At 36.9% G+C, this 144,179-nt stretch overlaps 2 protein-coding genes across 3 annotated transcripts in view; one reads left to right on the forward strand and one right to left on the reverse strand.

Annotated features, from left to right (window-relative positions):
• LNPK (lunapark, ER junction formation factor) overlaps positions 1-32,614 on the reverse strand; it is a 318,489-nt gene extending 285,875 nt beyond the window's left edge. The window contains exon 1 of the mRNA XM_053665041.1: positions 32,609-32,614. The gene's annotated coding sequence lies outside the window, so the exon portion shown is untranslated. The remainder of the gene's footprint in view (positions 1-32,608) is intronic.
• A 6,252-nt stretch (positions 32,615-38,866) lies between these two features.
• On the forward strand, positions 38,867-100,692 carry MTX2 (metaxin 2). Of its 2 annotated transcripts, XM_037130030.2 has the most exons (11): positions 38,867-39,117; positions 58,774-58,918; positions 65,966-66,013; positions 67,009-67,055; positions 86,887-86,959; positions 90,529-90,605; positions 91,900-91,992; positions 92,463-92,501; positions 92,886-93,011; positions 94,076-94,152; positions 100,209-100,692. In XM_037130030.2, exons 5-11 carry the CDS (start codon positions 86,899-86,901, stop codon positions 100,390-100,392), a joined length of 657 nt encoding a protein of 218 aa, XP_036985925.1. In that variant the 5' UTR covers positions 38,867-39,117; positions 58,774-58,918; positions 65,966-66,013; positions 67,009-67,055; positions 86,887-86,898; the 3' UTR covers positions 100,393-100,692. The 2 variants fall into 2 exon arrangements, with proteins under 2 accessions (XP_036985925.1, XP_036985924.1); XM_037130029.2 differs by lacking the exon at positions 58,774-58,918 and having other exon boundaries at positions 100,209-100,690.
• Positions 100,693-144,179: the final 43,487 nt, after the last annotated feature.

The following is a 144,179-nucleotide window of genomic DNA, read 5'->3' on the forward strand; positions in this document are numbered from 1 at the left end:
AAAAATAAAGAAAATCTTTAAAAAAAAGAGAAAACATCCCATTTATTATAGAAATAAAGTTCTGGAAATGGTCTTTTCATTGAAGTAAAACTTATATTTCATTATAAGCCCTTAGGATATTTTCCACTTGGAAACAAGGCATATCATGAAATGCTGTATGAGAACAATTCTAACTTTTTGCTACAAAGATACTTAAGACATTACACTTTCTTCTAAAGAAAAGTCTGATGTGGGAAATATTAGTTGTACATCTTCAGAAGGATTCTCAGTGCATCATTACATATTGTTTTTGGAAAGTTGTGACTATTGCTGGGGTTGTGTGGATAATAGTTATAACCACTGCTTCAAATGCATTTTACATAAGAAACTACTGGTTTTTTCCTTGATTTCTTATATATGGTAACATCATCCACCTCTATCCAAGCTTCTGAAACTATTTTATGTTACAGTTGGACAATTTATAGATCCCGCCCAAGAGATTCCTACATTTTACAGTGGCCCATGAATACCTGCAGTTTTAGAGATCTTATTTTAGTTAATGAAATTTAAAAGACCATTTCTGAGAATGTTACTTGGGAATCCAGAGTGCTTATGCCTTTGAATATAAACTATTTCAAATAATTTTTGGAAGCGTGATAAAAATGTAACACTAAATATATTATGTGTGTGTCTGTGTGAGAGAGAAAAATAGTTCCATGTCCAGGATTAGTCTTTAGTGACACATTTCAGAAATTTGAAATATTTAACATATTCAAAACAGCTGGCTTAAAATAATAACAAAATACTTTTCCTACCTTTGAAAGTGAAACAGCAGTTTCAATAAGCATTATAAATAGAACAATCTTCACTGGTTTATTAATTCATTCTTTATTACTTATGACAAGTCAGTGACAAGCACCTAATCTGGGCCAGGTAATGCACAAGGCAAAGATAAATGACAATCCGCGCCCTCCTGGAGAATTTTTTCCTCTTGGAGTTTTAATGTTTAATTTCATTCGTGCTTTTATTAGGAAGGAGAGGCAGAGAGGAGGAAAATGACTGTCTAAAAAAGGGATGGAAGCTTGGGTCAGAAGCTATTATTCAGCTTTTCTTAGGAGGTTCTGTACTCATTTCATTATTATAATGGTTTCACTTCTCCAACTAAAATGAAACATATACATCCCTTTTCTCTCCCACAAAAATGGGTGAACAGTAACAAGTTAAGAGCATGGGGCCTGGAGTCAGATAGGTTTGGTCTGGGATTCTTACCCTGCTACCAGTTCTGTTGTACCTTCCTGCAATTTACCTAATTAGCCTCTCTGTGGACTGGTTTCCCATTGCAAATGGGAATAAAAATATCAGTCGGTCCTGGCTAGAGGCTGATTCTCTTCCCTTTTAGTCTCTTCCTTTCCCTTCAAGCATTGAATATCATTGATCTAAAAAATGATGTTCCCCATGAACAAATTTAAATAATTTGAAAACTGGGAATTGTATAGTCTAAATGATGTGGCATAATTGTTAGCTTCAGGTTTTTTATAAGGCGCTGGAATAAAAATGATGTCCAGGCCCCCTAATTCCTTGGTCTGACCATGTATGTTCGGCACTGGTCCCAGACTAAATATAGCAAGACTTATCTTTGGGTCAATATAATTTCCAGTCCCTAACTTGAGTGAAGAAACCTTCCTGAACAAGACTTAGTTCACAAATGCTGGACATGTCTAACGTAGTCAAACAGGTCATCAGCCTGAGCTTTGCTAACTGGAGGGAAGCTTGCACTGGGAAGTCAGCAATCTCACCAACAACTCCTGCTGAGGACTGACCAGACATAACTGTTCATTGGAAACAATTATGTATTTATTTCTGTGCACTGTGCTGCGTGTTCACCATCCCAAGTCAAGCCTCCTTCCATCACCGCTTATCCCCCTGATACCCACCTCGGCTTCTCCCCACCCCTCCCACTCCAGCAATCACCACACTGCTGTCTGTGTCCATGAGTTTTTTTTCTTTCTTTTTTGCTCAATCCCTTCAGCCCCCTACCTCTACCCCACCCCCCACCTCTGCCAGCTACCAGCCTGCTCTGTATCTATGAGGCTGTGTCTATTTGACTTGTTAGTTCATTTTGTTCACTAGATTCCACATATGAGTGAAATAATAATAATAAGACTAAAGATTCTCCAGTCTTTCTCTGACTGCAGGATATATCCCTAATACTCTATGTATGCAGTAAACAATTACTTTCTTACAGGTGTCTGCTGGGAAGGATGTATTGTTCTAATCTGAATTGGGTTTAAGATAGTTGGAGAAGTCTCCCCTTTCCTCGGAGGTTAAATTGCAAGTGTCTAGAGCCTGATGGTAGTGCTGGCAGTCTGTGCTGGGCAGTTTTGCGGAGTGGCTTTTATTGGCAGCAGGGGCATAACTAGATACTTACTATCACTGTAATCGATGCATCTTTAGCTTTCTGACAATTTGGAGGTAGGGGGTTCATCTGTCTCATTTACCCCTCGTTGTGTCCTCTCCTTTAGCCTGCCATGGATACGCAGTGCCTCCCAAATGGAAAGACATAGGTTACCATTCTGTGAAACCTATGGAGCTTTTATAGTAGAATACTATGTAGCTGTGACAAAATGGGCTCTGGCTGGGTAGCTCAGTTAGTTAGAGCATCATGCTCATGCGCCAAAGTTGTGGGTTGTGGGTTCGATCCCTAGTCAGGACACATACAAGAGTCAACCAGTAAATGCATAAATCAGTGAAAACAAATCAGTCTCTCTCTCCCCCCACCTTCTTTTCTCTCTCTCTCAATAAATAAATAAAAACAAAAAACCCCCAACAACCCTAAAAATAACCCACCAGATTGGGCTTGGTTTTTCTCTATTGCCTTCTCATTCTGACCTTTTAAAAATATAACGTAAAGAGTCTTTCCCAAGTCAATTCTTGTTCTTAAGTCAAAAGAGTCAAAGACATGTCAGTCAAAGACAAAACATAATAAAATTCTTTATGATTGGGAGGGGGTGATAAGGGGAAGAGAGCTTTCTATTCTGAGGTTACAGTAGTAGACTGCGTCCCTCCACTTCCGAGTTCTCACCTCCACACTCTTCATAAACAGCCCCAGGAAGGTTCCCTACATCCTAGAAGCATAAACTTTTCAATATTCTTAGGTGCTTCTGATTTGCTCTTGCTAATACTTGTAAAAGAAGTTGCTGAATCCTATTCTGGGAGAATAGTAGGTCACAGGCTGGTTTTAGACACTGCAGGATATAAAAAGAGAAGAAGAGCTTTTATTTCATGTCTTTTATTTTAATGACCATTGTGGTAGGCAGCCTTTAAGGTGGCCCCAGTGACCTCTGAGTGCTGTCTGGACCTAGTGACTTTCTTCCGATCAATGGAACAGGGCGAAAGTGATGAGACCTTGGTCTGAGATTAGGTTATAAAGACTGGCTCCAACTACACGCACCCTCGTGTGTTTGCTCTGATGAGATCAATTGCCAAGTTTTGAGCTGCCCTGTGGAGAGGCCACATGACAAGGAAGTGAGGGAGGCTTCTGGGCAACGGCCAGGGAGTTGGAACCCAGCCCTCAGTGCGATGACCTCAGAGGAACTGAATCCTGTCAGCAACCACTTGAGTGAACTTGGAAGCGGATCCGTCCTTGGTCCAGCCTTGACAAGACTGTCATCCTTGAGACTGAGGCATCTGGCAAAGCTGTGCCTAGATTTCTGACCCACAGAAACCACGGGAGAATAAATAGATGTCTTAAGCTTCTAAATTTTGAGGTAATTTATTTCATAACAACAGATAACTAATACAGTGAAAAGGCATTATAGAAATTTTGGGAAAGAAAAGGAGAAAAATCATCCATAATTCTACCACTCAATCACAACCATGGCTTTAATTTTTGCATGTTTTATTTTAGTCTGCACATTTATGTACACCTATGTTTATAATGCTGATAAGCATAATGTGAATAAAATGTTACATCCTCCTTTTTTTCATTTAACATTAAGCCATAAGTAGTTCTGTGTTACTATAAAAATCTTTGTACTTCTAATTTTAATGACTGCATAACATTCTCTCACGTGGAAATACTATAATTTAGCAAATTTTCTCATTCTCTTTGGGCATTTCATTTACTTCCTATTTAATTTGCAATTAAAAATGGCCCTGTCTGATGCAGCTCAGTGGATTGAGTGCGGGCCTGCCAACCAAAGCATTGCTGGTTCTATTCCCAGTCAGGGCACATGCCTGGGTTGCAGGCCAGGTCCCCAGTGGGGGGCACACCAGAGGCAACCACACATTAATGTTTCTCTCCCTCTCTTTCTCCTTCCCTTCTCCTCTCTCTAAAAATAAATAAATAAAATATTTAAAAAATATTATAGCAACCGTCATCTTGTGGACGTGGTTCTGACTTTTTTCCCCTCTCACCACTTAAATTTTTCCCATGTCATTCTGTTCCTGATACAGTTCTCAGTTCACTGTGGTGTCTTCTCAGCTATTCCTCAGTGGTCGGTGGATGGCAAATATCTGAACCATTTTATGTCCAAAGCTATCTTTGTTTTTCTTCCTTAAATATTAATTTAGATGGCTATTAATTTCTGATTGAAAGCTACCTTATTTAAATATATGGGAATATCAAACTTGAGAAAAACTCTACCAATGAAAAGATAGTTTAAAAGTTTTCAGCTAATTTGAATATATAATTTTATAATGAAAACAAAATAGTTCATACATATTTATATAATATTTCATTTTGTCATTAATTTTGTCACACAAGCATTTCAAGTGACATCACTTTTAAAACAAAAATCACTTTTTTAGTTTGAAATACTGGTTTCTTTTTTTCTTGAATTCTTTAAAAATATTTTATTGTGCCCTGGCTGGTATAGCTCAGTGGATTGAGCATGGGCCTGTGAACTGAAGGATTGAGGTTCAATTCCCAGTCAGGGCACATGCCTGGGTTGCAGGCCAGTTCCCAGCAGGGGACACACGAGAGGCAACCACACATTGATGTTTCTCTCTCTCTCTCCTTCCCTTCCCTTTTAAAGATAAATAAACAAAATCTTTAAATAATAATAATAATACCCATTAAAGTATTTTATTGTATATTGTGGTACAGTAGACAATACATAAAATTTAGCATTTTAACCGTGTTAAGTGCACAGTTCAATGGTGTTACGTACACTCACACTATATGGTGCAGCCATCTCCACCACCCACTCCCAGGATGGTACTGCCTTTCTTTTGGACTAGGAAAAAATTCGTAAGGGTGACTGCTGGGTTGGAGGTTTGAGTCATGTGCCCGTTTTGAAACTTAATGACACAATAGTGTGTAAGAGTGTGGGCTATGGGGTTAGACAACTTGGGTCTGAGTCCTGAATCTGAGCAATGTTTTACAGCCTAGGGGAAGCTATGTGCCTTCTCTAAATCTCATGTTCTTCCTCTATATAGTGAGTATAATAATGATACTAACAAAATCTAACAATAATTGGTATGAAATTATATGTGTGAAGTACTTAGTGTGGTATCTGGCACATAGTAAGCACACATTATTTATTTAACAACATGTAAACATATGAAATATATAAACACATATTCCTCATCCTCCTCCTCATCATCATTACCATTATATCCACAATCCTATGTAATCAGCTGTTCTCTGACTATTGTGACTTCTGGCATTTTACTGTTGATGTCACATACTGCATTGTAAGGAGATTTTAAAACTATTTGTGAGCAATATTTATGTTTTGGACAAGTTGTGATAGTATCAGAATTATAAAAAATGCCATTAGAGTTACTCACCTTTATCTTGAAGGATCTGCTTTTTTCAGAGCTTAACAGTAGAAATAGTGAACATGGAATTAAAGCACAGCAGTATTCACAGCACATGACCATGCAGAGATTTCAGTATCAGATGGAGTGCAGTGGGAAAGAATATAAAATGAGAGAGAGAGAATTTGTAGACATGAGCAAAAGGAGAATGGGGGAAGTCCTGCTCATTAAGCTATCAGGGAAAGCCATTGTGGTAAAAGAGCTGCTCCACATGTAATCAGTGTCGCAAATGTCTTTACAATACTCCCGTGAGCAAGTGAAGTGTAGACAAACAAAAGAACCTCAGTACAGAAAATTTACTTTTCCCAACAACACACAATTGTCGGCAGAAGTGGGGACAGAATTTAGGTGCCTGATTCCATGATTCTCTTTGCTTGTGGCTCACTGTTTGGTCCATAGTGAGGTCATTTTCACCTGGAATAAGTGGGTCTTTTACACAGACACAGGCTTGTGGAGAAGGGATAAGGCAGAGCTGTGCAGAGAGCTCCCATTTGACCCTGAGATCCACTCCCCCCCTTCTCTATCTTGCTCACTGCATCAGAGATTCCATCAAAGGGCTCTCTGGCCCTGAAGCTTCCTGCTGGTATTGGCCACAGAGATTGGAGGGTGGCGACAGCCCCAGGCCTCTGCCTTATTGATTTCCTGTGCACTAGTCATAGCTTTACCAAACTCTCCTCAAATGATCCCCTTGGAGTGCACCATCTGCTTTCTGTTGGGACTCTGACTGATACACAGACTTTATTACCAGCAACCAGGACTGTTGGGGTTAAAAAGAGAAGGTGACCCGGCCAAAGAGGAATCTAGTTTCTTAGCACTCCATACTGGGTTCAGCATAGGCTGATGGCAAAGAAAGGGGAGTAGAGTTATTCCAATAGCTTTGAGTCTTTAAGAAACCTGGACCCTTCCTCTTCTTGTCAAAGGTGGATGATATTCCGGTCAGTGGGATCTCCCCAGGTCAGGAGGAGAGGCCGAGGCTCTGCGGTGTCCTGTTGCCCAGGGCTGACTTGGACAGAAGGCCATACGACTCCTCCTGTGGCTGTGGCCTGGACTCTTGTCAAGAGTGGTCAGGTCATCTGGGGCTGGACTGCCCAGGTGTCTACCTACTCTTACAAGTCCTAAAACTAAAAGGCAACCTAATCCTCACATTTCAGACCTATCATTGGCACCTAAATTATAGTGTCATAATTAAGCTTTATATCTAAGACTTTCATTCAGACTTTGGATACTTTAAGGAACAGTGTAGTGACTAGAGAAAGTCTCATCATCAAGTTCCCTCATTTGGAAGTCTCTAGACTCGGAGAAGTCTCTAGAGATTGTCCTGGGAAGGCTATCAGGACACCACCGCCGTCCCACGTGGGGAAGACAAGTTTGACCCTGAGTTGGGGCACTTGCTATTTTATGTCCTCTCTTGGGAATGGTTTATACACTTGAGAGGACACGGTCAGGGCCCCAAAGCTATCTGGCTCTAGCAATGGGAAGGTCCAGCTCTGACCTTACCTCTAAACCCATTGGCTGTCCACTTAGTTATCTCCGCATTTCTAACTGCCTGTAGTTTTAATTCTCTATCCCCCGCTTCGGCACACGACTATGTAGAGGCTGTCTTCCGTTGTTACTTCAGTAGTGCGTGTTTACTCATTCAAGTATTTACCGAGCGGGCAGGGACTTGGTTACAATACAGCTGTGCCTATGGGGACTGCAGTCAAGAGACTTAGAGTCTAGTGGAGGAGACAGATACGCAAGAAGGTAATCACACATTTGTCCCTTGTTTTGCCAGCTTTACTGTAAACAGAAGGCAGAATTCATATCTACTGTTTTGTATCCATTGAGGGCCAAGTATTTAAGTGACATGTGGTAAATATTTTGTTTTCTAAGTTTCCTGCTAATAATTCAGAATTTGTTACTTCGTCTGTCTTGGTGTCAAAGCATTGGATCTAGCCATAAGGCAAAGAAGGAAATCTGATGAGAAGCTAATGCTTGCTTAGCATTCTCTGTCCATTCTGGGACACAGATCAGACTAGATCTGATCCAGTCGGCTAGAATCCAGTCGCGTTCCAGTCCCTTTTGCTGGAGGCGCAGGAGCTCCCCTCCCTGATGAGCTTTTCTAGCCCAGTGCAAAGAACCACTTTCCAGTAAGGACAGTAAAACCGAGGAAAGAGCAGTGTTTCATTTCTCAGGGGTCAGAAATTGTTCTCCAAATCACCCCACTGAAAGGCACAGGAAGGGAAAGACTCTATGAGGCTCACAATCCACTGCTTGAGTTTTTTGTAAGTATATATTCTGGATATTTATTGCCACTGGCTGATAATACCTGGCTGTTTCCCTGTAGGAACTAGGCACACAGTTATTCAAATCAATATATTCTAATATTCTTTGGGGTTGGTTCATTTCAATTATTAATTTACTTTCTAACATTCTTGGTATTTTTTATTTTTAGTTAAAACAAATTTTACTTGTTAAATGCAGCAGGAGTTACATGATGAAAATGGTTCTTTGTGAGAAAATGAAGTAGTTTTAAAAGCACAGTAGCTTTTATATTGGTCACTGTCCTTAGATATTACCACCCCCCTTCCATCTAGACCCCAAATATTCAAATCAAAGACTTCAATCTTTGCATTAATCTTTGCATTGTCTTTGCAGACAATAGCATTAATAAATTTCTTCAAATTTTTAATTTTTATGTCATTGTCTATTTTTGTGCCTTAATTTTTGTTCATCTTAACAAAAATAGGATTTTTTCCTTAAATTGTTACCTTAACTAGCCAGCATGTCCAGCTCATATTTGTAGTAATTTGCTCAAGATTTCAGCCTTTATTTTGAATTTTAAAGCCACTGGAATGTCTTTCATTTGTGTCTGCAAAGAACTAGGTAAAGGGAGTCTCTACTGCTTACTCTGCTGCTGGACTAAAGTGCTTTCTTAGACGCAATCGTGTGCACCCATCCCACTGGTAACTCTGTGCCTTGTTAATGCCTATAGTTCATGTATGCACCTAGTTCTCACCTTGTCCTTTGGATTGGCTGCACACCAGTTGTCTTCTGGCTCATAGCTCTGACCTCTCCTGACTCCCCCTTCCAACAACAACTTTAGTGGGTACCATAGGAATGTTTTCCCAAGCTTCACTTAGTAAGGGAAGTAATGCTTCTGTCAAACTTGTTCTAGGCCTGAGGTACAGTCCAGATGCCTGTTCCAGAAAGGAAGGAAGGACGGAAGGAAAGAAAAAAGGAAGGGAGGAAGGAAGGAAGGGAGAGAGAGAGAGGAAGTGAGGGAGGGAGGAAGGGAGGAAGGAAGGAAAAGAGAGAGAGAAAGAGAGAGAAACTGTTAGCTAATTAAGCATTAGTGAAAGCTGGTAGGATGGGTAAGATCTGAAACCAACCAAAAGGTGAGTTTATGGATGAATGCTTTATAGAATTAGAATAGAGGAATATTGAATAGATAGAATGCTTTAGCAGAGTTAGAAATATTCTTTGGCAGAAAACCAATAATTGATATTTGTGCTATTACTTCAATATTTACAGCTGTTATGATGCTTAAATCTTTTAAATAGCTAGTATGAATTAACTGGAACTGCGAAAAGCATAACTTCCCATAAGGAATCTTTACCAGAAGGGGCAATAATTTTCAGTGTAGGAAGAAGGTGAAAGTATTAATACTGAATTCACCTAAGGAAGAATGAGCCAGGAATCTATTAAAAATGTATAGTTATGATTAGATCTAGTAGCGAGTAAGAGAAACCCAAAAGAACAGTGGCTTTAACAAGACGGAGCTTCATTTCTCTCCATGTAAAAGGCTACACATAGGCAGTTTTTGAAGTCATTGGGGGTTCCAGCTCCTCCTGTCTTTCTGTTTTACTGTCTTTAATGTTCTATCTCATGGTTCAAAGTGGCTGCTGAAGCTCCAGCTGTTACATTTGTATTATAGCCAAGAGGAAAGATGGATATTAGGAACATATTCCTTGCTTATATCACATTAGATAAAACTTAGTCATATAGCCCTGGCTGGTGTAGCTCGGTGGATTGAGCACAGGCCTGCAAACCAGAGCATGACCAGTTTGATTCCCAGTCAGGGCACATGCCTGAGTTGCAGGCCATATCCCCAGTGTGGGGTGTGCTAGAGGCAACCACACACTGATGTTTCACTCTCTCTCTTTCTCCCTCCCTTTCGCAAAATCCCTCTAAAAATAAATAAATAAATAAAAATCTTTTTTAAAAGAGTATGTTAAAAAAAAAACCTTTGTCATATGGCCATACCTGGGTTCTTGGAAGCTAGAAAACGTCTTCACACCAGGTGGCCACATGCCCAGCTAAAAATCAGGAGTACTATTGCAAGGAAAAAGAAAAGAATGTATGTTGGGGAGTAGATAAATATAATGTAACTGAGAACTGTTTGGGTAGAAAGATCCATGAGCATTTCATGAAAACAAGTCCCAAAGAATTTCTACCTTCCAATATTAGATAGTCACAGTACATGTTAAATCATTTTCAGAAACATTTTTATAACAGAGCCACAAGCACAACTCTCAAGGGGCTGGGTTTAGAAGCACATCACAGGTTATTACTCCTGCTGTGGGTGATGAGAATGAAGAAGAGTGTGTGATGTGGAGAACAAAGACCTCAGAGACTTAGCGATAAATGGACTCTAGAAGTGGGACGGCAGCCTGTCACCGGTTGAGGAACGATTTTGATCATTGTCAGTGGAGTTACTCTGAATCACAGATTTGGGACTTGGGGAGTTTGGGATTCTCCTGAGCAGTATTTCCGCACTTCTATTTTCAAATCAGAGAAACTGAAATTTCAACTCAAAATGACAATAATTTTTTTGGAGTTATCTTTTCTTTTTCAGTAATTTCTTTTTCCAAAGGAGTATTTTTTCCTCCCAAACTGGTCAGTTTTAACCCTTTCTTGCTATTTCCCACAGTAATGATATTTACTCGGTGGTACTTTAAGTTAACTTATTGTTCTTTTTTTAATTGAGTTTATTGGTGTGGCATTGGTTAACAAAACCATACAAAAATATGGAATGCTTCACGAATTTGCAGTCATCAAGTGAACTTATAGTTCTTAGCTCACTGTTAGAGAGTGATTTATGTGCCATGGAAACTAGAGTTCACCAGTTTGTATAGAAATTAAAAATGAAACAAAAGACCGATCCTCCTCAATCACTGGACCTCGCGCCAGTGCACTCTGGCCCACTCGTTCCTCCTGAAGGACCTTTAGAGCTAAACCTCTGGAGGCCATGGACGCTTCCTATTGAGCTTGGTATCCTAGCAGAGTGGCTCTCACAAAACTAGTTCTTAATAAATATTTGTTGAAATAATCTGAGATAATTCATCATAGACGATGACAGAAAGGCACATAAAAACTAACAATACAGCATTTGATTAGTCTGCATCATTTTTTGTAGTTCGAACAGAAAGAAAAATTCACAGCAAGACAGCACTGGGAAGTCTTGCACTTTTGTTAAAAAGTGATGAAGGAAAAATATTTATTTGACAAATGTTCTTTAGTGGGAAAAAACCTCAGCTGTAAACTGCAAAGAAGCAAAACAAAACAAAATAACAAAAAACCAAAACCTAATCACTGAGTCTAAGCATTTTACCATACCAGATTTTCAGGACGCAAGATTATTCCTTTTGCTACTTCTGTTCGCCAAGTTCTGCCCATTTGCCAAAATAAAGATGTCCTTCCTCCGGCCAGACCCAGCTGTAAGAATCAATGAACGACTTCAGAGTGGAGGACAGACACTTTCTGCAGGAGGGTTCCCTGGGAAGACAAAGGACCTGTAATCAGCACTAGTTACAGAATTCGTGAGGCCCCTTGCTTAAAAGTCAGAAAAAAAACTGCCATTAAAGATACTACGATAGAAGTTTTTTCCTATCTTTCAGTTTCTGTCTTGACTTGTCATGGTGTTTTTGTTGTTGTTGTTATTTTGTTATTTAATGCTTCCCTAAGTAAAGAAAAATTAAAAATTGTAAATTACTGGCATGATCTTTTAAATTGAGAAATGTTTACTTTTATCTATTTTATTTATTCAGAATTGTTGTTCAAGGACAGCTGTCTCCCTTTTCCTCCCACCATGGCCTCCCACCTCTATTCATCCATCCCCACCTCCCACCCTCGATCCTACCCTGCTTTTGGCTTTGTCCATTTGTCCTTTATACATGTTCCTTGACAACCCTTCCTGCTAAAGCCCCCAATATCCCTTCCCACCTCTCCTCTGGTTACTGTCAGTGAATCAAAAATTTATGATACATTTACACAGCGGAATACTATGCAGCAGAAAGAAAGAAGGAGCTCTACCCTTTGTGACAGCCTGGATGGATCTGGAGAGCATTATGCTAAGTGAAATAAGCCATGCAGTGAAAGCAAGAACTTCAAAGAGAAATAGATGAATTCACATTTGAAAAATTATATCTATTATAAAGGTATTTCATGTATACTTATGATCAGCCTTTGATACCGTAATGGGTTTTCTATATAGCTTAAGAAACTATTTTAAGTTTAAGAAACAAGTGTTTAAACTTGTTTTCCAGAGGTTTAAAACACTAGAAATAAAATAAGCCAGGCAGTGAAAGACAAATACCATATGATCTCATCTATAAGTGGAACCTAATCAACAAAACAAACAGACAAGCAAAATATAACCAGAGACACTGAAATCAAGAACATACTGGCATGATTTTTAGAATTCATTTTTTTTTTACTGTGGAATGCCAGTTTTAAGTACAAATATAAGAATATTCAACTTGTATGAAGAATCACTGAAATTACAGTTTATATTTTGTAGTTCATACCATACATATGTATCTTCTTACCAGAACGTTGGAAATGCAAAAACTAACTTGACTATTTTTTATTTCAATTCTTGATATATATATGCATTCTACCAACACTTTATGGAAACCAATGGCTTCCATGAAATGCTGACCTTGTACTTGCTTTGAGTCCTGATGAACTCCTGGGCTGGGTCTACTGAAGTCTGTGCTCATGCAGCACCAGGAATGCTATATGCAAGCAGGGTGGCCAGGAACAGCAAACACACGTACATCTGCTCATGCAGCACCCTATTGTCCCTTTGGATATTACTTACAAAACAGAAGTTCAAAGATAAACTTAATATGAACTTTGTCCTGGCTGGTGTGGCTCAGTTGGTTGGAGCATCATTACATAACTGGAAGATTGCAGGTTCGATTCCCAGTCAGGGAACATGCTTAGGTTGTGGGTTGATCCCTGGTCCAGGCACCTATGATCCCCAGACAGGGCACGTACAGGAGGCAAGCAATGGATTTTTCCCTCTCACATGGATGTTTCTCTCTCTACCTTCCTCTCTTCCTTTCTCTCTCTCTAAAAGCCATAAAAAATATCCTTGGGAGAGGGCAACAAAAAATTCTTATGAACTTCAAGACAGTGACAGCAGAGCATTAAACCAGGTGTGGGACCTTCTGAACGTGGGGCCTGTGCAGTAACTACCCAGGTCACATGCCTTTGAAGCCAGCCATGCATTCAGCCAAAGTTGGAGTGATCTTTTCTTTTTCAGTAATTTGCAAAAATCAGTGATTATTGGAAGAGCACCAACAAAATGAGCACATACCAACTTAGGCGCTATGGTAGAGTAACATGGTCATGGGTAATACATGCCTGAGACAGATCTTGAAATATCATAAACAAGTTAACAGGAAAAAAGGGACTTGTGGTCAGTGTTCATCTGAGGTTCATCTTAAGTGCAATAATTTCACAGTCATGAGGAAAATTGGTAGACTAAAATATTTTTAAACTTTTAAATATTCTACTTTAAAACTTTCCACTTTAAAAATAAGGGTTAATTCATGCCCACCCAGGGACACCAAAAATAAAGAGGTCAAAAGCTACAGAGACGTAATATAAACAAATTAATCTCACAATTTGAATATGGTTTGAAAAATTTGTTGCATATGTCTACAACATAACCATTTTTACTCCTAATTGAGGCAGATGACATAGCAATCTTGTTCTTTTCTTTCTATACACTAACGTTTTGTATTATTTTGTTGATGAGAGATAACACCATAATTGCCCTGAAGGGAAAACTGTCTAAACATGTTCAATTTGAAAGGTTTTTAAAGAAACGATAATAAATAAACCATTAATTTGTTTTCATTTGAATGTGTAATATCTTCTTTTATATTAGGGTGAGAGGTTCAGCTACACTTTTAAATAATCAATAGAAATATAAATAACTATATTAGAATGGCATGGAAAATCACATATGACAAGAGGGCTATGATTAAGTTGTATGAATACACAGCTTTATGAATATAAAAGTGTTGCTGCAAAGATTTATTACATATTCACTAATAATTGTTCATAATAAAATTAACCAAAGCCAGATGATGCTTGTACTGAATCAAATATTTCCTAAAAATAACTTTTACACACACACACACACACACACACACACACAGTGACTATATATTGAACTTTTCTGGACAGCTACTCAAGAGCATGTTGATTACATGGTTCCACACCTCTGGGAGTGAGATTGGGTTTGCCTTTTCCCACTCTTCTGTGCTATTTGGATTTGTTTGCAGGACACATGATCTCATTTTAATAGTTAGGAGCCTGCTAATTAAAAAGGGTAGTCATGAGTCTTCCCTACAATACATGCTGTCACGTACGGGCACACACTGACTGTGTGTGACTTTGTACCATGCTTTCAGTTTCATTCTGGAGTTGATCAGAGCCACTCTCTAGCTCAGGGAAATTTTCTCATTGGTAATGTCATTGAGGGTCTCCAGAAGAAGAACCTTTTGCAATAGCAGGGCTTGTCCATCATGAGGAAGAGCTATATTTACAAACATTTTCCTGTCATTATATGTAAATAATACTCTTTCACACCTCTGCAACATTTTATTTAAATGGGAAAATTCTAAAATACACAAAGGCAGGGAGAATTGTATAATGAACTCCTTTCATGTATCTATCAACCAGCTTCAGCAATGATCAATTCATGTATAATCTTGTTTTGTTTATACCTTCAGGCTCTCCCCCATCCCTACTGAGTTATCTTGGAGCAAATCCAATTATCATATCTTTTCACCCATAAATATTTCAGTATGTATTGCCATGAGGACTTTAAGAAGAGTAACCACAATATTATCTCATCTAAAAAATCTTTAGGAATTTCTTAATATTATTAGATATCCAATTATTATTAAAACTTCCCTGATTGCCTCATAAATGTGTTTCTTTTACAGTTGACTGTATGGACTATAGATTGCCTTTTTACCCCTTCCCTATTTTTTTTTTCTTACTCTTTGTTGAAGAAATCAGGTAATTTGTGCCATAGGAGTTTCCCATAGTCTGGATTTTGCTGAATGCATTCCCCTGTTATTGTTTAACATGTTTTCTGTCCCCTGTATTTCTCATAAGTTAGCAGTTAGAACTGGATACTTAGAGCAGGTTTTATATTTTAGGACAACAACTTCATAAGTGATATGGTGTATGCCCTAGTACATCACATCACATCGAAGGGAACATAGTGCCTTGGTGTCTGTACCTTTGTGATTTAGTGTTGATCAGTAGTTGAGGCCAATCAGCACAGCATATTTCAGTGGCCCCCTCACTGTACTCCCCACTTTGCCCCTGCTCCCACACGGTAAGTGATATTTTCTGTGGAGAAACTGACCTGTGGGCTTGGCTGGGCCATTTTGCTGATCTTGGCTGGGCTGGGCAATTTCTCTGGGCTCAGCTAGGACTCACTCACTAGTTGGCCAGCTGTTGTTGGATCTAGGATGGACTCTGTCTCATCCCACGGCATGCTAGCCTATGCATGTTCTCATGGCAATTGCAGGGATGGAAGAGGCTTCCATATTTGAAATATTTGACTCATTAAAAAGATTGCTCTTTCTTAGCAAAGCAAATTATTCATTAGACTTCCAATTAGTTTTCAGGATGAGCATTCAATACAGATACAATATATGATAAAGCTAATCTTTCTGAAACTTTGGCAGTTAATTTTGTCTCTTATGTAATAGGATAAGGTTTAGAATTAACATCTAGGCCTTGTACTTAATACAGTTTTATAGACTTTCTGAGGTGATTAAAAGTCTTTATCATTTTGTTCTTGGGCTTGTCAGTTCAATCCACACCAGAATTCTTTATTTCCTTTAATTTGTCTCATTGACTCTTTTACTTCCTGTACCATTCTTCTTTCTTTTGACAGCCCAAGGCAATTTACAGACAGTCCTGTGTTAGCTGTGACAACCTATGTATTCAGTTTATCCTTGGGACATGCAGGTGAAACCTGCTGCAGTTAGTGTTTATCAGCTTTTGGGATATTTACCTAACAAATGTGGCTTTTAGGAGATCAAGGTAGGCATTGACAGAGCTGACAAATAATAAAAATAGAGGGATGACAAACTCAGGCACACACGGATCGGAGATGAACTATGGAATGGCGCTTACATGGTATAAATATTTTCCCTCAATGTTAGAAGCAGCTCTGTCAAATCACTTCGTTCTTCGAAAATGTATAGCATTTGGGTCTCTTGAAGTATACAAACTATAGCTATACATTTTTTCCTTGACTTGACCAAATATGACACCATATATTCTATTTATTGTCTCATATTCTTCAAACCACTTAAAAAATAATAATTCACTTAGTAGTGAAAAAAACTTGTGGCATACTTTGGGAAATATTTAATTTATAGCTAAAAAAAGTTAAAGCTCAGGAGGACGGCTTTCCTGCAGCTAGCACTAGAGCAGAGGACCGGGGGAGAGAGCACAAAAGCCTAACCCTATTCTCAAGGCAACCCCTTACTTACTCCATACTCAAAGGCAAGGTAAGTGATAGCCTGATCTTCAAGGGTGTTACATCAAAAGTATTGTACTGGAAATTAAGAACTGAAAGCCTTGGGATTTTGTTAAACCACCCAGTGACCTGTGAATGTCAAAGAAGTAGAAATTAAATAGAAACATAAATTTTTTGTTAGAGCTTAGCCAGCCTTATGTGTGGTTCCCTAAAGGACAAGTTCAAAATAATTAAAAGCTATAAAGGGCTTGAATGTCTTAAATTATAAACATCCTTATAATCTTGGAACTATAAAAAGCATTCTTGAATACTGTGGTCACAAAACAGTTTAAAATATTATCAGTATAACACTGATTATCAGTAAAACACTATCAGCTTAAAAATACTTCTTGGGTGTCTTCAGTACTTCCAGGAAGTGCAGATGAAATTAAAATTCACTCTAGTAACTTTGTAAAGAGATGGCAACTTCTTTAGAGTCATAGACCACTTAAGGATCTTTGGAAAGCTGTGATTTTTTTCCTTAGAAAACGCACATTTGAACACACACTCAAAATTTTACATTTGGTTTTGGGGTTTTAATGGCTTCACAGAAATTATTGCATGGATCTAAAGTGAGTTATGTACTTCAGTTGTCCCTAGTGTATCGGGAAGTACCTAACTAGGTGTTGAATGTGCCCCTAACTTGCCATCTGATCTTGATAAAGTCACTCAGCATCTTCAGGACTGGGTTTCTTCATCTGTGAAAAAAAGAAGCACAGACTAGGTAATTTTCTGTATATGACTTCCTCTGTCCTTCGGGAACTAATAACCTGGCTGGGAAGATAAATGAATGATTACAAAAAATTCTAAGCAATATTTTTCCCAATATTTACTTTGAAACATTTCAAACAAACAGCAAAATGGGAAGAATTTTATAGAGACCACCCATATCTCCATCACTTAAATTGTCCCATTAAGTTTTATCACATATTCATCCATTTAGCCATTCCTCTATCCACCCATCATTTTAACTTTTAAATATTCATTTTAAATGAATTACAGACATATCTACTTTCTTCCTAAGTTCTTTGGCATGTATATCATTGAGTTTAATATTTGTTTATAGTTTTCTTCTTCGGATGTAAAATTTACCTACAAAGAAATGCACAAATCTTGTTAACATTTGTTGAGTCACTATACCTCAATTCTCTTTATCCTTCTCTCTTTATTGTACTCACCTGGAGAAACCACGATCCTGCTTAAATCCAACTCTTCAACTAATAAAAATTTATCTGTGCTATTGGAGAAGATGAGACAAAAACAACTATGTAACCATGTGTGTTTTAAATTCATGATTGCTCACATCAAGGGGTTGCTAATGCATCCCAGCAGTTATACTCTATTTGCTTACCTAGTCTCTCTTGATCTTTAAACAAGTGTTTCTCAAAGTATCTGTGGTAAAGGGCCAGCTCCTTATCATTTTAAATCTGTCTTGGAATACTATTTTTGTAAAAAGAAGCACAGAAATGAGTTGCAAGTAAAATGAAATAAAACAAAATATGGAAAGTGCAAGTCTTAAATTTTTATTAAGTTTAACAGCCATAAAATTACTCCATCCAAATTCTATAAATTCTTACCCTTAATGCTTCTAAATGCTTACTCTTAATTTTTGTACTTATATTTTCATAGGCAGATGACAAAGAATTTTCTAGAAAAGAAAAAAAGCCCTGGTCTGCAGAGCACCCTTTGAGTAGTACCACTGTAAACGACTAGATTATTTTGTACCATTTCCTCTCTCCTCAAACCTCCACCATCTCCCTGCACTTCCACTCTCAGCTGATGCCTTTGTTTCACCAAGTCACGTGAAGGAATCAGAAGAGAATTTTCACAAGCTCTCCCATCACGTTGACTTACCTACTTGTATCTGTGCCCTATGCACGATCCTTTCTCATGTTACTATGGACAAATGATCAAGTTTCTAAAAAAGCCCTGTTTACAGGTTTCATGCCCTCTCAACTCCAAGATGTGGCTCTGACAATTCTCCCCCTCTCTTTTGCATCATTATTCTCTTCCCCGTCCCTACTGCACCGTTCCCATCAGCATACAGTCATGCTGTTGTTTCTCCCATCTTGGAAAACCTCTCTTGGCCCTCCCTCCCTTTCCAGCTACACTCTTGCTTCTCTCTTCTGCAAAACTCCTTGAAATGTTGTGTACACCAGCAATCTCCAACTTTTCTCCCTCAGTCTCTCTTGAACCCACTTTAGGCAGATTTTCACCCCTATCACTGCATTGAAACTGCTCTTTTCTTAAGGTCACCAACAGCATTCACATTTCCAAACCAAGATAGCTCACAGTGCTCAAAACTTCACATGCTCCAGTCATTCCTTTCTGCCCCAAACACTTTCTCAGTCCTCTCTAATTCCATGAAAACCTTGGCATCATTGACAACCTCTTTTTTCCTCACACCCTATATCTTACCCCTCAGCAAATTTTGTTAGATATCTCAGTTTACAGGAGGACCAAAGGATAAAGAGATTTTAGTAAAGATCAAAGAGTAGGGCTTTAAAAAACGAAAATGCTAGAAGAATACCAATAAAGACCCTGGGGGATTAAATATGAGGGATGGAAAATGTGTAACCTTTACTCTGGAGGGCTGCAGAGGGCCACCGGGGCACAGAAAGTTCTCAAGTTCTCCACGGGCAATAGATGAGTTAGAATTTGTGAAGAGGCTAAAGATGAGAGGAATTTGCTAACAATGGAACTACTGTTCCAGGGGACAAAACGGAGAGGGCTAAGGAGAAAACCGTGGAAGGATCAGTCATCATCATCATCGTCTATTGTCATCGTCCTCACCATCATAGTCTAATATCCCATTAGAAGGATAGTAAGATACATATACATAAGGGTGCACTGCATCGAACCCCAACATCTTGAATGCAATACACATATGATAATGTTAACCCAATGAGTTATTGCCAAGACAAAGTAACCAGCAATGAAGTTCCAAACTGGAGCTAGTTTATAAGAATTGAAGAAAAAAGACAAGTACTATATGATTCTACGTATATGAGATACCTAGAGTAGTCAAATTCACGGAGACAGAAAGCAGAACGGTGACTACCAAGGCCCTGGAAGGAGAGGGGAAAGAAGCTAATGAGTAATGATTGAAGAGTTTCTGTTTGGGAAGATGATCAAGTTCTGGAGGTGAAGGTGGTGGTTGTACAACAGTGTGAATGTACTTCATACCACTAAAAATGGTTAAAATGATGAGTTTTATGGTATGTATTTTTTACCACAATAGTAAAAAGAAAATGAAATACTGTGAAGCACTTGCTAATCCAAATGAGTTCAGAGAATGTTAATCGCACACCCTGCTGAGGCTCTGACACTGTGGAAAGTGTTCTGTCCACTTCTTTCCTAGTCCTCACCACAGCCTGGTCAGAAAGGTGTTGCTGTCTCCATCACAGAAGGAGATAAAGAAGGGAGGTGGAAACTCTGCTTTAAAAATGTTCCAAAGTCCACATCTTAAGCATGTAGCACAGTAGTGAAACACTGGCAAACACTACAGATGGTTAAGGTAAGTCCCTTTAAACAAGAACCAGACTGTGCCCAAGTTGAGGAGCCAGTGGTGGAACAGGAGCAAGCTCCCCAAGCCAAGCAGCAGCGTCCCTGAAAGAAAGAAAGAACACTGCTCCGGGGCAACACCCAGGAAGGACTCACTGTCGTGCCTGGCTGGTCAGCCGTCTCCGCTCACACAGGCAGTAACTGCTGCCAGGGGCCTCACCTTGTGGGTTGTGCACAGCCAAAAAACGATGTGCTCAGAAGCAGAATTAAAATTTTATATCTGTACTTTAGAAATATGAGTGTTTCTCCACAAATACAAGACATTAAAATGGTTTAGATTCCACCAAGCAGTCTGGGCACAGGAATGGTTTTATCAAACGGGCATCATAAAGCTTTCTGCTAAAGCAACAGTGCCAAAAAGGAATTAGGTGCAGACCACTCAGGGAAGCTTCGGATAACGCCAACTTGAACATTTCTTTCTTTCTTTTTCTCCACCAAAGCGTGTTTTGGAAAAGCTATGTATGTATCCTATTGTTTAAAGGACTTCAAAAGACGAAAGTGGACCACTGCAGAAACCTCAGAATATTGTCTTAAGGATGTTTCAAATATTTCCAAAGCACATCAGTATAAAACATCTGCAATGTAAATTAAAGATGCCAATTGCCTTGCCAGTAAAGGCAAAGTTTAATATTCCCACATGTTATTACACAGTATGTATGATATGTCGGCTGAGCAGGGTATGCGCATTTGTACAGCACAGTACTTTTTTCAAGATGTAAATCTAGTCCCTGGAGATGTAACAATAGCAAGACTGAATAAATTGTCTGAAAAGCAAAATTCATATTTCTTTTTTTATTGCTGGTTTAAAAGATGGGGGAAGGGAAAGTGCAAGACGGCTAATTCCTCTAGTAAATGGTATTTTTTCTTATTGAGGTAGTACCCCCAAATTCTTAATCAGCATAGATATAAAATAGTTTTTAAAACATGTTTGTATTGATTACTCCCATTTCAGAGCTTTAAGAGGATGCGATGGAAGCTAAATATGCTCATTTACTTAATAAATTCTCTTTTTTGACAGTGTTCTAGCTTACTTCATCTTAAAGGGTCCTGTGTTTTAAGACGATTGAATTCTATCTAGGATGTTCAAAACAAAATAAAGCACGATGATTTCACGACATCAGAGAAACCATACCTACCTTATAAAACTATTTTGGAGGATTTAGTCATTCGAGCACCTTTGCCCTTGTGATAGTTGTCAGCAAAGACAGAGTAGTGGAAGCAGTTTTGTCCTGGAAGCTTTCCCCTACTTCACCCCATTTAGAGCTGAGCTTCAGTGGTAATAACCAGAAGGGATGTTTTTAAGTGCAAAGTTATTTTGGTTAACTCAAAGGACAATTTTTATCCAGTCACTGTTTAGTTCCATTATTCCATAGACTTGGAACTCAATATATTATTATTGAAATCAGTAAGGACAAATTGTCAAATGTGTTTGTCTTTTATGTCGGTAATGTAACTAAGGTATCAGTCTCTAAACTCTTTGGCATTACACATAAACCTTTATGATGGGGTCAGTGAACTGGGTTTCTAGACTCTATTGCACTTTATCACTTGTGTGACCTTGGAAAAATAATTTTGGCTCCTAGGAACTATGTTTCTTCATTTTCAAAATAAGAAAAAGGGGTTAGACTGGTTTTTCTGACTTCTTCACTACCAGAGGACCTCATTTTAACAGGTGTCTGGGGACTCTTAGTTGGGAAGCAGAAATTAGCTTTTGTAGTTAAATTGAGGACAAAGGCACAATGTCTGATAGATAATAGGCTGGGATCACAGAATCCTCAGTGAGTTTCCCTCCGGCTCCAACAGTCTGTATTCCTATGACTTATTCGGTGTCTACCCTTCAGTCATCATCAATAACAAAGGAGTTATGGGGTGCCTATTATTTTACCAGATTGGGCTAGGCCCAAATTTTACCAATTTAAAAGATTCCTCTTCATTCTAGCTGGGAGGACAGTTTAGATAGATAAAGTTAAGGAAACAAGATAATGTGTACCGGGTGGGAAAAATAACCTGGGGCCAGAGAGTTTAGGAAGGACTTCACAAGCGGGACTTGAGAGGTGTTAACAAAAAAGAAGAGTTGTGGGCCTCTGGAGAGGGGTGAGAAGTTCTTTCCAGGTGGGATAAATGGAGTGATCAAACATGGGAGTGGAAACATTCAGTGCCTGCCTTGGAATAATGAGTGGGTTAGTATGGCTGAAAAGAATTGTATTATTATTTAATGAGTCTTTAATCCCAAACTGTGTATAGCAGCTTAGCTGTTATTTTAGCAAATGTGGTAGCTATTATTGCTATATTTAGCCAGCCAGTGGTATATCAGACTGTCCAACTGTTTACAATTACTTTTATTAACCCTAGGGAAATTATTGATGTGTGTTACATTCTAACATTGACACAGCGGAACAATAGACAAATATTTATTGAATCCATATATAGTGTACAAGTCTATGGAGCATAAATCTGGATTGTAAATGTTCCTGCCCTAAGGAAGCAGACTAGTTTCTGTTTTAAAATGTCCTCGAGGAAAAAAATTAGGAGCTAGATCACATAGCCTAACACTAAAAAAATAAGACTTCAAGTAACCTATACTTACGAAAATGATCTTACTCATACTGATGATGAGATTGATTCCCTTGGTACACTGACGAGTCAAAATTTCTAGCTCTGGTCCAGGTCACTTCCTACCCACATAAGTGCTAAGTCTATTTCCTTTATTTTTTTACTCTGCAGATCTCTACCTGGTGCCCAACAAGCATGCCAGACTTTAAGTTCCAATAGAATATAGAGTCTGTCCCCAGCACACCTTCTCTCTCCCAAACAAAATAAAAGCACAAACTGCTTCCATCAAAAAACCCCCACAAAAAACAGCCACCAAAAAACTCCGAACAAAACCAAATCTATCTTTTCTCTGGCAATTCCCACCTGCCCAATCTCCATGAAGAGGTGATAATTTAAGTCAAATGATGACATACTAGTGGTTGTGTGCTCTCTGTCCATTTGGAAGGAAGACCCCAGGCAGCGGGCAGAGTGTAGGGTAGCGGGGGTGGTGCCGGTGGTGGGGGTGGAGGATGGCTGTTGACAAGGAGTAAGTGCCAAGATGGTAGTCAAGAGGGCTTGAGTCTCGGGCAAATGTGTATCTTAGGAAAGAAATGAGTCATGAAACAAATTGGAAAATAAGTCCTGTGATACAGATTAGGTATGTACAAATTTAGGGAGCAAGGAAGACATAGTTTAGAATTTGAACTATGAGTGCCCTGGATACCAGACTTAGAACAACAAGACCAATTCCAGACCCTACATACTGGTGGGAGTGGGGTTTCCGATACGCTGGCAGACCTGGGTAGGACTTGCTCAGAACTTCAGCAGGTTTATCTAACCGTACTGATATATCTACTTATGTTTAGGCTGTGAAATAACTTTAGGACTTAAAAAAAGAAGAGTCTTACATTAGGATCTGGTAATAAAGCAATTGTCATCCCCTTTAATTTAGTACAAAATATCATGTAAAGTATTTCTTTTTGCCTACAATATAACTTCTATTTAAATTAATACCACATCTCAATGAACAGATTTATGATAAATTCATTCAACTTTTTCCTATTGGCTTTCACTGTCACAATAATTTCTTTTAAAGTGTTTATTAATTCAAACACTCCTTTGCTGATAAAATTTATTTTTTTGAGAAGCAATATTTTTTTCATTTTCAAAAACTTAAAAGGAAATTAAACATTTTTGAGGTGGGACTGTTTGAGGGAAGGAATTCCGGTCAGCCCTGCCCCGCCCCGCCCTAAGTGCCAGCTCATCTACGGATATTGTTGCTCATCTGCAGGCTCAGGCTGATGGGCCTGGGCAGGCGCAGCTCTCTGCAGCTGCCGGGTGGCTAGGGTTGAGGGTCTGCTTCTGAGAGCCACAGAGTCTTTCTGACTCTCTGGGTCAGAACCCCTTGGGACCTGTGCTGCCAGAATGCATGTGAGCTTTGAAACGCTCCTGGGCCTTTTGACTCCAATGGCTCCTTGTTCTCCCCTCAGCCGAATCCCCTGTCTCCCTGAGTCCCTGCTTAAGAGTATTTTCAGTGTGCTGTTCAGCTGGGGGCTGCGGTGTGACAGCACTAGGAGGACTCTGTGGCAGTCTTCCAGAGTTAGAAAGTTCTGTTTCCTATAAAATGAAAGTGAAATTCCTGGATTCTTGTGTTTGACTTTGAGGGCAGAGAAGAGGTTAAGGAAAACTGTGTGCTCTAAAATTTAGTGTGCTTTAAAATTTCCAAAGTGTGTACCAAGCAACCCTTTTGGAAAAAAAGATTGGTAAAGAAAACTTAAGGTTATTTTGTTTAAAAATGTATAGAAATCTGCATACTATTCTCTTTTACGGAAATTTGTAATTCATAGGGATATGTTAATAGCTCTGAGGAAGTCCTGCAGTAAAGAGACCTGTTTAATTTTGATTAATCCAGTGTTTTATGAACTATTTGACTCCTATAACGCCTTTTGAACAGCACACAGTAGCATCATGAAGGAACTAGAATGCTGAGACCAAGCTCTGGAAAACACTAGAATGACCTGCATCTGATGGCGCTTGCTCAGGCCTCATCATTTTTTCTGCTTCCACCTATAGCACCCCACTTTTACTCTCTGGACCTTTCCTCTTTCTTGGCCTGAGTGACTTCCCTTACCTTGATGTTTCATCTACCACCTCTCGGTGTCCCAAACCTGGGCATTGTTCAAGGCTCAGGCCTTGGCTCAAGGTTCTTTTTTTAAAAAACTCTATTCCTTTAGGATAACGTGCCATCTCCTGCTTTTGATCATCACCCATATGTGGATTAAGAAGAAAAAAAATCAACCCTTAACATCCCTCCTAGCTCCAGGCCTGTATCTCCAAACACCTCCAGAACACTTTCACCTGTATATTCTGCTGCCACCTGAAACTCGTCACGTCTACACTCCCCTTCCACAAAATGTCCCCTTTTTGTGTACGAGTACAAACGACAACCAGTTACAGTCCATAAAGTCAGAGAAAACCCCATTCTAACAGCAATAAAGATGATTAAATACTCAGGAATAAACTTAAGAAATGTGTAATGCCTAGATGTGAAAAATTTAAAACACTCCTGAAAGCCAAATATGGAGACTTGAACAAATGGAAAGATATCTTCTATTCTTGGATGGGATGAGTCAACATTATAAAGACATCAGTGTTCCTTAAATCAATTTATAGATTTAATGCAAACCCTATAAAAATACCAGCAAGCTTTTTTATGGAGCTGTACAAGTTGATATTAAAGTTTACGTAGAAAAGTGAACATGCAAAAATATCCAGGATAACATTGAAAACTATGAGAAAAGAAAGACATTGAAGAAGCTAAAGTACTTCATGTAAAAATGGAAGGAGAGTTTAAGAAAATAAACATTTATCTGCTTTTTTGTGCAGAAGAAACGCAGGAACGGTAAACCACAAATAATGAGGTCGGTTACTGACAGGGAGTGGAAGGGAATGAATAGAAAGGACATGTAATAGACGTGAGGGAGGAGCGACATGTCTCTGTGTGTGTCTGTTTATACTGCTTCGACTCTGAGTACCACGATGGTGTTTCACATGCTCCCCACCTCCCAAGTAAACAATTAAAATCAGCCAGGACTCAGCGGGAACCTCAAATGGAACATGAAGAGTAATACATGAACCTCGGGGTATTAAATGAATAGTATAACCACATGAAGTGAGTAGTGAAGAAAAGAACTAACCTCACTAACTTTGGAAAATAATTTTTTGACTGTAAACTGTAAAGCTAAAGCCCAAAATCCTGCACAGAAATACTGTACTCTCAGTAAATTTGTTTCTCATGGGGATTTGGGTTTGCAATTTTGAAACTACTTTATGCATATCCTGTGGTTGAACAAATAAGAAAATACACTGTGGATAATGAAAACCAGGTTTCTCATTGTCAGAGAGAAAAGTTTACAAATAAGGAAAGGGGCAAGGCTACCACGAATTCTGTAGTGTTGGGTTAAGATAGAAGGTTCCAATATGAATTCACAGTTTTATATATGTATATACGCAGATATACATACACACACAGAATAGTTTTTGAAATAAATATAGATGTGCATGTGTTACTATACACGCATATATTTCCTAACTTTGTCCCCCGAGTGGACTGGAAGTAAGGACATCCAGTAGCATTGACCATACCTAGTGACCCAGTCTTGGTTTCTAAATATCATGCTTCATTAAAAGAAACCAGGTTCCCTGGAAAATAGTCGATTCCATGCCTGGGGCAGGGAAAATACAAAATGACACTGGAACATCTTTTAGTGCCAGAAAATCAGGAAATGCTCAAACAATGATTAGTGACATTTTAAAGGACACAGGAATCAACTTGGAAAATATAACAAGAGCCAAAGTGGGAGAGATTTGGTTAATAAAATAAACAATGAAAATTTTGAATTATGACCAATCAAATAAAAGAAATACCCTTGGACCCATACTAATATGAATAAATAATTGAATAAATGACTGAGTAAAAGGGAGAAGGCACGGCTCTTCCTTCTAGTAGGAGTCTAATTAATAAATGTAAAAGGAATGATAAAACCAAAATCACCAGTAGGTAAATACCAAAGCAATAATTGTTGCAGGCAAGAGCCATCAGTGGACCCTAAAATTAGTGGACAAAGCTCTGATTAGAAAACGGATTTAGCATAGTCTCAATCCATAGTCTAAATATCTCCCACAATGTACTTATTAATTACAAAGAAAAAAATTTATAACTGTAAAATTTTAACCCAACACCACAGAATTCGTGGTAGCCTTCTCCCTTTTTCTTATTTGTAACTTCTTTCCCTGACAGTGAGACACCTGGCTTTCGTTATCTATAGAATATTTTCTTATTTGTTCAGTCATAGTATATGCATAAAGTAGTTTCAAAACTGCAAACCCATGAGAAACAAATTCACCAAGTTAAGGTAGTGTCTGTGAGTTTTCTCCACTGTACAGTTACGTGACCTGTTGTAAGACATATTTCTTGTATGCCAATATGATGTACAAGTAATATCACTTCTGTGGTACTCTTGCCAAAAACACATAACTTCAATTTATCATGGATATATTAGAGAACCCAAACTGGGAAACATTCTACAAAACAACTAATCAGTATTTTTCAAAAGTGCTCTTAATGTCATGGAAGGCAAAGAAAAGAAACACTGAGTAGCTGTCACATATGGGGGAACAGGAGACAGGACAACTAAATGGGACGTAGGAGCCTGGACAACAAAAAGAAAGTGACTGGGAAACTGGAGGAATGAGTGTAAGTTCTGTAGATTAGTTCATTGTACTACATCGATGTTAATTTCTTGGTTTCAGTAATTTCAGTTTTACACTTACAAATGCACATACATTTTACAAACACAAATTCATTACATTTGCAAATGCAATTTAGTATTTAAATAAAACACAAAGATATTTTACTATTAGTTATTAACACCATAGAAAACTGAGTGTAGGGTATATGGAACCTCTACAATTTTTGCCACTTTTCTAAAAGTCTAACGTTCAAAACAAGAGTTAGAAACAGATAAAATGGGACACAACTTCAACTACCAGGAGTATATAGTTTAATACTCAAGAACTTAAATTTAAAAGGCACTGGGAAAGCTATGATATTAATTTTTATTTTAAGTCTGTTATAGTACCTTTTACTCCAACTTACACTTTTCTTAATACGCTTTCTTGCTACAACATTGTGGTTTTAATTTGCATTTCTCTGATTACTGGTGTTGAACATCTTTTCATATGTCTGTGGGGCATTTGTATGTCCTTGGTCTATTCAGGTCCTTGGTCAATTTTTTAATTGGATTGTTTTCTTATTTTGGTGTTGAGTTTTTTCAGTTCTTTTTAAATTTTGGGTAGTAATTTTATCATGTGTATTGGCAAATATGTTCTCTCGTTCTGTGGGTTGTCTTTTTTCTCAAAATGGCATATATTGGGGCAACATTGCTTGATAGAATTATATAGTTTTGGGGGTACAATTCTTTTTAAAAACATTTTTGAAAATAGCCCTGGCTGCTGTAGCTCAGTGGATTGAGTGTGGGCCTGCGAACCAAAAGATCACAGTTCAATTCCCAGTCAGGGTACACGCCTGGGTTGCAGGCCAGTTCCTAGCGGGGGACCCATGAGAGGCAAACATACATCGACATTTCTCTCCCTCTCTCCTTCCCTTCCCCTCTAAAGATAAATTTTTAAAAATCTTTAAAATTTTTAAAATATATTTTATTGATTATGCTATTACAGTTGCCCCATTTCCTCCCTCCTTTATTCCCTTCCACCCTGCACACCTCCTCCCACCCACATTCCTCCCTGTTCAGTTCATGTCCATGTGTCTTACTTATAAGCTCTTTGGCTTCTTCATTTCCTATACTGTTCTTAACCTCCCCTATTTTGTACCTACCATTTATGCTACTTATTCTCTGTACCTTTTCCCCTTCTCTCCCCCTCTCATGCTGATAACCCTCCATGTGATCTCCATTTCTGTGATTCTGTTCCTATTCTAGTTGTTTCCTTAGTTTCTTTTTGTTTTTGTTTTAGGTGTGGTTGTTAATAACTGTCAGTTTGTTGTCATTTTACTGTTCATAGTTTTGAACAGTAAAAGAAAAGAACAGTTTAGAAAAGAAGAACTATCTTCTTTTTCTTAGATAAATCCCTTTAACATTTCATATATTAAGGGCTTGATGATGATGAATTCCTTGAACTTGACCTTATCTGGTCAGCACTTTTTCTGCCCTTCCATTCTAAATGAAAGCTTTGCTGGATAGAGCAATCTTGGATGTAAGTCTTTGGATTTCATGACTTGGAATACTTCTTTCCAGCCCCTTCTGGCCTATAAGGTCTCTTTTGAGAAATCAGCTGACAGTCTGATGAGGACTCCTTTGTAGATAATTGTATCCTTATCTCTTGCTGCTTTTAAGATTCTCTCCTTATCTTTAATCTTGGCTAATGTAATTATGATGTGCCTGGGTATGTTCCTCCTTGGGTTCACCTTCTTTGGGACTCTCTGAGCTTCCTGGACTTCCTGGAAGTCTCTTTCCTTTACCAGATTGGGGAAGTTCTCCTTCATTATTTGTTCAAATAAGTTTTCAATTTCTTGGTCTTCCTCTTCTCCTCTGGCACCCTTATGATTCAGATGTTGGAATATTTAAAGATGTCCTGGAGGTTCCTAAGCGTCTCCTCACTTTTTTGAATTCTTATTTCTTCATTCTGTTCTGGTTGAATGTTTATTTCTTTCCTCTGGTCCACTCCCTTGATTTGAGTCCCAGTTCCCTTCCCATCACTGTTGGTTCCCTGTACATTTTCCTTTGTTTTACTTAGCATAGTCTTCATTTTTTCATCTAATTTGCGATCATGTTCAACCACTTCTGTGAGCATCCTGATTACCAGTGTTTTGAACTGTGCATCTGATAGGTTGGCTATCTCTTCGTTGCTTAGTTGTAATTTTTCTGGAGCTTTGATCTGTTCTTTCATTTGGGCCATTTTTTTGGTCTTGGCGCATATTGTGATGCCACATGTGGGGGAGGGGTCCAAGAGGGAACAGTGGCGCTTGCTCTGCTTTCTGTCGGCTTTCAGTCACTTCCCCCACTTCCCACAAGCAAAGTGGGCCCTTCTGGTGCTGGTTCCGGGTGGGTGGGCTTGTGTACACCCTGGGACCCTGTGGGTCTGCACAATGAACTCTCCTGTGAAGCTGGGAGTCTCTCCCGCTGCCGCCTCAACCCCCACAGGTGTTTTCAATCAGAGGTTTGAGGCTTTATTTCCCCACACCGGGGCCCTGGCTTGTATCATCTGTCTCGCTCCCCAGTTGTTCCTTTGGGTCCATCTGCACACAAATGTGGGACCACCTGCTCCACCAGCCACCACTTCGCCAGGCCTGCCAGCCACTGCCTTGCTGTGAGTCCTCTCTGCCCAGTTGCCCATCTTGGCCCCTCCAACCAGTCTGGATGAATGTTTCTTCTTTAACTCCTTGGTTATTGGACTTTTGTACAGTTCAATTTTCTGTCATTTCTGGTTGTTTTTTGTTTCTAAATTGTTGTCCTTTTTTCGGTTGTGCGAGGAGGCACAGTGTGTCTATTTACACCTCCATCCTGGCTGGAAGTCCCTGTGGGTTGTCTTTTTATTTTGTTGATGGTTTCCTTTGCTGTGCAAAAACTTTTTAGTTTGATGTAGTCCCATTTGTCTATTTTTTTTTGTTTCCCTTGCCTGAGGATATACATCAAGTAAAACAGAGCAATGTCCAAGATTTTACTGACTATGTTTTCTTCTTGGATTTTTATGGTTTTGGGTGTGGTAAGCTTAAAGTGTTTGCAGTATGCCATTCCTTTTCTAAAAGCTTTATGTCTTGCTATGAACATACACTTCAATGTGATAATGAGCATAAAAAGCTGAAAGATATATTTTTAGGTTATTATAAAAAATAGGCAACTTATATGACCTTAAACTGATTTTAGATACAAAAGTAGATTTATTGTTATTATTTTAAGATTTATTAGGTATTATCTTTGTTCTCCTTGTCTTCATCTCATTTAAGATATTTGCTTTTCATATTTGTGTTTACGTATATGTGCAACCAGGTGCATTATATAGGCAGGTTCTTTTTCCTCAGGTGTGGGGTGGGGAGGTTACCTACAAATCCTCTGGAGACGGAGTCCTGTGTGGAGAAGTTGAATTTTTTTTATCACTACTTAAGCTACTTTCATTCTTCATATATTAGTTTTTAATACTTAAGCCTTAGGTTACAGTTTAGATGCTAACTAACATACTATGAGAGCTTCAAATACAATATCTTTTGGGAGTCCTATGTGGAGAAATTGAATTCTTTATCCCTTCTGAAGCTAGGGAAAATTCTTCATATTTGAGTTTTTAATACTTCAGCCTTAGATTACGATTGAGATATAACTAATGTGCTTTGAGAGCTTCACATAGAATCTTTTCCTGAACTGTAGTAGCCTGACGACACTACTAGTAATATAAATACAATTTGAATCAAAGCAAAGGCAGATTTTTGTTGCAATTTTTAGAGTCAGAATTAGGTTCTTTACTGACAGCAAAATACAGACAAAACTAAATAGCAGATCTAGGTAGAACTCATGTGGGTTCATATGAATGAACCCAGTGAAGGCAGGAATATTTAGTCACTTATTAAAAACTTTCTAGAGAAAAAAAGGGAACCTTTGCTATGACTGGCAAGAGGTGCAGCTACCCAATATTGTTCCTATTCCTTTTTGAATTCCTGTATTTTATTTTTGGAGTACTGTTAAAGAAAAGGAAGTTGGCAAGATAGCGACTATTTCACACTGAAATTTCAACTGAGCAACAGCTTAAGATGGTTGCTTTTAGTTTTGAAGAGTTCTATAGGGAGATTTTTAATTTTACTTAGAAAGGAAAAAAAAAGAGATTGTCACAAACAGAAGCATGCTGTGCCTCTGAGAGACTGCGGGTTTCAAACATGTGACAAATGAGGTCATTCATTACCCCTTTGAATGTTAACATATTTGATGAGCTGTTGGGTCACTGAAGGTGTACTTTGTACCAGCCCAAGGAATTATTTTTCACTCATCTAAATTTCAGAAAGACATTTGGCATCCTGGCAAGGGCATTTTGCTTACACTGAAGGGTGGTAACTATGGCAAAAAAAGGAACTTAAAACCTTTATTGGGTAAGATTGCCAAAATAGGTTTGGCCACTCAGAGTCCTTATTACCTTGTGTTGAAATGGGTCATTTGCTTGCCCCTCTTCCAACGGGATTCATTTTCTCAGTGGATTGTAATTCACAGGAGGCACTGAATTTGGTCATCACAGTACCTTCATGATCTGGTTGAGGGCTCAGCATTACAATTTGGGGTTCAATAATTACCTGGTGACTGATTGACTGAAAGAATAATTCTCATGCTCTAATACAAATTCTAATTTGGAAGGAAGACAAAGGAAAATAGTGGTGGCCATGTCATTTGTCATAACCTTTTAGATGCCACTTTACGTCAGAGGTGGCCTATTTCCCCACCATGGAGACTTTTTTCTCAAAATGGCTAGTCCTCAGGAGTCCTTCCAAATTTCTGCTTAGGCCCATCTCTTCCCCAGTTGTTTGTGAGACACACATTGCAGACATTTTTGCTTCAGGCTCTTTAATTATCATCACCAACTCTTCAGCTTTGTTTAATGGGTTATAAGGTAAAAATTAGAGCTCAGATAAAGTTTAAAACCAATGCCAAACAATTACCAAAAACAAGAGTATCTATGACTGGTCTACAAAATCTGCCAGTTTTCTTCCTGCTCAACACATCATTCTGTATTAAATAGAAGTCACCCCTGTATGTGTATACAGTCTTAAATGAGGACATACAATCAAACAATAACTATTTTAGATGTTGTTCTGTCTGCACACGTTCTTCTTTCATTATTTCTGTAGGACTGACTCTCTGCTATGGAACATGAAGCTGATTTAAGATAGGTTCTCAGCAGTGTGATTGAAGGTTAATGAGGCCAATATCACACAAGGCTTGGGTGTAGACAGGTCAGAGCACTTCCTAATTGTCACCTTTAAAGAAGTTCTCCCTGGTATGATAAAAACACCATTTAAAAAAATGATAAAAGTATTATAAAAACAATACGGAAAGTTGTCCTGGCTGGCATGGTTCAGTGGATTGAGTGCTGGCCTGCAAAGCGTCATTGGTTCAACTCCTGGTTAGCGCACATGCCTGGGTTGCAGGCCAGGTTGGGGGCAAGTGAGAGGCAACCAATCAATGTTTCTCTTACATATTGATGTTTCCCTCCCTCTCTTCCCATCTCTCTAAAAATAAATAAAATCTAAAACAAACCTACTCCTAATAAAAATATATTACAAAAGTTTAGAAAATAGCAAAAAAAAAAAAAAGCCACCTCCTTGATATAACACTTTTGAGAACCCCACCCAGTTTTGTTCATATACAGTTTTACATAGTCGTATTCATAATAAAATACATTTTGTATTCTACTATTTTTATTTAACATTGTATCATTCATATTTTCCATGTTGTTATATTCAAACATATTTATAGATTCACAGAATGTATATACTTGTTAGTCAGCTCTGGAATGGTAAAATATAACTCAAGAGAGAGTAGTGTGAGGGGTTTTGTTTTGAAAACCTGTAAGTTTTCTGCTACAGTATTTAGAGTTAAGTTAGCCCATTACATTTATGTGAAGTGTCAGTAGATACTTTCACATAAATATAATAAACATGCAAATAATAATTCTGTTGAAGGTATCTTCAGCTGTTCCTTTTAGTGAACACAATGATGTGAATCTCTCTCCTCCTCCTCCATCTGGGGGATGTTTTATTACTCCCTTTATGAAGCAAAATGAAAAATATTAAAGAACTTAAATGTAGTTTAAGTTCTTTCGTAGTTTTAAAACAAGTAGTAGCTACACTATAGTACTTTAAAAAAAATTTTAGTAGTTGATTTTTTAGAGAGAGAGGGGGAGGGAGAGAAATATCGATTTGTTGTTCATCTTATTTATGCAGTCATCAGTTATTTCTTATGAGCCCTGACTAGGGACCAAACCCCACAACTTTGGCATAACTGGACGATGATCTAGCCAACTGAGCTATCTGGCTGGGGTAGTATAGCACTGATGATTTTTATTGTAGATTGTGGTGCTACAGTTTGGTTGCCTAGAACCTTTTCTCCAATTTTTCCTTGTAAAGGTTTCATTCCTTTCTGGCCTGGTCAGTCATGGAACCCAGTCACTTGACAAAGTATTCAATCCAGCAGTGAGAACATCCAAACAATTATAGTTCTTCCCTGGAATTAATATATGGAAGGTGAGGTTGCCAAGCTAAGAAGACGTCAAGCAACCAGAGGGGAGAGGGAAGGGAACTTAAGGGGAAAAAGGGGGAGGGATTTTGAGGAACCAGTATGAAAGACACAGAGATGAGGGGGGGGGGATGGGGGGGATGGGAGGGAGGGGGGAGACCGGGCGGGGGTGGGGTGGGATGGGAGAAATAGATAAAAAAAAATGTACTTGAAAAGTAACTAAATAAAATTTAATATTAAAAAAAAAAGAAGACGTCAAGTTGGTGCTGTTGGCAGCTATTTTTCCTACCACCTGGGAGAAACCGTGTCTTCAGTTAAAGAGAATAAAGCCGAGTGGAGATGGGAGGTGGAGGGAGAGACCTGGCTGAAGCAGGAAGGCCCTGGCTCCTAGAGTTCTCCATTTAGTACCCCGCTGTCTTTTCTGTCACAGTGAGGGAATAAACTTAAATTTACTTAAGCTAGATTTAATTGTGTTTTTAAAACTTGCAACCAGAAAAGTCCAAACTAATTCATTTCCTGTAAGACATTTGTCAACCACCAGTGAAGACCACCCTTTGTAGATATAGTTAAAAGACTCAGCTCCCAATAATGACATAAAGCAATGAAAGCGAGGCAATGTACATATTGTGTCCAGTCTGGCAGAATAATTTGTACATTTGGCATTTTAATTTATTTCGAAAACCAGTTAATAGTTGAAGAATCCAAGCGCATTATAATCAATAATGTAGATATTTCCCAAAGTGTAGTCTAACATATGTGTAGCTAATGTGAGGGTGTGCCAGCCTAACATACAAAAGGGTAGCATCAGAAAGTGAGAAAAAGGTAAGAACTTAGCCATGCATTAGTCATGATTTCTTAGGAATTACACAAAATGGAGAAAAGAAGATTTGAGAGATAGAAGGATGAATGGCTACCACAGTTCTGTACGTTTTAAAATTTTTTTGTAAACCCCATCCATTAGAATGCTTGTAGTTGTCTACAGTTTCATTGTTTTTAAAGAAAAAATGTTTGCAGGGCTGGTGTAGCTCAGTGGATTGAGTGCTGGCCTGTGAACCAAAGGGTTGCTGGTTCGATTCCCAGTCAGGGCACATGCTTGGGCCAGGTCCCCAGTAGGGGGTGCATGAGAGGCAACCATGCATTGATGTTTCTCTCCCTCCCTTTCTCCTTCCCATCCCTTCTCTCTAAAAATAAATAAATAAAATCTTTAAAAAAAACAACTGTTAACAGATGAACAGAAAAGCTCTGGGGCATAACATGGTTACCTTAGTGTTTTTAATAGTGTTAACATTCTATTTTGATTGAATACACAATATATAACTCTGCTGATGAGGGCTGGAAGGGGGTGGACTAATCATAAAAAGGCCTGAATTTATTATATCATTGTTAAATAAATAGTATAATTTTGACAGAATCTTAGCCCAACATTTTCTCTTGCAGGTGTTTTTTACTTTTTTAAAGATTTTATTTATTTATTTATTTTAGAGAGAGGGGAGGAGAGGGAGAAAGAGAAGGAGAGGAACATCAATGCGTGGTTGCCTCTCACGCACCCCCCACTGGGGACTGGGCCTGCAACCCAGGCACGTGCCCGACTGGGAATCAAATGGGTGATCCTTTGGTTTGCAGGCTGGCACACAATCCACTGAGCCACACAAGCCAGGGCTTGTAGGCATTTTTTTAAAAAAAAAAAACATTTACTTTTAAAATATTAACATTTCTGTCAGAGGAAAAATGAAATGCAAATAAAATGTCTTAGTATTTTATAGTATTTTAATCTTACTAAAGTATATATTCATCATGATAGCTGTATATTTTCTATTTAATATAGTAATATAAAATCTAGATTACAGACATGAAAATATTCTTATGACAAAACAGTTTTGCAAGAAAAGTGATTTTATTAGGGTAAACAATAAGGCTGTTAATGTCATGCATTAATATTTTATTTTAAATAATTGTGTGATTATCCTTTTAGTGACATATGGATTCTCTAACACTTTTGTTTTATAACCTCATTCTTAAAAATTCCAGTGGCTTGTTTTCTTGTATTTTCCTTAATTGTGGTGATCTCAAACCGATCTCCAGTTTTAAAGCTGCTAGTTGTTCTAATACAGATGCGTAAATATATTTTCTCCAGTTGGCTATTTATTACAAAGACAGCTTGTCTGTGGGTACCATCAGGACATCTGTGTTTTATTGGATTTAATTTTTAGTAATAAAGACCTCCCACATTATAGATTCTTTCCAGCCTAAATTAGCCTGTGTGGGAAGCAGAACAGCCATCGGTCAGAGAGAAAAAGCGAATCCATATGGCACTGATGATTCTGTTTAACTGGCTACAAGAAGAAAGGTTTGAGGCTAGAAGAATGGTTTGAGCATAGACGGTGCCCCCAGCAGATCCCTGTTTCTTTCTCAAAAGCTTGCCAGAACAGGGTTGGTGTCCGGCGCAACCCAGTACTTTTGAGCCAGCCTAGTTCATCCACGTTCAGCCGTAGATGCTTATTCACATTTTAAGGGCACATTCTCCTTTGCTTTGCATCTTGCTCTTGCCTGAATGCCCAGTCCCTTGTCATTGTCTTGCACTTTGGAACTCACCTCTGCCCTTTGGTCTTGATAGGTTTTGGTTTCCCTAGTCCATTTCTAAGTACTTTTTTAGGACTTTGGTTCAGGCTCTACAATATGAAGAAATCTAAAAAATCCTGCATGCACGCACAAGTGGTCAAAATATTTTATCTTCAGCTTTTTAATGATTACCAACAAAGGCTGGTGACAGAACTTGAATAGCAGATGGATCTTCAGTTTTACAGGTTATACATAATTCTCCACTGTGCCCAGAACAGACAGGAACTGAAAGCTTTTCTCTCTTATTTTAAAAATATTTTATTTATTTATTTTCAGAGATAGGAGAAGAGAGGGAGAAAGGGAGGGAGAAAAACGTTAACGTGCAAGAGAAACATCAATAGGTTGCTTCTCAAACGTCCCCACCTGGGGACCTGGCCTGCAACCCAGGCATGTGCCCTGGCTGGTGATCATACCAGCGACCTTACAGTTTGCAGGCTGGCACTCAATCCACTGAGCCACACCAACCAGGGCTAAAAGCTTTTCTTTCAATTGACAGTGAAATACCTGAAGCATTTAATTTCTCTTGATCATTATCACGCATAGGATGAGGAAGAGGAAATTGGGCATAGCTTACTCTTTACTATCAGTGTTACCTTACTCAGCACGAACAAGAAAAACCTCTTATTTCAGCATCTCGTAAACTCTGAATCTCAACCAGTGAGAAGACTCTGCTTCTTAAAACAGTGGTGTGTTTATGTTCATATAAGTTTTGGGGTAAATTTAAATTTAGTTCAACCAGTTTCCTAGTTGTAGAGGGTGATGCAAATAGTAATAAGACATTAAAAAATTTATCTAGTGTAGTGCATAGAAGTCCTCCCACCCCCTACAAAAAAAGGTATGTTCAAGTTTTTAACCCCTGGTACCTGTGAATGTGACCTTATTGGCAAATAGTTTTTGCACATGAAATAAATTTAAGATGGGGTCATACTGTATTAGGGTGTACCCTAGTTCATTGACTGGTACCCTTATGAGAAAAGGAAAATTTGGACACAGACACACAGAATACCATGTGAGGAAGGAGACAGAGATTTGAGTGAAATGCCTAAAGCCAACAAAGGCTAAAAACTTTTGGCAATCCCCAGATGCTACAATGGAGCAGGGAAGGATTCTTCCCTACAGCTTTGAGAGAAAGCATGGCCCTGTAGACATCTTGACTTTGGACTTCTTCTAGCCTCCAGAACTGAGACACAAGACATTTCTGTTTGTGGCAATGTAGTATGAAACTAACACTAGTGAACTAGGCAGAAATATAAACAATAAACTATAATAGAGGTTTGGAGAGTTATGGAAATGTACAGAAAGGACATATACTCCCTAAATGTTATGTCAGGGACAGTAATTCTTAAAACACTGTTTCCTTTGCAAAAACTTGGTACACTATCTTTTTTATCTACTGTGTGATTTAAAATGAGTCGCTTCACCTCTTTGAACCTGTTTCTCATTAGTGAGAGAGGGTCCATCAGATGATATCTGAAGTCTGTTTCACTTATATCTTACGCCTCTAAATCATATCCTGGTTTTTATTTAACTGTATATTTATAACTTAAGAAGTTATTAGTTTAAAGGGATAAAAAGTAACTTATGAGACTTGGTGTCTTCTCTTTCTGCCCCTCTCCAAAAGGGGAGAAGTGTGTGAAACAAGATTCTATATTTTCCAAGATGAGCTTCATTTGGAGTGTATAGAGTTTAAGGGCAAAATATCTTTCAGCTTAGGTGCTGCTCAAGTCCCCTTCCCTGGGCAAACATGTTTGAATCAAGGAATAAACAATAATGTCTGCCCACGGGCTAATCAACCTACCAGTATAGTAGAACGGAGGAAATGAACCTGGATTTGAATCTGAACCTGAGCAGACTCCCTGAGTAGGTTGAAACTCTCTAAGCCTGTTTTCTTATCAGTAAAATGGAGATAACAACATCCTCTTACTTCGGTGTTGAGACGATGAAATGAAGTAGAATGCTGTAAATATTTCTTTGGTACTTGTTATCTATTGTATATACTTAAAAATGTCACGTGCTTACAAGAGTCTCGTTTATAGGAAGGATACTAAAAACTTCTTGGGTTCCCCTGCCCACGCCCTAGATTGGGGAGTGGAGTCACTGAAAAACACTGACCACCAACTCGCCTCCCACCTGCCAGATAGCTGCCGGTAGCCTGGGACTCGCAGGGATCCCGCACCAGGAGGAGGGGGGCGGGGCGGGGGCGGGGCGAGGGGCGGTGCTGGCGGAAGCACTCGTGCAAGGTTGTCAGCTGCGCCGGAAGTTCCTGGTTCCGCCTGGCGGGTAACCTTGGGGTCTTCGCTGCCACGTCTGTAGTGGTAGTGGGCTTTTCGAGTCTGAGTCTCTACTTAGGCCAGGCCTGTTAGCTACCGGGAGCTGCCAGGGTTGCGCGGAAAAACGCTGCGGACCGCTCACAGCAGGAACCACGGGCGCAGGGCCACCCGGCCAACATGTCTCTAGTGGCGGAAGCCTTAGTCTCGCAGATTGCAGGTAACGCGTGTGGCCTCGGACCAAGGGGCTGGCGTGGGACAGTTGCGGGGAGCAGTGTGCGGTTTAGGACTGCAGCTTTCCCCGGCTTTGCGGCATTAGATACGGAAGCCAGGCCTGAGGTTGGAGGCAGGCGCAGGGTACCGGCCTTATATTGCTAATGAGAAAACTGAGGGAGAGGCGGTTGGGTAAGGTCACCCAACAGTGGCAGGAGTCCTGCCTGCTTCCCCTGGGCGGTGCTTTTTCCAGCTCCCCAATAGGTCAGGAGAGGAAAGGGTGTGTGGAAGAGGGTGTGGGTTGCGATCGAGGTGGGGGGTGTGGCCACATGGGCCTGGAGACCCTAGGCTTAAGTGTAAGAGTGGGAGCAACCTTGGTGGTGGCACCTGAAGTTTAAGCTGATTGTCGCCAATGAATCGCTCTTGTGAGCTTTTTGTCATTGAGGGGCCACTGAAGTTCTTGTTTCATCTCCAAGCGACACAATACAGGCATTTGCTATGTCTTTAGGGTTCACTGAAACATCTTTAAATCTACATATATTTTTTAGAAACACCAATTTGATTGGTTGAACCTAGCTGGTGTAAATAGACTTATGTTTTCTGCTATCGAGGTTTTTATTTACTGTAGTGAAAAAAATTAAATATTGTCGATAAAGGAATCTAGACGTATGTACTGTAGGTGTTTATTGATGGATAATAGTTAATCTTTAAATGGAATTAATCTTAACTTCCTAGCAGTATTTTCAGTATGAGCATAGTAAGGAGACAGTCACTAGGGTGAATAGGTACGTAGAAATAAGGTAGTATTTTGGAAGTGGAAAATAGTGAATGTGTCATAAAATTTGCCAAAATGTTTTTCATTGTATTTCTTCCTTTTTCACTTAAAATAAATACCTTGTTTCTTAGGAGAGAGGGAAGCGCTCACTAGATTGCAAGCTCAATGAAAGCAGGGATCATACTTGTTTTGTGCCCTGCTGTATTGTGAGCACCTGTTAGTTGGTACTCAAATATTTATGACCAGAATCAATAAGTAATCTCAAGATTTCAAATGATATTTCTATTTTTACCATTTATGTTAAAAAAGATAGATCATTAATTTAGATTGCTACTGTGTTAAAATATATAAACCATTTCACAGTGTGTGCTGTTATTGGTACACTGTATGCATGTGTTCCAACATGTGCTTTCTTTTAAAGAAAAAGTGATGAACGTCTTTTAGTAAACATTTAAAGCTTGGAATTTATCTTCATTTAGTGAAGCTTAAGAATTTCTAGGAATTTTGATCTGTTACTCTAGAGAAGGCATTTAAAGATGGAAAATTCAGTAAAGGGTGTGGGGACAACTCCTAACACCAAAAGAATGCATTGAAGATCTGAAGGTAAAATAAGAACAAAACCAAATTGTAATAAAATAATTAGGAGATATAGGAGATTATTTTAACAACCTTGGATGGCAGAGGAGGCATAAACAAAATATGGAATCCAGAATTCATGGGAGAAAAAATTGGCAGATTTGATTGGAGAAAAAATTTAAAAGCTTTGTGTGATAAATAAATAGAAAGACACCCAACAGAATCAAGGGTAAAGTATTGGAACAGGCAGTCATAAAAGGGGAAATGCAAGTGAACAATGAACATATGAAAAGATGCTCTTCTCACTAAAAGTAAGAACTATTTTTTCACCTAGTCCTGTGGGCAAAAATGAATATGATAATTTCTAGTACTCACAAAGGGCATGAGGAAAATGGTTACCCTTAAACTATTTTTAAGTCTGTAAATTATGGCTATGTTGGGGAAACTTAATATAGCAATATTTTAACAAGTACAATCCTTTGACCCAGACCTTCTTCAGGGAATTTATCTGATAAACATGTAAGGACCAGTATTTAAAGAAATATACAGAAAAAGAAAAGAAATATAAAATGATATTAATCGTAGAATCATTTGTAATAGCAAAAAACCAGAGATGTTCTAATTATATATCAAGTCCTATGCTCACATTATTAACAGATACTAAAAATGCAGAGGTACACCTGTTAAATATATTGACTTGAAAGTTTTTAAGTAAAAACAAGGTATAGAATATATGTTGTATCAACCCATTATTGTTAAACAAATAACCCCTATGTAAACATGTATATGTTTATGTAAGCAAAAAGACACAAAAAAGAATATTCAACTAACTTTAAGTAGTAATTTAAGGGTAATCAGGGTAGGGCATTGGTGGAGGGTAGAGGAACTACATTTCTGAATTGTTTGAATTGCTATAGTGAGAATATTTTACTTCTGTAATTTAAGCGAGTCTAATTTTAAAGATTTAAAAGATTTTATTTTGGCAATCAGTGGAAAAAGGGCAGATGAAATAATAATTTATATGAAACCCTGCTTTTGACTTGAAGTGACTTTTAAGTGTGACTCAAATCCAGCAACTATTCAGAATATTCTGTTTTTGCCAGTAATATGATTTTGTTGGAAGAAACTCAACCTCAAGAGATTTGAGGTATATACATACATAGTCTTATTTTAACTTAATAAATAATTGTGAGTCTGTTTTTATAGTTGAGAGCTCTAATTTTTAATGTATTTAACACTGCTTATTATTCTTCCTTTCTATGGGCATGAGTTAACACAGTTTGAAACTTCTTTTTTTTCTTTTTAATATATTTTATTGATTATGCCATTACAGTTGTCCCATTCCCCCCCTTCATTCCCCTCCATCCTGCAGGATGTCCCACTCCTCCCCTACCATTCCCCCCCTTTAGTTTATGTCCATGTGTCACAAGTTCTTTGGATTCTATATTTCCCATACTATTCTTGCCCTCCCCCCTATTTTCTATCTACCATCTACGCTACTTATTCTCTGTACCTTCTCCCCCACCCTCCTCCTCCCACTCCCCTGTTGCTAACCCTCCATGTGATCTCCATTGCTGTGGTTCTGCTCCTGATCTAGTTGTCCTTTTAGTTTGCTTTTGTTTTAGGTGTGGTTGTTGATAACTGTGAGTTTGTTGTCCTTTCACTGTTAATATTTTTTATCTTCTTTTTCTTAGATAAGTCCCTTTAACATTTCATATAATAAGGGCTTGGTGATGATGAACTCCTTTAACTTGACCTTATCTGAGAAGCACTTCATCTGCCCTTCCATTCTAAATGAAAGCTTTGCTGGATAGAGTAATCTTGGATGTAGGTCTTTGGATTTCATGACTTAGAATACTTCTTTCCAGCCCCTTCTTGCCTGGAAGGTCTCTTGAGAAATCAGCTGACAGTCTGATGGGAATTCCTTTGTAGGTGACTGTCCCCTTATCTCTTGCTGCTTCTAGGATTCTCTCCTTCATTTTAATCTTGGCTAATGTAATTATGATGTGCCTTGGTGTGTTTCTCCTTGGGTCCACCTACTTTAGGACTCTCTGAACTTCCTGGACTTCCTGGAAGTCTATTTCCTTTGCCAGATTGGGGAAGTTCTTCTTTATTATTTGTTCAAATAAGTTTCCCACTTGTCGCTGTTCTCTTCTCCTTCTGGTACCCGTATAATTCGGATGTTGGAGCGTTTAAAGATGTCTTGGAGGTTCCTAAGCCTCTCCTCATTTTTTTTTGAATTCTTGTTTCTTCATTCTTTTCTGTTTGGTTGTTTCTTTCTTTTTTTCTGGTCTACTCTGTTGTTTTGAGTCTCAGTTTCTTTTCCATCACTATTGGTTTCCTTTGCATTTACCTTCATTTCAATTAGTTTAGCCTTCATTTTTTCATCTAATTTGTGACTAAAATCAACCAGTTCTGTGAGGATGCTGATCACCAGTGTTTTGAACTGCGCATCCGATAGGTTGGCTATATCTTAGTCACTTAGATGTATTGGCTCTGGGGCTTTGAGCTCTTCTGTGTGAGCCATAATGTCTTAGTCTGTTTGTGCCCATTACATATGAGGGGTGGAGCCTTAGGTGTTCACCTAGGTGGCGACCCAGTCTGGTTTGTGACGCTGTATGTGGAGGCGGGGTCTGAGAGGGGCAATGGCGTTTGTTCTGCTCCCTCTCTGATTTCAGTCCCCTCTGCTGCTTCCCACAAGCCAACGGGGCCCTCTTGGTGCTGGCTCCCGGGTGTGTGGGCCTGTACATCCTCCAGGACCCTGTGAGTCTCTCCAACAAACCCTCTGTGAGCCTGGGAGCTTCTCCCGACACCTTGAGCTCGAAAGTTTTTCCAACTGGTGCTTTTAGGCTTTAATTCCAGTTGCTGGGGCCTGGGTTGTGTGGTCTGTCTCTCTGCTCACTCCTTCACCTGGTTTATCTGCGTGTGAATGTGTGACGGTGGTCAGCCAGCCACCTTGCGCCCCCACTGGGTCTGTCCATTTGCCCCCAGTGGGTCTGCCCCCACTGGGTCTGTCCTGCGCCTGGGATCTGACAGCCGCTGCCTACATGCCTGGGTCAGTCTGACCGCTTTTTCCTGCACTACCTTGCCCCACCAGCTACTGACTTCACCCCTCTTACCAGTCTGGCTGAATGGTTTGTTGTTGTTGGACTTCTGTACAGTTCAATTTTCTGTGTTTTGGTTGCGTTTTTAATACTAAAACTTTGTTGTCTTTAAACTTGGTTGTGGGAGGAGGTTGTGTGTTTTTACCTACGCCTCCATCTTGGCTGGACTGAAACTTCTTTTGGAAACATTTAAAGGTGTCTTGCCTTTAAGGCTGTCTGTGACATACTTGAGTCTTATTCATAAGGACACTTTTTTGGAAGGTGCCTCTGAACTCCCCAGATTAAGGGAACTACTTTTGTGTCTGTGCTATTAGTGTGTCCCCCACAAGTTCCCTCAGTCCTTATTTCTTACTGTGACTCAATGGCATATTCCCTCCATCTCCACTGCTTTTCTTGGGATTACTGTGGTAGGCTCCGAATTGGTGTCCCTGCTTCCAGTCTGGTCTTTTTCCAGCAGTCTCCACACTGCAAGCCTCAGCGGGGTTTTGTTTGTGGTGTTTTATTTTTATTTTCCTAAAATGCAAATGTGGCTCCGCTTTTTTTAACACCTTCCTTATTTCCCCTTTGTAGTAAGTGGAGGGAGATATGTAAGGCGCTCCATAGGTTAGTTGAATCTGCCTCTAGCCTCATCTCTTGTCACTCTTTTCCTTGAACACTCTCCTTTTCTAAACTACTGATAGTTCCACCTGAGGCACATGTTACTGTCTGCCTGAAAAGTTCACTTTACTTGGATAGCTTCCTTTGTCCCTTGAGGCTTTTGGCACATTTTAACCTGTAAGTCTACCTGACATATTTCCTCTCTAATGAGAAAGGTTTATTTTTTCTTTTTCTTTTTTGGAAAATAATGATAGAAAGCTATTGTAGATAATGAAAACAATCCTACATAAATAAAGAATAAAGTAAGAATCAACTGAAATCATAACACCCAGATCAAGACTTCAAAATCCCATCTTCATCATTAAAACTTTGGTGAGCAAAGCTTTTTCTCTGTAAAACTGGGGGGGAAATGACATAAAATATGCATACTTTTGTGTAACCTGTTTTGTCATATAGCATGTTATGTCTACCAATGAACATATACATCATCAATTTTGAATGGTTGCATAGGATTTCTTTGTAATAAAATAATCTACTTATTTAGGCTTATTCTGATGGGTATTTAGGGTGTGTATTAGTTCAACCAGAGGAGCAGAAGAATTAGGAGCTCCATCTCTTTCTATCTTTACACATACACACACACACTCACAGTTGGCTTAACTTGTAGTTGTGTGGGTTAACCAACCAAGTACCAAGTCCACAAGGCAGACTGGCAGGAAGGGGAAATCCAGGAAGGAAGAGAAGCTCATGTAGCAGGTGCTGCTTGCAGTGTCTGATCTCTGGGAGGACTTCGGGCCTCTGCTAAAGGGTTTCCAACTGATTAAATAGGGCCCACCCAAGATAATCTTCCTTTTGATTATTGTAAAGTCAGCTTATTAGGGACTTCAATTTTATCAGCAGAATCCCTTCACAGCAGTGCATTTGAGTAACTGGGAGGTGTTCGATATGCTGTTTCCTCCCTCTGTCTTACCCGTCTTCCAGAGGATATTTCCTGTAGCTCACCCTGATCAGAAATATAGTAGAAAGGGAATTGTGGCAGATGGATGTTCAGTCTAGGCAAATTGATGCATATTAAAGCCATCACAAGTATATGTGTTTTTCTCTATGTAAATAGTGCCTGCATTGACATATTTGTACCTATTGAATAGTTTTTTGGATACATTTCTTAAAGTGGAATGGGAATTCAAATTGTTCTTTTAATTCAGTGGTATGGAAAAGAATGGTAAATTATGATTTTGAATTAGTTGACAATGATATGGTAGATTTAGAACTTTCAAAGAAGAATAAAAATAGTCCTGGATATTCAGTGGTTTTCAAAATCTTTTATAACAGCCTGTGTATTTTAAATTTTGACTTGCTTTTTTTCTTTTTTAATGATAAGATATTCCAGTACATTACTTAAGTGTCTGCTTTTCTCCTTTGAGTATGATTGTATCCTAGGCGAGGACTGAGTAGCCTCATTTGAGTTGTGTGACCACATTTGGGAGTAGTCACTGTCACCAAAAGGGTGGAGTGGAGTGCTATATCGTAGATGGACAGGCCCGACTCACTTGCCTGTTCCTGTGCCACAGTTTGGTTGGCTCCAGACTGTAAGCCCCATAGTGCCACCAGATAATGTACAAAGGAAGGAGACAGGGTGCTGAGCACAAAAAGGCAAAACAGTGTTGACTACTTCTTCACCTTGCTTTTACACTGCCTATGGATTTTGGAGTGAGAGTCAGACTGGGGTTCTTATTTAGCTACTACTTACTACATATTTGACCTTGGCCTTTTTAAGCCTCAGATGAGAAAAGATGTGAGAAGCTTAGCATTGTTTCTGGCACATTGTAAGGACTCAATAATTGTTCATTAATATTATTTTTAGCTATTTACCTGTCAGTTTTTTTTTCCTACTTGGTTTTGCCTCTGACTTCCTGTGTGAAGATATGTTTGGTCAAGCTTTTAAAAGTCATTTATAAATAGAATGCAAAATTTATTTCAATAAGATAAAATATGTACAGTTATAATTATTAAAATCACTTTTAAATTATTCTAAGATACATTTGTTTCAAGATTATACATTTGATAAACTCCAGCCATGCTTACCTTTATTATAAAATAGAATTTTTGGTATGGGTCATAGGTATATACATATATTCTGAGTCTTTTTCAGTGGAGGCCTGTTTATTAGGCATTGCCAAAAAGTTTTAGCTTTAACTTAGCTGATAATTATCTGATTACTGACATTAAGAGTAAGCATCCATTTTTGAGCCACTGTGCTGGGTAATTCATATGCATAGTTGCTAACATTAACAATTCGATTCTATTAGATAAGTGGTGTTCTTGTTTTATAGATGAAGGAATTGAGGCTCCCTTAGTAAGAAAGGAAAAAGGTTAGGAACACAGCCACTGAAACAAGACAGAAGAACTGAGTTCTAAGCTCAGCTCTGCCTCTTCTTTGTTTTATGATTTTGGACAAACCCTTCTGGGCCACAGTTTCCCTATTTGTAAAAGAGGGATAATATATTTTATAATATATATTAAACAGCACAGAATGGTACGTTCATGATGATTATTCAACACATGGTAGTTTCTACTATACTTTTGTCACCTAAGAGCTCTTGGGGATGTTATCCCATTACCATTTTGGACAGCAGAAAATGTCCAAAGTGTCTTTATTTTTATTAACTCATATACCATCTTTTCTGAATGATCTTATTACTTTCCAGGGCCTTGCTATATTTTAAGCATATCAGGTAATTTTGTCATACTGTAATTATTAATCTTTTGAAATCAGGACAATATCTGTTCTGTATTTAGAAGCTCAAAACTATATAAAGGATGAAAAGAGAAGACTTCAAATATTTCATTTATCTCACTGTGGGCATGTGGGTACTTAATTATTTAAATTTGTTAATAGCTTCATTTTAGCAGCAGACTAATTTATAGTATCATCTGGGAAAGTAGTTTTACAGGTTCCAGGGAACCCATATGTAAGCATCTTGAAAGTAAGTATAATCAAAACAGGCATGTTTAAAAATTTTTGTTTTGTATAAGTAAAAAAGTGTTTCTGTTTTATCCCACTTCTACAAGTACTGGCAAATCTGGACTTGGAAGGTACTCAAAGTGTTCTAGAGGTGCAAAGAAGTGGAAAACATAGCTTAAACGTCCTTTAAAAAATAGGATGCTATTCTTCACAAGGTTTATTGAAAATGAAGAAAGTGAAAATCAAGGCTCTTACATCTGTGCGTCTGAATATCTGAGGATGGTAATTGCAACAGATAACTGAAAAATACAAGCCTTTAATTTGGTTAGTTACTTATACTCAGTCTTCTGAGGATTCTGTTGTGTTGAGGATGGCTCTGAGGAATTATTGAGAAGTTACTGAACGGCTGTCACATTTCAGAGAATCTTTGATTCACATTAGTTATATGAATAGTCTCATACTGTAGAGCTTACCACCTTGGCACTTGTGAAGTAGATATTGAAGGAGCAGGTGGAAAAGCCAAACAAAGACAAAATGGGTTATACTCAGATAAGAGACAGAGCCCAATTTATTGACAGCAGTGTGGCCTATTTTAATTTATCATATTGTATTTATGAATAGGTTGGAAGCCAGATTCTTAGAAGCATTGTTTTGTTGTCATTTAGAAAACTTCGATATGATGTTAAGATCACTTGAAAGGCTGTGTCTAGTCTTGAAATAGTCCATAGTTAAACATAATGTGAGTTTTAATTTTTTTGTATGCTTTATTAACATTTTATACTCTTAAATTAAATGACTTTTAGTTTTTAACTTAAAAGATTTTGGTCATAGGGGCCCCATAAAATTTGTCACCCTTATTTCTGTGAAGGCATTTGCATTATTAATATTAGTTTAATCCTTTCATTTTTGAGTGAAAATTGAAAGAAAACATCAAACTTCTTAACATTTTTCAAGCATTTTTTAAATTTCTTGATAAGTGGTTATCAGATGGACTGGATACCAAATAGAGATATTAAATTCAGGCTTTTCATTTTTTTTGTTCAAAGACAAGTTATAATATTTAGCAAATTCAGCTACAGACATTTGTGTAGAAGTATTTGCCTTGCCAGAAAGAGAAATGCATATTTTAATTTTTTATTGCTTTGTAAATGATCCTCTACTCTATTCTTGAACACTTTCTTATTTTTGTACGCTCTGTAAATGATTCATGGTTTTGAACTTTTCTACATCAGTTATAAAAATGAAACTTGATTGGTTAGTAATAAAGAAGGTTCTTTTCATAAAAACAATCATTTTGTCATGGCAATTCCCATTAACTCTGTGTTAGTAAAATAGAAACCATAAAAGGCATTCATTGTGCTTTTACACTTAGCTATGTTTTTGTGCTGATTATATATTTTTATTTCTAAGAACTCTTATAAACTGAAGAAGTTTCTTCATGACTTAGTCATGACTTAACCTGCCTTTGGATTCTTAAAAAAAGTCTTGTTGTATATAGTTATGTATATTTATCCCAGCAAATACAGTATCCTTAGGTATTAATATAATGGAATTTCCATCTCATGTCCTATTTCATTACCTGGTCAGAGTAGAGCACTGACTAGAACTTCATACAGATAAATTGTGTAATTTGTTAGCCATGAAGAAGCTGTCATTACTCCAGCGTTTGTTCTGTAAGGTTGTGTTGACAGATGATGCCTTAGTGATCTGACCTTTTTTTGACCTCCTTTTCTTTTGATTGTTAGTCTTTATGTCATAGGAAAATAGTTTGGCATCATGAATGATAAGTAATATTCCTAATTTTCTTGTAAATTGAAAAGATATGTCAATGAGAACTAGTATAAAGATAAAAGTTACTGTAGTTTTTCCTTAGACATTATCATTGTTATTTTTACTTTTCATCAATTTAATATTCTGTTTTGGCTAGTGGATAAGAACTAGTTATAAGTTCACTAAGTGGTAATTGATGTTTGTTCTTTAGTTGAGATTGTGAATTATCCTTGATGTATTTTCTCCTAAAACAGATTTCTTCTTCTTGCTATATACTTGTACTGATTTTCCCGTTGTGTAACATTTGGTGAATGTTTGGAGAGGGTAAAATAATTTTGATATTAAAATAAATATTTAAAAAGGGAGATGTTTTAGAAGTCATGGATTACAGTTTAAAGACAAATATTAAGTATGTTTTATTATTTACTTTTTTGGATTATCTTTGTATCAGTAAATGACTTTACTAATCTTTTATAAAAAGATTAGGGTAAGATTTGAATTTAGCTAGCATCATTAAGTCATTTTTCTCTTGGGTTCTCTTTTTTTCTCATTTCCTGAATAATGTAGCAGCTGCCATCAGACTAGAGTTTATGATGGAGGTAAGCCATTGTCACCACTGGGTGCCAAATTCTGGAAACTAGAGGTCAGGGAGTTTTGTGGCCAGGAAATTGGACAGTGAAATCTCAGGAAGGTAGTTTCAAGGTAATGGATTAATAGAATGGAACTGATTGGTGGATAGGTGATAATGTCAAAATCTATGCCTGAAACAGTAAAGTAGAATTTATAAATATAACATGGTCAGGAATCAGTCTGACAATTGATTTAGATGAACAGAGGGAATTCTGAGGCTTCAGGTGAATCAGCATTTAATTCTCTCTTTAATGCTAAACTTGTGACTAATAGTAGTTATTGAAACATAACTGTTCAGCTACTGTTGTACTGTAACAGCGACACAAGTCAATGGCTGTGATAAATCCAATCTGTTACTTTCATGGACTCTCGGGACCCAGAGAGTCAGGCAGGCCACTGGAGAGATTGCTTGGGTCTACCTCTCTGGATCCTCAGCTGGAAAGACTTAAAGGCCAGAGATGATTCAACAGTTGAGAACTAGAAACATCTGGAAGCATCTCTACTCACGTGTCTGATAATTGATGCTAGCTAGGAGCTTAGCTTGGGTGATCTTCTAGAATTTGTACACATGGCCTGTCCAAATGGCCTGGGCTTCCTCAGGGCCTGTGGCCTCAGGGTAGTGAGACTTTTTACTCAGTTCTCCAAAGGCCAGTGTGCAACTAACAAGGAGAAGCTGCATCACCTTCATGGCCTTTGCCTTGGAAGTCTTGAAGCATCACTTCTACCATTCTGTCGGTCACAAGAGAGTTAAAGGGGCATTCAAGGGGGAGCAGAATTAGACTTAGTTCTTTATGGGGTGGGGAGTTTTTGGGTTCTAGAAGAGCCTGTGGGACAGGAGAGATTTTTGTAGCCATCTTTAGGAAATATAATCTGCCACAGTAACCAAAGTGGTGATACATTGGTGTAGAGGGCCCAGGTGAGTCTTAATGAGAGAAGGGAACTGTCTAGTCCCATTTGTGACCTAATACACTTTCTGTTGTAAAATGGGGTGAGGGTGGTTGGGAAGTCGGGTGGGTAGAATAGTGTGTAAGGGTGGCAGGGAATGGAATTCCACATTGCGGTCAGTTATCTGTGGAGCTCTCTGCAACGAGCCATGCTTGCCTTCCCACATGCACGCACTAGCACACTCGTTCTTTTTTCTCACCAAAGGCCTAATATATATGAAGGTTGAGGGTAGCTCTAAGGCAAGTGTGTGTGTGTGTGTGTGTGTGTGTACACATACATATATTTTTAAAATTTCTGTTTATTGATTCGAGAGAAAGGGAAATGTTGATTCGTTGTTCCCTTTATTTATGCATTCATTGGTTGCTTCTTTTATGTGCCCTGATCTGGGATTGAACCTACTATCTAGGCATATACCCACCTGTTGAGGCTCTAACCACCTGAGCTACCTGGCCAGGAAGACAGGTTTATTTTTTAAACATTTCATAGATGATTGGGCTATGTACCTCTGGTTAGGAACACTGAACAATTTGGAGAGAAAGTGCTTTCATGAGTTCATACTGTTGAACTTCGTATACGTTATTGAGATGTTATCATGCCTTAATTTGGTTTGATAATTTTATTTCCAAAAGTTATAGAACTTTTTCGCTATCAGATACCTTTAGATAGCAAAAGACTTGCTTATATTTTCTACAGAATATATTTATTTGTTAGGGTGAGTACCTAATTTACGTACTCTGCTAGGTGCAGGGATACAAAAATTGGTAACATAATTCTTGCCTTTGATAAACTTATGTCTTGCATGGAACACATCTGTTGAAACACATCATTTTGCCCCGGCTAGGTGGCTCAGTTGGTTGGAGTGTGATCTGTACCCCAGAAGGTTGGGGGTTCGATTCTAGGTCAGGGCACATGCCTAGGTTGTGAGTTCCGCCCCCAGCTGGGTTATGTGTGGGAGGCGGCCCCTTGATGTTTCCGTCACTCCCACCGTCTAAAATAAACAAACATATTAACAGATAAAAGAAATGCATCATTTCAGTGTAAAGTGGTGAATCCTGTAACAGAAATGCTCATTTAGGATGCCTTTACTAAGCATTTTACCTTTCTTCTCTCAAATCGAATTAGGGGTGTTAGATTTTTAGTGAACATCTCAACTCTTCTCCCTGCCCCTTCACCTTCTGTGTGTCACGCTCGTGATTATTTTCTGGACCCATTTCAAATTTCATCTCCTCTTGTGAGTTCTTTCCTGTCTTTCTCAGGTAGATGTAGTTATTTCTTCAAGAGGATTCCTATAGTGCTTTCAGCGTACTTCTGGTCTGATGCTTATCTTAATCATTATTGATTGAGTACATTTTGTGAGCTAGAGACTATATATAGCACTTACATAATTTATCTAATTTTATTCTTCCAACCACCTTATAAAGTAGGTAATATTTCCCCCTTTCACAGATGAGGTAATTGAGGCAAGAAGAAGTTAAGCAACTTGGCCAAGGTGACTCAGACAGTAAGTTGTAGGTGGGACTGGAGCCCAGGTATATCTGACTTCAAGACCTACGTTTTTCCCTGTCCACCTGCATTCGCTTTCTGTGTTGTAGATGATTACGTGTATCTCAGTCCTCTTCCCCGCCCCGCCACTGGGCCCCCAACTCACCCAACAAAATTAGATTCTAGAGAGCAATGACAATTTCATATTCATCTTTATCTTTTTATTAGAGTCTGTGGAGCATGTTGGAAATTTAATAACTTGTTTGTTTAGTTAAATGCTTTAAATGTATATATATTTCTATGTTTCTGAGCATTTTCCACTCCTGAGCTCCTATTCATGAAGGAATTCTGTGATGATTAGGCTATGTTACTGTGTCTTTCGTTTGTTGGCTCTTGAGGTATCTTGCAGTTCTGCCAGGATTTCAGGAGGTTTAATGACAGATCCCACCCTCTGTAGGGATCATGTATTTGAAGGCTAGTTGGGAAGAGTGAGGAAGGAGGAAAGGAGCGTTTTTGGCTACCTAGCTTGATGTGAGAGAGCTACTGTATATAAGTACAGTACTTAGAATAGTGGGCAAAGAACAGATACTTAAAAAAATAGGTGCTATTAGGGAAATGCAAATGAAAGCTACAATGAGATACTACCTCACAGCTGTTAGAATGGCTGTTATCAGCAAGACAAGTAACAAGAAGTGTTGGTCAAGTTATGGAGTAGGAGGAGCCTTCACTCACTACTGGTGGGAATGTAGACTGGTACAACTACTGTGGAAAACAGCATGGCAGTTCCTCCAACAAATGAAGACTAGAGTTACCACATGACCTAGTAATCCCTCTTCTGGGTATCTACCCAACTTGAAAATGTTTATTTGCAAAGATATACATCCCTGTGTTCATTGCAGCATTATTCACAGTGGTCAACACATAGAGACAACCAAAGTGTCCTGTGACAGAGGCTTGGGTAAAGAAGATATGGTACTGTCCTGGCTGGTGCAGCTCAGTAGATTGAGCGTGGACTGAGAACCAAAGGGTTGCCAGTTCCATTCCCAGTCAGGACACATGCCTGGGTTGCAGGCCAGGCCCCTAGTGGGGGCCACGTGAGACAACCACACAGTGATGTTTCTCTTCTTCTCTTTTTCCTTCCCTTCTCCTCACTCTAGAAATAAATAAAATAAAATATTTTTAAAAAAGAAGATATGGTGCTTACATACAATGGGATACTACTACTCAGCCATTTGCGGCCACATGGATGGATCTTGAGAATATTATGCTAAGCAAATTAAGTCAGTCAGAAAAAGCTAAGAACTATGTGATTTCACGCACGTGTGGATATAAAACTGAAATTCAGAGACACGGACAATAGCATGGTGTTTACCAGAGGGAGTGGGGCGGGGGTAGTAAAGGGTGAAGGGGGCCAAATATTTGGTGACAGAGGGTGATTAGACTTTGGGTGCTGGGCACACAATGCAGTATACAGATCATGAATCGTAAAAATATACACCTGAGGCCTATATGGCCATGTGAACCAATGTTACTGCAATAAGTTTAACAAAATAAGTCTAAAAAATAGGTGTTATTACTACAATGATTATGTTTGGCTTAGAGTAGTGGGAGAATTGCTCCTTAGTTTGAGGGAAATATACTTTCCATTTTCTAGGATTAGATTTAGAGAACCATTAAACCTTGAAGGTTAACATTGCTAACATTGTTGAGGTCTGATAACCTGTGTGGGACTGTTTGTCTTCTGTTTTTTGGCCAGAATTATACTTTTAATCTTAACCAGCTGTTTTTGTATGGTCCTGCTGTTGATCTCATACTCATCTCTGTTTCTGAGAAAAGCTCAGACATGGTGTTAGTATTTCCTCTTGTGAATTTCAGATTACCTTTTTATAAAAAGAATTTTAATTCTGAGTCCTAGCTACAAGGTTCATATCTATTCATAATCATGTGTAATTGGCATGCTTTTTATTGGGAACTGATAAAAATGGCTGTTCACTTTTATTATGGTAGCAGTCTAAACATACCATTTGAGATGACACATGCATACCTACAAAGAAAGAATGGAAGGTTTTCAATTTAACTTGTGTTTGATTTACTGGCTTGTTCATGCGAATGTGTTTTCTTGACCCTTGTTAACCTCCAGAAATTTGTCAGTTTTATGAAATTGATCCTTGAATACCATTTTGAAATTGATCTCTAGTTTCACATAGATAGATTCAGATGTTTTTTATTTTTGTTCAGGTCTCATAATTACTAACTTAATTTTACTTTCCTTATTGATTACATCTAATGGAGAAAGTAACATTTAGCCACTTTGTTTCCAAAATAAGTGAGGCCTCAGTTCATTAATCTTAAAGACTTAGTCTGGAATAGTATAAAATTGCAGCATGTTACAAAGGCATGTGAAAACATGGCTTTAAGCCATATCCACAAATGCTTAAGTAGAATAAGATGGGCAGAAATACTCTTGAATAAAATTAATGTACACAGATCCTCAATACCACATTCTTTGAGGCAAATGAATGAAAGAGGAGAAAACAACTTTATCTTATTTCAAGCATATTCTGTGTCCTGGGTACAATCTATTTTTTGTGGTGTTTGCATATCATATGCTTCAGATTTACTGGGAGTGCTTGTGGCCCTGGTTGGATTCTTGGACCTCGCGTCTACAGTAGTAGAAACTCTGAGTTTTGGGTTTGGTGGAAGTATACAATTTTATGAAGTTCCTCAGGTGATTCTTATGCACTAAGGGTTGAGAAAAATTGTTGTGGGGTGATTATAATTGCTTTGATTCTAATAATTAGTTATTACCCAAGAATGTTTACTGTGGGCTTTGGAAGATGTCAGTTAATATATTTGTATGTTCACTGACTCTGGAGTCGGATTACTTGTCACTTACTAGCAATGGGGCAAATTACTTGTGTCTCGACTTTCTTATTGTAAAATAGGGATAATAACAATAGTATCTATCTCATAAAGTTGTGAGATAGTTAATATGTCAAGTACTTATGTGCTTAATAAGTTCAATAAGAGTCTTAAACTGTTCTATTTACCTCAGATTTACTGAGAGATCATTTAAATATCCTTTCAAGTGTGTATTTTAAGGATTTTTTAGTATATTTACAGAGTTGATTATTACATCTTAATTACAGAACATTTCCATCACTCCAAAAAAAGAAATTCCTTGCCTATTTATGGTCACTTCCCATGACCATTCTGAGTCAACCACTAATCTGCTTTCTGTAGATTTGCCCAGTCTGAACATTTCATATAAATGGAATCATATACTATGTTTTCTTTAGTGTCTGGCTTTTTTCACTGAGCATAGTGCTTTCGAAGCTCATCTGTTTTGGGGCATGTATCAATACTTGGTTCCTTTTTATCACAAAATAGTATTGTATTATATGGATATACCACATTTTGTTCATCCATTGACTGCTTGGTGGTCATTTGGGTTGTTTCCACTTTTTGAACATTGTAAATAATGCTGCTGTGAACATTCACTTTTAGGTCTTTGTGTGGATATATGTTTTTTCATTTCTCCTGAGTGAATAACTAGGAGTAGAATTGCTGAGTCATATGGTAATTCTGTGCTTAACATTTTGAGAAACTACCAACTTTTTATATTTCCATTAGCAATGTGTGAACATTCCAATTTTTTTTACATCCTCTAAACATTTGTTTTCTCTTTTGTTGATGTAGCCATTCTAATGGGTGTGAAATGGTATGTTGTGATTTTCATTTGTATTTCCTTAATGACTAATGATATTGAGTATCTTGGCCATCATCTCCTTAAATGTGTATTCAAATCCTATGCCCATAAAAATTTGGGGGGTTGTCTTTTTTTATTATTGAGTTGTAAAAGTTGTTCATTTATGCTGGATATAAACTTTAAGAGTCTTGAGGAGTTTTAACTGCTACAACCTCATAACCATCATCATCATATGCCTAGGTAAATGTCTGGGTAGTGTTTGACCAGAAAAAGATGGATTCTCATTATTCTCCTATTTCATTTGGGACCCAACGTTGGGCTATAAGGAAGTTCTTCCCTGTACTAGTTTTCCTCAATTTTTAATCTGTTTTCCTTTCTGTCTTCTGCGTCATGAATGGCTTCATGATATTAAGATTTATTTGCCTTGGATGTTTATCTACTGTATCATTCATTCATATGTGCTCACTTTGGGTCATTTTACTTTTTTGTTTACGACTTTGTTACAAATGAATGGGTGGTTGAGGAGATTGATGAGGGATTTGTGGGGTATGATTTATTTGCTGTGGGCTCAGTAAGTTGACATTCATTTGGTATAGTGGAGGTTGTGTACTGTTGTATGTAATTTTTTCTTAGTTTTATGCAACATGTAGACCAAACAGAATTAAGCCTTGTTATGGGTACATCAGATAATTTTTTTGAATCCTCATCTGAGGATATGTTTTTATTGATTAGAGAGAGAGAGGGAAACACCAATGTAAGAGAGAAATATGGTATGTGCTCAACTGGGGATTGAACCTGCAACCTAGGTATGTGCCCTGACTGGGAATCAAACCCGTAACCTTTTGGTATACAGGACGATGTTATAACTAACTGAACCACCAGCTAGGACAGATCAGATAATCTTTATTGTCATTGTCAAATAGATTCCAGTATTTGTCAGAATTTTAAATTTGAAATGTTATAAAGGTAACAAATATGAAGATAGGCCACACGATACCACTAAAGTCTAAGGTGCCTTAATTTTCTTTTTAAAAATTTATTTATTGATTTTTAGATAGAGGAAAAAAGGGGGAAGAGATGAGAGAAAGAGGGAGAGGAAGGAAGAAAGAAAGACAAATATATTTTGATTTGTTGTTTCACTTATTTATGCATTCATAAATATATGTGCCCTGACTGGAGATCAGACCCATAATCTTGGTGTCTTGGGCTGACTATCTAACCAGTAGCTACTCAGGGCTACAGGCCTTAATTTTCTTTACAATTATTTCTTTAGTGCTTAGAATGGTACCTGGCACATCTGTGTGTAGGGGGAGGGGCGGTGGGAATATATGTGTGTGTGTATAGAATATATATATATATATGTATGTATGTGTAGTATATATATTCTTTGAATATTTATCAAATGAGTGATAAAACAGATTTGTAGAGTGTGGTTAAGTTTACTTGTTAAAATGAGAACTATGTACAATTTACTATACATATTTATAAACAACAAGCAATTAAGAATATACAGTAGACTCTGATGTCAGTCAACAAGTTTCTTCTCTGTTAAGGACTGATGATAATTGTAGCCAGGGGAATAATTCTGGTGTGAATTTCCTTCTGGAGTCTGGGGATCCTTTTGTATCTGTGTCTTACACCTCTCCACTCTATCCTAGAAGGTCTGTTACTTGCTTCAGGGCCCTTAACTTCAGTCTAAGGTAGTCTTTAATCTTTAAATCTGTACTTGCTTTCATTATAATTCTTTTACTGCTGTCATCTATCTGAATTTTTATGTTCCCCCAAATTGTATGGAATCCCATTCCTCAAGCTAATGGTATTAGAAGGTAGGGCCATTGGGAAATGATGGGGTCATGATTGGGATTAGTGCTCTTACAGAAGAGGCTCAGGGAGCTCCATTTCCCTGCTACTATGTGAAGACACAGCACAAAGTCAGCACTTAGCCACCTGAAAGAGGACCTTCATCAGAACCCGACTGTACTTGTATCCTGATCTTGAACTTCCAGCCTCTAGAACTGTAGAAATAAATTTCTTTATAAGTCACCTAGTCTGTGGTATTTTGTTACAAGCAACCCAAATGGACTAAGACAGTAGCCTCACTCACTACTAATGATACCAAATGCTACCTGCCAGATTTTTAGGTTTATGGAAATGACAGTGTTACCTTGCGCTTCTCCAGTTGTCAATATGAGCCACTTTCTTGCATGAACATTGCTCTCTGACTGTTGAGGTATGGGTGGTTGGTTTTAAACTCCTTTTGTGGGAAGAGTCGCTTCCTGCTTACATATCCTGTGTAATATCATTAAATATCCCTATGAAACAGTGGAGAGGGCGGGCATCACTCTTTAATCATTTCATTATCAGTGTTATCTGAGATGTGGTGTTATCTTTGAGTTGCTCTGTAGTTTGCAGGTTAAATTGCTGTTGAATGTAATTCATAGCTCTTAAAATTCTAATTTTGATAAAGTTACATGACATCATATTTTAAGTCTAAACATCTTTAAAATCTACTTAAATGAGGCTTTTATATCATAACTGAAACTTGATAGGTTTTTGAGATTAATGTCTGTTGATATCATTGAAATCATCAGAATAGTATTTATGTCAAACTAATAAATTTATTTCCTTCTTTTTTACACAAGTCTTGCAGTAACTTGTCCATGTTTAAGAGCTGTCAAGTGCTCCGAGCTTTTTGTATATTAGTAGTATTTGTATTTACACCTTTGGCAGGAAGCCATTCATATTTGGAGATAGGCTGCGTGTGTTTTGTAGTCCTTTTGTGTGACACTGTCTACATTATCTTTGGATGCTGAAGAGATGACATCTATGAGCTTTTGGAATCCAGTTACTTAAGGATAAGCTGGGTTTGACTTCATTAGTGCACAAGTGATAGGTTTATGTAGAGTTATTATAACATTAATCAATTTGATGGATTGGAAATATGACAGCACTGAAGCAGTGTGTAATATTGGTGCCTATTATTCTACAAATTATGTCTTCACCTACATCCACATGCCAGAGGAATCATGTTGTACATTAAGGATGCAGAACTTCAAAAACACCACCACCACAGGGCACCTCTTTTCATGGCTTTTCTCTTGTCCTCTTAGATTAGATCATCAAGATACGGACTTTGGAATTAGACTATTTACTAGGTCATAGCACTTTCATACTGTGACATACCCTGAATTGAATGGGAAGATAGATCATCTGCTGCCACAGTGACCTATCATCTGACTTGAGAGAATACTGCAGGTAAAAATGTAGAGTCTTTAAGAGATCTAGGGATATATATATCCCTAGAATTTATTTGCTAGTAGTCATTTCTCTAAAAATTGTAATGGGTTAGTAGCGAAGAATATTGATTTTTTTATTATATTGTATTGGTTGATAAAGGTTAAAATCATAGGTGCTTTAAAGATAATTAAATGAGAAGCAAATAATGTGTTTTTTTGGGTTGTGGGTGTTGCTTTACCATGTGTGTGTTTCTAATACTAATTTATTTATTGATGAATTATTAAGTCTCTTTTAAGGCTTTCAAAAGTCCAGGCATATAAATTCCCACTGTCTTTTCTCATTGGTTCTCTAACATGAATACTGTTAGGGATGGAGAAAGTTTCTTTGAAAAATTTACAAACACTTGTTCAGATTTAAAAAAAAACACAAAACCTCTCTATTCCACTGAAGACTGAAACTTAAGAGGCAAATTCTTTGTACCTGGTAAAAGAGATACTAAATGTAAAATAATCATTTTGCTTGGGCAGAATTGGAAAGTAAGTAAAGGATTAAGTGGGTTAAAGACTTGTAATAATGTTAATTTGATAGAAACTCTGTTATGTGGTGCTCTGATACTTGCCTTATTTCTAAATGTTCTTTATGTCTGTAGGGTAAGAATATATTTCTTCTTTATAGAAATGATAAAAACTTTCATGGTTTTTTGCTAAGGAATAAGAAGTCATTCTAATTTTAAAGAGTGAATTAAGGTAGGTCACTAAGAGTGCCTTACAGTAACTTACTACTTTGGTGTGAAAATTATATAGTAGATTTCTATTGTGAAAGAAATTTTTGAAAGGTGGGTTGTTTTACTTTGGAACTCTTGTAATAAAGATATTAGCTTTAAATGGTACTTAGACCAAAAAATTTAAATCTTGCTTAATTTCATATGTTGGCATACATTATTATATATGCCATATTCATTTTGGGGCAATTGAAAAGCCAAGTCTTTAATAAATAATCTCAGGAACATAGGAATTTTTCACATTCTAGGACACGAAAAAAAAAATTGAAAAAAAGAGGAAAAAGGACAAAGGAAAAAATAAACAGTTAGCATTTAACTTGGTCTTGAGACAGGTATAGGATTTAAGTTTGTGCTGCTGAAGGGGTGTTCTGTACAGAGGGGAACTATTTGAGCAAAGTCACAAATGTGAGAAAGTTTGAAATGTGTGGGGGATATTTCAGTTACTCTTGTAGGATATGAGGGTCCTGATGTAGGTGGATGAGGTAGGCAGATGTCCCTTCTTTCCATTAATTTCAATGTGTTCTTTCCAAGCTTTTTCTGTGGTCAAAGAAGAATTTCACTAAAGCAGAGGAGGAGTCCCCTGCTAGGATTTCAGAAAAGTAGCCAGTGTTTTCCAAAGTGGGGTGGGGCATATACATCTTGTGTTATACAAGACAATCCTTTAAAGTGTAGGGATAAAAATATTGGAACTTGGATTTCAGTTATTTTAACTCTACTTTCTTTTTTAGTGTGTATTTTGTAATGTATGCGATTTATTAGCTCAGGAATACCAATCATATGCTTTCTAAATCTATTTGGACCTACATACTTCGTTATTTTATTGATGGATACATGAAATTTAAAAAGTGGTGTTCCCTGGCTTAGCTACAGAATGTGGAAAGGGGATTAGTGAGGTTACTTATCGGATGGTTGAGGGCCTTATATTAGCTTTAGGAGTGTTGCAACAGTAATATCTCATGAAAACTGTATTTGATATAAAATATAGAAACAAATTGCCATTGTTAGGGTCAGTGTAAGTAAGTTTATAGAATTACATTCTGCCAACTATTTGAGGCAATTGTTTAATATTCTTACAGTTGTCATATTGGTTGTAGTGTTGAAGTTCTCTGGGTAAAGTTTTCTTTTTTGGAGCATGTTGTATAGTTTTTCTATTTCCAGGCTACGTTCTTGGCACAAATGGTACAGAATAATAATAATAATGATAGTGGTAATAATAAAAGACATTTGTTCAGTCAATATCTATTGATCGATTGCCTATTAGGGGCTGGGTTCTAGGGATGAAGTGGTAACAAAAGTCAGATATGAACACTGGATTTATGGTGCTTTTATGTTCTACTGAGGGAGATAAACAACCAAATAGTCCTCAATTCCATGTCAAATTTCTGACTGTGATAACTGGTACAACTGAGTATGCGTGCTACTCAAGCTTGTAAAGAGAGTATTGGAACTATTGAGGGAGGTCAAAGAAGGCTTCCCTGAGGACAGAATCAGCTGTAGAGCCCAGTGCAAAATGAAAACAAGAAGACCCTGGTTCAAACAAATTTCAGGACTGGGCTAGCAGAGCATAAAACCAAGAGTGGAGCCTTTCTAAATGCAGGCATTGTGCAGCTGCTCAGGTTGCCTGTCCATGAAATTGGCCCAGCTGGAGGAAATGATGCTTGAGCAGAGATGTGGGGACACAGTAGGATGGGAAGATTGCTTCAGGGCAGAGGAAACAGCACAAATGCATCTCTAGGACAGGAAGGAACGGGGTGCATTCAGGAACTAGATGAAGGCCAATGTGGCTGGAATACAGAGTGGGTGGGGTGGAGGGGGCATGAGGCCAGAGAGGTAGAGAAGGTGATGTGTCAAGGTGATAGGGCCAAGATGATGGTTCTGACCTTTACTCCAAGAGCCACACGAACTACTATGGGGCTCTTTATTCTAAAAGCCATACAAACTTTAAGCATAAAGTTTACTTTTGATGTACTAATAATATCAGTAACTTGCACCTTGGCAGCATTAAACCACATTCTCTTTCAACCTGCATTTCCTACCAGCCTTCTGTTTAGAAACTTTGAGCTTCACCTTCTATATTTATTCTAAGGCTGGCCCTTCCCTAAGGCAGGCTTAAAAAGACATTTCATATCAGAGAGTGCTTTTGATGGTAGAAACTGAGAATAGGACGAGTTATGAAATTTTATTCAATATTGAATGTATAGTGGTCTAAAACATTTTAGGTTGAATAAAGTGAAACACATGATTAAAATGTTTTACTGTTTTTTAAAAAAGATTTTTCTTTTTAAACACTGCAGATTTTTTGTTATGTTCTTTTAAAATTTTTTTAAAAATTTAATTGTTGTTCAAGTACAGTTTTCTGTCTTTTACTCCCATCCCAGCCCCCTCAGTACACCCCACTTCCCTCCCATTTCCACCCCTCCTAGTTGTTGTCCATGTGCCCTTTATACTAACTAGTTCTTTAAATACTACAGATTTGTAAGGCCCGTCGTTAGCACCATAAGTTCTTAATGTCTCACATGGTCAGAACCAAGGGGAGGGTATTGACTTGCTTAACCTTGGGAAAGGGAAGTAGGGAAGTATTTTCGTACTTTGTCTTTCTCATTATAGGCTTTCTCAGGAAAAAGGCTTTAATTTAATATTGCCCAAAGCAGGAAATAGGCTTACTACTTTATGTGTGGATGGTAATGCTCATGACTCAGGGACTTGCTTATGAAGGCAGTTGAAGAGTTCATTTCCTAGATAGTAACCTGCATGGTTGATTTGTAGATCCACACACACACAATTTAGGAATTTTCACTTTGGGCTGTCTGTCCCGTGTCATGTTTAAAATGTAATTATTTGAGCTGGTGTGTGTAGGTGACACATTTAAACCAGTGGTACTTGTGTCCTGTGAGCTGCTCATGGGTGAGAAAGGCTGGTGACCAGTCCCCACCTCCTCTACCATTTCTTGCTTCCTGGTCCATGGATTCACTGGAGTTTCAGGCTGGTACAATAACATGATTGTATAGGTTTCTTTCGGAGTTCTTGCCTTCTCTTTTTAAATGGTAGGTTCTATTTGTGAAGAAAACATCAGATGTTTTGCAGTTAACTTTCTGAGAATTTATTTTCAGTAATAATTTCTGAGTTGGAACATAGTTTGCATCTTGGATGAAGAAAAACAGCTCTGGCTGGTGTGGCTCAGTGGATTGAGTGCCGGCCTGCAAACCAAAGGGTCATTGGTTCAATTCCCAGTCAGGGCACATGCCTGGGTTTGCAGGCCAGGTCCCAAGTAGGGGCTGAGATGTGTGAGAGGCAACCACACATCGATGTTTTTCTCCCTCTTTTTCCCTCTCTCTAAAAATAAAAGAATAAAATCTTAAAAAAAGAAAAACATACCATTTTTACCTCCATTTTTAGCATTAGGTTCTTAATAACAGAGCTTTTATTATTTCTAGGCAACTTTATTTTTATTTTCAGTCAGGCAATATGTTGCAAGATTTCTTTTACTTTCACACAGGTCTGGTGTAATAGACCTGGAGAAGCCATGGGGGTGATAATAAATTCACTTTAAAAAATTATTTATTTATTTTTTAGAAATGGTGGAGGAAAGGAGAGGGAGTGGGAGAGAAACATTGATTGGCTGCTTCTCATCTTCCCCCAGTGGGGGACCTTGCCCACACTGCAGGCATGTGCTGTGACTGGGAATTGAACCAGTGACCTTTCAGTTAGCAGGCCGGCACTCAACCCTCTGAGCCACATCAGCCTGAGTGATAAATGAACTTTTAACTGGAATTATTGAGCACATAAATTACAGTCTATATGAGAACTCTTTATATTGCAGAGTAGTGAAGTAGTTTTTGATTTATCATAGAATATAAACTATATTCAGCATGTATTTAATGCAAAGGATACATTATTCCATTGTTTAAAATTTTCTAATCTGTCTAGTATGTATACAAAACAGCTAACAAACAGTTAAAAGTACCAGAATATTTAATAGAACACCTAATTTCTTTAATGTAGTTGACAATATTAAGTTCAGTAAAATTTTAGTTAGCCAGAATATTTGGGGAATAGAATAGTAGGTTTAACTAATATATTCCTTTTCTTTCCATGCACAATTAATGAACACCAACTGTATGCCCAACATGGTACAGTGGAGCATACACAAGATGCACCCAACATACCTGTATTTTTCAGACCATAAGATGCACCTAGGTTTTAGAGGAGGAAAATAGGGAAAAAAATTGAAGCGAAAAATGTGGTAAAATATTTAATAACATAAATAACATAATATTTCACCAATGTAAATGTAAGCAGAACTCAACAGCAGCATTAACGACCATTATTTCTCCCAAATTTGGGGGAGGGGGTGCGTCTTATAGTCCAAAAACATAGTATGTCTCCTCAAGGAAATACATTTTAATATCTTTACAATTTTTGCAAATTTTATTTCTATGCTTTATTGCTTTAATAACATTAATTAATGCATATAATTGAATCTTTGATGATGTAGGACCTGATAATGAATGAACCTTATTTTTTTTCTCATACAGATATAAACAGTGTCGGTGTGCTGACCATACAGTTTATCTGAAAGGGTATTTCTGAGTAATTTGCTGATATCAGCTTGTTTCTGTTTTCCGACTTAGAAAACTGTGTTACACAGGCTAATTGAGTTCTTACTAAAATTTTACTGGGTTAAAACAGTAACATAACACATACTTTGTTTCACAGCCTTTTTTGTATGTGAGCTGAAACTTAGCAGCCTTTACATATATGTGTAATACTGTAGCTAACAGCATACAAAACTGTGTATGGTTCATTATTTGTTAGATGATTCATGGTATTACTCAAGTATGAGTTTAACTTTGTATAGCTTAAACAAAAGCAAAAAATAGCATTTATAATTTATAATACCACTAGTATGTTTTCCTTCTCATTCTAAAGTATAAATAAAAGCAAATTAAGGGGTTCCTTTATCTCTGGGACTGTTTTAGTGCACCTTAAGGGATCATAAGAAGAAAAAAGCTTCATATACATATTTTTTTAACCCTCACCCAAGGGCATTTTTTAATTGCTTTTAGAAAGAGAGAGGAAGGGAGAGGGAGAAGTGATGTGAGGGAGAAACATTGATTGGTTGCCTGCCGTACGTGCCCGACTGGAATCACACCCAATACCCAGATACATGCCCCGACTGAGAATCAAACCCACAACCTTTCAGTTACAGGGTGACACTCCAACCAACTGAACTATATCTGCCAGGGCACATGCATAAATTTTTAAAAAATATCAGCTACAGTTATATACTAAGAAATAATTTGTTGCTATGTCACAGAAACTAGGTTAGTTAAAACACTAAGAAAATACTAATTATTATCAGATTTCATATGTTTAATATCCTTTTTCCTGAGAGTAAATGTAGTTACTGTGTTAACATTCTGATGTTTTATGGCTTTTACAAAGAAGAATTCAACAAATGATATCCTGTATAATCTATCAGTGGAGACATTGCTTCTTAAGTGCAATGTACAAAATTTAAATCTAGTGCTTTTTTAAAGCACTGGTAGGTTGCTAATACTCTCTTTGTAGCTAGCTAGAGTCTTCTATAGATGAATGGTTAAGGGTCAAGGTCAAGTCTAGCTTTAGACCTAAAATTAGCTTTACCAGTGTTATTTGATATTGTAGGTACTTACTATTTCATCATGCTACTGTCCTTTGCTGTAATTTGCTGATGTCAGCTTGTTTGTGTTTTGTGGGGTAGTGATGGTGGTGGGGTCAAGGGAATGAAATGTTCTAGAATACAATAGGGTTCCTCTGTATGTTTAAATGCTACCAGTTTGTAAGACAACGTGCACAGCATCATACAGATATATTTGATTCATTCATGCAGTGTTGTCTGTTTGAAAATTTATTTTGTTAAACATTTATAGTTGGTTCATTATTTTTTATGTATATAAGAAATATTTTGGGTATGTCTGTGCTTGTAGGAAGCTAAATGAATAGTAGCATATAGCGTGTTATTTTTTCAAATCTCATTTTGATTGGGTAAGATGTCTTCTACCTCCTCCCCATAAAAAACAAAAATTACCACCAAACAATAAACCAAACATTCATTTAAAACATTATCAAACCTACTTATACAGGTTACCATAGAACCTAACGTATGATTAGTTGCCACAGTTAAGGTAACCTTGGCAATTGGCTTTTAAGTGCTCTAAGCCACTGTATAGGCTTATTAATTTGGCAGGTTATTCGTGTGTTTTTGCACTGTGTGCCTAATTATCACTATCTTGTTTCCTCAGCTACAGAACCTTGGCCTGAAAATGCTACATTATATCAGCAACTGAAAGGTAGGAACTTGTTCACAATTAAAAATGGATTTGCATGAAAAGATATTTATTACCAAAAAATCCCTCAATAGTATAATTTACTGCAAGGAGAAGGTAAAACATAAAGAAAAGAGATTCCCTTGTGTAATTTGTCAAGGAGATTTTGCCTAAACTTGTATCTGCCAGTGTAAACCAACTATTCATGGCTTTATAAGGTCCTTAGTTTATTATTGACTCATTATATTGGCTGCTGTAGGCAGTGTAAAATGATGTGGTTGCAGGAGCAGTTGGCAGATTTACTGCTCCAACAGCTGACACAGCAGATTTTTGAAGTCCTGTGGTAAAGTGGGCTCTCAGTAAAAAGGAACTGTTAAAATGTATAGGCTAGGATGGTTCAGGCTCCCTTTAGCAGCTCTTCATATATCATCAGATCACATTATGGACCCCATTTGGGGCTCAGCAGCCTGCTACAATTGTCAGAAGACTGCAAAGTAATGAAGACTAATAGGCAGCAGCCCTAGTCTTCTAAGCATGGAATTTTTATTGCAGCGAACTTGTCATCTTTCTTTTGTGTGACAGACCTAGACACACTGTGCAATAGTAAGTACAAGCTGGTTTTGTGTGGTCCTGAATGGCTTTACTTTTAACTAGGGAGGTTTGAGTATATACAAATGGTCCTTAGTTTTAAAATATGCTTAATTTTGATGAAAAGAAGAGGACTATATCTTGAAAACTTGAAAAATGAATTTGTTTTTAAATGAGCAATTTTAATTACATATTGCTGATAAAATGTGATAAAATACCAGTTTTAGAGGAAGTAGTCTTATTTTATCATTATTTACATACAATGATAATATAATCAAAATTATAATTACACAATAGCATTGATATAGAGCTTCATAATTATGTTAGTGAAAGGCTATATCTCTTTAAAAACAGGAATATTTTTAAAAGTGAAAATATATCTTGTTTAGCAATGACACTTTTGACTCCAACCTTTTATTGTGTTTCTGCAGGGGAGCAAATTTTGCTTTCTGACAATGCAGCTTCTCTTGCTGTGCAGGTAAATATATAAATAATGTAGTATTTTTTCATTCTGAATTATAACCCCCCCAGACTATCTGATATGGTCTGCTTAGAATTTTTCTATGATTTACAATTATCAATATAACATCTCTTCTCTGAAGGGTAATTTTATTATATATTGTTCAGTTAATTGTTGTCAGTATGTAGTAGAAACATAAAAATCTTCATTATTCATTCTTTTTGTAAAAAGTCACTTCTGTTTCTTAGTTTTGTTTTGGGCTAGATATGATGGTATTGATTTGGGGGGGTGATATATTCATTTACAGACACAGAATTATTTTCTAACTTATTTGTAAAGATTTATTCACCACATATTTTAAAGCATCATTTTCTCATTGTACTAATTCTAGCATTAATCCATTTGGTAATCTTGAAGCAGAGATAGTCTTCTGTAGTCATTTTTAGACACTTATTGACTATATTAGTGTCTATTATCCCCAAACCACTTATTGAATACAATAGCTCTTTAAGTTGTACATCACAATGGTGTAATCCAAAAAAGGTTAGTGGCCCTGTAAACTTTTAACTGCACTATAGGAAAAATAGGATACTTGGGGGTTGTTATAGCTCTTTTTTTTAAAAAGAGAGAGAAATGTTTATGTAGATTATAGAATTATAATTATTCAAATATTTTAATTTAGCTGCTGTTTCTTTAGCTAGCTTACATATTTTGAATCAAAAAGAGGATTTTTTTGGTCTAGCATCCAAAAGATAAAAGAGAACCATAAAACATGTGATATTTATATTGGAGATGGGACTATGAGCATCTTGAGGACAGAAAGGGAAGAGAAGGAACGGTGAACTTTTCCTGTGTTTTGGACAAGATTCTAGGTGCTTGGTTATTCCATTGTATTTCTTATGCAACTTAATAATCTCTGGGCTTAATAACTATGTCTTATACATAGTATGTCATTCAGTACATTTGTGTTCTGTTTAAGGCAGGGAAAGAAAGAGAGATGGAAAGAAATGTGTTGGATACTAATGTATTCATTTGAGTCTGAGTATCTTTAAGGTTTTTTTAAGAAGATTTGTATTTTTAACCAATAATATAAATTGTGTTTATTTATTTACCTTTATTTTATCATTAGGCACTAGTATTATAGCTAGTGTATTTTCATATGTCGGCTTTTGAGGAGCAGAACTTTTAGTTGGTTATAGGAAATAAATATGGATTTTATATTATTTTTTTCAATTAAAATATTTATTTATTTATTCTTGGTGAGGGAGCTGGAATTTAAGTTTAGCTTTCAAATGATAGTGATGTAGTGCCTAGAATATATAATGTAGTCAGTAAATTTGAATGAAGGGTTTATAAGTATGGTAAAAGCAGTCTTGCCTGATAATTGATAGCACCGATAAATTATTTGCTGTGTATAAACTAGTATTTTCAATCTTTCTAGCTTTGAAAAGGTGGCTCAGGGCACAGCAAACATTTTAGTTGCAGCACTAATTCTTAACCCTTTTTTAATTGCCACTTCTGGAAAAACTCTTTCAGGATCTGATGAAACACATTCCAGTGCCCACATGCTGCAACTAAAAACATATCCAGACTATTCTGCATATGGTTGCAGTAAGTTTACTCATCTCTCTGCTGAAGCTGTCTGGGAATCCCCTGTGAAGAGCTCTTAAAACCAAAGAACAGTAGTTTAGGAAGCACTGAGGGAATTTTCACAAAGTAGGAAGGTATCTTGGGTAGTAATAGATCAGTGGTTCTTAAAGGGAGATTTCTACCTCACAGAGGACATTTTTGGTTGTCACGGTTGTTGGGGAGGGTGCTATCGGCATCTCCTGGGTGGAGGCCAGGGATGCTGGTAAGCAACTTACAATGCATAGGACAGTCTCTCCAAATTAAGAATTATCCAGCCCCAAATGTAAATAGAGTCAGTGTTGAAAAATCCTGGAATAGATGGTTTAACTACTTTTTATTACAAATTAAAATCTTGGTATATTACTGATTAAAAAATTAATGCTTTAAATAATCTGTGGAAGGGAAGAAATCTTTGTGTGTACTTTATTTAGCAGCTCTATTTTTATGGTTCCTGTTAATTTGCTTTTTCACCATGGCTTTTCAAATCATAGTTGCAATTAAAAATAAAACCAGAAAAAAAAGAACCTTTCAAAATGCAGAATTTTGCTTAATCATTTTCAATTTTTTGTTATCCTACATATGTCACTTAGATGATAAATTAACCAGCATATATTAAAAATTCTTGGTTTTTCTCAATATTCTTTGGCTTGACAGCTGATAGTAGCCATGACTATAAATGTGACTTTTCCAGATATCTGATGTAAACTTTATGGAACAATTTTCATCTATATAGTGGACCAGTATCTGCTTAGAAGAATCAGTTAAATGTATAAAATTGATCAAAACAATGTGACAGGTATCCATAAACTTGATATTTTCTAGAAGATACCAGATATCAAACATCAGATATTTTAATAGTCTGTTAGTTAAACCATCAGGAAATTTAAATTTTGCTTACCACATAGACTTGGCATTTATTGTACCCCTGAAACTAAGTGGTTAGATCTTTTTTTTATTAAAGGGGCCTTTATGATTTCAATTTAAAAGAAAATAAATATTTTTCTCATGGCTATATTTCCTCTTTAGATTTGCTTTTCTTTCTTCATCCACAAAATACTGGTATTGCCTCAAGTGTTTGCCTGGTAAAATAATCTTGTGTGTTGAATATAGTGAAGTATTAGTGTAGTGTGTTCCTCCCATTTTCATAATACATTCTGTGTGTGTGTGTGTATACCTGTATATGTATATACACACACACATATAGGTAACTAGATATACATACAGGGTCTGTCTAGACCCCAGGTATCTAGCCATGTAGTATGACAAATAGAGACATTTATTGAAGAAGATATAAGAAACATTGTGCATAGATCAATGATCCCTCAGTCCCCTTCAAAGGAGGCACTTTAGGACTTCACACAGTTCTCCCAATCGCCATCAGCTGCCCTGTCGTATTTTCCTGAATCTTATTGATGGTCTGAAATCCCTTCCCTTTCGAAGGTGATTTTGGTTTTAGGAAAAGTCAATAGTCACAGGGAGCTGCGTCCTCTGGGTGATATGATGTTTTGCCAAAAAACGGCAGGAGACTTAATGCACAAGTGGGTAAATTGTTATGATGAAGCTTCCATCACGATTTGCCCTTAGCTGTGGTCTTCTGCATCATTCAGACAGTTCAAAATTTTATAGTAGCTCCGTTAACGAAAGTAAAAAGAAACAGGTGAAATCAATTTTAATAATATATTTTATTTAACCCAGTGTATCCAGATGTTACACATGTATCATTTTTACATGTAATTAATACAAAATTTATAAATGGGATGTTTTACATTTTTTATATTAAGCTCAAAATGTGATGTGTATTTTACACTTACAGCACATTGCAGTTTGTGCTATTCAAGTGCTCAATAGCTACATATAGCTGGTGGCTCTTGTATTGATAACATATGTCTAGAAATACAGTATGAACAAACACATTCTACAAGTTTTCTGCAAAAAAAGTTTTATTTGACTTTTTTCAAATACTGTCTTTTATAGCAGATCCCACAAATGAAACGGGCAGTTGGTTTCTGTTCCAAATACAGCAAACCTTGAACAGTACTTTGTTTCATGTTTTCTCACGTGTTGGATGTAATAGATGATGGAGACATAATAGAAGCTGTCCTTTTGGGTGTTCTGAGGACGTTGTGAATGTGATAATGTATATAAAGCTCTCAGAAAAAGTATCTGGCATATTGTAACAATGCACTGCATATTGGTTATTATTTACTTCTCTCCTGATTCTTTGACAGAGTACATGTAATGACATTGGTCAGCAGGAGGAATGGAAGCATGCAGGCTTTATAATACTTAAAAACACTGAAGTAATTGAAGTAAATGTTAGGACACATTTGAATTTGTGTGAACATTAATAATTTTTGTAATCATGCTTTCATTCTATACCTTAAAAATGTTAATGTTGAGTGCTTTAAATCAAACAAAATATTATTTTAATAATACTGAATAAGATTTGTTTTAAAATTGAATACTTATTGAATGCTTTTATGGCAGAAGGCACTCTACTAAGACCTTTTATGTAAAGTATCTCATTTAGTCCTTAGCATAATACTGCAGTATGGTAACCTCATTTTAAAGATGCGGAAACTGAAGCTCAGAAAAGTTCTGCTCAAGGCCATAGAGCCCAGAAATTGTGGAGATTAACAGATGACAGTTTTGGTGAATGCCTACCATTTGCTCATCACTGTGCTGAGCACTTAATTCTTATTAACTCATTTAATCCTTATAACAACTGTATGAGGATTATTATAATTCCTATTATAATAATAGGAATATCCCTATTCCTATTAATTACTATATAATATAATATTATATGGAATATCGGATTCCATATAATTCCTATGAGGGCTATTATAATTCCCAAATTGCAGATCATGTTAGTAAGAACATTAATAATAGTGTAGCTAGAATATACACAGCACTTACTCTGTGTGCTAGGTCTTGCTATATGTACTTTAGGTATCATAGGTAATCCTCACACAGCAACCCTATTCAGTAGGTAGTATTATGATTCCCATTTTACAGATTAGGAAGCTGAGGCAGGGAGGTTAAGCAGTTGGCTCACAGTTATATAAGTAGCTCTGGGAGAGCTAGACTGCAGACCCAGAGAGGCTGAGTCGAAAATCCACACTCATGACACTTTGCTGCATATCAAGTTCAGTCCTTTGATACAGATCTTTGAATTTTTATCCAAAAATAATTGAGTATTTAATTCAAAAATTATTTCTGACATTTCATAGCAAATTATATCTTATAATTTATAGATTACATTAAGATGTGAAAGGTCAACATGACTCAGTATTTGAAATGTGGATAAATTCAGTCTTTCCTATCTTATGAGTTATTGTGAAGTTCAAGTTTGGTAATAAATGCAAAATTCTTTTGAAAAAAGTAAAAGCAGTAGAAGCATAAGATAATATTAAATGCTGAATTAGTGCCTATTTTGACTTTAAAGTTATACACATGTATATACACATGTATATTTTAATGTCTTTTTTTTAAATTTCTTTTTAGAGAGAGGGAAAGGGAGGGAGAAGGAGAGGGAAAGAAACATGGATGTGTGGTTGCCTCTTGCACACCCCCTACTGGGGACCTGGCCCATAATCCAGGCATGTGCCCTGACTGGGAATCAAACCAGCAACCTTTTGGTTTGCAGGCCCATGCTCAATCCACTGAGCAGCATCAGCTAGGGCTAATCTAAATATTGTAAAAGTTTGAATTTAATTTTAGAGTTTTTCATGCTGATGATTGTTATGAGAATGTTGCATGAAAGAATAATTTTAGTTTTTCCTTCCTTGGCTTTTACTTCAAGTAGGAATAACAGTTAAGCTCAGATTAAGGGATATATTCCTATTTTATTTTATATTCTCATTTTTCCCTTCCCTTTGTGAATACTTTATGTCTAAAAATGAAAGGGAAGACAACCAAAACCAAGAACACTATTCTCTCTTTTGAGTGTGTTGTATCATTACAAAAAGTCAGCATTTTTATAGGCTCCATTAATGCTGGGCCATGAACACAAACGTGTCAGATCTGCTGATACTTAGCTGACCCTTGCTTTTTCCTTTTAGCAAATGATGCTTTTTAGGTGGACGTTTTAATTAGTGGTTAAATGGTGATAGTGTACTGACTGGGGAAGAACAGGGAGGAGTATTTTTCCTGACTGCATGGTGGTGGTTGGTTGCATTGGAGAAACATCTGTGATTGTGCAAATGCCATATGGCAGGTGGCCACAGTGGGCAGCCTACCTACAAAATTTTGGGGGAAATGATTTTGAGTTTCAATTTGGTTGGATACCTTTTGGCTTTAAACAAGTTGTTTATGGTTGTATGCACTTTTTTGGTCTCAGTTTAATTTAAACCTAATGTAAATACAAATAGGGTGATACCAGTGTATCTATTTTAATGTAGAATTAATAGAATACTATTTCATGAAAAACATTTTAAAATTGATAATCTCTTAAAATTTTCATAAAGTATAAATAACATTTTAGTTTTTTAACATTTTTCATCCCTCCCACTTTCTTCATGCTCTGCAAAATGAGGCTTTATTCACTTCCAGGATTAGGAGAAGAAGAGGAAAGTTAAGGGGTAGAATTTAGGGAACATTTATTACATAAGGGGATTTGTAAAATCCTCTTCAGTGTTCTAAAATGAGCAAAATGTAGGCTGCAGATGTTTCCTTGATATCACTGAGTTTAATTTTTTTTAGATTGAAAATCTTGTCCACATCACCTTTTATATACTAGAAATATAAAAGCATTTTTGTGATATATGCTTATAATAAATATGTGGGATGATTTAAATATATAAAACTTAAATTGCAAATAGTTTAGCAAATTAAAAGAATGCTCATTATCAGTACTAATCTGTGAACACATAAATGATATGGTTATATAAAATATTTAAGTTAGTTTTACTGGATTTGTGAAAATGAAGAATATTCAAAATATGAGGTGGCTATTAGAGTTGTTATTTTTAGTAATTGGTGAAATAATGGAAATTGGTTATATAGGATAATGGTTTGCTAATATAAGTATCTATTTAATTTAGCAAAAATTCATATTCTTATAGTTCTGAGAATTTGCAAGTTACCATAGAATATCAGTTGCATACTTTTCTACTTAAAAGGTAAATATCACGCAGGATTTTAAAATCTGTTGGTGTTAAATGGAGCAATAAAGATATAGCAGTTAAGATGAAAAAATGACAGTCTGTTTTTTCAACAGAAAAAGGCTAGAATTCTTCATTATTAGATATACAGTATCAACATAATTGATCTAGCAGCATTATATTTGAGCTGAAAATACACTTAAATTTGAGGCCATACACTGCCCCGTGTGAGTGAAACATCTTTCATATAGTTCTAAGATGAAATTACCCTTGAATGAATAGCATCTTCATTTATCTTCAAACCTCTTCTGTGCTTTTAGTGAATCTACCCTTTCAACATTCTACAACAAGAATTACATTATACCATTATACCACAGTACTTCTGCTGTGTGAAATAGATTGGTTTGGAAAATGAACCTGGCTTTGCTATAAATTACATTCTCAGGTACAAAGGAGTTTGTTATTTTGTTTAAAATAGTCACAAATATAATTAAGGTCTTAATTTATGTTAAACTACAAATATGGCTATTACTTTAACTGGATTAGGTACTTAATTTGTCACTTCAAGAATGATACCTAACACTTTTAATTTGTAACCTTAGATACATTATTTCAATTACAGGGTCTGCAGCTGTTTGATATAAAAATGAATTATTTTGTAGATAGATTTGTTCATGGGTTTTAATTTTAAAACATGCCTCTTCAGTAAGGTGGAAAATAATTCTTCAGTTGTCATCACAGCTATTCTTTTGTGTCCCTAGTAAAACAAGATATGAGTTAAAATTCAGAACCATTTTCATTTTGTGTCCTGAAAATGGCATTGCATGCTTTAGAATAGTCCTCGATGGATCTATATATAAAATATTTCAGATTTAATTATGAAAAGAAAAGATGCTCCGTCATAATGAAAAAAACCTAAGGTCTGCTGTCTAAGGGTGGATTTACCTAGTTGGACTGAAAATGGATCCTTCACTATCTAGAATTTGGATAGCTTTGTTAATGTGATTTAAGTACATTTTAGAAGCTTTGTTTATAATTCCTTAAATTCTACAGTGTTAATTAGTATAAAGCACCTAATCTTTTGAAGATTTATTAAAGACAGTTCTTTAAAATTTTGTATTATTTTTATATCTGTACTGGGAAGCAATATTGACTTTTTTATGTAAGTGCAATTAAGGAATATTGTTATATATTGTACTTATAAGACCAATGTTCATTTTGTTTTTGGAATAAAGAAGAGGAAAGATTGTTGTTACTGCTCATTGGTAAATTATTCAATGCTGAGTTACCATGATTTTATTAAAACGAAAGGCATACATTTTATATCCTTTCCATTTACTATTTAGCTTATCCTAAGAATTTTAAATTTTGTGCTTTTTTTCTGTTATTGTTATTTTTCTCATGTGGGAATATTTATCTGTAAATAACAAAACTTTTAGACATTCATCATAGGACCTCAGAAAAAAAGTAGTTTCTTTTCTTTACTCCCAAATTGATCATTGAGCACTAGCCAGGCAACTGGTATTGCACTAGGTTCTTGGGTCACAATAATTATTCTTTCTGTTCCTTTGCCTGTTTTATAACTCTTTTGCTTAATTTTGACCCTACAATTTACTTTTATTTATATTTATTCTACCAGGGAAAGCTTGTGTCTTTTCCTGTTCTGGTTATTGTTTTTGTTGCTTTTTTTCTGAATTTGATTTTTTTCCTACAGCTTTCAGATGTTGATGTATCTAAAACTGAGTCAGATATTCCAGGAGTAGTTTTCAGGTGAGAGTTGTATTAAGGAAGGTCCTCTGATGTGATCTGTCTTCATCTGTGTTGTCAATGGCATTTCATGTTTTTGGTAACATATTTGCTCTATTTAAAGCTTGTTTATGCTTATTGAATTGTAGTTGCTGATGATTTCTGCACAGGTATTTTTTTAAGTTAAATTTCTGTTACTGTTTTCTAAAAACAGCAAATATCTGCTTATTGATATTTGTAATTTCATTGACTTTTAAAAACACCTCTGAACTTAACAGGAATTATACCTAATTTTTTAAAGCAATGAGCTTTGTTGTAGGTTACTAGTTTTCTATGAATTTATCTTTGTATTTATTATTATGAATATCAGTATCTTATTTATTAAGCCAGTGTTTACTGAGAATCTGTTGTATGCGAGGATAAAGTAGCGGACAAGACAGACATGGTCAGTCACTATGTACTAATGGAGATTGCATTCTGGAGGTGGAGGCCTTTTATCAGTTCATTTATCACTTTCATCAGTGTGTATCACTTTGAAAAATTATTCATAAAGTAAAAGTTTATGTCAATATTTTTATTCACTTGTTTTGCCTTGTTAGAAAATATTTTATATCACATGAGGTTCATATTGAAAACCAATGTATATTTACTTTTTACTATTAAAAAGTGCTTTTGGTTATATTCCTTTATCCTTTTAATATCTATTTAGAGATATTTACCTTAGTGTGTAATTTTATTATTTTGATTATAAATAGTATCTTACATATAGGACCTCAATCTGCTTAATAAATTGTTTTCATTTTAGAAGTCAGAAAGCTTATAAAGAAAAGGAACTTTCTCAAGCTAACACAGTCAGTCGCCAACATTCCACTGAGAGATATCTCACTGGGAGGCTTCTGCTCTATTAACTCCATTCTGTTCTATACTAACTCGCAAGACATGCAGAGGACTCCCATTTTTCAAAAGATATTCTAGTCTTTTATTTAAACAACTTGCTTCTTAAATCTATATTCTGTTAGGATCCATTAAGTTCTGCTAAGGCACTTAACCAGTGACAATTAAGGAGTGGGAATGTGCTAATGGTCTGTCCAGTCCTAAGAGTGGTGTGGCTTATGAGTCAGCAACAGAAAGTCAGTTGTTCTAAATGATGGTAGGGATAGCATCTCAATGAGGCAGCATCCTCCCTGTACAAATGTAGGGACAAGGGCAGGCTGTTTCCATTCAGTTGGGGTTGAGCCCTTTTTACCATTTTCTGAGCTGAGTGTTTTAGTTACTCTTAAAAATGTATAATGCAATTAAAACAAAGGATATTTGATATTTTAATGTTTTTAATATTATAGATTCTATTTTCTTGCTATCATATTTGTTTTCTGTAAAGGAAAGGAATGACTTTTTGGCTTTAAATTTAATTTCACTCATTTACTCCCCAGACTTCTTTCTGGAATATTATTAGTATATTTCTGCATGAATGAAGACTTGAAGAAACTAGATACACCTAATACTTCAGATGTTTTCTTTTTGTTTGATTTGCTCAGTAATGCTTTTTTACCTTCCTGCTTATATTAACTATGAGACCTACATGGTTATGTGTAATTTTAATCTCTTGAAGATTGAGCCATAGTTGCTGAGATTTTAAAGGACTCCTGTCGACAGTGGCTTTTTCCTGTGTCACTCACTTCTCAGTAAATTTTCAGGAGATTTTTGCTCTAATCAGATGTTTTTTTTTAGCTTCCTAAAGCTTCTTATTTTAAACCGACTTTTCACTTGGTGGGCTGTAGATATAGGGGACAGAAATGACCGAAGATAAAAACTGTCCTTTGTGTTTATTCGGTGTTATATCTGTAGCTTTACTAGTTTCTTAACACCTTGACATTACAGACCTGCAGGAAAGTGTTGACAAAGGTAATATTGATCCGTATGTGTTTCTGTCACTTGCATCCATGAAAGCGATATGGTAGCCTTTAAGATTAGGCCTCCCAGTGTTTGAATAGAACTTGCTTGTCTGGTTTCAAAGCATATTGTGGTACATTAGCAACTTTAGGCCTGTGAAAAGAGAGTGGAGTTGTCATTTCCTGTCAGAAGTCTTAACAGAGAACTCATAACTGGAGGAGAGCATCTACAGACTCCTGAGTCCCCACCCTCCCACCAAAACCCGCTCATCCCATTTTTTCCTATTTTGGTAAATGGCCGTTCCGACATTGCTTGTTTGTCAAACTTTGAGTCATCATTGGGGTCCTCTTTTTTTCTGTATCCACATCCAGTTATCATCAAATCTTTTTGGCCCTACCTTGAAAATACAGCCAGAATCTGACTTCTTACCACCTCTCACACTCCCATTTTGGCCGTGGACTTATCACTTCTTGCCTAGAATATTGCAGAATCCTCCTAACTACTTTACCTTTTTCACCCTTCTACTCTCTACAATCTAATTCCTGTATAGCTGTTTATAATCCTTTAATGTCAGTCAGGTTCCAGCAGCTCTCAGCTCAGCTCCTTCTAGTGATTGCTCATCTTATTCAAAGTAAAAGCTAGAGTCCTTAAAATTCATCTGTAAATCCTACATGATCTGGTTGTCTCTCTAATCTCATCTCGTACCACTTACTTCCTTATTTCCCAATTGTCACACTGGACTTCAAGCTATTCTTCAAATATGCCAGTATAAGCACAAGGTTGCTTCACACCTTTGAATTGGACAGCTCTTCTTTTAGATATCTACATGGCTTGCTCCCTTTCTTCAGTTTTATGCTTAAATGTGACCTTATTGGTGAGCCCTTATCTGCCTACTCTATATATAATAGCAATCCTCATACTGCTTTATATTTCTTTTTTTTCTTAAAGATTTTATTTACTTATTTTTAGAGTGAGGGAAGGGAGGAAGAGAGGGAGAGAAACATCAATGTGTGGTTGCCTCTCACGCATCCCCTGTTGGGGACCTGGCCTGCAACCAAGGCATGTGCCCTAGGGAGTCGAACCGGCAACCCTTTGGTTTGCAGGCTGGTGTTCAATCCGCTGAGCCACATCAGCCAGGGCTGCTTTATATTTCTAAGTAGCAGGAATTACCATGCATATTTTCTGGTTTATTTGCTTACTTTCTGTCTCCATTACCTGGAACAGTCACTCATACATAGTAGGTGCTTAGTAAATATGTATTGAGTATATGAATGAATGAATATGTGCTTTATATTTATTCTTCTAGATATTCAAATTTGTATGAAGTTATCTCACTGGAAGTTATGCATTGGACCACACAAATTTGCCTTTTGCAGGCCTTACTCGGCTATGTTTTGCCTTCAGGGAAAAAAATCACACAAAAAATATTTCTGCCTTTGGTGTATATTGTCTCATGTCATTCTGTAGCCCTTATATAAGATTCCAGATGAGAAATGTCTTTTGGAATTTAGTATGAGAAGTTCAGTTGAGGAGTGACCCCATTCTTTTTTGAAGGCTTTGAATATTTCATTGATAGATTCACCACAGTTTATTGAACCAGCCTCTCATTGTTGGGTTATTAGGCTATGGTTGTAATTATTATTTTGCTACCATAAATTGGGCTTAGGTGTGAATATGTATACATTTATCTGGTATAATTTTATGCAAATATGTACATATGTATTTCTCACAATAGAATTTCTGGATCAAAGAATGTGTACATTTAAATTTTTGTAGATGTTGCCAAAGTGCCTTCAAAAAGAGTGCATTGATTTATACCTCAGCTAGTGGTTCAATGTAAGTTTTGTGTTTGAATTTTTACTAACCAACATTTTTACTTATGTTTTTATTATCAGAAGTTTCTGTGCTTCATTTAGAAAAATCACATGGCTAGAACTAGATTTACTGAGTTTTAGAGTTCTTTATTTATTTTGTGATTTAATGTATTGTTCGAGTTTTCATTTTGTTTATTTGTTCATTGAGCTAATAATCATTATCTGCCAGTGATGTACCATGCACATAAATGGGAATTATAACAGTAAAGCTAGCTTTAGAAGACAGAGGAATTTGATATGAGAAGCAAGAGGAAGCCTTGTACGATGTTACTGAAAGATTGTGTAATAGGATCCCTGTCTGTATTCCCGGTACTCTGTCAGCGTCAACGTTTGGAAGGATTCTTACAACATATAAGCAGCTAGTTTTATAATCTAATGAAGGCAGTGGCATTGTTACCTACAATAACAACTTTTGAATCCAAGATTTAAGATATTTGTTAGGGTTGAACAGATTATTCTTGCTATTTTAGATTTCCAGCCTTATTTTAGTTATGTATAAATAAAATATTTATTTTTCAAAACCAATATTTACAAAAAAACGGAGCCATAGTTTTCAGAAGATGTGATTCAGAAATGATTACTAGAAAAGCAGAATTTAGAATCTTCATGGAGTATCGTAGGTGTCATCTTCTGGGACTGTTTCTAGAATTTTTCTGTCGTAAAAATTCTCAATGAATGTTATTTTTAAAGGAGTTAGAGTCAAAATGTGTAGTCCTTTCATGTTTACTTTTTCCTTTCTCATAATAGCAATTGGTGACATATTTTTTATCCTTTTTGGCTTAGTGTTTAGGAATTTCAGAGTCAAATTTGCTATTCATGTTAATGGACATTGAGGTGTTCCCAATATTTGATTATGATGTATTAAGCTGATATGAACATTTTTGTATATGTATGGTAGTGGTTATATGGCCTATTTCTTTTTGCTGTACGAGTATATGGGGGAGTGGAATTGTTGACTCATAGGGTAGGCATATGCTTAGTAATGGATATTACCAAACAGTTTCAAAGTGGTTGGATTGATTTACCTTCCACTGGTATAAGAGCAATGGTGTAAGAGGCTTATCCTCAAAAAACCAGCCTAGTGTTCCACCCTTACCCCACCTCAGTGCTGATACCCATAGACAACCAGTTTTCAATCTATTGTTATTTTTCAGCTGTGTTATTTTTCCAGGTATTTGTTTACCTCTGTGTTTCTAGGTAAGATGCTTGTGTTGTTATTTTATTTTTAAATATTAAATATTCAGTGTACTATGAATATATTCTTTCTATATGATTTTACCCCCTTGGGTAAATAATTGCTTTATTTAATTCATATGGATAGTTTTCTCCCCCGAACTCTTTGAACTGTAAAACTCCCCTCACAAAGGTCAGACATATCAGGTCCTTTCTCTCATGCTCTTTTCTCTCGGAAATACTACCTTTGAAACCTTAGTCCTTACTTTAATTGGAGCAGTTCCTTTCTTGTCTGGCTTCAGAGCTGTCTTCTTATGATTGCTATTCATCATTACCCAGGGAACCCTCTTTGCTTTTTTTCTTTTAATTTTTATTTATTGATTTGAGACACACACACACGCACACACACTGATTTGTTTTTCCACCCATTGGTGTATTCATTTGTTGGTTCTTGTAGGTGTCCTGACCTGGATTGAACCCGCAACTCTGGCGTATGGGGATGACACTGTAACCAGCTGAGCCACTCTGCCAGGGCTCTTTTATTTTATATTGCAACCCCAATTTTCTGGGTCTGTCCCATGTTCTTTTCTTCTTGATTTGTTATTTTGATTTTGTGCAGCATATTTCTTCATTAGCCTGCCTCCTGAGAAAGGGTATATGGGAAATAAAAATTTAAAGACTTTGCTTGTACAATACTATTTTTATTCTTTATTCACATTTGACTGGTACCTTGGCCACATGTAGAATTTTAGGTTGACAGTATTTTTTTCTTAGAACTTTGAAGGCCTTGTGTTATCATCTAGCTTTTAGAGTTGCTATTAAGTCATTATGCCACCTATTTGCTCAGTTCTTTGTGTGCTTTGCTGCTGCTTTTTTCTCTCTCTCTTCCCTCTCTCCCTTCCTTTCTTTGTATATGCCTTGATCAGATTCCTTAATTTCTCTGTTCCCGTTTTCTTATCTTAAAATGAAGATACTTGTTACACCTACCTCATAGGGTAAAGCTCTAATGCAAGTACCTGGCATATAGTAAGTGCTCAATAAATACTAGCCATTATTTTTCTTTGATGACTTCTGTATTCTGCATTTTCTGTTTCTTCCCAATTCCTTTTTTGTGGTTTATTTTGGCTGTCTGATGTTCGAGGCTTCCCTCAAATATCTGTTGAGCTCTGCTAATAATCTATATTTAAGAGTGAGACACTACAAAGCTGATGGGGAGATGAGGGGCTTTTTGACACATGGGATTCTCTGTAGACTGATTGTACAGTGAGCTGCCATTTTTCTTGACCACTATCCAACCCCACCCCACCTCTACCCCTAATAAAACCATGAGTATTTGTAGGCATTTTCTGCACAGAAATTCAGAAAGGCCTTAACTTGGCCATCAGGGGTGCTGTGGGTCTCTTAAATCAGTGTACACTTACTTCCATTTAACCTTCTTCCCGGTGTGACACCTTCCCCGCCCCTCCCCACTCTGCTGTGCCTGGGTCTGGAGTCAGGAGTCTCTCTGGTTGGTTTATTCTGGAGACTGAACCTCTCGGTCTCCTACCAGATTGGGGGTGGGCTAGTTCGTTATCCACGGCTTATACAGACTTTCATCCAATCCTCCTGTTTTTAGTCCTTTCCCTCACCTCTGCCTTCTGTGGTACTTGATTTCTTCAGTTTTCAAATCTTTTTATTGCTGTGATGCAAATGCACTGATTTTCTCCTCTGGACGCTCTTAGATATCAGTGTCCTCTGCCTTGCTGTTCGATCCTTCATATTTGATAGTCCTTCATATCCTTCAAGTTTGATCCTTCATATTTATTTATTTTTAATTTTATTTGTTTTTACAGAGAGGGGAAGGAAAGGAGAAAGAGAGGGAGAGAAACATCACTGTGTGGTTGCCTCCTACACACCCCACACTGGGGACCCAGCTGGCAACCCAGGCATATGCTCTGACTGGGAATTGAACCTGTGACCCCTTGATTCACAGTCTGGTGCTCAGTCCACTTAGCCACACCAGCCAGGGCAGATCCTTCATTTTTAATCAGTTATCAATGATCTGGTCTTACTTTTTTCCTTTTACTTATTTATTTAATTTTTTAGAAAACAAAAAAATTTGACACCTTACCCTTTCAGTGATTTTTTTAATGTTAAGAATTTGATTAATTTATTTAATGTGTTTAAACATCAAGCTTATTCAATTTCAGAGTCTTAGAAGTCAGATATTGGGTATTATGTTCTGTGTGTACATGTGTGTATTTAAAAGAATTACCTACCATGCCATGTGCTTAGGCATTCAGTAAATTTATATTCAAAGAATGACTATATATAGGCTGTAGTTTTAATTGATTCATTCTTTAATTCTTAGGTTTTGCTGACCATTTTAGTAGTTGCAGTTGCTCAGCAAATGAGTAAACCCTATATTTCTGAAACTGAAAATATTATGGTGTTTAATGTGTCACTGTTAACAGAAGTCGATTGATCACTTGCAGGGTTTGTAGACACTGCATTATAATGCAGGTTGTTTTGAATAATATTTAGTCTAATCACTTTGAGATGATGTCTACCTTTCTTGCTAAGATGTCTTTTCTGCACTGATTTACCAGTTATGGGCACACTCTGTCCAATAGAACTTTCCTCAATGATGTAAATGTTCTGTTATTTGTGCTGTCCAGTAAATAGGGTATCCACAAGCCACATGTGACTTTTGAGCAGTTGAAATGTGGCTAGTGTGACTGGGAAACTGAATTTAAATTTTATGCAACTTCAATCATTTAAATTTAAGTTAAATAGCCACAGATGACTAGGGACTATCATATTGGACAATACAGTTTATAGATCTTTATTCTGATAGAATATGCTAAGTTTCTGATTTAAATATTTTATATTGCCTATCACTTGAATTAGTTTTGAATAAAATATCCAACTAAGGAATAGGACTTAGGTGAGTGACCCTCAGTTTTATTATAATTATTGTAAAAGTACATTTTCCTTTGTATTTACCTAAGAATAAATTCATGTAGCTTACAATCTCCAAAATGAAAGTAAAATGTGTATTAGGTTATTATATCATGCTTGTTTTATTTGGAATGTTTGGGGTACTGATGAGAGATTGAAAATGAAAATGAAAGGTGAAAATATTGTCTACTTTGGAACATTTTGGGGATTTTCTTCCATCCTATAAGAGAAGGGGGAAATACTGTTTGAATCAAAGCCTGGGTTGGTTTTAGACTTTTTATATTCTTGAAGACAGACATGGGAATGACTTGGTAATGTTTGCATTGTTAAAGTTTGGATGAAAGTACTGGGTTTGTGATATCAGACTTCTTGGTAAAGTACAGATTAATTTAGAAAATTTCTTTTGAATCAGGGATGAAGAGTAATTATAATAAATGCTGTAAAATTAATCTTTGGCTAACCAGAGTTATGCCATCAATTTAAGTCTATGGTAAGTTTAGTGTTGTTTTATTGGATGAAATTAAGTTAGTTATTTACAATAAAACAATAAAAAATTCATAGGATTGGAGGTATGGCTTTGGTTATAGAACATTATAATTTTGCTCAATCTTCTTAGTGAAGTGCAGATTTTTAGAACATTGATTAGTACAGTTGCCACTACGCATATAATTTAGCAAGATACAATGCCATATTTACTATTTTTTATAGTATTATGATTGTTAACTAACAACAGAATATTATTCAGAACTTCGAGAAGATAACATTATGCAGTACTTTCAAATTCTTTTTGTTCTTCTAAGGGTCTCAATTCCCTCTAAGTCCCTTATTCTTAGCAAGATGATTTGTCCTTTCATTTCTCAGAGAATGTGAACATACGCTCATTGTCTTGATCTCCCCCCTTATTGTACTGCAGTCGCCATCACTGATGCTCGCTGCCCCTTACATTACAATGGAAAAAGTGTCCTGTTTCCTGACAAAAACAGATCCCTGCACCCTTTTTACCCTCCCAAGGATCTTGCATGTCAGTTTTTCTGCCTGTTTCTTGTCATTTCAGCCTATTTTCACTGTTTTTTCTTTTGCACTTATGTTTTAATGAGCCCAACCTTTCATCATCCGTACAGATACAAATGTAATGGAAGGGAGCTGACCTTCCTAATTTTCCTTTCTTCTCATCCAGTCTCCTTGAAAAAGCTGTTTCATTTATTCTCTCTAATTCTTCTTTTCCTAGCAAACTGTTTTAACAAGCCTTCTGCATGATTTTGATGTGTGCAGAACTGAAGTTGGACAAGTACATCCCTAGTGTATTCTTATAGGTCAATCAAGAAGCTCACTATTATCACTATAAATCAAGAGTGCAGATGATAGTGGACTGTTAGTGTACACTTAGGCAGACACAGAGGAATCACCTTTCGTTGGGTGAGGTGGTGCTTAGAAAAAGTAATTGTTGGTCAGTTAGGATTAAGTTTGTCTGTGAGTGACAAAAAATTCAAATATAAGTTGTTGTTTTTTTTCCTGATAAACACAGGTAATCCAGGTTTGGTGACAACAACATGGCTGTCAAATACCCAGGCTTCTTTACTCTTGTTCTACCATCTTCAACATTGAACTTGAACTTCATGGTTTAGTTTGACTATAGTCATCCTTTAAAGGCACATTATAGTCAACAGGAAGGAAAAAAAATGTTCCTGTTTAAGAAACTTTTCAGCAGTTGCCCAAAACAAGTCCCAGTGATCAGAATTTAGACATTGGCCACACCAACTTATAAGGGAGCCAGAGAAATAAAGTTCCTATTTCAGGCAGCCATATGTGAAGATATAATTCATGAGTTCATTGTATAGAAGGGGGGAAACATGTATAGGGGGATAATTAAGAGCCTCTGCCACAATAAATTCTGAGAGCTCTGGTTACTCAGTCACTAAACCCTGAATGCTTATTATAAGTAGTGCACCATCTTTATGGTACCTATAGGAAAATGAGGGACATTGGAGCAGGGACAGAATTACAAAAAATTGAAATCTATTCCTTGGCTCTCTAAGATACTGCATTTACTTGGTGACATCAGACATGCAGATATAAGTTACAGAGCAATGTAGGAATCAGGGTGTAAGTAGAAGGAATCAGACTCATGTGGAGTTTATTTTTAGAGAGGAGCATTCCTAGAGGACTGGAGTTTTGGGAAGACAAATTTGAAGAAGAGAATTGACATACCTTTAAGCAAATGCAGCACTTTGTGTAAGATAATAATCACTGTTGAACACTCTTACTACTTTGCAAGAGTCTTAAGACTGATTTCCAATCTAGAACTGAGGAAGGAATTGTAATAGGCAGCCCCTATGAGAAATCTTTATTGGGTAGGATAGGCTAGTCTATTCATAATCTTAATATAAAATAAGTAATAGCCTTGTTATTTATTAATTTATTTCAGCTGACATTTGACTGCTATTTATAGTAGTTCCCTCAGTTTTGAAATAGATAAAGTTTGTTTTCTAATTTGTATGTGGTAATTAAAACCATTGTAAGCTATGCTTTCTGCAATTGAATAATTTTATAGAAAGAAGGTAGGTAAATTTAGTGAGAAAAACAGTCCTAGATGTCAGGTAAGTAAGTAACAAGGGGAGTAAGCTTTGAGAGTTATAAAAAGTAGTCGAGAGAACCAGTCAGAAGGCATATAGGTTTGGCAGTTTACTGACATCTTAAAAACATTTAAAGTTTATATACAAAAAACATTTTATATATAAAAAAGTTTATATATATAAAAACATTTAAAAGTCTATATATAGTCAATAGAATTTTGCATTTTTTCACTTAATTTTGTAGTGTGGATATCTTTTTGGTCATAGAAAATTCTCTTTTTAAAAGAGTGATTTTTTAAATTGCATAATATTCCATGGTTCATATTTACCATAAATGGTTTGTCTGTTCCTGTTCCTTATTGTTAGATATTTAAGTTGCTTATAAATTTTTATTACTCTAAATGAAGTGGAAATAAATGATATCTTTAATAAGTGACTAGTGAGAATAAAAACTACATGTTAGGATAGTTAGTATTATTGGGGAGAACTTTGAAGTAGCAGAAATAACATTTTGAGAGATTTTTCCTAAGGCAAGAATAGTGGAATTAAGAGTAATGCCTTATAAAATATGAACTTTTATCATCTGTTTAAGAAAATTAAAGCAGTATAAAGTATTGTTGACTTGCATAAACTAATACAGTAAAATAGATGTGGATAATTTACATTTTCTTCCTTAAATATATAAATGCTTAATCTTTATACATTTACTGTGTCTATGTTATATTGATTTTTTTAGTAGTGAAATAACACTTTATTTTTGTTTGGCATACAGATCTTTCACTTTCAGTAGATTTATTTTCTTCCAATAAAGTGGTACTATATTAGCCATTACTTAAGTTTAGAAAATAAATTTTTTAAAAGTTGTGTTCAAATATGCGTATGCTTTCATTAGGCTTACTATACTTATCTTGATTTACAGGCCTTTTTGCAAATGTGTAATCTGCCTATCAAAGTGGTTTGTAGGGCAAATGCAGAATATATGTCTCCATCTGGTAAGTTTTTTTTCTTTTCTATTAATATTACTGATAAGATTGTAGGGCTAATCCAGTTTGTACCTAGATTTTTAAAATACCTGTATTTTTGGCTTATCCTTTGAAAAATTTCCCCATAGTTTTATAAAATAACAGTTGCAAACTTGACAGTATTGGTGTGGGCGTGTCTGTGCATCTCAGCTCTGTGGTCAGAGATGGGTGGTTACTGGAAAGTTAAGGAATTGTTTTAAATAGTAGATATAAAGAAAATACAAAATTTTAGATTTTGCCATTCTTATTTACATAGGACTGTTTCCTCTTCACAAAACAAATTTATTATTAAGGAATCAGTTGTATTTTCTAAATTATAGTCTTTAAATTATATTCTCCCATTATAAAGATGGAAAGGGATTGTGAAATAATTAAATTAACTTTTCATAGATCTTAATGTCATCTCTGAATGTTTTTGGTTTCCAATTCTTTTTGTTTTAACAGGCTTTAAGATACTTTTTATTAAGATTTTAGTCTTTCTGCTATTTTTCATAATCAGTATTGCCTTTCTATGTGTCATGTATTAGTAAAGTACAGTTTAAAATAAATATGATTCAGATAATTTTTAATATAAAATATAATGCCACAAATCTGATAAATAGATGTTAAGTAGCATTGATATGGATTATTGTTAACTGTGTTTTTTCTGGAGCAATAGTAACAGAATTATTTCTTTATGAATAAATCTTATTGAATATAACTGATGGGCCTAAGTGTGTTAATTTGTTTTTTAGAGAAACATTTATCTGTCTCTTCATTGTAATCATAACTTGTGTTAAATGTTTTTCATCTTAAGTTACTAAGGGCAGTAATAGTTGTCAAAAGCTGTGAAGATGCTCTGCATATACACTGGGAATTCTAAGTGAATACGTCTATAACGGGTGGGGCAAAAGTGGGTTTACAGTAGTTTGTATGGAAAATATATAATTAACATAATAATTGATGTTATAATTAATAATGATATGATTAATATAATAATCACGGCTTTATGAATGATTAAATTTTAGTACCTTTTCAAAAAATAGAGGAATAAACTGTGTTTCATGTACTCACAACTATAAACCTACTTTTGTCCTACCCTGTATTTATAGGTTTATGAGTATGCATTTTAAGACATTTACATGAAATAATTTCTAGAATTATAAGCATAGACATTTTAGATTCTTGAAGGCCATTAATTGACTTATTTTGTGGTAATTTTATACATAGGTTTTGTAAACTTCACTGAGTTCTGGAGAAGTGAATTGTGTTGCTTCCATCTATCTTTTTCCTCTATGTCGTCATACAAAGAGTGTAGAAATACATATGAAATGATTAGTAATCTAATACTGGAGTTGATATTTTAGGCAAATAAGGAGAAACCATATCTACCTGTTTCCTAAAGTGACTATACTAAAGTATCACCTAGGTAGATATTTTATAGACAATAAAAGACAAACAGATACATACTGTAAAGACTACAATAATATATATATATATATATATATATATATATATATATATACACACATTCATTCATAGGAGGGGTTTTCTAAGTAGATGAAGATGAGACTTTCTATTAAGAAATTTAAATGTTATATCTCTAGATGTATTCTCTTTATCATATGATTTGGAGTGATCAGGGGAATGTGTTACATTTCATTTGTTGTAGAAAATTTTTAGAGCAGAGAGCATCATGGAATAGTCAGAAGACTGTTTGGCTAAGTTTTTAGGAAATTTTTACTCAAATCTTTTTGTGAGTTTGCTGCATATTAACAGTTTCTTTGGGAAATTTGACTTCTCTTTTTTAGGCACTAGTGATTTCATCTGTAATATGGGATGGTTGGATTAGATGACATCCAAGGTCTTTTCTTTTTTTAACATTCTCTAAAGGTACACACTTGGTTGGCAACATCTTCTTGCTTTCTTTCGAAATACAAGTTCTGAAAATGATTTTTCTTCCTCAAGTGATTATTCTGCCTATTTGTTTTCTTTTATAACCTTTGGTTGGTGCCAGAGAATAACTGTCTTATTGTGCTTTTGCCTGATAATAAGGATATGACATTGGCTCCACTTTTACTCGGGCAGGTAACAGGAAGCATTATTCACTTCTAATTTGTTGCCTTTTGTATATCTCTCTATATTCAGAGGCATATAATTGCTCAGTTGACTACCGACACTACTTCCCTGTTTCAGAATCTACAGTGCTCAAAGTATTTTTAAGAAAAGAAATAAAATGGAACCACTTTCTTCCAAGAACCACAAACTGGTTATTGAAAATGAGAAATACACTTTGTTCTCAAAATGTTACACCTCAGAAATACCCTTTAGTCTGGGTGTTCATTAATACATAGTTTTCATTTTCAGATTACTTTATGTTGGAGGACCTGAACTATTTCTAGCAGTATAGTAGTTACAAAGATTTTTTATCCCAAGTTAAAAACAACATGCTTACACAGATAAGAATTTTTTTATTTATTGCAAGATTTATAATAGTAGAAGAAAAGAATGTGGAATTCAGTGTTTCTGTATTGGTAACATGGATATGTCTTCTAAATACATCTATTGAGTTGTTGTGTTCCAAAAGGCCTGGCTTTCCTTTGTAGTGTGTTATCCTATGGATGCAGATGATGCTTTTGTTGGTGCTCTGCACCTCATCCATTACCCTCAGGCTGACTGAGCCAGAGAGGAGTGAATGTATTGAAAAGGACCATGAAGAAGCCTGCTGTTAATGTGAACTCTATTTGAACTAGGCCTGACAGCAAGGTTTATTATCTAGTTTTGGGGGTGAACTTTATTTCTATTTGGAGACTATTTTATTCTCATCATCTCTGATAATTCCATCAACTATAAGTATTTATAGAAATGAAATAATTTTTAATGTGTTTATCAATATTTAGAGAAGCCAGTTTTTATAAGCATCCTATTGGTTCTTTTGTCCCACGTGTTAGGAACATACTTTGTATTATAATTCATAAACTAACATGTCTTCAAGGATTGTTAATTCTCTTCCTGATATTTCTGATTCAGAGACATTTATTAATACACCGTTATGTGCTTAAAATATTGACCTTAATGAGGACCTGAAACTTGGAAGTAGAAGATGTAGAAATAAATCTTCTTAAATGTAATTTTTAATATGGATTGATTCATTATACTCCAAAGAGAAGATCCAGTTGAATTTCTTTGAAATCTATCAGTGGTCATGGACCATTGTCTGGGCTTGTTTTATATAATTTTAATAAATAATATTTATAGCTATATAGTGATTTGTTAGTGTTAGCTCTGAAAAGGGAATATTGTGGTCTGTTATATATACGTGAGAACTCTGCAAATGAATAATTCAAATTGTTCTTCTTGCATTTTAAAATTGGTCAATATTCAGTGTTTAAAAATTTATAGAATTTAACATCTACATTTACTGTAATTTTCAAAAGTTAGAGTGTTGTGAAATTCTGCTTTAATGAAACATATCCCAGTTTTGTGTTGATTTCCTATGTTTATTAGTGCAACCTTTAATTTACTAAAAGTGTTTTCACACATTTTTTTTTCCTCAACAGGTAAAGTACCATTTATTCATGTAGGAAATCAAGTAGTATCAGAACTTGGTCCAATAGTCCAATTTGTTAAAGCCAAGGTAATAAAAAAGATATTAAATGCATTTGATCACAGCCACTCTTAAATAAGTCAGTCATTCATCATTCTTTAGCATGACTTAACATTTACATTGATTTTAACCTGGTTTTTTAAAGTGCCAATATAAACTACTAGAGAAATATTTCTAAAATATTATTTTATAAAGATATTACAAATCAATGGCAAAAGAGGTAATTTGATCTTTATAAAATGGTAGATAATTTTTTAACTTAAGAGAATTTTGGTCATAAATGAAAACTGTTAGGTTGTTAAAAAAATGTCAACTTAACCTTTGAGAAGGGAGACATAGGATCTGTTAGAAGTCAGATATATTAATTTGTCTATTTGAATTATTCAGTTTAGATTTTAATAGTTATTAAAGAGCAGCCTCCATTAACATTTTGGAGAAAATTCTTCCAGACTTTCTTTTTTCTTTGTATACATAGAAAAGCATAGATCATACTATTTTTAGTTATTTTGCATCCTGCCTTTTAAAATCATCAATGTGTTTAGAAATTCTTCCATGTTGATTACTACATACACATACATACATACAGATAAAATATATATATAAATATTTGTGTATAAATTACCCTTTTAAATTGTGTAGTATTCTATTATTATGGATGTATTATAATTTATTAAGTCCGTATTGATAGACACTTAAGTTGCAAGTTGTTGCCAGTTTTTGGTTGTTATTGAGTGCTGAGGTAAATATTCCTGTACATATACCTTTGTACACTTGTCAGACTATTTCCTTAGGATAAATCTTGAGAGTGATATTGTGATGTTACAGGATATGCATTTTTAAAATCTTAAAACAGATTGCCAGATTGAATTAAAGGTTATATCATTTTATGTATTCACTCATTACTATAGTGCATTAGAATTTAAAAATTAGCATCCATTTCTCTATCATTTATTTATTTTAGACCACTTTATAAGCAACATATATGTCAGTCTTTTCGCATTTATTAGTAATAAGGTTAGTCTCTTAAAATAACAGTTTACTAACCATTCTTGTTTTCTTCTTTTGTGAAATAATTGATAATGTAATTTTAGCCATTGAAAGCATTGTTTTTATCATCGTAAATATTACTTATTAATATTTTGTAGCAATAGAATATTAACTATTTTTTCATATAAAATAATTATCTTTTTGGAGGCAGTTTGGAAATTAATTCCATTGAACATTTGCAACAAAGAGATTTATGCTATATTCCTTGGTAGTAAGATAACTGAAAGTTTTTGTATATTTAACATGATGCTCTTGAATTTTTTTAAATTCCCTTTAGGGCCATTCTCTTAGTGATGGGCTGGATGAAGTCCAAAAAGCAGAAATGAAAGCCTACATGGAATTAGTCAACAATATGCTGTTGACTGCAGAGGTATAATAGAAGACAATAGGTCTTGAAAATCGCTTTTTTTAAAAATAAAAGATAATCTTTTCTTATGGGTTATTTTAAAGTTAAGCTGTTCTTGGGCTAGGATGCTCACCCAAATTATTTGAACACTATCTTTGAACAGATTGCCTGACAGTTTCAGTTCTAATTTTTCTTTTGTAAAAAGGAGTGATTCTTGCCCACTTGTTTTACTTTGGCATGTGAAGTTTACTTAAATAATAGCTATAAAGTACTTCAATGCTATTTAGAGATGTACTATATGAATAAACAATGTTTTTATCAAGTACCACTATCAAATTTAATAATTATGTGTAGCAACAGGAGTGAAGAAAAAAACCCTCATACATATGTTTTTTATAAAGTTGGCTCATAAAAAATCACCATGGCAAGAAATAACTTTCTATCCATTTTCTCTTTTGTATTCTAAAGTTTAGTGACTGTTTCTTTTGTTTCAGTTGTATCTTCAGTGGTGTGATGAAGCTACAGTAGGGGAGGTGAGTGGTTCTGCAGCATTTATCTTAATTAAAATTTAATGAGAAAACACTTTTGCTCAGAATTGTAAGTCCCTGCTCATAAATGAAACATTGTGGGTTTATACCATTAGTGATATAGTTTTTCACTTACTTTAATTTTGCTTGCACATACATTTTAGGGAAGCTATGTGTCATTGTTTGATATAAATGGTTGCAAAGTACATATAAGTTTATATATTTTTAAAGGGAATGTTTTAAAAATTTAATTTTTCAGCTTATGAGCTCTGTATTTTTTTTCAGATTGCTGTATTTGTGTTCTCTGACAATTTATTTCCCTGAAATTCTATTTGTAAAGTCTTTGTTTTTAGAAAGAATCATGTTTTTAACAAAATCTTTTTGCTTTAGATCACACATGCTAGGTATGGATCTCCTTACCCTTGGCCCCTGAACCACATTTTGGCCTATCAGAAACAGTGGGAAGTCAAACGTAAGATGAAAGCCATTGGGTGGGGTAAGAAGACTCTGGACCAGGTCAGTTCAGACTGAGGTTCTCAAAACCCTTAATGCATTTAAGATAAACCTTTAATGCATTAGAAATAAATTTTAAAATATTGATCGTCCTTTAGAAAATCCCAACATAATAAAAAAGTAACAAAACAGTTGCCCTTATTTTCTTTGACATGAAATAGTTTTGCTTTATAAAATTCACATACTTATTGTAAAATAAATTATATAATACTGAAAAGTCCAAAAAGGACATAAAAATTGCCTGAAATCCTTCCACCTAGAATCGCTACTGTTAACTATTTGGAGAACATTTTTCTGGATGTCTCTTGATAACATTTTCCTTAAATGGGATCATATTATACCTGCCACTCTATAACCTGATATATTCAATACATTGTGGGTATCTTTTATGCCAATAAATATTGATCTGCAGCATTAGGGCTTTAAAAAAAAACCTGTTAAATACAGTGTTTAATCTCTCTCTTTTTTGTTGTTCTTAAATTTACTGAAGTAGCCAGACTGAAAAATAAAAATCTTGTCAAGGTCATGAACATTAGGCATTAGACTGCTTAGTGTCTCTTTTCCACAGCCACCCCCAGCCCTAGGCAGCCAACTCGCTCTGTGTGCCATCTGCCGCAGGGGGGTGGGTAAATGAGTAGGGACGGGGTGAGTAAAATCCATCTCCTCTGGTGGAAGCACAACTGAAATGCTTTGCTCATGGTGGGTCAGCAGTGTCATCTTCATTAGGCAGGTTTTTAAAAAATACATGTAAAGTCATTGGAGTATATGGGTTCAGGGAAACAGTTTTTGTAGGGAGTGAAATTTTGAGGTAAAAACTTTCTTTATAATAATTCTTATAAGTAACTTAATTGTACTTGTATTTAAAGGAATTTAGCTCTCCAATTTTCTTTGTATTTCCTCTATAGAAAGTATTATTTATATTATATGTGACCTATAGTCTGACTGAAATACATTGTACAGGATTACCTGAACTTACCTTTTTGTTGTAAATCATAATATGACTTGTTTTAGACACATTTTACTGTTTGCTAATTGAGATGTTTTCCTTTGGGCTCTGGCTCTGTCAGGTCCTGGAAGACGTGGACCAGTGCTGTCAAGCGCTGTCCCAGAGACTGGGAACACAACCGTATTTCTTCAATAAGCAGTAAGAAATTTTAGTTTTTAAGTTAATTTCTTTCTATATTGTTAGGTTACAAACTTGTTTTATCATAGAGGAATTGTTTAATCAAGGGATGTTTGAAAAAATTTAGTTATATTTAAACGTATTTTTTTCCTTTATTAAACATTTAGCACCTCTTGAGTATCAGGCATAGTGCTAGGCTCTGGGAGACTGAGATTCTAAAATGTGGCTTTTACCATTAAGAATTTCTCTTAAGGGCAAATATGTAAACCAGTCATTAGTGTACCACACGATAGAGGTTCTCCTAGAGGTAGTTCCCGGGGCTATGTAGGGAAATATGACACCTTAATTAACAGAATTCTAAATTTGCAAAGTACTATTAGAATGTGAAGTATAACTACACTTGTCTGTATAGGGTGATACCCTAGGGACTAGAAAAGTGAACACAAGCAAACAAAAAAATAATGTTGGGTGGACCAGCATAATCATGAGCTTGTCTTTTAAAAGTTAGAATATTTGTAAAGCACAGAAATGAATACAAAGGATACAGATTAAATATTTATGTACATAAATTAATTTGTTTCACTAAGACAGGTTTTATTTTTTTGGTAATTTGGAAAGGAATAGTAGAGGCAAAGAATGAATTTTTTAAAATTTAAAGTTATAATTTTAGCTCTGCCTGGTGTAGCTCAGTGGATTCAGCGTGGGCCTGAGAACCAAAGGGTCGCGGTTCGATTCCTAGTCAGGGAACATGCCTGGGTTGTGGGCCAGTTCCCAGGGGGGGACATAGGAGAGGCAACCACACATTGATATTTCTCATCTTCTCTCCTTCCCTTCCCCTCTAAAGATAAATAAATAAAATCTTTTAAAAAGTTATAGTTTTAGTGTATCAAAGTCAGCTATCCTGTGTAAGATAGGCATTTAATCTCAGTGGTTTGCTTAGAAATTCTAACCTTTTTCTTCGCTTTTTAATATTTTGTGTTTTAAATGGATAACTTTTATAAAGCTTTATTTTCTATTATTTATTATTTATCTTTATATGTATTCATCTGCTATAGCCATATCCAACATCATATTGTAGAGAGATTAACATTTGTAGCAAAAATGACTGATAGGTTGTAATATTTAAGTTATATTAGTTTATACTACATGTAACTGATATGAAAATAAAATTGGAGTCAGTTGATCTCTCAAGAAAGCTCTGGGAGTTCAAAAGCTCAGAAATGTGTTTCGTTGTTTGCAGTGCATCATTCTGTGTTAGGAGTTAGTTTTGTTAGACACACTGTCTTCGTGGGAAGCAAGCAGAATAGATCTAACTTATTTTTCTTATTTAAACTCAGTGTCAAAGTAACATTTGACATGTGATTTAGTGGAAATATTAAAATATTTTTTCTTCATGAAGGTACAATTATATTTAAACTTACAATGAAAAATTAAAAATCTAGAATGGTTGTAAAACTAAAATTCCCTATTAAGAAACTGTTTAACTGATATTAAGATGTAGGTTTTGGAAATAATTTTATCTTATATGAAACCTAGATAAACAGTTTTCCTAATGAAGTTATGACTAATGAATGGAATCGATTGTTTTTAATTTTACCCAATTGTCAATTAATATTAGCATTCAAGTAAACTTTATTTAGGAAAAAGTAACTTGGTATTTTAACTTTGTCGTGGCAAAATTTTTCTTATTCTTTTATCTGTGGCAAGGGTGTTTGCTCTGTGAGACGTGGCACCTCAGTGAGGAGAGCGCTTGGCTCAAGTCAAGGTAGATGGTGTTGGATTCCCAGTCAGAGGCCCTGAATTCTGTTCTTGGCTCTAACAGACACCAGACTATGGCAGGTCACCTTATTTTCCGGTGTGTCCTCCCTTTACCCTCTTAATCTAGAATCAGTTTTTCTCCTAGTTTCTCTACCTGGGGAGGATGCTGAGAGGGCTCATGAAAGAAACCTCTAGCTTCACTTGGTGAGGAAAGGGAAAGGGTGGCTGAGGGACGTCTTGTAGCAAGAACAGTAATTGGGAAAAGAGGACAAAGCTAAATGGTGGAACAGGAAAAGAAAAATGAATTTGAAAAAATATTACAAATAATAAAAGGTAGATACTAAAATATTTGGCCTTTGTTTCCTTCAAAATATATAGTATTGGTAGCTTTTAAGTATTAAATCATATTTCAGAAATGCAATGAAAGCAAAATCTATACTGTGCTAGCTTGCTGATATGTGATATCTAGTAAGATATCGCCTACACGAAGACTACTAAGTCATTTGTTCGCTTCAAGTATAGAGTTGGAATGAAAAAATGAAACTTTCCTTAAAGTGATACTTCTGTGTGACCTTTTTAATAAAGGGGAAGAAAAAATGGAAAAATATATTTTCTAAATATAATTAGGATAGAAAAAATTACCGTGTTCTGAAGCATTTATGAGCTCCTCGCAGGTTCGTGTTTTCCAAACAGAACCTCTTACCTAGAAGAATCTCACACCTTGATTAAAACTGGGTTAAGTTGAAGAGAAATTGGAAAAGGAGTTAAAAAATACTGCTAGTAACCACTGAGTAAGTGGTGAAATTTGAAAAGATACCTTCCTATATAGGTGGGAAAGTATATTGAAGATGAAAAATTTCAGGGAGGAATAGGATTTTATTGAGGTTTATTTAATTAAGAAATCACCAGTTAAGAAAATTAATGGGAAATAGTTAAAAATATCCAAAGACAAAATACGGAAAACTTTGATGGCAAGGGGCTAGATTTACAAACTTGAATGATACTCCTGAAGATTAGTAGCCAGGATGTAAATAAAGGGTATGTATATTATTTCTAGTAGTATGAAGACACAACAAGTTAGTAGTGTAATTGGAAAAAAGATTAGGGAACAGTCGGCCAAAATTAATATTTTTGAAACTAGACTGTGAAAGGTATCAGAAAGAAAAAATATGGGATCACAATAAAGCAAAAAAGATGAGTGCAAAGAGATTTTTAAGGGGAAAGCTTAGGAAGACATTCACATTTTACAGTATTGTTTTTATTTTAATAATCACATGAAACTAGATAATGAACAAAAACGTGGAAGGAATGATAATGCAAGATAAGAAGGCAACAAATTGCTTTGGACTTTAAAAACATATTTGTCACCCTGGAATACTTATCTAGTAAAAAGTCTATAAAGAGCCCTGGCTGGTGTGGCTCAGTTGGTTTGGCTGGGCATACGAAAAGTCGCTGGTGCGATACCTGTGCAGAGCACGTGCCTGGGTTGCCTGTTAAGTGCCCCGTCCCAGCAAGTGAAAGAGGCAACTGATATTCCTCTCTCACTTCAGTGTTGCTTTCCCTCTCTTTCTCCCTCCACCCCCCTCTCTCTAGAATCAGTAAAAGAAACAAAATGTTTTTAAAGTCTATAAAGATAAATGCAATAATATATATGAAAGATGTCAGAAGTCTTAGAGGGGAGTTGCTGTCAATATCCAAGTCACAATCCACCAGCTGCTGAGTTAGCAGGAGGGCAGGAATGCTGTTTTCTCTCCAGGTGGTCTAGGAAAGGTAATTAAAACTGGAAGTACTTGAAGATGTTGGCTCCATTAAACAATTCAGTAGAAATATTAGGTCAGGTGTGTTGTTTTGTGCTTGTTTCACATCCGTTGCAAATATTTTTCTAAGTTTATTGCTTTTTTTTAAAGTCAGGTTTGTTACAATCTAATTTACATATAGTGAAATTGACACTTTAATGTGTATAGGTCTGTGAGTTATAGCAATAGCATATAGTTGTGTTAACCACTAGCATAGGAAAGACTTGAGGTAATTAGTAACTTACATGTATGTCAGAGTCAATATATATAAGTAGCTGAGATTTGTAAGGATGAAAACAAATATGTTTTAAAATTTGTGTGTGTGTTTTGTTTGACTTTGTATATTGTATTCTGCTTCCTATTAGATGTTCTGAAATAACTGCCACAGGCTGCTACCTTTATGTAACTTTAGATCAGTTTTGTATGCTTGTCTTCTATATGCAATTCAGCACCTTTTGAGTTCCGTGGATGTGTATCTGCAGCTAATAACATTATGACCACTTCAGGGGCACTTCTAGATCACTCTAGGTTAGAGGTACATGTACACTTGAACTTATTCAGAACCTTCACTTACTGAGAAAGGACATCCATCTACATTGTTGGATGTTTCGTCAGGGAATAAATATATTGACCTTTCATCTAAGAAGCAAAGGGTACTTAACCCTAAAAAAAGGATTAGGAAAATAAATTCTGCATTGGTGAGATAAGATTTATCTTTTAAGAAATTTGTTTAGGATATGGTAGAGTTGGTGTTTATATTACTTGTCGCAAAGCGCCTCCACTCTACATTTATCCACCTTCTACATCCGTGATTCTTTTCAGGGACCCATTGTTATTGATAGTTTAGTGATAGGGTCCTGGTGCTATTAAGTTCAAGGACACTTGTGGTTTTTTAAAACTATCCTAATGTCTGCCCTTTTAAACACGACCATAGACTGTATTTCTGACTTTGATTAAACTTTATAAATGTGTCAAAAGAAAGAGAAGGCTTTGAAAGATAAGTATTATTGAAAAATTAAGTCCTCTACACACCATAGGCAGGATGCTTTCTTTTCTGTTTCATTTATTTATTCAGCAAATACAGGTTCAGTTCCTTAGATATTTTGCTAAGAACTGGGTATTTAAAGATATGTGCAGTGTTACCTTTAAATAGCTTGGAGTATAATGAGGGTGGGGGTTGTTAAATAAACAGTTACAGTGTGGTATGAGAAGTACATCACCTTTTATTGATTTGTTTAATGCAGGATTCTGGAGTTTAGGGGAAAGTTTAGGACTAGAGATAAATATTTGGGAATTAGTGGATGAACTGCACGAGTTCGTTCATCAGCAGTGATCAAGGCCACATAGCCAGTGAGTGGCAGCAGTAGGATTCACACCTGGATTTGATGGATCCCCAGGTTTCTTCTGCCAAACAAGATTACTGTGACATTTTCACTCAGGTGGGCTAACACATGTTTTCTTAAAAAGCTTATTACCATGGAGCTAACAGCAATAATTAGTTCAAAAGTTGAGATATTTTCTCCTTTTTATAATATTGTGCTAGCAGTTATTTTAATGCACTATAGATTGGTGATGCCCCATTTATAGATCATTAGTGGTGAGGTAGACAAATTTCAGTGTTTTGTTAGTAATACATAATTAGGGGGAAAATTCTAGACAAGTTTTTATTGAAGCCATCTTCACGATTATGTCTCTTTTAGAAAGCTAAGTTACTTTAAAATAGGTCAAATTCAATGAAATCATATTGTAATCATTTTTATAGTATATGATTGCATAATCAAGTACAATCGTGTTGTCCCAACACCACAGAAAAATCCTCTGTGCTTTGATAACATTTTGTTTATGTGTAGATTAAAGCACTTATTAAGTCGTGTTGTGTGAATCTGTGTTTTGCGTCAATGTCTGAGGATAGCATGTTTTTATATCTAGCATCTGGCACAGTTTCCAGCGCATTGGAGACCTTCTATATTTATTTATTTTTTTAAAATTTTATTTTAAAAAATATTTATTTATTTTTAGAAAGAGGGGAAGGAAGGAGAAAGAGAGTTAGAGAAACATCAATCTGTGGTTGCCTCTCATGTGGCCCCCACTAGGCACCTGGCCTGCAACCTAGGCATGGGCCCTGACTGGGAATTGAACCAGCAATCCTTTGGTTCCCAGCCCGCATTCAATCCACTGAGCTACACTGGCCAGGGCAAGACCTTCTGTATTTATTTAGTGAACAAATTAATGAATAAAATGAATATGATCGATTATACCAATATTATTTTAAGACATTTAAATAATACTACTGCTTCAAAAAGCAAGTCACACAACCAGCAATTAATAGTTTAAAATACTTTTTTTAATCTTATAAAAAATTCTGTAACTTAAAACAATGAATTCTATCAAGTTGGGGTGGGATTTATTTCTTTTCTGTGATTTTTTTTTCAATAGATGAGTAAATGTTGTGAAAAATGTTATAGATCCCACCATACAAGTTGTACCGTATTTATGTTGCTCTCGTTTCTACTTTGGTTCTAGGCCCACAGAACTAGATGCACTGGTGTTTGGCCATCTCTACACTATTCTGACCACACAGCTGACCAATGATGAACTTTCTGAGAAGGTGAAAAACTATAGCAACCTTCTTGCTTTTTGTAGAAGAATTGAACAGCATTTTTTTGAAGATCGTGGTAAAGGCAGCTCATCTATCAGATTGTCTTAGAGTTATGTCTTAAGTTAGTTATTATTATAAAAAATTTAACTTTTGAAATATATGTTACTTGAATGACATAATAATGGTATCAGAATTTTAAAACCAAAACACTGCTTTTCGAAACCTCAGACACAAGTTATATAGTGTATCGTATACATGTACTTTATGCTGTTGTTTGTGTACACAGTAACTGAAATAATTCTGAATGATTTCATTTGATATGTTGAATTCTGTATCTTGAATGTTTTGTTTTCTTGAAATGTATGCATATAAAAATAAACCCTTAACAACTGTATGGCTGGTATATTTACTCGATCTTTCTGAACGCCACTCTCTTTATACATGGAATGAACAGTGTCTTTTCTAAGGCAACTAATTTTTGTTCCTACTCCCAAGGTTACTTTGCTAGATACATGGTAAACCTGGTCACAGGAAAAATGTTCTGAACACATATGCTCTTGGAAAAATGGCTACAAAGTGACAAAAATGATTACAAGGTGATTAAATCTTGGAACAGATGATCACTTAAGAGCATTCATATCTAAATTCATAACTTAATTGAATTTAAAAACATTACATCAGAGCAACTATAATTTACATTTGATAAAGGGAAAGTTTCAAGAACCTTATTCTTTGAAGCTTTTTATTTTGAGATAAGACTATTTTACTTGTTTTTTTAAATATATTTTATTGATTATGCTATTATAGTTGTCTCATTCCCCCCCTTTATTCCCCTCCCCCTGCACACCCTTCTTCTTAGTTCATATTTATGGGTTATACATATAAGTTTTTTTGCTTCTGCATTTCCTATACTATTGTTAACCTCCCCCTGTCTATTTTGTACCTACTATTTGTGCATCTTATTCCATGTACCTTTTCCCCATTCTTCCCCTGCCCACTGATAACCCTCCATGTGATCTCCATTTCTGCGATTCTCTTCCTGTTCTGGTTGTTTGCTTAGTTTTTGTTTTTGTTTTTTTAGGTTCAATTGTTGATATTTGTGAATTTGTTATCATTTTACTGTTCATATTTTTGATTTTCTTTTCTTGGATAAGTCCCTTTCTTAGAACTCCTTGAACTTGACCTCATCTGGGAAGCACTTTATCTGCCCTTCCATTCTAAATGAAAGCTTTGCTGGATAAAGTAGTCTTGGATGTAGATTCTTGCCTATCATGACTTTGAATACTTCCAGCCCCTGAGACAAGAATATTTTAATAATGCTGTTTTATTACAATAATCCTTTTGTAAGAAAGAGAGGATAGTTTTTATAGAAGTATCAATAAGAGTTTATATATAAACACTAAAGATTATATGTTGTGTCTCTTTCAAATTGTCTAATATTTTATATAAAACCAGGGATTCTATAAAGAGTCAGATCTGAAATGAAAAGCAGTTAATACTTTTTTTAAATGTTCAGGCTTTTAAATAGGAAATATCATTATCTTGTTTATCATGCTAAATACTTGATGTTTTAAATAGACTTGAAAATTAGTTAATAATCTATGATACAGTATTCCTGCATGTTAGGTGGTAATTTTTTAAATAACTTTAACACATTGATCGTATAAGGAGACCCAAATGTATCATGTACTGCCAGTCACTTGATTATATGATGTTGAAAGTTGTTTTCCAACCAAAGACACTAACAGATTAGGCATACATTATCTGTTCCATTGGAGAATTTAGAAGTGTTGAGTTTCTCATTGGACAGCCCAAGAAACATTATGTCGATTTCTTGGATATCCAGGTAGTCTTTATCTCTTGGTATATTCTTATTTCGTCACTAGATTAATACTCTTGAGAGTTAATTTCTAATAAAATTTTGTTTACATTCCCTAAAGTGTTTATTTTTAGTCATTCAGCCCCTTATCTCTGGGAGCTTATTTGTTGAGCTTACAGTAGAGGCTCAGCCCATTGTAATTGAGTGAATTTAGGTTGTGGATAATCTCTAGTATTTGAAAATTAAAGAACACTTCAAAACAACCCAAGGTGAAGGATGAGATCACAAAAGAAATTAGAAAATATTTTGAATTTAGGATGAATGCAAATATACCCAAATTTGTGGGATTTAACTTAAGCAGTGGCTAGGAGGAAAAGTGTAGGATTAGATATTCATATTAGAAAAGGAAAAAAAAGTTTACAGTTATCTCAGCTTCTACCTTTAAAATCCAGAAAAAGATGAGCAATTAACTCTTACATAAGTACTATGAAGGAAATAATAAAGAATGGTAATAAAATAGGAATTATAAAAACAATAGAGAAAAGGACAGGACACAGAAAACCAGTACAATCCTAGCTAATTCAATGAAGGGTATGGATAGTTTTTTAGACATTGTTTTGCAAAATTCAATATCAAATGGAGAAGAAACAAATCTTACCTCAGCCATACACAAAATGGACTCAAAATGTGTTATTGATCTAGTGTAAAAGTTAAAACTTTAAAACATTTAGAGTAAAACACTGGGGAGAAGCCTTTGTGACCCTAAAGGTAGGCAAAGGTTTTGTAGGTAGAGCAGGGAAAGCACTTACAAACAAAGCCAATGTTGCAAAATAATTTTTGGTCTTCATCAGAATTCAAAACTTCTGCTCTTCTAAAAACACTTTATAAAATGAAGCCTTGCCACAGACTAGGAGGAAATATTTGCAACAATATATCTAAGAGTTAGAAGGACTCCTAGAACTTATTAAGGAAACAGACATACCAGGTTAAAAAGCAAGCAAAAAACTCACATGGATATTATAGAAAATAATGTATAAATGGCTAATAAATACATGAAAACAAGCTTACTGTCATTAGTCATCAAGTAAATGTAATTAAACCACAATGAGATACCACAACATATCATTACAATGGATGTAGTGGAAGTTTGACATTACCAAGTGTTAGCAAAGATGTGGAATGGTTAGAATTCTCATGCATTGCTGGGTGAACATTAGTGCAAGCACTTGGAAAACTGGCAGTTTCTTAAACATATGTTTACTAACCACTGAGCAAATCCACTTAAAGTATTTTCTCTAGAGGAAGAAGCCATGTCCTAATAAAGATTTGTACCTGAATGTTGAGCATCTTAATTAATATTAACCTGAAATTTGAAAAAATCCAAAGTTCATTTACAGATGAATAGATAAGTTATGGTATATTCAAACAGTGGAATACTACTCAAAAATAATAAGGGACAACTTAGTGTTACTGGCAATAATCTGGGTTATTCTGGGACTTCCGGCCAAGATAGAGGCGTAGGTGGAAACACGGTGCCTTCTTGCACGACCAAAATTAAGGACAACAAAGATTTAGAAACAAAAGCACAACCAGAAAAGACAGAAAATTGAACTGTATGGAAGTCTGACAACCATTCAACCAGACTGGTAAGAGGGGTGGAGTTGGCAGCTGATAGAGAGGGGTTGTGGCAGGAAAAGGCAGTGGCTGCCAGACCTGAGAGCCCAGGTGGTGCAGAGCTGACCACGGTCACACATTCATGCGCAGATAAATCAGGCAAAAATGGGCAGCAAGACAGACTGCGCAACCCAGGGTCCCAGCGATGGGAAATAAAGCCTAAACGCACTGATTGAAAAGGTGTCGGGAGAGACTCCCAGCCTCACAGGAGAGTTTGTTGGAGAGACCCACAGGGTTCTAGAATGTACACAAGCCCACCCACCTGGGAACCCGCATCAGAAGGGCCCAATTTGTGGGAAGTGGCAGAGGTGACCAAAATCCGAGAGAGAGCAGAGCAAGCACTATTGTTCCCTCTCTGACCCTGCCCTCAGTCATAACCCAGTGACTGGATAGACCCGCCCTGGTGAACACCTAGGGCTCCACCCCTCATACATAACAGGCAGGACCTGACCAAAAAATATGGCTCAAACAGAAGAACAAATCAAAGCCCCAGAGCCAATACTTTTAAGCAACCAAGAGATAGTCAACCTATCAGATGCACAGTTCAAAACACTGGTCATCAGGATGGTCACAGAACTGGTTGTTTTGGTCACAAATTAGATGAAAAAATGAAGGCTACACTAAGTAAAATGAAGGAAAATGCACAGGGAACCAATAATGATGAAAAGAAAATGGGCTCAAATCAATGGAGTGGACCAAAAGGAAGAAAGAAACAACCAAACAGAAAAGAATGAAGAAACAAGAATTCAAAAGAATGAGGAGAGGCTTAGGAACCTCCAGGACACCTTTAAATATTCCAACATCTGAATTATAGGGGTACCAGAAGGGGAAGACGAAGAGCAAGTGGAAAAGTTAGTTGACCAAATAATAAAGGAGAACATCCCCAATCTGGCAAAGGAAATAGACTTCTAGGAAGTCCAGGAAGCTCAGAGAGTCTCAAAGAAGGTGGACCCAAGGAGGAACACACCAAGGCACATCTTAATTACATTCAAGGTTAAAATGAAGGAGAGAATTCTAGAAGCAGCAAGAGATAAGAGGACAGTCACCTACAAAGGAGTTCCCATCAGACTGTCAGTAGATTTCTCAAAAGAGACCTTACAGGCCAAAAGGGGCTGGAAAGAAGTATTGAAAGTCATGAAATGCAAGGACCTACATCCAAGATTGCTCTATCCAGCAAAGCTTTCATTTAGAATGGAAGGGCAGATAAAGTGCTTCCCAGATAAGGTCAAGTTCAAGGAGTTCATCATCACCAAGCCCTTATTATATAAAATGTTAAAGGGACTTATCTAGAAAAAGAAGGTAAAAAATATGAACAGTGGAAGGACAGCAAACTCACAGTTATTAACAACCACACCTAAAACGAAAGCAAACTAAGTGGACAGCTAGATCAGGAGCAGAGCCACAGCAATGGAGATCACAAGGAGGGTTAGCAACAGGGGAGTGGGAGGAAGAAAGGTAGGGAGAAGGTACAGAGAATAAGTAGCATAGACAGTGGGGAGAAAATAGACGGGGAGAGCAAGAGTAGTGTGGGAAGAGCAAGAGTAGAAGCTAAAGAACTTATGACAAATGGACATGAACTACTAAAGGGGGGGAATGTGGGTGGGAGGGGGTGTGCAGGGTGGAGGTGAATGAAAGGGGGGAATGGGACAACTGTAATGGCACAATCAATAAAATGCATTAATAACCTGGGTTATTTCATATGTTGAAGGTAAGAAGCCAGAAGTGAAATATATATGTACATGTACATGAACTTCTAGAACAGGCAAAGTTAATCTATGGTGACAGCAGATCAATGGTTGCCTGCAATGAGGTCTTTTGTTTGGGGATTTTTTTATTGAATCAGAGGAACACAAGTGAATGTTTGGCGGGGGGTGGGGAGAATGGGGAAATTCCGTATTTTAATTTTGGTGTTATTTATAACATATACATTTGTCAAAACTCATCAAATTGCATTTTATTCTATGAAAATTATACTTCAATTTATTTGAGTTAAATGAATTGGGTGACACACTTTCTGTTCTCTGAAATCTGTAAGACAAGGATTATTCTTCCTCCAAGTCTGTTGGGTTTGCGGGAGAAATAGATTTTTGACTACCAATTCAATTTATATTTTTGTCATTAAGTTTTCTGTTTCCTCTTAATTTGAAGAGAGAATTAGTGCTACGTCACTAGTCTAGAATATCAGTTTAAGAAACTTCTTTAGCTCTGGCTGGGTGGCTCTGCTGGCTGGAGCGCCTGCTGCCCCGTGCACCCAAAGGCTGGGGCTCAGCCCTGTGTCAGGGGACATAGCTGGGTCCGGGCACATTGGGGAAGTAACCAATCGATGTTTTTCACTATCTCAAATCAATAAACATATCCTCAGATGACGATTAAAACAAAACAAAATAATAAAAAAAGAAACTTGTTATTAAGATTTTTGAGATATTTGGTTACTGAGGGAAGAGGTTCTGTTTTTTTCTCCACTTACTTCAAACCCTGGTTGAGACTATTCTTACGAGTTATCCTGAGATCTAGGCTGGGTTACATTCCCTCTTTGTGTTGACGTATCACTTATAATTTTCAAGTGACTTTGATCTCAAGTCAGGCATTGCTTGTTTAGATGAAGGGCAGAGGTAAAATTTTTTTTTCAGAATAAAAGGCACCAAATTCTTTAACAGACTTTTTAAAAAATCACTCACATAAGGATCTTCTATAAATACATTCCATAGTCCTGTGCACAATTTCATAGACCTTAAAACCAGACTTCATTCTTCCTTTTACATTATATAAATTTTTGCTACTACATTCTGAGTATTCCTGCTGAGTGCTTTTAATGAACATAATGTGTATAATTTAGAGACAAGACAATAAATGCATTGACTTAGACACCAAGTAATGCTATTTCGATCTTAAATTTAAAACACATTGATTGGGAGTACTAATAAATTAATCAATTAAACGATTGGCAGTACTAATAAACCAATCAATTAAACATATCTAAATAGGCACCTATTTTAATAATAGTCACTCTCATAGTTTGACAGTCTATAGTATGTGCATAAGATTCTATCACTGTTGACTGATTCTTCACTTTGGACTTAATATATTACTACAGTAGTTAAACAATTTACAATTTTTCCCCATTAGGGAATATTTCATGAAACAAAGGAAACAGATTCAAATAATATAAACCATAAAAATTAAAAAAACACAAATGAGCTGTAAACACATGAAAAATGTGTAACTTCATTATTTTCAATAATCTGAAGAATTCAAATTATGACAAAATATGTTTCCATTTATCAAACATTTTGAAGTATAATTTATACAAATTATTGTACAGATTTTAGTGTACAGTTCTATGAGAATTGAGAAATTTGAGCACCCTTGTACTATTATCCCAATGAAGATATGAAGCATTCAGAAAACTCAGAAAATGTCTCAATTTTGTTAGAACTATCAATTACCATTAGTAGAGATAGTTTAAGTGAGAAAAGAGCTCTTTTTGATGTATGTATTTACTATCTCCTCTGTAACTAGTAATCTGTAGACTTCCAGGTTTACACTGGGTATTCTCTTTCTGCATGAAAGATCACTTAATTTTTCAGGGGTGCAGTAGTGATGTATTCTTTCAGGTGTCATATTTCAGAGGAATTATTTATTTCTTTTCCTTTTGAATGCCATTTTTACTAGGAATAAAATTCTAAGTTGATGGTTTTATTTTTCTAGTACTTTAAAGATGTTGCTGAATTATATTCAAGCTTACAGAGGTAAAATATTTTTAACGGAAGTAATTGATACTTATTTGGATATACACGGTGGGGCAAAAGGAGGTTTACAACATCAACAACTGTAAACCTATTTTTGCCCCACCCCGTATTTAGCCACACATCAATCCAAGCTCTCCCCTGACTCCCCCACCTTGGTTGTTACTATTTAACACCTCCCATGTAGCCAGGGATCACACACTCCATTCAGAAGCCACGCCTGTGGTAAATAGAATGAGACAGACAGGATATGAAGACAATAGGAATAGTGGGGCTGTGCCAAACTGAATACAAGCTTCCACCCAAAGCATTAAAATAACATAAAAAATTAAAACAACTCTCCTGCCAAACAAATACCTCTGTAAGCCATATTCAGCTGGTTGACTGACATTCATTGTTCTTTAACTTATAATCTATTGTGCCGTTTAAAGAAGTTTCTCAGTTAGGAGGCAAAGAATATCCTGGGAAGCTCTTCAAACAATACGTATTCCTCTTACCACCTGCCTGACTGAGGACCACTGCTAGGACCTATTGCTATGTGATAAAATCAAGATGCTGGCACCATGTGGCCTTAGTGACTGGCTATTACCTAAAGTTTTCTTTTTGCCAGCAGAGTATGTTAATTTTGCTATGGGCTTGAACAAAACTACATTTGTGCACAATTGCATTATTAGAGTAATGATGAGAGAGAACCATACGTAGCTCTTAGATGACCCCTATTAACAATGACCAGTACTTGGGCAAGAATTCTGTTTTCTCATTTATTATTCATTCATCCATTCAAGAAATATTTAAATGTATGCAAAATGAGCGAGTGGTTTCTTTTTTCTGAAGATACTTAAAACTTCGTTTTCGGAGGAGGAAACTCTAACGCTAGTATTGAAATGGTGAATGTCTCAGAGATGGGCTTAATGAAGCCTCCTAGGATCAGCTGGACTGCCAGCAAACGCTCCATTTCCTGTGGATTTCTGTCCTCACAAGCTGAGCAGAGCTTCCACAGTTCTCTCAACAATTATCACCCACTTGTTCCGTAGGTCTCAAGGTTTTTCTTCCGCATTAGTCAGGTTGAAAGATTCATAGTATTAATCACGACTGAAGTTGTTATTTATCACCTGCTGGGTGAGAAATAATAATTTTGGCACTAGTGGGGCAGCAGGCCAGAGGTACCAAATTAAGTAAAACATCTAAACACTAGCAAGGATCATTTCTCTGATTAATGAATTGTTACAAAGAAAAAGTGCTACTCATTATCTGGTCTTACCAATACAAAGTGGGGCATGTAAGGAAAAAAAAAGTACTAGCTTGTTCAGACCAGTTTTTCTGTTTATTTTCTCTCTGTCTCTCTGGCTAGGAACAAATCCAATTACACACACACACACACACACACACACACACACACACACACACACATTTTGTGACCAAACACAAATGGAGAAATAACTTCTATTTTAATAGTACATAAGAAAATATCTCTGGCTTTTGAAGCAATGTATTTTTTTTAAACTTTAAGAAATTAAAATGAGTTTGAAAGAGGTTAAGTAGGGAAATTATCTTTAAAATATTGAATTAGCTCTTCATATGTGTATAAATTAAAGGTTTCACTCTAAGGGTCAATGCATGTTACTTTTCTATTTGGAATGAAATACTACTGCCGAAGGGCTTATTTTAGAAAGGGCAAATTTTCATTTCTGTTGTTTTTTGTTTGTTTGTGTTTTACAATTCCAAATAAGAGAAGCTTATTTTTATTCTGCCTCCTAGAGCAATCTTTCCAGTGCAGATGCGGTTTCAGAATGTCCCCCTCCTCTCAGGATGAGAGTGACAGGGACTGAATTTATTCTCCTGTCCTAAACAACTAAAGAATCCACACAAAATATAGGAAACAATGGTTTTCAGACATGAAACAATAGTCAGTTCAGGACAGTGATCCTTCCATGGAAAGAAACAAAGTGAGTCCTTTAATTCTTCCAACATTGTTTTAGCGTTTCCAGGCTGTAGCACAGGAGAGGGGAACAAGGCAAAGCCCAGTAGATTTCTGGAGTTAACCAGTCAAGAGTTCAGAGTTCAAGAAGGCTAAGGTGGCTGGAGTTTGCCACGTAGAGAGCATTGAGGTGAGAGAACTGCATGGAGAAGGAACTCTAGAGGGCTGGAGATGGCTGTGCTGCTAGACTTCAACTGAGTGTTGATCACCCCATGCATATGAAGACTCTACCAAGACTCAGGAAACAACTATTGGTATAGCTGTTCTCATTCCAGAAGAGAATAAAAAATGGCTTTGATTTAATCTTTATTGCATTCTTTTCACATTACTGCATAGTCCCCTCACACCTCCCTCCCGACAGCATTCACCACACTGTTGTCCATGTCCAAGAGTCCTTTTTCCTTAATCCCTCTCCTCCTTCACCCCCACCCCACTACCTGTCATTCTGCTCACCATCTGTGCATCTGTCCCCATTTTCCTTGTTAGTTACATTTGTTCATTACATTTCACATATGAGTGAAATCCTATGGTGTTTGTCTTTCTCTGACTGGCTTATTTCACTTAACATAATGTTCTCCAGGTCCATTCATACTGTCCCAAAGGGTAAAATTTTCTTCTTTTTTATAGCTGAGTAGTACTCCATTATGTAAGTGTCCCATTGTTGTTTTATCCATTCATCTGTTAATGGACACTTCCTCTTTAGAGAAGTGTTTGTACAGATCCTTTGCCCATTTTCTAATTGGGTTGTTTGGTTTTTTGGTGTAGAGCTTTGTAGGTTCTTTATAAATTTGGGATAATAACCCTTTATCAGATGTATCGGTGAATATGTTCTCCCATTCATTGTGTTGTCTTTTAATTTTGTTGATGATTTCCTTTGCTGTGCGAAAAACTTTTTAGTTTGATGTAGTCTCATTTGTTTTTGTTTTTTTCTTTTGTTTCCCTTGTCTGGGGAGATATACAAAATAAAATATTGCTATGAGCAATGCCCAAGATCTTACTGCCTATGTTTTCTTCTAGGAGTTTTTATGATTTTGAGTCTAACATTTAAGTCTTTGATCCATTTTGAATTTTTTCTTGTGTGTGGTGTAAGAACGTGGTCTAGTTTCATTTCTCTCATGTATCTGTCCAATATTTCCAACACTGTTTATTGAATAAACTATCTTTAGCTCATTGTATGCACTTGCTTCCTTTGTCAAATATTAATTGACTATAAAGTTGTAGATTTATTTCTAGGCTCTCTGTTCTGTTCCATTTATGTATGTGTCTGTTTTTATGCCAGTGTTACACTGTTTTGATTACAATGGTCTTATAATATTATTTGATACTAGGTAGCATGATTCTTCCAACTTTATTCTTCTTTCTCAGGATTGCTTTTGCTATGTGGGACCTTTTGTGGTTCCATATAAATTTTTGAAATATATGTTCTAGTTCTGTGAAATATGTCATTGGAATCTTGATATGAATTGCATTGAATCTATAGATTGCTTTGGGAAGTGTGGACATTTTAATGATGTTAATTCTTCCTATCCAGGAACGTGGGATGTGCTTCCATTTATTTGTATCTTCTTCAGTTTCTTTCTTGAGTGTCTTATAATTTTCCATCTATAGGTCTTTTACATCTTTGGTGAGGTTTACTCCTAGGTATTTTATTCTTACTGCAGCAACTGTGGATGGGATTGTTTTCTTAATTTTCTTTTCTGTTCTTTACTGGCACATAAAAATGCAATTGATTTCTGGATATTAATTTTGTACCCTGCTACTTTGCTATCAGTTCTAGTAGTTTCTTGGCGGAATCTTTGTGGTTCTCTATGTACAGTATCATGTCATCTGCAAATAATGGTAGTTTTACTTATTCCTTTCCAATTTGCATACATTTTATTTCTTCTTCTTATCTGATTGCTGTGGCTAGGACTTCTAATACTGTGTTGAATAAGAGAGGCGAAAGTGGACATCTCTGTCTTGTTTCTGATTTTAAGGGGAACGCTTGTAATTTTTGCCTGTTGAGTATGATTCTGGCAAAGATCATATATGGCCTTTATAGTGTTTAGGTATGTTCCCTCTAATCCCACTTTGCTGAGAGTTTTTATCATAAGTGGTGCTGGATTTTATCAAATGCTTTTTCTGCATCTGTTGATATGATCCATTAGATAGATTATACCTAGTAAAATTAAAGCAGTAATAAAAAAGTCCCAACAAACAAAAGCCCTGGACCAGATGGCTTCACAGGTGAATTTTACCAAAGATTCTGAGAACTAGCACCTCTCCTATACAAACTATTTCTTAAAATCCAAGAGGAAGCAAGGCTCCCACACACATTTTATGAGGCCAGCATTATCCTAATTCAAAAGCCAGATAAAGACACTACAAAGAAAGAAGATTATAAGCCAATATCCCTGATGAATATAGATGCTAAAATCCTCAATGAAATATTAGCAAACTGAATATAGCAATGTATCAATAAGATCATGCACCATGATCAAGTGGGATTTATTCTGGGAATGCAAGGCTGGTACAACTTTTGCAAGTAAATGTGATTCATTACATAAAGAAAAAGAATTACATTTATATAGAAGAAGGAGGAGGAGGAGAAAGAAGAAGAAGAAGAAGAGAGGAGGAGGAGAGGGAGGAGAAGGGGGACAAGAACAATTTTGGAAAAGAACAAGCAGAACAATCTCAAGATCTCACAGAATGCTGAAAATTGTTTATGTTCCCACCAGTCAGAGTGTAAAGATCACCTGATACACATGGGCATTGGATGGAGTCCTCAGAAGAGCATTAGGGTCAAATTAGTATTAAAAAAAATTACACTGAATTTAAACATCTGAAAAAATCGACAATTAATGGAATGCTTATAGAATGGAATGAAGTGGTTGAAGAAGATGAACTAAATTGGATTTTAACAGGTAAGTAGGTAGACTTTGACTAGGGGAAGGCTTTTATTGAAAGGTCGCAGTATGAGCAGGAAGTGCCCAGAAAATTTATGGACAGTAGACAAATAAATGCAGTTTGATCAGAAGAGTTCTGTAGGGTAGCCACAGAAGATAAATTATAAGTTTGGACTTGATTACAAAAGGTCTTGAGTGCACTTCAGCAATTTCCACATGTAGGCAAGGCTCAGTTAACTTAGACAGAATGGTGTGATGGAAATTGGCCTGGGGTTGGAGTTCAAAGCCTTGAGTTGGATTCCTGCTTTAGCTGGTAGCTATGTATGGCCTTGGGCAAGTCCCTCTCAGCAAGTTTTAGCCTCCTCATCTACAAAACAGAAATGTCAATGCCTGTTCTGCCCACCTCACAGGCTTGGTGTGAAGCTTAAGCAGATTGATTAATGTGGATTTTGAAATATTCCACAAATCCACAATATTTTTATTGTAGAGAAGAATAAGGTATAATTAAATTGGCCATTGAGCACAATTTCCTCCTGCAACTAGGCAACAAAAATAAAAGGCCATTCCATTATTTAAGTTGAGGTGCTGAGGACCTGGATAAGGAAGCTGTCAAGAAAAAGGAAATAGGGGGGCACATCTGATTTTTAAAAATTGGAAGGAAAGGTTATAGGGCTAATAGCCAATCAGATGTGGTAAAAGAAAAAGTAGCATCACTGGCAGAAAAGGAATGGTTGTTAGAAAAGCAAATTCATGATACACTGACAAGGCAGAGGCCAGTTTCGGGCATGCAGAGCTGGACATTCAAATGGAAAGTTCCGATAGGCAGTTTAAAGAGACAGTAAATTTTCATAACTCTAATTTAATGAATCTCTCAAAACATCTTCTGGACATGAGCAAGATGTTTAATAACCATACTCTTGCCATCTTTAGGGCATAGGAGAGCAAAAAGCCTGGAGCAGGGTAAACTGGGTGTGATTTGGCTCTGCAGCCTGGACACTGCTCATTTAACCATGTGACCGTCCAACTTGTCAGGATAAGCTCCTGAGGGGCTGCTGGGCACATCCTACAACCTACCCCTCAAATGTAAATTTACAAAATCCATCATGCTTATTTTTCTACAATTTGATTATTAATATATGTATCTTTCCATTTTCTTCCCCCTTGTCATTAATTGAAAGAATTACAGGTAATCAGAAATGGCAAATATTAATGGAAACACTGTTAACTGCCTCTTATTTTCAATTGAGAGAATTCAGTTTCTGGAAATCATATTATACTGAGTCACTGCTAAGACGTCTTGGTGGCTTCTATTTTACCCTATAGGCAAAGCTGGTCCTAGGTAGGGTATGTTTTCATTTAGTAAGTACAGAGATTTTTTTGTCTGATAAATTTATTTTGAGCAATTATTTCTTTAATTAAAAGTTAGGTATTTTTAGTTCAAATTAGGTTGAATTTCAAAGTCCGTGCTTGAAAACTTTTGTGTCCAAATATGGTAAATGATAGAGGACAAGAACTAACTAACTGCTGTATCTTCCCTTAGGCTTTTCACCCACTTGTCATTGAAAAAGGGCCGTGGAGGTATTGTATGTCCATGTGAATCTGAAAATAAGTCTGCACCTTTCTGAGGAATTTACAGGTAACTCATCCAAATGTGTGGCTTCGTAAAGCTATCTGAGGTCTAAACAGATCCCTTTGGGACACTCTTTAAACTTGGTTCTCTTCTATCACTCCTTCTCCATCCCTGATAAAAGCAGAGGGTCACAGCAAGACGAAAACACTGTATCCTGCCTCAAATCACACGTCTGAATTCTGGAGAGCTCTTAAAGGAAAAGAAAAAGGTCTTAATAGTTTAGAAATTATATTTTAGGACCTTGCGCTTATCCTGCCGGTAGGTGCACATACACATACACATACACATACACATGAAAGAAAATCCTCTGTAAGGGCTCCTGAAACTTGATGCAGGGCTGGAGGAGCTCTGCCTCGTCCTGTCACTTTGCAGGGTGACGATGCCTTCTACCCTTGTTCATCGTTGTGGCAAATCCCTAAAACTAATGACACCTTCTGGTTGCAGGTGTAACCTTTCTATTCACAACTGGTGCTAACAAGTATGCCCTGCGTGGCATTCTCTTCCAAAGGAACACCATGCAGGCCATTTCTAAGACATTTGGCACAGCAGTTAAGCTGGGGGTTGGGAATGCCCTTTGCTTTCCCCTTTATCAAAATATATTCATTCCAGTTTTCAAATTGCCGTTTTTCACTCCTAAATCTCTACCCACCCCAATTTCTGCGGGTCAGACTTTGACCCTGATTGGAACAAAATCTGGAGTCGGATGTTCACACCAGGACGCCTCCACCTCCGTGCGTGTCAGAAGCCATATTGCTGCAAATGCCTCACACACCTTGGAGTGCAGCTTGTGGAACTGATGAGGTGAGAGCGCGGCACAGCGGTGCGGGCCTGGTAATCACAGGACTGAGGAAACACATACATCATCTGCCACCCAGGTTGGCATTTCGAGTAAAAAACCTTCACACTGTGTAAGATGTTGGACAAATGATGGCCATATGCATGTTTGTCTGGGTGCAGATGGCTCTGCGTTCTCAGAGAGGAGAAAGCTGAGCTCGGCTCTTTTTGCAGACAGTTTAATATCGGTGACACAGTTTATGTCCTCTGCAAAAACAATAATGGAGGGGAAGGTGACATAAATTATTTGCAAATCGTTTGACATATGCAGGGCATTGTCCTTGCAATAATCACCATCAGTCTGTCAGTTTAAGATATGAACCGTGCCAGTGCCATTTTATATCACTGCGTTAAGCTTTCACATGCTGTCATTTTACAGATTTGTTCCTTGGACAACCACGGCAACACAAATCAAATTGGATTATGTTTAGTCATGTACTGTAGCATGCACGTTGCCTAGATAAAAATAAAAACGTGCATTTTAGGTGCTGGGGGTCTCGAGGCGGTCCTCCATGCATATCTTTGTCAGGTGGTAGTTAAATAAACCTTCCCGTCTGTACCATCACTCAACTTTAGTTCATTGTTCAAGTTGGTGAGGTTATTTTTGAGAATATAGATGTTCGCTTCTCACTATGGGGATCTACTGACAGGTACAAGATGAAACTGGCTCATCCTCAGAATTGTCCTTATATTTTCTAATAAATTTAAGAAGTTAATATGCAAATGCTCAATGATATTGCACAGCTACCTTAAATTTTGTAGAGTGTATGAGTATACTGGTAATATTAGATTTCTTTCTCAACTGAAGAAAACGACCATAAATGGTGATTAAATAGTAGACGGTGTTTTCCCGGTTTTTATAGTATAAACTTAATGCCATGTGGCATTTTTACTTATTGAGTTCCTGATGTCAACTGATGTCAAAAACTGCGTGTTGCAGCTTAACCATACATAGCAAATGTTGTAGACACTTCAGAGTCGTCACCCTGTTGTGTGTATTTGGACCAACTGATAAATGAACTTTAGAGGCAGTTTCTCAATTTCCTAGTTTCCAAGAAAATGATAAATTCTAAAACAGGGCATTCAGAAATTGAGTACAAACATTGCTAAAGAGAAATATGATTTGTTTTCATTTGGGCAACTTACTTCCACTAAAGGTACATCAGCAGAGCAGCATCTGTCTTCTCTCATTACATAGCTCTTAAAACAAAGATTTATTACATTTCCATTTTCGAACTAACATTTTTTCTCATTGAAGGTAGCCATTATCACTATGCTCTTTTACATCTATACCGATAAGTGCAGTGAGGCGAACATTTACAAAGAAATGTTTTAATTTATCTTAAATGATGCACTGAAATGGTGCATAAGGGAATTTGATATTAAGTTCAGATGATTTCAGCAAGTCTTTATAGTAGCATTAAATTAGAATTTTTTTCCTTAGCATTCTGGAAAGATTTAAATAAAAAATATATAAACTTGGCGAAGATGTTGATAAAGTCAAATTGGATTTACAGGATTAACTTGTAAAGATGGCATTTTAAAAATTGTCTTCCAACGAACTTAACTACTCCATTTATTTTAGAAGTTGTTGCCTGTATGCTGGTATATGAGCTCTGTGTCTAACCTCCTGTTGAGACTGTTCACTGGGTGCCCCATAAGCATCTCAAACTCTATAGTGCTTTCTAAACTGCTGTTCTTCTAGTACTTTGCCCATCTCAGTTAATATCACCTTCTATTCACTTGCTCCTTCATCTGTGATCTCTTGCAACTTTCATGCTAATATCTGGTATAAAACGTCCGTATATAGTACAGTTCATTGTTTTCATTATTTGCCTCTTCAATTAGACTGCCAGGTCTTTGAGACCAAATCAGGCTCACACATGCTTGGCAAATATTTGTTGAGCTGAACTGAACCATCTTTGGCTCCTCTTTCTCTTCCTCTCAATGTCAAGTACTATCAACTGTACTTAGGAATTATCTCTGGAATTTATCCCACCGCCTCCATTCCACTGTCTTTTTCCTGGTTTCAGATTCTCATTGTTCTTCCCTTATTTTTTACTACCTATTCCCTCAAGACTGCGGTCTCCAGTTACCGTCTCTGCTCCAGTTGGGCACATTTCCCTGTGGTCCATGGGCCACTCTCCTCTTTCTGCTCCAGGAACTTCATGACTTCATTATGTGATTGCTTGCTTGACTGATTATTTGTGTTTGATCAAACATGACTTCTCGAATATGATTTTATTAATGTTTTGCATAGACTGAGTTTTTTTATTTTAACTTTTTTATTGATTATGCCATTACAGTTGTTCTATTCCCCCCCCACCCTGCATGCCCCTCCCCCACCATTTCCGCCTTTAGTTCATGCATACGTGTCTCAAATTCTTTAGATTCTGTGTTTCCCCTACTATTCTTACCCTCCCCCTATCTATTTTCTATCTACTGTCTATGCTACTTATTTTCTGTACCTTCTCCCCCCTTCTCCTTCTCCTACTCCCCTGTTGCTAATCCTCCACATGATCTTCATTTCTATGATTCACTCCTGATCTAGCTGTCCTCTTAATTTGCTTTTGTTTTAGGTGTGGTTGTTAATAACTGTGAGTTTGCTGTCCTTTCACTGTTCATTTTTTTATCTTCTTTTTCTTAGGTAAGTCCCTTTAACATTTCATATAATAAGGGCTTGGTGATGATGAACTCCTTGAATTTGATCTTATCTAAGAACCACTTTATCTGTGCTTCCATTTTAAATGAAAGCTTTGCTGGATAGAGCAATCTTGGTTGTAGGTCTTTGGCTTTCATTACTTGGAATACCTCTTTCCAGCCCCTTCTTGCCTGTAAGGTCTCTTTTGAGAAATCAGCTGACAGTCTGATGGGAACTCCTTTGTAGGTGACTGTCCCCTTAGCTCTTGCTGCTTCTAGGATTCTCTCTTTCATTTTAATCTTGGCTAATGTAATGATGATGTGCCTTGGTGTGTTTCTTCTTGGGTCGAACTTCTTTGGGACTCTCTGAGCTTCCTGGATTTCCTGGAAGTCTATTTCCTCTGCCAGAATAGGAAAGTTCTCTTTTATTATTTGTTCAAATAAGGTTTCCACTGGTGGCTGTTCCTTTCCCCCTTCTGGTACCCCTATAATTCGAATGTTGGAACGTTTAAAGATGTCCTGGAGGTTCCTAAGCCTCTCCTCATTTTTTTGAATTCTTGTTTCTTCATTCTTTTCTGTTTGGCCAATATTTGCTTTCTTCTGGTCCACTCCATTGATTTGAGTCCCAGACTCCTTTCCATTACTATTGGCATCCTTTGCATTACCATTCATTTCAGTTAGTTTAGTTTTCATATGTTTCTCTAATTTGTGACTAAAATCAACCAGTTCTGTAAGGATCCTGATAACCAGTGTTTTGAACTGTGCATCTGAAAGTTTGGCTATTTCCTCATCGCTTAGATTTATTGGCTCTGGGGCTCTGAGTTGTTCTTGGGCCATTTTTGGTCTGTTCTCGCCATTAAGTAAGAGGAGCGAAGCCTTAGTTGTTTACCAGGGCGGGGCCACCCAGGTCGCTGGTTTGTGACGCTGTGTGTGGGGGCGTGGTCAGAGAGGGAGCAATGGCGGTCCTCTCCGCTAGCCCAGTCCGTCTGTCCCACCACTCGCCCCAGCCTGTTTATCCAAGCAGAATTGTGGGAGCCTGCTGCCCCGCGCCCTGCAGTCTCAGTGATCGCCTCTTCACTGGTTTATCTGCACGCAAATGCGAGACCTACTGCAGACAGCCAGCCGCGCCTCTTCCCTGTGTGCGCCTGTAGCTAGCCCGCGATCCACACCTTCCGCTGCTTGTGCGCCACCAGGTGAGGGATCTTTTTGGTCTACAGGCTTCGCTGCTGGCTTACCCATTTAGCCGAGCATTTCGTCCTTTTTTTCGGACTCCGTATTGTCGATTTTCTGTGTGGTCTGGTAGTGTTTATCGTTGTTAAAAATAGTTGTTCTTAGATTTGGTTGTGCACAAAAGCAAGGTGGGTCCACCTACGCCTCCATCTTGGCGGAAGTCTAGACTGAGTTTTAGAATGTGTTCTTTATGCTAAGTTGTATAGCTTTTACCAAGTCTGCTTGTTCTTGAATGTGACATGTATTTTTAGTCACATGTCCACATCTTGATTTCTCTTTTACTTTCAACTGTTTAGATATGGTATTTAAAAACTTTATTATTCCAAATTTTAAATGTACAAAAATCTAGAAGGAATAATATAATGAACTCCTCGTGCCCATTGCCCCGCTTTAACAGTAATGAACTCACAAATGATCTTGTCTACAAGGTTTGTCCAGATAGTATCCAGTAACATACTATGAAAAATAGAGACATTTATTGAAGAAGAAATAAGATACAAAAAACATTGTATGTAGGACAATGATGCCTCAGTCCCATTCAAAGTAGGCACCTTGGGACCTCACATAGTTCTTCCAGTCTCCATCAGCTGCCTTGTCGTGTGTTCTGAATCTCATCTATGGTCCTAAATCTCTTCCCTTTCAAAGATGATTTTAGTTTGGGGACAAACCAGAAGTTTCAGGGTGCCAAATCTGGGCTATAGGTGGGCTGAGTCACCTGGCTGGTTTGATGTTTTGCCAAAAAACTCTGCACGAGACTTGATGCACAAGGCACATTGTGATGAAGCAGCCAGTCACTAGTTGCCGACAGCTGTGGCCTTCTCAATCATCCAAGTAGTGTCCGTAGAGGAATGTTGGAACTTAATGCAAAATTTGATGCAGATTCATTGCTCTACTCACTCAGTTATTTTGAATGTGCTGTCCACATAGTACATGTGCTCCCTCAATGGTGACTACAGTGACTAGTACACCAAAGTCACCATTTCATGCATGTGCATTCCAATCCACTATCTTTGCCTGCCAGGTTACATGAATGTCATACAAACTGTTCTCATTACATTAACAATGGTTGGGCTTCTTCCAGACAGACCTAGTATACATACACTCTCACTATTTCTGTGTGCCATTGAGTTGAATCAGATTCTAGATGACTTGAATCAGCTTTAAATATATACAGCCCTATGTTCATTGCAGCATTATTTACAATAGCCAAGACTTGGGAGCAGCCCAAGTACCCATCAGTAGATGAGTAGATATAAAAGCTGTGGTACAATTGCACAATGGAATAGTACTTGGCTATAGAAAAGAAGGAAATGTTACCTTTGTGACAGCAGGGATGGATCTGGAGAGTATTATGCTATGTGAAATATGCCAGTGAGTTTAAGACAAATACCATATGATTTTACTTATATGTGGAGTCTAATGAACAAAATAAACTAACAAACAAAATAGAAACAGACTCATAGATACAGAGAGGAGGGGTTTAGGGATCTGAGTGAAAAAGATGATGGGATTAAGCACTACCACCACTAACAAAGAACTCAGACACAGACAATGATGTGGTGACTACCAGAGGGCAAGGAGAGCCCAGAGGCAGAAGATTGTGAAGGGGGTGTAAATGGTGATGAAAGGAAACTTGACCCGGGGTGGTGAACACAGTACAATATACAGATGATGTATTATAGAATTGTATACCTGAAACCCATATACGTTTATGAACCAATGTTACCCCAATAAATGCAATAAAAAAGAAAAAAGAAAAATGATATGTATTTCTAAATGATACGGGCTCCTTCGAAGCCTTATTAAATACCATTATAACACTTAACAAAATCAACAATGACACCTTACTATCATCTAATACACAGTCAATGTTTTTATTCCTTGGTTGTCTCATAAATGTATTTCAAAAATTATGTTTGTTTAAAATAAGATCTGTATAAGGTCCTCATATTGTTATAGGTTAATGAGTCACTTAGTCTTGTATTATCTCTAGGGAACTCTTCCATGTCTTTCTTTGCCTTTCCTCGGCATTTGTTGTTGAAGAAACTAGGTGTTTGTCCTATAGTCTTTTCTGTAGTCTGGATTTGCTGATGGCGTTTGCTTCCTTTTTATTTACCAGTTTTTGAAATGAACTGGTACAATAAGTATTTATTTTTTTAGTATCACTATGAACAAATGTATTTTTAAAAATTGGCTTTTTTAATTCATGCATTTACCATCTTTGTTGATGATCAAATTATCGCATCTTTGGCCCATGGGAAGCTCTGCGGTTTGGCACCTGAGACCTTCTGACTGCGGTAGTTTTTTGGTAGCTCCCTCAGCTTTTATTGTGACCCACTTATACATTTCCTTTCCTAGACCTGGGATCAGCTGTTTCTCTTAAAAATTCTGCCTTTTGCGGGGAGAGGGGTGGAAAGTAGTATTTTCAGAATACAATCGAGATGCTCACAGCTACTGTGGTCGGTCATTGTTTTAGGTATTTTCAGTGAAAAGAATGAGTAAATATAAGACTATTCATACATGTATAAATGAAGCACAAGGCATATTCAGAGAAGTCTGGTTTGTATCTCTGTCCTGAATATACCCTATTCCCTAGGTACTTAGGTTTTTCCCTGTTGTTCTACATCTTATTGCAGAACAAATAATGCTTTCATGAAAAGTTATGTATGTTTTCCATATTTTTGCTAATATGCCTTTGGAATAGATTGCAGGAAGTGATATACATGGGTCAAAGGTAACTGCATAGGTCTTTTGAGAGCACTAGGGCAACCCCCTGTGGATGACCCAGTTCTGCACTGCAATCAGGAACTCATGAGTCCTGCTCCCTTCACAGCCGCATCAACAACGTATGTTTTCTAACTCTTTGATTCTACTAATATGATAAGAAATGTATTTCAGTCCCATTTCAAAAATCAACTTTATTGAGATGGAATTTACATACAGTAGTCACCTCTTCTCCACGGGGGACACATTCCAAGACTCCCAGTGGACGCCTAAAGCCACGGAACCCATGTGTTTTCCTATACATGCATGCCTATGATGAAGTTTAATTTCAGAATTAGACACAGTAAGAAAGTAACAACAATAAGCAATAATAGAATGAAAAATTATAATAATACACTGTAATAAAAGTTATATGATTGTTGTCTCTTTCTCTCTCCCTCAAAATATCTTACTATACTATACTCACCTTTTCCCTTACAGGAAGCACTTTAAAGCTTGTCTTTGGCATATCTGAATTGCCAGCATCACTACTCACACTTCAGGACCACTATTAAGTAAAATAAGAATTACTTGAACAAAGCGCCCGGATACCATAACGGTGGGTCAGATAACCAGGACGGCTGCTAAGTGACTTAAGAGGCAGGCAGTACACACAGTGTGGATGCGCTGGACGAAGGCGGGATCCGTGTCCCAGGCAGGAGGGAGTGGTATGGTGAGAGATTATCACACTACTCAGACCTGTGTGCAATTTAAAACATATGGATTGTTTATTTCTAGAACTTGCTATTTGATATAGTCAGACTTCGGATGACCACGAGTAAACTGAAACTGGAAAGGGAAATCAGGAACAAGGGGGTGCTGCTGTACAGTAATGTAAACTTGAGGTGTGCAGTGTTCCGATTTAGAAAAATGCACACATCTGTGTGACTACCGCCCAAATCAACATATGGAACATTTCCACCATCCCCCAAAGTTCTTTTTTTTTTTTAATCCTGGTAGTCAATCCTCACTCCTTACCCAATTCCTAGTCCCAGGCACAACTAACTTGATTCCTATTATAGATTAATTTTTCCTATTCTAGAATTACATATAAATGGAATCATGTATATTCTCTTTGGTGTCTGATTTCTCTCAATTAATGAAGCATAAACAGTAGGTACAAAATAGACAGGGGGAGGTTAAGAATAGTATAGGAAATGTAGAAGCCAAAGAACTTATATGTATGACCCATGCACATGAACTAAGGCGGGGAGGAGGGTGGGAAGGAGAGTGCAGGGTGGAGGGGAATAAGAGGGGGAAAATGGGACAATTGTAATAGCATAATCAATAAAATACATTTAAAAAACACTACCTGTGATTCATCTATTTATCACATGTATCAGTTGTTCATGTTCTGAGACCCATTTTATAAATCGTATGGATGTACTAGGGTTTGTCCATTCACCTATTGATGGACATGAGTTGGTGTACGTATTTAACTCTAGAAGTGTGTGGAAGATGAGTGGGAGGTACTTATATTTCATGGGGTACAGATCTTTGGGAATTTCACTTCAGGAACATTTTAAAGGTTAATTTTTCTGAAGCAGGTGTTACATGGAAAGATAATTGGGATAGAGGTCAACCGGGAAGTTGGAACCTAACTGAGGCATTAACCTTGATGTTTTATTTTAGCAAGCTAGTATGAAAAATGCAGAGAACAGAAATCCAAAAATAACAGTGAAAGAAATTATGCATCTTCTTCTTTTTGTACCAGTCTGATCTTGTGTGCCCCACTGCAGATTTTAGAGAGAACTGATCCATCCTAACTCTGGCACTTCTCATCCCAGAAAAGAACAGAATTTGCTGCCCTTCCAAACAGGAAATGACACCCCTTGTGCCTTCATAGTCAGGTATGTGCCCTGAATTGACTAGCTACTGGTGGTGGTGGCCTGCTGCAAACCATTTGCCCTTGGTGTAGGGAGGACATCATGAGGCCTTAGCAAAAGCGCAGCCTTTGGAATCAGTCAGACCTGGGTTCAAACCTTAGCACCTCTGCTTCCTAGTTTTGTGACCTTGGGAAGTCAGTTTCTTCATTTGTAATACGAGCATGTAATGTTTTCCAGTATCATGCTGAGCTGGTTAAATGTAAAGTGCCTAATACTCTTTCCCTTCTCCCTTGTCTTTTATTTACGAAGGCATCATTAACGCAGGCGTGAGTAGCGAGCTCTTTCTCTGTTGTGTGCCACTGACACAACCAGGAGTTAAAGCTGTGATCTTGGCTTTATTACCACCGGGTTGTGGAAGAAATGCACGTTGAATTTCTATGTCATTTTATTTGGAATTAGACTACTGTAAAATAAAAATAAGGTATTTGGTTTTTTTGATAGAATGGTACTAGTAACAGGAGCCGGCAGAGTGGAGGGTAGTAGGTGAGGCAGAGTCTCCCTGAAGACACGAGTAGATCCAGGGGCTCCGCTGCTCTTTTCTGACGGAAGCGAATGGGATCCTACCTGAGTGCACAGAGAGCCAGGGCACCACTCTGGAGATATTAGAGCTAGAATCTAAAGCCAAAGTTAGCTTCTGAAGTTAGAATCTAAAAAGTTAAATCTAAAGTTAGGGCTTCCCTTCATTGTTTGTAGATTCCAACTACACATATAGGGAAAAAAACCACACCTCATTTCAAATCTTGCCCAGTAAAACCTATGCTAAAAGGTTTTAAGGCAGTCGACACTTTTTAGTATTACATGTTATATCTAAATTATTTTCCAAACAAATCTTGTTCGAATCACTGACTCATCCACTTAACACAACTTCCTGAGCATCTGTGTTAGGCCCTGCCCGTTTGCAGGGACATAAAAAATAGTGATGTTCTTGTGCGTAAAGGGTTTCTACATAAATAGAGGGAGATTAATGTGTGTAATAAAGAAGTTCGATCTCACTTTTATTTTAGAATCAGTTTCTGATTTCCTGAAACATAATTAGAAATAATTGGATTTTATGTATACTAAAAAATATCTAAGAATGACCAAGAAGTATAGTAGATGGCTGAATAATTTCCTTCATCTCAGAAATGGTCCATGTATTTGGGAATTAATTATAGATGATAATCTTTGGTCTTGAGTCACCTTGGTATTTTTAGTACAAGTTAATTTCTTAATTTGAATAAATACTTAATCAGAGGTGTTTTGTGCCCTTTACAGGTAGCTATTTATGAAAAAAGATACACATATTCCAATTGTCCATGTTCCTATTGAAAATACATATAATTTTTATCAAGGACTTTAAAAATAACTTGTTTATATCAGTGCAATATTCAATGCTTTTCTGAGATTTGCCCTAATGTAAGAAGGAGATCCTCAAACACCCATATTTATACAGCCTTAAACCCCCAACAACGAATAAACCCACCTCAAGTTTGCCCACCTGTAATCATAAGGGCCATGTTGACAATCCTTTCTTTTCCCTCATTAAATACAGCCGTGGTGTGTACTTAGTGCCTTTTCACACAAACTGCCATAAAGATGACATTACTCCTGTTTCCACAGGCAGCTACAAAATGCAAAGTAGCATGATTTTGAATTATATTAATTCAAGAGAATTTAACAAAAATAAAATCATCATCACAACATGCAATGCCCTTCTACTTTAGGCAAGAACAAGGGTTTTTCTCTGTACCAGGTCTCTGCTTTCTGCCTTAGGACTCCTGGTCTTCAGGCAATATTTAACCAGGTAAATTAATTCAAATTTTCTTTTCTATCTGGAGACTCAAGTGCAGTCTCTTTTTTTTGCAGTAGTGAGCTGGTGGAGTTAACAGATAAAATAGGATACCCAGTTAAATTTAAATTTCAGATAAAGAAGGAATACATTTTAGTATATCTCAAGTATTACATGAGACATACACTAAAACTGAAGTTTTTATCTGAAATTCAAATGTAATTGGTGTTCAGTATTTTTATTTGTTAAATAGGGCAACCCTAGTTGTTGGGCTTTTTTGGAAAAGAGCATTCTTATAATGCTCATATTTACGGATCTGTGTTTGGCACAGAGGGATGCCTAAAACAAGCCCGAACCTGTGTGTGTTCTCACAGACATCTCTAAGGGGATGCTGTACAGAGGCTCTGGTAAAACTTACCTCCTGAGCATTTAGAATATTTCAAATGTTTAAATAATCATAAAATATTCTGGGAATGGACATCCTCTGCACCCCCAACACACATATACCTGCCAAGCTTGTCTTTCTCTCACCCTGGTCCATAGGGCATTAATAGTCTCTTTGAGCTGGGTCGTGTGTCCACTTTCTGGCCCCTGTGAGACTGGGGGTTTCCATTTCACCTGCAATGGGTCACAACAGGAACAAAATCGTTTTCCCCGAATCCAAGTTCACTATTTGGCTTTTGTTAAATACTTCACAACTATTGATTCTATATGCCCAGAGTGCCTTTTATTGGATTTTGATGTCTGACTCCATATTTTTCATAGGAATTGAATCCTCTCACACAAAGATTAAACTTGAAACTTGTTGTAAGGAATTCCCCCCTTACATCTGGGTATCCAGGGCCACCAGCAATGGTATTGTTCTCCCATTGTAATGAGTTTACAATCCTGAATCTTTAGATCTACTGCAAGTTTAATTGAAAGAAACATTTCAGCACTAAGATCTATTATCCAGTGGATTGAAAGGGAAATAAGAGAATAACACTGATGTGTCTAGAGCCTAAAAACACACCAGATGAACAAATATATTGCCTCATAATTTATTTTGAAAAGGGTCTTATAGTACAAAATGTTGAATAATGAAAAGTGGTTGATAGGTACCTATTGACCAGCGCTGACATCTTCAGGGAACTATTCCCTTTTCTAAATAAGGATCCGTATCACAGTGGTCAGCCTCTAATTATATGGAGGAGCAGAAGTGATAGAGTGAGCACATCCCATTCCTGGGCAAGCATCTGAGGGGGAGAATTACCATTATCAAAGACCTGCACACTTGTCACATGAGGGCAATATGTGTTTTAAGATAACAGATCGAGTATGGGAGTGCCTCTGTTGGGCGATGGCTTTTTTCCCAACGTGAAATTCACCTAACTCTCTTGAGAAGTTGGTTGGCTGTAGTGGACTGGTCCTGATCCTGACTGGTCAACTTTATTCAGTTGTAACTGCAATCTCTACAGTTGTTGCACTTGTTCAGCATTTGAAAAAATTTGCCCAACAGACACTTCTCTTGGTCTTGCACATCATCCAGGAAGGGGATATCCTTTCAGATGTTTCAGACTCTGGGAGTCTCTCTATAGTGAATCAACATCTGTCATTGATTGATTTGAGATCTTTCCTCTGCCTTTTGTTGAAGGTTTTAGCAAGCAGTGAAATGACCAAAGAACAAGGGATCAAATATGACTTGTCCTAAACCTTTAGAGTATTAGGTTTGGTTTATAAAAGCAGTTGTGTTTGTGATTCTAGTTAATTAAGCTTTTAGAACTTATTAATTTATTACAAGCTATTGAAATACCAGTAAATTTTAGCAGCCTCCGCTTCCCTTATTCATTAAGCTGTAAAGGTCTTCCACTTGCAGTTGGTTTATGCAAACACCAGGAAAGGCACGGTCTTTTCCCAGTGTTTCAGAAGATGCAGAAGCCCCATCATTTTACTGATTTTGTATTTTAAATGCCATCAAGCTGAAATTTGACAAAAATAATTCTACTCCAGATATGTTTTTAAAAATTTTCTCTTGACATAATAAATGAATACACAAAATTGACTCATAGGCACAGGGAACAAACTGAGGGCAGCCAGATGGCAGAGAGTTAGGGGGCTGGGTGGAAAAGGTGAAGGGATTAAGTACAAATCAGAAGTTACAAAATAGTCGTGGGGAGGTAAAGTACAGCATAGGGAATACAGTCAATAATATTGTAATAACTATTTATGGTGCCAGATGGGTACCAAAATTATCAGGGGGATCACTTTGTAAATTATATAATCATCTAACCACTATGCTATACACGAAAAACTAATATAAAATAATATTGAATGTTAACTATAATTGAAAAATAAAAATAATTAAAAATCCCTCTCTCATGTGGTTGGGAATACCTCCTAAAGTGAGAGTCATGAACGTGAAAATCCATATTTGACAAGCAGGTCAAAATCAAGCCTTTGCAGGGGATTGCCTTAGCAGCACAGTCCTAGGAAACTGAGGTCAGGAAATGGGAATGTAGCACCAGTTCCAGTCTCTCCCTCCAGCCATTGTGGTCCTGAAAGTCTGAAGGAGGGAATGGCACTTCAGAGAAGAGCATTCGGAGAAAGAGAGGAGGACACAGGAGGTTGGCAGGAGCTGCTGCTGCCATGTGATGACTCCCTTAAGTGGCCTGTGGATTGACAACTTCCATGATGATTCTTGAGAGGAGGACTTCGAATGGACATGCTTCTGTGTCAACAGACAACTTGGGGAAACCACAGGTAACATTTTGAAGGAGGCTGACGTTTTGCATAAGCGCTTAGGATATTGAACTAGTCACAGTCAAGCACTGGTATTTGGACCTAAATGGTCTCCATAGGCTGATGAGGCTGGTGAGATCTGGGCTCAGGAGTGTTATTCACAAAGAGTTCCAGCCATCAGTACCACCCTTTGCAGGCATCCAAGCTCTCTGATGCCACGATGATTGGTATATGCAAGACAAACAGCAGGTCAGGTGAAAAACGTTTTGCAATTAATATTCCCCCTAGGAGTCTCTAGCCTCTACTTTTAGAATAGTTATTCCCAAATTTACCTAAATGTAAGAACCATGAGACATTTGTTAAAATACAAATTCCAAGGCCCGTTTTTTGAGACTCTGCAAGTTTAGGGGAAATTGACTTTAGGTAGGGTTAATACATGAAATGCCCAGCTTGGCTGGATGTTGTCTAGAATTTGATCTCTGGGATTTGATGAGCAAGTACCTCATGTTACCCTACTCAATATTTATCTTAATTTCATAGGTTTTAATATAATTTCCATTTTTAGATTTTATTGGGTAGGAAGTCTTAATGCTTTGTCTTTCTTTCTGTGAAAACTGCTTTATCCATATGATCATTTTAGTTGCCTTTCATCTAATCTTCTGGCCATGTGTGCTTCCTGAGGGGGAGGACCAGAACTGCATGCATCTCTCCAGACACGGATGAATCATTCAGCCCAGGAGGTAGCAAGAAATATTTGCCTCTTCACCTTCATCACTTCTAGACTCTGTTTCTCCATCTCCGTGTTTCAACCATACAGACAGCCTTGTCAACACCTTGTACCTCTGCGCAGAACTTTTCTCTTATAATTTTTTTTCTGGGACACCAAATCTTTTCAACTCACCTACACCCAGCTAATTCCTACCTTTTTTACCTTATGTGACCCTGACCATCTAGGCTATGTGTTCTTTTTTTTTATGGCATCATGTGGTGTCATCTAGAAAAGAGTTTATTGTGTCCTATCATTTTGTCGCCCTGTGAGATGATAACTTTCTGTTTTCAACAGAAAGCACAGCACTTGGCACATATCTGTGCTCCATATACATTTACTGAAAGAAAGAATATTTATTTGTTAGATGTTCTGATGCCATCCTATATGTGTTCACTTTTTGCTTTTTACAGGGCAACGGCAGAGGAGCAGCATCTGTAGAGAAAGCCCTTGAACTCTATGGCAAAACTGAACGCCCACGTCCTGGAGTTTCATAGGTACATTTTGCATGACTTCTCCTAAAAGCTGCCACTCACCTTTCAATGTTATGGGAAACCCCAGAGTTTTGAGAGACTCTTCTAGTATTTTGTTTCTAATGGCATTTCACATTTTAGCTCTCTCAGTATCATCCATAATCTAGGAACTTTCTCTTGTGATCTCTTGGTCACAATACAATACATCGGATGGTCCTAATTCAAATCTCTGTGGAAGCTCTTTCTTTTTTAACCTGAAAAATGTTTACCTCCTCTAGCTTTTTCTCTTTAGCCTTTATACTGCTCTCTCATTGACAAAACAGCTTTGAAGAACAGAGCTCTGACACCTACGAATAGCTGTTTGGATAAGAACCATTCCAATAGGACATGTATTGGGGGCTTAAAATAGTAAGAGGGTCTGTAAAAATACATTTGGTATGAATAGAACTTATACCAAATGTTATTTTGGGAATCATACCTTAGAAGTGGTACTTTTAGATTACGTATACAATTATCCATTATGAACTCACGTCAACCCACTCAGCTCGAAGTCCTTACAAAGGCCTATTAGGCCTCACGTGACCTGGCGCCTGCTACTTCCCTGAACACATCTCTTATCACATTCCCTCCACTCACTTGGCTCCAGCCAAGTGGGCCTCCCTGATCTATCATGTTCACTCAGCCTGGGCCACATTCCCACCTCTTTTCCTTCAATCTCTGTTTAGATGTCACCTTCTTAGTGAGGTATTCCATGGCTACTGTAAAAAAGGGCACCTCCCCCATCCTGTGAGGCATTACTTGTCTCCCTCTCAAGCTTCTCCTCTAAAGCTTTCATCACCTTCTGATGTGCTCTATGTTGACCTGTGCATTTATTTTTCTGTCTCCATGAAAGCTGAGGTTGGTCTGTCTTGTTCAGCTGTATCCTCGGTACCTAGATCAGTGCCTGGCAATAGACTAAGAAGTCGGTTGATATTCACTGTTCAAAACTGAATTAATTTCTACTGTAGAGTATTTCTAAAGTCTGCATTATTATTTAAAAAACAGAATGTCCAAGCAAGAATAAAAGAGTTATGGGATCATTACCTCTTAAACCATTGGATTTTAGATAACTTTATTGAGGTTTAAAAATATTTCATGTAATACTTAATGTGATACTATTAAGTTCTTTTAGAAAATAAGAATAGTGAAAATGGAAACAATGTGAGTATCAGACAATAACTTGCTTAATAAGTTAATGCATATATGTTATATTCCAGTAAAGTCTTGAGAAATAATTTTGATATAGAAAATGCTTCTGATGTACTCTTAAGAGTATGAAAACAATTTAAATATGCAAAAATATGACTTCAACTTTGTTGTTCTATATGTGTATACTACATACAGACACACTCAGAGGACAGAAGGAAACACATCAAAATAGTAATGAATCTGAAGTATAGCTGGTTAAACAAACTGTCCAAGGTTGTGCTCTACACTAAATAATGGAGCTGTGAGTCCCATCTAGGCAGAGCATCTCTTGCCTGAGCACCTTCTGTGGCACACGCTCGGGTTCCGCATGTGTCACGCTGCTTTCCTCGGCCTGCCCAGCACCACTCCCACTGACCTGAGCTTCTCTGGTTCGGGGCTGAGGGTGTGTAATGCAGCACCTACCACATGCACAGTTGTAGAGTTGCATTCCAGCTTAACATAACTTTGGGTCTTATATGTCTTCTCTGTTGCATAATAAAGTTATATTTGGTCAGGCATAAATAACTTCTTTAGTTTTACCTGAAAAACATGATTGAATAGTAACACTCTGCAGGCTAACATGTACTGCTTTCTCTAATGGCAATGACAGGGCATATTGGTATTGAGTTGATTTTTTTTCTTTAGCAGGATTGGGACTATAGCTGTTGACCAATGTGGAAAGGATTTAGCTAAAAAGCAGATCCATTAAAAGTAGGCTCAATTGCTCAGTTCTAAGTATATGAATTAACACCTTGGACAACTGTTAGTTGTGACATCAGTTTGTTTGAGGGCAAGCTTGGAGAAAACATCTTTCAAAGAAACATCATTGGTAAAGTTTATTTGGATGTTTAAGCAAAATACAATGTCAGTAAATACAGCCCTAAACCAGCATTTCTAATCTCAGGGAAGTAGCTTACAAGGTGGTCACCATTTGTTCTTCTGTTTCCTTAAGCAGCTATCTTGATATCCAAGATGTCCTGTTTATACACTGTCATCTAGGAGGCCAGGGAGCAGAGGGGGCCGTGTGATGGATCACCCTCAGCGGGCTGACTCTGCCTGTCATTCTCGGTGGCTCTAATTAAAAGACGACTAAGTCAGGGGTCTAAGGCAGGGATGACAATAGGGCAGCAGTCCCCAAAATAGTACCAGAGGAAAATGGATGTCTTTGAGTGATTGCATCATGTCTGAATTAATGGCCAGGAAATGAGCGATTATTGCACACTTAAAGCTAAGCTGTTTTATAAAGCGTGTGGTGTGCTCAAAGCCGTATACTTGAACTTGGGGAAATTTAAGAAAGAAATTTGTTCAGTTATTGCTTGGCTGGATATAATGCATATTCAAGCAGTGTTTAAACTAAGGGAAAAACACTTTCCATTACTGCTGCTTTAGTATTGATGATTCTAAAATAATCATGATCTTAAAAAACCTCTCTTGTAGACACACGTAGTCACAACCAGTTGTTGACTTAGAGAAACAGCTTTTATTGCCACTGCCTCAGCTCCTGATTTATAATATTAGTTGGTATTTAAGTAGCTGTTTTATGGTGAAAGCAAAGCTTCTCACAGCTTCCTTTGTCCTTCTTCTTTAAAAAAAAAAATATATATATATATATATATATATTCTCACAGCACTTCCATTTGGCAAGTCAGTGATAAGCGTCCTTATTTTTCTGTGGCCGATTGGTTCAGTAGGTTAAAGCATCACACAAAAGAGGCCGAGGTCCAGCGCTGGTTTCTCCCATGGGAGGGAGCTCTCCCAGACTGTGTCACTAACCCCAGCCGCCATCTTGTAATGGTGTCCATTCATCACGGGTGGAAACGGGAGAAAGGGTGAGGGTGGATCGCAGCAAATCCATCACCACCACCGAAACCCAGCTGATCACGCTGGCCTCACAGGCCGCAGGCTGGGAGGGTCAGGGGTCGTTTTCTGCAAACAACTGCGCAGTATGCAAATGAGGAAATCGAGGTACATACGGATACATTATATTGCTGAGTTTTAAATATTTGGTCATTTTAATACACTTCAAATCCACATTATTTCTTCCTGCTTTCCCATCAGTTTGAATTTTTTAGACATAACCCTAAAAATATTTAAAAGCATCCAATCTGTATCATATATAAGCACCTAATTATTTCTTAAACAATCTTTTGTTCTAAAAATAACCACTGAAAATTTAATAGTTGGAAAACAGATGTCAAATGAAACCTTGTTCACATATATCTTCTCACCGAGAATGGCCTACCTTCAAAGGACCGATAGGGAATAAGCGAGAGAAAAAAATACCGGAACATAACACTGACTTCAAAAGGCAGATGATTTTGGCTGAGGTAGGATACGTTATATTTGGCCTGGTTTTGTTTTTGCAGGACAGTTATTCTTAGAGTGGCTGACCTTCCTATTGTGGATTTCTTTTTATCTTGACTAATGTTGGCTCCTCTGCTTCACCCCCCCGCCCCTGCCATTTATTTTCCCCTTTAACTGGTGGAACTTCCGAGAAGCCCTGCTGCTCTCAGTTTTGCAGACGGTGCTGTCAGGCGCTCTCAAGGGCCCTTGATGGCTGAGGTCCCCACCAAACATCTCATGCATATTAAACCCACAGTTAAGTTTAATGTAAAGAATCCACTAAGATGAGAAAAATTGGGATCAATTTTTTTTATTTTAGTCTGTTGAATGTGATCCTTCTTTCATAGGACTTTTATGAATACAACTGAGTTGAATGAGAAAGGAGGCCAAAGTCTGTAAACGCTATTTATGTGCTTCTCTGATGAGAGTGATTTGGTTCATTTTCCAATGTGCTATATCCACAGATAGCCAGAGAGTCCTCTTATCAGTTCAGGTAGATTTTAACCTCTAGTTCTGGCTTATTTCCTGTTTGTGAGTGGCCTCCAGGCCTGGCATCATTTCCCCCTACCTTGGCTACTGGCATTATCCATCCTCAAGCATGTTCTGGCCAAGGAGTACCAGATTCTCACTGTCTGAAGATCTCATCCCCAGGCCCTCCTTCCCTGACTTCCCTGTTGTAGCTTCTGTTCCTTTGCTTGCCTGGAAAGGTAGCTTCTGGGCTCATCCCAAGCACTTTCCCCATCCATACTCTCTCTTCCTTCAGATAATGAAAACAGCTTATTAATTATACTAGGAATTAGAAAGGTAGAGAGTAGGCTTTATATCTCTGGCTCAGGAAATTTGCAGAGTCATGATTAAGAGCACAGACTGGGGTCAGACAATGTGGATCAAATTAATCACTTTGTAGCTGTGTGATCTTGGACAAGTTACTTAACCACTCTGGCCTCCATCTTTTCATCTTTCATTGTCAATAACAGTATCTAACTCACAGGATAATATTTGTAAAGAACTTAAAACAGACCTGGCAAAGAGTAAGTGCTATGTGTTTCTCAAATACTAAGAAATGTTTCCTCTTCTACCTTCGCTCTAACTATCTTGACCTTTCTGATATGACATTGTTTTTCTGAGGGATGAGGTTGTGTGTTTGGGAACCAGGAACCAGGTATCACTTCCCTGCCTCAGGCAAAATTTTAACTGTAGGGTTAGTATATTTTCTGTGAATGAGCCCATATTTAAGCCTTGGCCCTGATGTATGACCATGAACTTTAGTTCTGAGTCTGCTGACTATGGAGCTGTCGGGTGCACGTGGGGTGAGTATGTGTGTGTGGTCTGTGAGGTGTGGTGAGTATGGTTTGAACCAGAATTTCTCTAGACTAAAACCTGTTCTGACTTGCTTTCTTTCATTTTTAAAATGAGAACTAGAGGGGAACTCTGGAAAAGAATATGAATGAAAAAAGAACAATCAAGAAATAATGAGAAAATAATACTTTTTGGAGAGAGTTTAGAGGCTTTATTTACTTTCCTAGTATTAACAAGTACCTACTATAGTGACCCACCCTTCAGCTGCTTTTTGGCTCTTGTAGTTGTTTCTTTTGGTACAACTTCCACAATTTCTAAGCACGTGTGTGCTGCTTTCTCCGGAGGCATCAGTTTTACTCATCACCTGTTGACTATTTCTCTGGCAGAGAGGACTTACTTCTCTCGCACCACACCCACTCTTTCCCCACCAGTTTGGGTTAAATTAGTATTCAGAGTTTATAAATTATGACTATGGATATTGTTGTCTCAGTTGAAGAGTGGACCGTGATTACATTTCTTTCCTCATTGAAGCTTTCACTTTCCCTGGAGCTACTTTCTTGATTTTCATTGGATTTGTTTTCTTCATACCCAGGAATATGTTTTTAACCAGTAATATGTTTTTCCATGCTCTCTTAAAGCTACCAGTCCAATTTCCCTCAAGGTTAACCTATGGGGTACTCTAGCAGGTTCCCCCTATACCCACCCTCCCTCTTGACTCTTTTACTTCCTGGAAATATCTCTCGATTCCTGGGTCTTCTTGCTTTGATCTGAGCCAGTTGCTCTGGAGGCCTGTGGTCTTGGGATTGTCCATGAATTTTTTCTACATCCGATTCTCTATTTTCTTTAAGTGGTTATTTTTCTCTGCCTTGATTTGCTCAAACAAGAGTCCCTGAGAAAAAATGGCAGGAGATGTAATCATTTTGATATTTTGCATCTCTTCAAATATCTTTACTCTGCTTTCACGTTGGAATGACAGGTTGGCTATGGAGTTCTAATTGAATAGGATCTTCAGTGTTTCATTGTCCTCTAAGTTCCAACGTAGCTTTTGTGAAGTCCGATGCCACTCTTGGCCCTGATCCTTCGTGTGTTCTGGGTGGACCAGTCTCCCATATGGAAGGGATCAGGATTTTCTCTTTGTCCTGAGTAGTCTGAAAGTCCCTGAGGTGGACATCTTTCATTGATTATGCTAGGTTTTCAGAGGGTCTTTTATTTCTCAGACTTACAAAGTTCAGTTCTAGGAATGTTTCTTATACTATTTATTTGAGATTTTTCTCCCAACTATTTTGTTTTTATTAGCTTTATTTATCAGGTGTTCAATATTCTACATTGATGCTTGAATTTTCTTATATTTTTCTTTGTCTGTCTCCTCAGGAGATTTTATTGACTTTATTTTCCAGTACTCTTACTGGACTTTTTCTTTTGGCTGTCATATTTTTTTTCTAAAAACTCATCTTTCTTACTTACTCCATTTGTTGTAGCTTCTTCTTATTTCATGGGTGCAATATTTTCTCTTTTCCCATGAAGGATTTTAATTAGAGTTTTTGGGAAATTTTCTTCTGCTCCCTGCATTGTTTTTCTTACCCCTGAATAACCAGTTGCTAAATAACCATTCAGGCCACTTACACTCCAAAAAGGAAATTCTGACACTTAATCAACACGAGAAAGTTGTACTTGATATCCTGTTTGTACAAAGACAAAAATAGCTCTTCAGAAATAGCAGATTGAAGTTGATATTAAAATGTCCACTTTGATAGTGACCATGTCTCTCTACCCCTGAGATAATCGCTGCCACCAGAGTAACTGGGATGTTTGGTGGGACATGTTCGTGTCAGAGGTGCTCTTTTTTGCACTAATACAAATGTACATATTTTACAGTGACAGTTGATGATAAAGATTTGCACAGGACTCAACTGTTTGTACTTTTGTTATAGTTCCTTTGTTAAACAATGCACAATAGCACCTTTTTTTTTTTTAAATGAAGAGAAAAAGAGCAGGATGCAGTTAGAGAAAATCCAGTGGGTAGAGCTCTGGTTGGTCAGGTTCTTTGAGCTGCGGGGGCTGCATCTGCATCATTCAAGGGATTTCTTTGTGGACTAAGGTTTAGAGCAATGTCACTATGCCCCAGATACAGTGTTTAGAGAAGTTGTCTCTGGATTTACTAAATTAAGCACCCCAATATCAGTCCATTTATTTATTTAGGAGATGTCACATGGATTTCACATATAACAAACACAAAATAAAAAAAAATCAAAGTAGTACACATAAATTAAAAAATTAAAATTTTCTACCTCTACCCAGTAGTATATTGTTCCTGTTTTGGAGCCCACTGATCTGGGGACAAATGCCCCATTTACCTATAAAATGAAAGGTTGTGGAATTTGCCTTTATAATAAGTGAATAACTCGGTGAGAAAAGAATCTGGACAAGCTTATTTTTTTTCTTCTCAGTGCCTATCTAAACCTCTCTGTATTATAGGTTATTCTTCATGAATGGAAAAATACCCTTAACTAGGCCTTGGTATAGAAACCCAGCTCCCAGAATCGTACGCTCCCCTATGTGGTTTGAAAGTACTGTATTTTTCTGGCTGTGTCCTCCAAGTCCAGGATCAGATGGAATTTTCAGATTAGTTGCAGATGCCCTCCCCTCCCCCCTTTGTAACTGGGTGTGCTTTAATTCAAAAAGGCAACTTTTCAGGCCATTAAGCTTCAATACCATTTAATGCCTTTGGGCTGTGGGGCTTGAAATCATAGAGAAGCCTGAATAAATGTTTTAAAATAAAATCTGGAAAGCAAAGCACATTTTTTTCTCCTTGTAGCAAATTTGTTTTTAGTTTTGTGATTTTCTGCCTTGTTCACCAAATACCTTGGTCATGTTCAGGCTGCAAAAGCCCCAGTGGATGGCCCCACTTGACTCGGGAGTGGACAGGCCAAGTGTGAGGGGGTTCAGGGAGGAGGGCCATGACCTCTGCCTCCCTCAGCTTGTAGCTTTAAGACAGTCCCCAGGGACCTGTTTGTATTCTAGGCCATAGGTACTCTTTTGCAGAATGAATAATATTTTCTTAGGCACTTTTAAGTTCTCATTCACGACATATTATAAAAATAATTTAATGAATAAAATGTGCTGTGTATAAACCTCTAAGTAAATTCTTTGTTTTTTGAGTGGCCTGAAAGACTAGGTTTTTTACACACATTTTACACACTGGGCGAGTGGGATGTTACTGTGGTCAGAAGTCCCTCAAAATGATTTATGGAGAAAATTGCTCTCTGTCTGTTGTCTTTTTTAGCATCAATTTCGATTTGAACTCTTGATTCACTTGAACTTGTGCACACCCCTGTCCCCATTTTTCAAGTGGGGACACTCAAGGCTCGCAGATAGACAAATAACTTACTCCAGTTTAAGCCGAAGACAGTGGGTAATCAGGAGCCAAGTCAGGTTATTTGAGAACCTAGCCAATGTGCTGCCAATGAGCTACAGGGAAACCTCCTTAGTCAGAAGAGCTCTGAAAATCGAGATGAGAAATGGGCTCTTCTAGACTGGAGAAAGGATTTGCTAAATAAATGAGTAATCTACAAAGCATGCTATTTGAAATCTGGGGAAGCAGCCGGTCATGTGCAGTTGGCATGCTAATTATGAATTATTTCTCTATTTGTTAATCAGGTCCCTAAATCATCTCTTTTGAGCAGTGCCTTGTGAGCCAAGCGAGTTACCGTGTGTGATTTAAAGAAATAAAAAGACTGATTTAAAATAGTCTTGAATCCAGATGAGACTAAACCAGGGTGAGTCATGGTACCTCATGCCCTCTTTCATGAGGTACAGCACTGGCTTTGTGTCCTGTTTTTTGTTTACTCACAAATTTGCTGTCATTTCATCTATGTGGAATTCTAAATACTTTACTTATTTAAAATTAGCAATTATTCTAATTTTAAAATGAGAAATTGCTATTTGAAAATCATTTTTCACCAAGAAGAAAATTTAACTATTTTTTAAAAACTCTATTGCCATGATCTACTCCATTAGAACAGCAAGGCTGAGATGGACTGGAACTGAAAAGCAAGTGATCTTTTGAGAGTATGTCACATCACATTTTTAAGTGACCGTATGAACATTCTCTTTTCTTTTTAGTTGGACTCCCTAGGAATAATTCATAACCTTTGAATAAATTTAAAAAATATATTCTCTGTTATTTTAGTGTGGTTCTTTAGGAATTTCAGGAAGCCTATAATTCTGGTAAAATAAAAGAATATTTTAGTATTTCTTAGTAAAAATGAGGACTTCTTATTATAATCCTTCAAGTAAAGGAAAAATAACTATAGGTTATACATTTACACAACCCTGCAAATACAAAGTCACTATTTGACTTGAGTTGTTCTAACAAGTCTTCTAACCCAAATCAATTCAAGTTAATCAGACACAGGCCACTACAAACTATCTAGAGTGATTTAAAAGGTGCATGGCACAGGGCAGTTCTGAGAGAATCAGAATTCTTTTGAAGAGCTAAAGCTTTACATTGTTAAGTATTTAAAGTGGAAAATTAATCTTTTTTTAAAACTGGAAAACTGAGGTCAAGTTAGAATGATACAGTGTATCTTCTCAACCAAAAATAATGCTGAATTGATTTGAGGGTGGGTGTTCTAGATGATTGGTTTTCAAATAAGGATGCCACTCTCTGGAATTCTGCATTAAACCCAGTTTCATCTTCGCCTTGAAAGAAGTTATTTTCATCCAACAAAGAGCATTTCCTGTGTGGTGGTAATAACACAATGAAATTTTATCAGGTGCCTCTGTAATGTATGGTCATCAATGAATCTAACAAGGATACATTTTTATAAGAAAATCAATAAGAGAACACGATTATATTGTTCACTGCAGCCGGCATCCAGAAATGAAAAATAGAAAGGGAAATATGACTTTGCATTGGAGGGGCTTTCAGTGTATATAACATGCTCAGATCTTCTCTTCAAAGTTATTAGGTATCTAGAGATACTACAGGCAGCAAAGGGATAAAAATACTTCAGCCCTTTTTAAAATGTCAGAAGCGACCTTGAAACCACTGTTTCATCCCTGATCTATTGTTTGAATAAAGTGCGTTTTTTTGGCCCACCAAAATGTTTACTTGTGTAAGTTGAAATGTGTTGTGAGCTACTGTTTGGATACTTGTATTTACAAAGGAAAACAACTACTCGAAAAGTGAATTGAAAAAAATCAGTGGAGGATTCTACCACATAGACACCTGGGAAACATGGGAAATAAATTTCCTGAGCCTCTGAGGACTGCAGATTTTGTGCTACGTCCTCTACCTAGTATTGCTTCTCAGTGAACACATACTTGGGAAGAGTGATAGATATATGTAATTAAAAAATACAAAAACTTAAGATTTTAAAACTGACCTAATGTATGAACCTGTCTTAAGAAGCAGTTTTTAATAGTGACAATATGACTTCATTGCAATTCTCTCATTTTTTGTCTTAAAAAAGCTTATTAACTTGAAATTGTAAAATCTGATTGTTTAACAAGTTTTGTCATTAAATTTGAAATACGCACTCACTATCATAAATGCATCTGATTCTAAAATATGGATTTATTTTGATATCCTGATTCTACTTATTTTGGTCCCTTTATTTTTTAAAACTTTTATAAAGGTGTACATAGATGCAGCTTTAAAAGGCAAATTATTTTCAAGGCTTAAAATTGAGAACAGCAGCCCTGGCTGTTGTGGCTCAGTGGATTGAGTGCCGGCCTGTGAACCAAAGGGTCGCCGATTCGATTCCCAGTCAGGGCATGTGCCTGGACTGTCCGGCCAGGTCCTCAGCTGGGGGTGCATGAGAGGCAAACACACACTGATGTTTCTCTCCCTCTCTTTCTCCTTCCCTTCCCTGCTCTCTAAATAAATAAATCAGATCTAAAAAAAATACTGAGAACAGCAGCCCCTGGCTCAGCCTTTCACTATTGAGTCCTCTTCAGTGCAACCACTTTTCAGTCTTCTAACTTGTTCTTTAGTATTTGTGATCATGTTTTTGAATCACATCCTTACACTGTCATTATTTTTTTTCAGCTTTAGGTATTATCTGTTAGTTTCCTAACCTTTAATGATGAGATTTGGCTTATACACCCTTTCTCTCTCTAGACACCTCCACTCACTTTAGTTAGATCGATATTTGACATTTATGAGTAAGTACATCTTTTCCACAGAGGAGCCACGTGATCTGATAGCATTTCCTTTATCGTCTACTTTGTTATTTCCCCTGAAATTAATAATAACTCTTTTTCATTTGCTTAGTTTTCTGTCTTTGTTCTAGTTCAGCCCCAAAGCCTGGACAAAGGTGTAAGTTTTCTCTAACAATAATTAAACAGATAACTTTTTTCTCCTCGACCTGTCTCCGGTATCCCCTTTCCACCCTGCTCCCGTCCAGGCTGGCTGCTGCCCTAGTGACAGCCTCTACCATCGCCTTGTGGATCCCCTTTGCCTTTCTCTGTGTTGGATTCTTGGTTTCCTGGACCCCAAGTCTTCCTCTTTCTTGTTTTATCGCCCCTTAGCCAAGTGTCTAGTGTATTAGCTTCCTAGTGAGAAAATGCGGAGGAGATCATTTTTCACCTTTGCATTTCCAAAAATGTTTTTATTCTATCCTTACATTTTATCAATGGTTTGGCTGAGAATAGAATTCTAGTATGCAAATAATTTCCCTCAGTATTTTGAAAGCATCGCTCCATTGTCTTCTAGTTTCCAATGTTGCTGTTAACATTTTCTACGCCATCTTTTGCATGTGGTCTTACATCAGCTTTCCAGGATTTCCTCATTGTTTCCAGAATTCTTAAATTTTATGATTATGAGCTTTGAAATCAGCCTGTTTTCATTTACTGTGTTGGGTACTTGAGCCCCCTTAATACGGAACCTCACGTCTTTCTCTTCTCTGGGTTCTTTTCTGGTGTCACTTCTTCAGTGGTTTCCTCGGCGTCTCTTTCCCTGAACTTTCTTTCTTAAGAAGCTATAATCACAGTTTGGACTTCCTGAACAAGTTTTCTAAATTTTTACCTTATTTCTTCCCTGTTCATATATTTATCTTTTTAGATTCTTCCAAACATTCTATGGCTCCCTACTCCTCATTTCAGTAGTCAGCATTTCCAAGAACTTTTCTACTGTTCTTTGAATATAACTCATATTTTTGAGAATGTTACTGATTTTTTAATGTTTTCTTCTGTCCCTACTTTGTATCTGTTTTCTTTTTATTTATTTATTTAAATTATTTTTATTGTAGTTCATTTACAGTTGTCCCCATATTTCCCCCATTACCTTCCTCTGCTCTACCCACACTCCACCTCCCACATTCAGTCCTCACCCCCCAATTGTCTTTGTCCGTGGGTCCTTTATGCATATTCCCTGACTTGACCTTTCCTCTTCTTTCCCTTTTTATCCACCCCCCTCCCCTCTGGTCACTGTCAATTTATTCTTTATTTCTGTGTCTCTGGTTCTACTTTGCTCACTTGTTTGTTTTATTGATTAGGTTCCACTTATAGGTGAGATCATATGGTATTTATCTTTCACTGCCTGGCTTATTTCACTTAGCACAATACTCTCCAATTCCATACATGCTGTTGCAAAGGGTAGTGGTTCCTTCTTTCTGCTGCATACTATTCCATTGTGTAAATGTATCACAGTTTTTTGATCTACTCATTTACTGAGGGGCACTTAGGTTGTTTTCCGCACTCAGCTATTATAAATAACACTGCCGTGAACATTGGGGTGCATAGTTTCTTTTGACTTGATGATTCAGGATTCTTAGGGTATAATCCCAGCAGTGGAATTGCCAGGTCAGAGGGCAGTTCCATTTTTAGTTTTTTGAGGAGATTCTATACTGTTTTCCACAGTGGCTGCAACGGTCTACATTCCCACCAACAGTGCACCAGGGTTCCCTTTTTCCCACATCCTTGCCAGAACTTGTTGTTTGTTGATTTGTTTCTGATGGCCATTCTGACAGGTGTGAAGAAGTATCTCATTCTTGTTTTAATTTTCATCTCTTTGATGGCTAGTGATGCTGAGCATCTTCATATGCCTCTGGGCCCTCTGTATGTTCTCCTTGGAGAAGTGTCTGTTTAGGTCCTTTGCCCATTTTTTAATTGGGCTGTTTGTCTTCCTGGGTTGGGGTCCTGTGAGTTCTTTATATATATTGGAGATACGTTTGTCTGAGGTATCATTAGAAAATACATTTTCCTATATGGTTGGTTCCCTTTTCACTTTGCTGATGTTTTCTTTAGCTGTGTGGAAGCTTTTTATTTTGATAATGTCCCATTTGTTTATTCTCTCCTTTATGTCTGTTGGTCTAGAAGACATATTGGTGAAAATATTGCCATGTGGAATATTTGAGATTTTCCTGCCTATGTTCTCCTATAGTACTTTTATGGTATCACAACTTATATTTAAGTCTTTTATCCATCTTGAGTTTATTTCTGTGTGTGGTTGTATCTGTTTTCCATCCTTCCTTTCTTCCTTCCCCTCCCTCCCTCCCTCTCTCCCACCCTACTTTCCATCTTCTCTTTCTCCCTTCCTCCCCACTTTTGTCTTACATGGTGGAAGTATTTCTTAAATTTCTGATGATCCTTATCTGTAAGAGTGAGTTTCTACCGTGTGATCTGGAGGCTGTGTGTCTGTGCCTGAGTCAGTGCTAGGTGAGCTCTAAGCTTCACTGTCAGAACTGACTGCACCCTTACATGAGGCGAGTGCCTTACTGGTCTTTTGTTCCAGCTTCGTCAGTTTGGTTCAGAGAAGTATCCTGCCTGGGGGCTATAAGCCTGGCTCCCAATCTTCTAGGAATTCAGTTGGGGAAGGGCATTGTTCTGTATGTAGATTTTCACTTAGTCCTTCTTTTTTTAGTAAGGAAATCGTATATTCAGCTGCGATTTAGATTCCTGTATCCAGTCTCTGTAATTCAACCTTTGGTAGGGTATTGTCTAACCATGCTTGTGTGAGAAAGGCATCTGTTGTATATAACCACTATAGAATATGTAATATTTTAACTCATCCTTTTTTCTTTAGTTCATCCCACCCCAACCTCTAGAGGTATCAAGTGCCTCTAATTACTGGGCCTTTCAGCATTCTGTGCTGCAAACATACCTGCTGCCCGCTTTCCCTCACTGCTGGCTCAGTTTCTGGTTCCTGAGTCTGCCCAGACAGTTAGGACTTCTCCTGCTGTCCGAGCTCCCACGTTTCAATTACTGTCATCTCCCTGACTCTTCTATTAATCCTTGTGAGTGAATGCTTTTTCAAACATCATTTGAGCATCATTTCAGTGGTAATTTGGAAGGAACTAACAGTAAGTCAACTGTGAAATCTACCATGTTTAAGTAGAAATGTCCATTCTCCTAACTTATTGATTGTCCCTCCTAAATTAGGCTTGCTTGATCTTCTTTCTTCTCCAGTTTCCAAAGCGGAGTTCTTTGAGGCTCAGCCCTATGTCCTTCTCTTTGATGTCTACTTTGAAGACCTCATGGTTACAATTGCTCTTATGCTGATAACTTCCAAGCCTGTATCTCTGATCTTATTTTTCATTTAAACTCAAGTTCCATATTTCTACCAGCCTAGCAGGGCAGGCACTAGGCTGAAGCAACTGAGATCTCAGGTGCAAAAGTTAAGGAGGCACTTTCTCTCATGGCTGAGTGACCTGAGAGTGACACCTTCGGAATATTTATTTACCCAATTTATTGATGTTCAAAGCCAAGTTCATCATCTTTCCATTCACAATCCTCTCTCTCCCCATTTATCTTTCTAGTCTTTGTTGCCTGCGCTACACTCTCCCTGTCAGATTCAGTTCTCTCCTTTACCAACTCTCCAGTACTCCGATCCAAAGCTTTCTCTATCTTTTCCTTTAAAATACATCTTTTATCCATCCCTCCAAATAGGAGTTTTAACTCTGGAAGCCTTGTACAAAAACTTCCCCTGCTTAAAAATGTTTTGAACACCGTTTTCATCACTTTTCACCTAAAAAACGGTACTGTCCATTTCCTGCCCATTCAAATGTAAAATGCCGGCTGTACTTTCAAAACCCTCCATCATCTCACTCTACTTCACCTTGAAGGAAGTCATCTGTCTTTTAAGGTTTAATACAAGTCATAACTCCTTCATGAAGTTCGAGTCACTACTCATTACTGACTAGTGTGTTTGGTTTTCTCCTTTCACTTCTCACACCACTGTCCATTTTATACTGAATTTTACACTGACCTGTAG

This window comes from Artibeus jamaicensis, unplaced genomic scaffold (genome assembly GCF_021234435.1).
Source record: "Artibeus jamaicensis isolate MK-2021 breed Jamaican fruit bat unplaced genomic scaffold, CSHL_Jam_final contig_391, whole genome shotgun sequence".
NCBI lineage: Eukaryota > Metazoa > Chordata > Mammalia > Chiroptera > Phyllostomidae > Artibeus > Artibeus jamaicensis.

Excerpts from the sequence above, each read along its gene's own strand:
- MTX2 (XM_037130029.2), top strand. The coding sequence starts at position 39,078 with ATGTCTCTAGTGGCGGAAGCCTTAGTCTCGCAGATTGCAG. Across the intron at positions 39,118-65,965 it reads CTTAGTCTCGCAGATTGCAG|CTACAGAACCTTGGCCTGAA; the intron begins GTAACGCGTGTG and ends TTGTTTCCTCAG. Across the intron at positions 91,993-92,462 it reads ATATGCTGTTGACTGCAGAG|TTGTATCTTCAGTGGTGTGA; the intron begins GTATAATAGAAG and ends CTTTTGTTTCAG.